The sequence below is a fragment of the Amphiprion ocellaris genome, chromosome 16 (assembly GCF_022539595.1).
Source record: "Amphiprion ocellaris isolate individual 3 ecotype Okinawa chromosome 16, ASM2253959v1, whole genome shotgun sequence".
In the NCBI taxonomy this organism is placed as follows: Eukaryota; Metazoa; Chordata; class Actinopteri; family Pomacentridae; genus Amphiprion; species Amphiprion ocellaris.
Window position 1 is genome coordinate 3936857 of NC_072781.1, and position 121896 is coordinate 4058752.

The 121896-nt window shown below is 40.8% G+C and overlaps 3 protein-coding genes across 4 annotated transcripts in view; 2 read left to right on the top strand and 1 right to left on the bottom strand.

The window, feature by feature from the left end:
* ppm1ba (protein phosphatase, Mg2+/Mn2+ dependent, 1Ba) overlaps positions 1-9552 on the bottom strand; it is a 19796-nt gene extending 10244 nt beyond the window's left edge. For both annotated transcript variants that reach the window (XM_023278476.3, XM_035952035.2), the window contains exons 1-3: positions 9189-9552; positions 1103-2019; positions 407-524 (exon numbers count right to left, since the gene is read on the bottom strand). In XM_023278476.3, the coding sequence (XP_023134244.1) occupies positions 407-524; positions 1103-1990 (1006 nt within the window). In that variant the 5' untranslated portion in view covers positions 1991-2019; positions 9189-9552. The remainder of the gene's footprint in view (positions 1-406; positions 525-1102; positions 2020-9188) is intronic.
* A 24907-nt stretch (positions 9553-34459) lies between these two features.
* On the top strand, positions 34460-37140 carry znhit2 (zinc finger, HIT-type containing 2). The gene is made up of 2 exons (XM_023278502.3): positions 34460-34523; positions 34752-37140. The coding sequence occupies exon 2, from the start codon at positions 34817-34819 to the stop codon at positions 36518-36520; it is 1704 nt and encodes a 567-aa protein (XP_023134270.1). The 5' UTR covers positions 34460-34523; positions 34752-34816; the 3' UTR covers positions 36521-37140.
* A 12365-nt stretch (positions 37141-49505) lies between these two features.
* lrpprc (leucine-rich pentatricopeptide repeat containing) lies at positions 49506-121531 on the top strand. The gene is made up of 38 exons (XM_023264856.3): positions 49506-49718; positions 50851-51053; positions 51404-51526; positions 55943-56064; positions 56261-56319; positions 56571-56657; positions 56763-56889; positions 57805-57949; positions 58193-58344; positions 58550-58655; positions 58859-58966; positions 68366-68484; positions 68575-68665; positions 70217-70286; positions 73140-73167; positions 73732-73789; positions 74758-74864; positions 76585-76662; positions 76927-76998; positions 77195-77308; positions 77410-77540; positions 77835-77920; positions 84734-84941; positions 91414-91538; positions 93880-93986; positions 100570-100638; positions 100742-100832; positions 101383-101525; positions 103814-103958; positions 104782-104908; positions 108741-108829; positions 108910-109114; positions 110767-110894; positions 111036-111151; positions 115918-115992; positions 116460-116544; positions 117971-118113; positions 121252-121531. Exons 1-38 carry the CDS (start codon positions 49540-49542, stop codon positions 121321-121323), a joined length of 4293 nt encoding a protein of 1430 aa, XP_023120624.2. The 5' UTR covers positions 49506-49539; the 3' UTR covers positions 121324-121531.
* Positions 121532-121896: the final 365 nt, after the last annotated feature.

A 121896-nucleotide genomic window follows, 5' to 3' on the forward strand; every position in this document is an offset into this window, starting at 1 on the left:
TCGAGAAAATAAACGTACAGATATGATACACAGTTTCAGTTCAAATAAGATCCTGTGTCTCCAAGAAAAATCTGTACAAGACCAAAGATGAAGACCTATATCTACCTTAAACAAAGGTTGTGACAGGCATAGATGTGGCTTATTCTTGAAATGTATTGAGATTATAAATAATGCAAATCCACAGCTATTACCAAAGCTGTTAGAAGAATCAGTTTTTAAAGTACATTTTTTCAAGAATCTATCTATGTGAAGTCACACAAAGAATGTAAATACTTCAGTTTTGTTTTGGTTTTTTTTGGTGGAATTGTTGAACATTCCTTTACAGTTTGCTCTAATAGTAAACACTGGCTCTTTTTCTCCTCATTCATTCATCCATCCATCCATCCATCCATCCATCCATTCTCACCTTCCACTCTAGACTCCAGATATTGGTTGAGCTCTGCTTCTTTCCTCACAGCTTCCTCTGACACTTTGGGAGCGTTGGGTAAACACACTAACACAACACTCATGTTATCCCGACTCCCCTAAGATGGAAGGGAGGAGAAAATAAAGAAAGAGAGGGTAAGAGAAGACATCATTGTGCATTGCTGAAAGAAACAGTGAGGATGATTTCCTTTAAGAAAAATAATTCAGATGCCATATTTTCCATCTGAACACTTGTCACTGTGTGAATCTATTGTAATCTTCTGAAATCAAGCATATTCCAGCTGCTGTGGAGGATGAAGGAGGAAATCTGCAGCATTTATATCCATTTTTCAAGCCTACAAAAGATGAGAGTTTATACTGGAAAAATAAAAGTCTGCACTTGCATTGTTAGCATTTTTTATTTTGTCCTTTTCTAAAACTACCCAAACAATTAATCTATCTCCTCCTTTCGTATCCTCCTTTCTTGCTCATGCAAATTGACCTCATCACACAGCTTCCGTTGTAGTAGGGAATCCAAATGGTGTTCTTGTTGACTAAACAATTTAAAAAAGTAATTTGTAGCATTCATGGTTTCTTCCACACATTTCAGTCACTAGAAGTCCTCAGAAAACAGTGGATATCACACAAAACAAACAAAAACACACAAAATTCAAGTTAAAAACAGAACTGTACATACCTTGTGCAGGCAGGTGTCCACCACTTCATTGCAGACTCTCTCAAGGTCATCGCACACCTCAAGCCTAGATTTCACAAACTCGCACAACTCCTCATTGGACATGACATCCCAGATACCATCACATGCCAGAATCACAAACTGATCCTGCTCCGGTGCCCGAACCATCGCAGACACCTCTGGTTCAGGGCTAACTAGCTGCTCCGTGGGGCCCTTGCCATCCACGCACTTGTAATCGTAGTCCCCCAAGGCCCTCGATACGGCCAGCGACCCGTTCACCCTCTGAATCATCACGGAGCCACCTGCGTTCTGGATGCGCTCTCTCTCGCGTGGGTTGCAGGGCTTGTGGTCAAGAGTGGAGAAGCACACGTGTGAATTGCGGTACAGAACAGCTCGGGAATCGCCACAGTTAATGAAAAAGAAATGCTCGGGTGACAGGAGAATGCCCACTGCTGTAGAGCCACTACGCTCCACGCCGTTACGGAGGTCAGAGAAGCTGCGCATGTGCTCATCAATCCTCAGGAAGCCTGTCCGGATCCCAGCTTTCACAGCCTCCACAGTAGGAGGAACCGGCGTTGGAGGGTCACTGGCAGAGCCGCCTGATCCACCCTGGGAACCCTGCGCACCTCCGGCCCCTAAGCTGGCAGTGATTATGTGTTCCAGAAGATGCTTAGAGCAGTAGTTGGCAACCCGAGAGCCAGCATGACCATCGTACACGGCAAAAAAGGACCAGTCAGTCATACCGGGAGCTGGAAGTCCCAACACAGCTGTGTGAGCATCCTCCATCTCCACCCGCCACCCTTGCATGGAGCTGAGCCCGTAGCGCAGGCCGTTGCCCTCACCATGTGAGTTGTGCTTCTCCGTTTTGGGCTTGTCCAGGAACGCACCCATGGCTCTGCCCTAGAGACGCCCACTGCTACCTGTACAAGAGGAAAAAAAGACACCAACAAAAGACAACAAAAAGGAAATTCAGACACTGAATTTGGATTTAATAGATAATCAGGTCTGTGTAATGTTGACACAGAAAAATACAGTTTAAAGTGTTCATCCAGATGGCCCAGTTTGGCAGATTTCAGGACAGGTGCAATTTAATAAATAGAAACTTCTATTTCAAGTAATGCAAAGAACTGATCACCATCTGCAAACTTATTTCCATTTCTATTCCAAATTGCATTGCGTGACAATTGGCTTTTCTCTCAATGAACATTTTAACACAAGTGAAGCTAGTGTTACTAAATATGACTTTATTCAGTTTAAATGTATTGGCACCACAGCTCACATACTGTACCTGTTGAATTATTTTTACACATAAACTGAACACCAACTTAAGACTTGCCGATCTAACTATGAGTGTGTTCACACAGAAGAGGGGGAGTTTGTGGCAAAGAGCCATATCACACCAGCTATTACTGGTGGGAGAAGAAACTTACATAAAATTTAAGTCTTTATCTGCATGGATATTATAGACTGTGAGGGTGGACAAATAGCGGTCTCTTGCTTGTTTCTATGTTCATACTTTCAAACTCACATCACTTCAGTTTCTTGTTCCGTTTTGCCATCTTTGGAGACTATTACATATATATGTTCATGTTGATGTGTGTGGACTGAAAGCTTAGACTCCGCTGACAATAGATCGATGAAAAACTAATAGGTTTTCATAAGGTAGCAAAGTAAACTATTCATCCATCATCATCTATACACCACTTGATCTTCATTAAGGCCGTGGGGGGGGCTGGAGTCTATCCCAGCTGAGTTAGGACGAAGGCAGGGGACACCTTGGACAGGTCAAAGTAAACTAAAACATGAAAAAAACTTTACAAAACAATTCAATAATCGGGAACACCTTTTGTATATACAGTGCATCTGAAATATTATCTATAAATCCATACACTGTACCTGAACCATATTCTACCTACTTAGCTATGTGGTCAATAAAAGTAAACTGAACTGAAATAAGGCCTTCAGAAGTTATTTTAAAAAGCACTTAAAGTGATCAGATTTCATTTTCATTTCACTGAATCAGATTATGAACATAAATTAGGCTTCTGCTCAGAACTACTGTTGTGATGCCTTTTCAGCCAACAAAAATAGATTGCAGATCTCAAATGAATCGTTGATGGTGTGAAAATATGAACCCTGCAAATATCCCACAGATTTTTAAGACCTGAGTATTACTCTTACTGTTCATTAATAGAAATAAAATAAATAAAAGGAATAATTCAACCAACCACTGATCATTGCTCATCATATCCAGAAACAGAGCAGCCACTTTGGTTTATGCATAAAGAGACAGAGGAGGAAGCCTAAAAGCTTCTTTGGCCCGCCAGAACTGGCTACTGAAAGCATTAACAAACTCCACAGAGTGGTAGAGGATGTGTTATCTATCAATAACTGCATCTGCATTAGCAAAATGAGCAGCAGCATCAGGTTGCTTGATAAGAGAGAGAACTTCTATGTCCAGTCTATGTGAATCGGTTACGTAATGTGAGAACATGAACTTATACAACCCTATTGATTGTGACACAACTTAATGGCTACAAAAATTGCTCTTATAAACTGTGCATTATATCTGAAAAATATCAATAAATGCTACTTACAAACACACATGCATTGCAGACATACTCAAGGAACCAGTCTGTTAATGCACAAGTGTAGAGAGCTTTAGGGTAATATTTTTTTAAAAGTCAAATGCTCAGTTTCTCATTGTCATATTCAAGTCAAAGCTAAAAACACAGTTTAAATTTCATGAAAAAAATAACACAAATGAATGCTGGAGGAAGGGGAGTCAATCAGTGAGTCATCACCATTTACATATGAAGTGTTTAAGCATCTTTTGTAATCACTTGTCTCACTCCTCTCAGATAGAGCAGATAAACTTCAGTCCTAACAAACCGCTGTCTAACAATGCCCACATGACAACTTGCACTTCATCAACACTTCTTGAGTGTAACCAGAAATGTAATCAGACCATCGCAGGTAAGTGCATTATCCTGCACTGGGAGCATTGTAAAGCAACCTGTAAACACCAGCAGGGCTTTAACGGATGCTGTGTGACAGTAGCGGAGATTTAAGGCTGTTCCTGTTGTGTTGCTGCTGTCGACATGCGCAATTTATGCCTTGAAAGTTTCTAATCATTATATATATAAAAATGTAATTCAAACACGACAGACTTGAGAGAAGCAGACTAGAAAAGAAATTACTTTCATTAAAATTATTCAAAGAAAATGTATTTCAATTCAGCCACCAGCATTACATGTGAAAAACACAAGTTTATGCCTCAATTAATGTTTTAAGCCCTCATATGGAACTTATAGGACACATGATTTGTGATATCAAAACTAATAAAGAAGTCGATGCTGGTCCAATAGGCAACTTACACAAGTGTGATGTGGAAACAGGAAGCTGGCATTGCACATACACTGAGGCCAGATGCTCAGTAGCATTTAGACTTTTGAAATTTAAAAAAAAATGTGCATATTCATGAATTGTGAATTTTACAATGAAGTCAGTGGCATATAATTTCTAAGCAGGCAATTAAACCATCTTAAAATTTAAAAATCATATCGGATATAAATTATTCAGAGTATTCGGAACATGTCTAGGGAGATTTTCAAGATATCAGTGACAATTTACCCATTTATGTATTTACTCTGCCATTGTAGCACAAAGTCAGTGCTACAGAATGACACACATTCAGCATGGTGGTTTACTTTTAGAGGAGAGTAGGCAATCAGTATCAGAGTGGTTTGTGTGCCTTCCAGTCTCCCAAGTCAGATGAGATGCAACAGGTGTGTAGCCGACAAACACACACAAGCAAACAGGCACACTTGGTCACTGATCAGACATCAAAGGCCAGCCAAAGCATCACTAGTCCAAAGCACTTGAATTATTACCTTGACAACAGATGCATTCACACATAACAGCCAACTTACCGCCAAGTAGATATCAAAGCCATTTGCACAATCACCAAAACAAATCATTTGCTCTTTCACCTGTGCAACAACTGCAAACAAGCGCCCTGTTATTTCAGGACTCATGAAAATACATCAACACACAGTTTAAATATGCATCATAAGCTATCTGTGTGACATAAAAAAATAAAAACTAGCATACAAGACCTAAAAAGCACTGAAAACTCCATGGAGTGATGTCACCCACAGTCTTATGTCTCCATGGTTACACAGCTTGGAGTGGCAGCTGAGTGGTTGTCATAGCAACAGAAGCAGTAGATGGTAGTGGTTGCAGCATGTGACAAGAGGACTGCACAACCATGACACTGTGTGTGTGTGTCTGTTTGTGGACATTCATGTGGCCATAAAAAGTGCCGATGCAATTTTAGAGTTAAGTCTCAACAAAAGTAGCAAAAGTCACCTTTTTCTGATTTAGTCACATCACACAATTCTTTTTGTTCAGTCTGTTAGAAAGTCAGAGTTGAAAGCTGGCTAACAGACGGGATCAGGAAAACACCACTCTCAGACTTCAGACAAGCAGGGTAGCTTTAACAAGCTAACTCAATTTAACAGTCGGCCGCTGATGGGATCCACATAGGGCCAGATTAGCTCGTCAAACACAGACTACAGACTGCACACAACAGTAAAACTACCACTAACATAAAAGCTCTCTTTCCTGCTTCTGGTTTGGTGACATTAAAGGTCAAGAGTATGTGATGTAGTGGCCTATGTACCCTTCAAATGTCTCATCACCTTACAGATATGCCGGGTTTTAGTGGGAAATTAACATGTGGCAGAAAGTAACAACGCACTGAGTCACTGGCCAAATGAGCCATAAACTAACACAAAAGGATTAGAACACAATTAATCAATGTGATCACTGGTGAACTGGTTCATAGGAAATGCAGCGCGTTGGTCATGTAACCTGTTCGTGGAAGTTAAGCTTATCATTACTTTAATGATTAGTGGCCATCAAAATACAAATAGCCAGAATTGGATAATGAGTAATCTGAGAACTGTCCTGTTTCATCCTGTAAGTTATAAATAAAACTACCAACTTATTTCGGTAGCACAAACAACATTATAAGCAGTGGCAAAGTCAAGGTCACCAACCATCGCCTAATAGGATAAAAGGAGTGACTTGAGTGTTGTCCAAATACTATTTTTCTGATGTGACATTCTGTACGGTTTAAAGCTTCATCAAAACCCATGTCAGCATCAGGTATCGATCAATGCTGTGCGCAAGGACTTGACACAGTCACACCCAATATATAGCAAGGTAAGATTACCTCTTGATAGCTGAACAGTTAAACGGAGTAACAGAAATGTCAGCAGTTTGGAAAAAGCTGGTAAAGCTGGCTGCAAACTATATTGTTTGTCAGGAGCAGTAATGAAAAACAGCTATTTTAATACAAGCAATTCAATGGCACGTCTGAAGAACCAACACAGTGCAGCATTTATCAAGTATGGTAATGCCAGTCAGGGGAGCAGCAACTTTGCAACAAACACTGGAGAAGTGAGAGAAAACGTAAAGAGACACCCTACACGTCTGGACCAAGTATACTGCTCTTGATAACCAGCCATTGTCAATTGTAGATATTCCAGGACTTCATCATCTCCTCTGCATACTGGAGCAGGACAAGTCTGACATTCTCAGTCATCACCACCTCACAGAAACAATACTATCTAAAGCTGCAAAACTTCACTTCGATATTTAAATAAAAGTCAGTCCAGCATGTCTCCTCATTTTTAATGTACACCGAATTGATATGGATTTTACTCCACTGAAGGTTGTTCAACATAAAGAGTAGTTTTGGGGTTTGCACAACAACAAATATATCATATGTACTTGTACTGGTACGTGGCCCAGCAAAAAACTGCTTTGGTTCATCCCTAATACTGTCCACTAGAAAGATATTCCTACATGGTTAGCATTAGTGAGTAAGTGAACAGTTTTGGACACAGTCCAAGTAGAAGGCCCTTCGGTCAATGGTGACCTTACACAGGAGGAGACCGGCATGCATTTTAGAGTAAAGTGTAGCAACTGCCCAGAGTCCTACATGTTTTTTCCCCCACATTTGTCGCAAAGCTAAAAGCAAATGCAGCTCATATATCAGTTCATGTATCAGCTGTACTGTACATATTATACTTTAAGTCAACATTTTGACTTTGTTGCTTTTTGCAGTTTACATCTCTGGTTAAAAAAGTCAATACTGATAATATGGGTAAATGTTACAATAATCAATTTGTACTAATGCGCTTATATTGCCTCAGAGGAATGGGATCATCTTTCTGCTGATAAAGTACCCATTAGCCACATCCACATTTGATGCAGTAAAAAAATTAAACAAGGTACCAAGATCAGCTGGTGTAACACAGTGTCCTCAGTTATTATTAAGATTATAACTAAAGTGGAATCAATTTTTTTCCCACAATGAGACTCTTTGACGTTTTGCAAATCAGAGAGGTGGAACAAACAGATCTCCCTCTTGGATGACTCATCTTTGAAGTCACATCAGAAGCCGGCAATTTTCTGGAACAAGTGCTCTTTGAACAGATAGCTTGCAGTGCAGTGGCGTCAGGGATGATGGGGCTGTTCCTTGACCAGACTGGAGTCTATCAGACTACGGCCAAAAAGGAGGAAGGTAAATGTGTCATACTATACTGAACCATAAGCGGTTTCATGTATACTTGTGTATATCTGCTCTCCCAATCCAGAAACCTGTCAGCTTTCAATTTGACTCCCAGGCCTCCAAAGCTGAAAAACGATAAGCTGTAGTGGAGAGTAATTACCATGAACTAAATTGTTTAAAAGCAATCTCAATTCCTGTGGGGCATACTGCAAAAGCACATGAAAGGGGTTTGCATAATACCACAAGCCAATCCGAAAAATTAAAAACAGTTTTATCAGAAAATTTATCTGCAAATCACTTTCGTCTTTTTCTGTTCAGGCGCATACGCACAGTTCACCCATCTCATCCTCATGGCACAAATTTATCTGCCAGTCATTCCAAGCTTGCCAGATAACACTGCATCTGGGCAAACATCTGTGTGTGAAGTGATTCAGTCAGGAGACACAACAAAAAATGGTATAGATAAATGCCTTTGGACAAGCCCATAGACTCACAGCAGTCATAAGCTAAAACAGCATGGCTAGTGCAGGATTTCACATCAAGGTGCCAACACAAACATGCCACTGATGATGCTGCCATTTCTGGAACACACTGTCACACAAACACACTGCCAGATACATAGCTGCATACTCTCCAACAACCCAATAAAACTACCCACAACACAGCAATAAAACAAGCTAACTCCTGCACTGGTGTCTCATAGGCACATAATGAAAATACAAATTATGAAGCAACTTTTGCTGTAGATCTGCTGTTGTCTACACTAAATGTAAATAGTGGTAAATAAAATCTCCAATTACTCCATAGAGGTTCAGGTTAGCATTAAAATGTTGTTTTCTTGTCACTTTATGGTAAAAGTTCATTCTAAATGTTAAACAACACGAGTCACACCTGTTGCAAAAATTCATTAAGAAGTTAGAAAACTAATTAAAAAGCAATCACTGTGAGTCGAATGTCGTGATACACACCATTATTGACAATAATGAAATAATCATAAACCATGACAAAAAAAACTGATAAAAATACAATTACAGTGAGAGGTGGGAATATCATACAGGACAGATTTGTATTATTTGACCAAACGTTGCACATGTACCTGAATTTGTAGGCTAGTTTAACCGTTATTTCAGCCAGGTAATATCTAGCAAACTAATGTTGAGAATGTATTATTTAAAAAATGCCAAGTAAAACACAACCTAACCACAACTAACGTCAAATCCTTCAACAAACTGAGAAGCAGACGTGTTAATAACTAGCTCCATATGGGCAGGACTTAATATAGTGTAACAATCACACTCACAAATACTGAAAAATAACTATACTTGTGGTTTTGAGCCATAAATAACGTTAGGTACGAGACAGTTTGTCCCCAACTGCAACTGAGGCCACTTCTATTGCTAGCTAACGAGCTAGCGAAGTTCACAGTGGCCAAAGTGTTGTCTAACATAAAACGTTAGCGGCGGAATATTCGGTGTGGAAATATTGCTAGCGAGAGGCGTTACTTACTTCGTAGGAAAGGAACTATCTCAGTCAGTCCTTCTTCTTGTGCTCACGGCAGGTATATTAAAGTAGCCAGGCTTGTTGTGATAGGCTTAGCCCTCGTTAATGTTAGCCACTTTCGCTTCTCGGCCCCTGCTACTCAGCTAGCTCTGATGAAGCTAACCAGCATTTCACACGATCAGTTCTCCTTTCAGCATATCCCTGCATCGAAATAAGGCTTTTATATACATGTTTGGCACTGTACACCTGGGCAGCACCAAATAAATAACCCCTGCATAGGCTTTCGACTGAGAGGCAAAACGCTCGATTCGGCAGGATTTATCTATGATATGAACAGCTAGCTAATTTTGGCTAAAGCTAAATGTATGAGGCAGATGACGTTGTTTTTCAGCATCCCGTTCTGAGGGCGGGACATACGATCGCTCTCTGCCGTGATTGGATAAAAGCAGATCCGAAGGTGAGACACGATTAGTCAAATCAGAGGTCAGTCAGGCCTCTCCTTTTACACATCACGGGCAATAAAAATCGAGTTTGTTTTTATTAGCTGCTGGTGAGAGTGTGTATGTGAACTTCTAAACTCTCTATGTTCACTGCCACTTCACATATACTGTAAGTTATACATATAGTACTTTTACAGCACATATTTAACATGTCTTCGCAGGGAAAGCACAGGAGTAAATAGTAAACTGTAGCTTGATGATGCAATTAATGTGTAGGTGTTTAAAAAAATAAAATAAAAGGACAATAATCGGTTTCACGTGCACATTTAAAGAGACTGTTTAAAAACACTGAAAGCAGGAAAAATTGTAAATTCTAAATACCTATATGGGTGTTGATGCAACTGGGGTGAGGATTAAATGAGAAAAAAAATAAAAAGAGGAGAGTAAATATTGAAAAGCAATATAGAGACCATTACTCCATTATAATCTATTATGTTTTGGACTGTCTCCTCGTGTCTCAATCTGTGTTCTCTTTTAAATATATAAAGACATTTCCACCATAACTTCATACAGAAAAGAACAGAATGTCTTTATTGTCATTACACATCTAACGAGATAGAGAGCTGTCCCTTCAAAGTGCAAATGCATAAATACTACACAATAAACACTCTGCACTCATTCAAACAATCTATATTCACTCTATATCAATATTGTGCCATTATATTACACATTGCACCAGTAAATTGCAATACAGTGTGTTGGATTTAGAAGTCAATACATGTGAGAGTTCAGGGTGGTTGTGGTTTTAGTGAATAAACTCTTCTTGACTCTATTGGCTCTGGATTTGATGCACCTGTAGTAGAGGGCAACAGTGAAAAACCAGGGTGTGGACTGTCCTTGATGATGTTTTGTGCTCTGCAAAGGGTACAAATAGATGCACAAAAAATCCACAGAAGGCAGTAAATTCATGTCTTCCCCACAGTTCAAACAGAACCTATGTGCATTTAGCTTTTAGCCTCATTTCCCTGCCACTGTGACACTTTATTGCATCTAAGACATTATTAATGGCCACTGGGGTATTTTATTTTATTGTCCTGCAAACATGGGAAGAGGAGGCTGCATAAATTATGTCTTGGCTACCTTGCGAGCCTGCTGCCACCACAACCAAATCTCAAATAAGGGACAGAAAATAGTTTAGAATATTTGGTCTGATGATACATGCTTCCAGGAACATAATCCCACGAAGGTATTATATTTACTTCACTGTGCTCCAGTTTGGCTTGGAGTTGAACACATTCCCTCTACAAAGTAATTATGTTCTCAGACAATGGAGAAATATTTTTTTCTTAGAATTATAGAAGTGCTAAAGCTTTACTGGTGCCATTTTCTGATTCATCAGTATTTCATAAGCTGCAATTCATTGTCTTATTAATGTATTAACAAAGACTGTTAACAAATGGCACCATGTTTCACAGTTTACAGTAAGCCATTAAGCTAGCCATTGAGCCAGAAATGTTGCTCAGCCACCGCTAATGTTGACAAATCATTAATAAAGGGTTCTAAAATCCACCTAGTCTGCATTTATAAATGTTGATAAGCTGGCTATACTTTTGGTATGCAAGCAGGCTGTCAGGTCATTAGAGGTTCCCTAAGACAAAATTTTATTGAAAAACCTTTTTCAAGGTTTTATGCTTAATTAAAAGGGAACTGTATCTTTCAGCGTTGATAGACTAATACTCACAACTAGAATCAATCTAATAGTGCTGAGGGCAGGATATTGGTCAAAACCACAGAGCGGTGACTACAGATAAGAGGTGGCTGCACCAGAGTCAAAGCAGCAAATTTCAGTTGATTTATTTTATGTGGAATATGTTCACAAAAATAATGATGCAGGTGTTTGGAAAATTGCTAAATATCAGATTCAGCCAAATGATTGGTTGACTCCTACAAGAGCCAACCTCCATTGCCTATTATGTCTATGAAACCTAACCAGAAGCTTCAGTGTGTGCTCCCACACCACTGCAGCTCAACAGGCACAAATGTAAGACTCCCACACAAATAAAACAACCTCCAGACTGCAGGTTCAGACATTATTAATAAATCATAGCCTATCAAAAAAAATTGCTGTGGTTCCCAACAAGTTTCAGAACAAAATACAAACATTTGCTCCATGACAGCAGGTTGCTCCAAAAGTTTCCATTCATCATTACAGCCTTTTGATATTAACCATCTTCTGCTTTCTCTTTCTTCTAATTTCTATCACTGTAATCATTTATGTGAAGATGATACAGGCTAAAGATTGTCTTTAAATATTTATATGTATGTTACTATGGTTATTTTTCATGTATTGTTTGACATTATCAGATATTTATCAGATTTAAATAGTAAACAAAGGTCTACTGACTGCAAATGAACATTACAGCCGAGATGTTTTTATGATCTGTTGCAGTGAAATTACTTTGTTTTGATTTCATGTAGAGGTGAATTTGAGATGCATTTCCAAGCAACAACATCAAACACTTAGATGTCCTTCCATCCTATAAGATATACTGAGCATGACGTCACCATGTTGGTGCCTGTGTGTCTGTGCATTTATAAATTGTTGGTAACACTTAAAGTATACCATCAATAATGAATGTGATCATCCACTGATGTCACAAACTTCTCACCAGCACCAGAAGCTCCTAATGTAGTTTGGATTTAATTTAGGATAGGTTGTACATTTTCATACGAGGCTAGCTTACTTTTCTTAGAAGTACTTTGTAATGTGATGTATGTAAGATCATATGATTAATAAAATATATTAATGATTATAATAATCCTGCAAAACAAACAAAACAATCTCTCTGAATAATTAGTAAATGAATTAAACCAAAAACTAAATTAAAAAACAAACTCCATCAGCAAAATTATTCCTTAAATATTGAATTAATATTGGTGAGAATGCTGAGAGATCTATGTTTATTGAGTAAAAGTAAAAACTGAAAAATGCAATTCTTCTTTTGAGCAACTTCAGGTCGGTCGTGATTTATTTCACCACCGTAATAATGGATAAGGATGTTTACTATAGCTGCAAAAATATATTTAAGATAAATTATAGGCCATTTTACACTTCAGTTTGGATACGATTGTCATGGTGTACATGGTTTTTTGAGAAGTTACAATAGAGCTTCAGTAAATGCAGTAGTGCTGCAACATTAACACCAATCGCTTGCAACAGTGAAACTGACAGGTGAAGTGAGCAACATTTATTTTCTTGTAACAATAAAATGTTCTGCTGGGAAACCTTGACTCCTTGCATTCGTGTGGATGCTACTTTGACACATTCCAACCGCCTGAACATTGTTGCAGACCAAGCACATCCCCAACATGGGACCAGCACTCCAACACCACAGAAGCCTTTCCCAGTAGGACAATGCTCCATACAGACCATGAAAAAGAGCTCAAGGCATTAACCGGACCTCCAAACACCCTTAGATCCCAATCTGATGGAGCATTTGCAGGATGTGCCGAAAAGAAGTACGACCTACGAAGGCCTCAACCTACAACCCAAAGGATGAAAGACCCACTAATGTTCTGGTGCCGGACACAACAGGACATCAGTGCCTGTCCATGCTCTGTTGGGTCTGAGTTGTTTTACAAAGTGAACCTACCTTCGTTTAAACAGGTGGTTTAATAACGATATGATGTGATATGAGAAGTGGCTGCTCAGTGTGCCTAAACATGTACTATAGTGATGATTTCAGAGTGCACAATTAGTGACTTTTAATAAATGAATATGGCATTTCTTGATGCTTTTTAGTAATATTCTCTGTGGTTTATCTGTGACAGCTAGAGTCACAGAGTCTCCTGAAGGCTCATTGATTGAACAAAATAATACCAGCAGAATTTTTTAACACACTCTTCACCTGTGAAGCACTTCAATGGTCATATCTCTTCTTCTGCATAAAAATGAAATTCAGATTCAGCTGGCTATTTGGTAATATAAACAACACCTTAATTGCATTTGTCCATACAAATAAATGGATGTCTGTATTGCAGATGATAAGCATATGCTTTAATTTTTTTCCCGCATATTGATGCTATTGTGGTTCCATGCATATTCATGTGCTCAGTATGATGGATTAATTTACTGATGGGTTAACAGTTCCTGCTCCAGGCACTTGCATTATGTTGCACCTAGATATTATATAAATGAGGTGAAACACACACACGAGCTTTGGGTTGAAGCAGGCCACAAGCTGAAATGTTTATTTTTTTAAATGTTCTTTCAAGTGTTTCAAGTGCTAAAGTGAGACAGTCTTCTTTATCAGAATTTTTTTCCCCCTGTACAGATCAGTGCAAGTTAGTTGAGTAAACACGGAGATAAGTGCTGCTTATTTGTATATTACACGTGAAGGGAAAGAAAAACAACCAGCCTTGGCCTTCGCTGTTTTTTCTCTCCTCGTATGAAATCACCCCATTTCTGATCCTCTCTGCAGACTGCAGCAATCACGCCTTGCCTTGCTCTCCACTCTTCAAACACAAGAGCACTTGAAAAGCTGATTTCCTGCTCCTCAGAGGGAGCAGGTTTCTTTTGTCAACTGAGGAGCCAGGTCAAAACAATAATTGTTGGCAAATCGTGCCTGGAAATATACAACGCTCATTTGATTTACATGTCATTCTCATGAGCCCGCTCTCCACTTCTCCTTCACAGCTCACCATGTTGCATTAGAGCTTTATCAAATGTTCATGAGGGCAAATCAATTTCATTTCCTGGCTGTACTATATTTGTGTGTGTGTGTGTGTGTGTGTGTGTGTGTGTGTGTGTGTGTGTGTGTGTGTGTGTGTGTGTGTGTGTGTGTGTGTGTGTGTGTGTGTGTGTGTGTGTGCCAAGAAAGTGAATGCATCCACACACTTACACATACATATTAATGCATGCTATGTGAGGGGGCAAGCTGCTCCCCCTGCTTAATGGGATTAGAGACATTAACCAACTGTTTACTAAATGGGAGAGGACCTCTTTCTGCTGCTTTATCTCCAACTCTCTCTCTCTTTGTCTCTCACTCTTTCTCTCCCTCGCTCTGCACTCTCTCCTTCTCCCTCTCTCTCCTGCTCTGCCTCTGATCCCTAATCAGTGAGACGGCCTAGAAGTGCCTTGGGGCTGAATACGAATGAGTGCAGCTGCCCAGTGCGGATTACTACCACACACAGGCCTGATGTATAAATTCACACACACACACACACACACACACACACACACACACACACACACACACACACACACACACACACACACACACACACACACACACACACACACACACACACACACACACACACACACACACGTGCACAGAGAGAAAATAGTGCGTGTAAACAGAGTGGGATGGACATATGTCATTTACATGCATGCCCAACACTTGCTGACACATGTATTTTCCAAGCATATGTCCTACTATGAATGTATCTCACACATGCATGCACACACACACACACAGACGGAACACAAAATGTGTTCTGTTCTGTGACGTCCAGCGGTGGCAGACATATGCTGGGACGCACCCACTACTTTTTTGTGTGTCACAGGAACATGTGGACTGTATGTCTCAAGCAAGCATAAGTTAGACTTAGTTGAGACTTATCATGACCTGGATGACTGAGAACATCCACAGATTTATGTGGACTGTATATTAGTGTCAGGAGGCATGTGCTGCTGCCATATGTTGCCAGTCATCAGCAAATGTGGAACCAGCTCTGCTCAACACAAAATGGTTAAAAAGTTGGTCACCAGTGCTGTCTGTATCAAGCATTTTCCATGTCTGTGTGTTTTCCTGTTTTTCGCTCATATTTTGCATATATTTTACTCTTGTGGCAAACTTGGCCTCCATGCCTTTCTGCATTTAAACTCCTATCTTAATGCTGATGCTCCATTTCAAGCTAAAGTTGAGGATTTTAATGTTGAGACCTGGACTGAATGGGCACTAATGCTGTGCTCGAGGGCACCTCAACAGTTGGTAATATATATCCTGCTTCACTTACCCACCCACATTTATCCCTCCAGTCTGAAATGGAACTGACAAACCTTTCACTCATAAGCTCTGTAAACTTCAGGTCACGCTGGCCCAGAGACCTCCGCGGATACAGAATCTGTGTAATTTCCGTGCTGTTAAAAATGCGCTGCTATTGAGAGGTTGGCCTTAGTTTGTAAATTAGAGCCCTGGCTGAGTTCACCCACTGTGCCGGGTCAGAGATGAACTGGCTGTTGTGGCAGTATCACACCTCCATCTAGTGGGACAGAGAAGTACTGCTAACAAATGTGTGCAAGAAAGGAGTGAAACAGGCGAGTTTGGGTTCTGATTCCAACTGTTTGCAAAACTGATGGCCCCAAAATCTTAGATGAGGTCAGTTTTCCAGTAGGTGTTACTGTTGTAAAGTTCAGGTCCTTCAAATCTGCTGAAAGGCTGATGGTCTTGCACTAAAGAAACACTCATGCTCCCCTCAAATACTTCTCTTTTTAAACTGGGAAGGTATTTGCAACAGTATTTAGACTTTCTCCTCCCATATATGAGTGTGATATTTATATAACTAGCTACATGAAACAGTTTTGACCCCAGCAGGTATGAAATATTCACATCTAGAAAAATATCAAGAATACATTGTAGAGTTTTGACTGCAGTTTGGCCAATGCACAGCACCTGGTGACAAGAGTAACCTGAATGGCTATTGAGATGGCAATAAACAGATTGATTTACTGAGTGAGCTGTATGCCAAGGTGACCCAGGGAACTACATGCAATCTTCACTTTCTCCTTGGTGATCTCCCAGCGATCTCTTTTGACTGATATTGGGAGAAGAGTTCAGCTGGAAGAAATCGTTTAACAAAGCAAGGACGATCTTCTCCCTGAGCAGGCAGAGAGAAGGCCACCGCTTCATCCTCATCCTCATCATCTGGCCCGGCTCTTTCTTTGTCAGTCTGCAGTTCTGCTTGGCCCTGAGCTCGCAGTGTCACGTCAATCTCACCCAAGGGACCACGTCAAGGTAGATTTGTTTTGGCTTCATGGTAAGATGTTCTTGAGAGGGTTCAAGGAGGTGGGGAGGAGGGTGCTGTACACTGTGGAAAAAGAAAAGGATGTATGAAGTAGATTAGTCAGTGTACTGAGGTGGTGACGTCTGGTTGCAGATGGAGCTCAGAGAGGGAAACAGTCTTTTATGTTTTTTTGTTATTGGCGCTGACATGTGTCATCTGTATGCAGCAGGTCAAGAAGAGGCATTCAGCCTGCTGAAGTGTTCTTGTGCAAAAACACCAAATTTATATCATATCCGAGTCCCTGCTGGAGAGCTATTTTGCTGATGCTGTCTGATGATTTTGTTGAAAGAATCAGGAGAATTTACCTACAAGGAACAATCCTGGATCATTAAATCAAATAAAGTTGAATAGATCTGATATAAAAAGGTGGAAGCATTGTAACCTTTTGAAGCCTTGAATTTGGAGTTTGAACTCAAGTACACTACAAACAGTAATATAATAGCAACCTGTCAACCACAAAGCAGCCTTGCAATAAAGCATAGCCTTTTTTATTGTCTATTTTCCTCTAAATTTGACCATATTTTACTAAATGAACACCATGCTGTACTGAAGGAGACTTGAAAGTAGCATCTGAGACCATAAACTATTCAGAAAAACTTTCATTGAGGTAACAGATCGAGTGAAAAGTAGGGTGATTTTCACATGCACTTCTATGGAATCAAACTAACCAGAGGAGTCACCCCCTGCTGGCCATTTGAATGCAGGTATAATGCACTTCTTCAGTGGCTTCACTTTTTCAGTGTATCTTCTGTATACAGTCTGTGAGTTCAATGTAAACACATACAGGTGGTTTTGGAGGTCGCTGTTGTTGTATTTTGATGCATGTACATGAGAATCACATTTTCATCATGACCTGATTATTCTCTTCTGCAAAACAATGAGTCAACCGTCAGATGCTATTAACCCTCCTGTTGTCCACATTTACAGGCACCAAAAATATTGTTTCCTTGTCTGAAAAAAAATCAAAAGTTCAGCAAAAAAATCTCCAAATTTCTGAAAATTTGCAAAACCTTCAGGAAGAAAATTCCAACAATTCCTTAAAAGTTTCCCTTAAAAGTTTGATTTTAAAAAAATCTTGTAAATATTTTCAAAAAATGAGTAAAAATCTTCCAAAAAAAATCCTAAAAATATCTAAAGTCATTACATATATATCAGTAAAACTTCTAATATTCTCTTAAGAACATTCATCATCAACATTCTACCAAAATCCAGCGAAATTCACATGATTTTGTTTGATTTTTTTGTGAATGTTCTCAAAAAACATTTTTAACATCTTTTTTTTCCACCAAAAAATGTTCAAAGATTTCCCAAAAATGTTGAAAATCTGGACATCAGAAGTTTCACTGTGAAAATATATTTTTTTTTCCACATTTTCAAACTTTAGATTGGGTCAATTTTGACCTGCAGGACGACACGAGGGTTAAACTTCAGCAAGCATTAAATTTCTGATTCCACTTTGTTGTAATCTGATGTTTTACAGAACAATCGCCTGGGATTTATGTTACAATAAGATGGCACCAACTGAGTGGCAGCCAGTTGCAGCAGCTCCGACCCCTCTCTGTCCTCACTGCCTTCATACTTTTATACTTTTTCTTTTGGAACTGCTGTAACGGTGAACTTTCCACACTGTGGGATCAATAAAGTTTATCCTTTTCCTTATGTTCTGCTAATCTAAAGAGGCAAAATGTAGGCGAATTTCAAAAGGGAAATTACAGGTAAAGTTTAGTCCTCACCGTTTGGCCTTTTTGAGGCTTGTTTTTGAAGAGTTAAGTTTGGTAGCAGATAGCAGAAACTGTGTGCCGATATCTGTGCCAATCACAGAGACAGAGGCTCACTAGCAAATAGCGCACTAATGGGTTCACTAAAAAACCAGCCAAAGCAGAGATCGTTAATTAAAGATTCAAAATCAACCGACCAGTCTGACCCACATATTACGTATGTGTTTCTGTGTGTGTGTGTGTGTGTGTGTGTGTGTGTGTGTGTGTGTGTGTGTGTGTGTGTGTGTGTGTGTGTGTGTGTGTGTGTGTTGTAGCACTGTGCCATCCTGCTTTGCTCTTCCACAGAACGGCTATGTCCATTATTGATGATGTCATTAAAATATGCACAAGGACAAAACAGGCAATGCAGTGGAGGGTTTCAAGTGACAGTGCTGTGTGTAAAAAAGTGTGTACTTTACAGACATCTGACGCAGCAGAGACATTTTAGAAAATTTAAGTGTAACAAAAAATTATAGCTACAGCTCCTAACTACTGCTTGTATTTCCATATGAGCACATAGAATTAGTGTTAAAACAACCACATTAACAGCTGTTCACTGCGCCTCTAACTTTACCTGAATATGTATAAGAATGCAAGTTATGACATTAGATCTTAATCACAGTATACCTTTTCATTTAAATGTATGTGTGTGTGTGTGTGTGTGTGTGTGTGTGTGTGTGTGTGTGTGTGTGTGTGTGTGTGTGTGTGTGTGTGTGTGTGTGTGTGTGTGTGTGTGTGTGTGTGTGTGTTTTGTGGTGTCAGCCAAGTGCAGTGTGATCTAACAGCAGCTGACAGGCAGGTTTGAGGCCTCTCTCTAGGGTCCTCTGTGTGTGTTTGTGTATGTGTGTCTGTGTGTGCATGTGTCCTGCTCTAGTGGTGTGTGCTAATTGGAAGCTCAGCGGGACGGGCAGCAGGTCCTCTGCAGTGCACATGTAGAGTCATACACAGTCTCAGCACACACACACACACACACACACACACACACACACACACACACACACACACACACACACACACACACACACACACACACACACACACACAGCTCAACAGCAGTCTGGTCCGTTAGCCTTTCCTAAATGAGTCCAGTCTGCAGCCTCTTCACTTATTCATCCCTCTCCACCTCCTCCTCAGCCACTTCTGGCCTGCACTAACCTGAAACGACAGCTGCACTGTGGCCGATGGAGACCTGCCCACCTCCCCCGTCTTACTGGACATCAGAGAGGAAACACACAACACCAGGCAGCTGTGCAGGCATCTCTGGACAAAGTGAAGATGAAGAGAAGAGAAGAGAAGAGAAGAGAAGAGAAGAGAAGAGAAGAGAAGAGAAGAGAAGAGAAGAGAAGAGAAGAGAAGAGAAGAGAAGAGAAGAGAAGACTGTGGAGGATCAGTGGTGTGCTACAGAAAGTGGGTGATGTGTGTGGAGGGGAGGTCGATGGCTAGTCCAGTGGTGTGTGAATGTGTTATTTATCTGGACAGGCTGGGGACCAAAGAGTTGAGACATTCACCTTCTCCTGAGAAACCCCACAACGCACACACTTACATGCAGACATGAGCACACATGCATGAACACATGCACACAGACAGGCACCCGTATGTATTTCTGCACATGCACAGACTGCCCAGAACAGGCCCGAATAAAAAATAAAACACATGCAGCAGAGAGGAGCTGGACAGGGACCACACAGGTGTGGTGCAGCGATCGCTGGCTCCAGTCATTCTGTCTGCTAATCCCACAGGTCAGCACTCAAAAATGCAATGTTTATGAAGAGTATTTAAGAACTCTGCTTGGTGGGAAAGGCATGAATAATGAATAAAAATAACACAACACTTTACTGATCTTTGAGGGAACTTCTCCATTCACTTCTCCTCTGTCAACACATGTTACAGACCAGAAGGCAGCAATGCATCCCCAGAGCTCGCAGGAGTTCAGCAACATGCTCAACAATATTTAGGCACATCAGATGCATTGTGAGCATAGTTCAGTACCAGATTAGTGCACTTCTTAGTTGTCCCTCGGTCATTTTTACTCACTGTGGGCTAATTTTTCACTGAAACATCAAGTCCTGCACCTTTATGAAGAACCTAAAAATGTCTTTCTTCAGTAAGACACAAGGAAAATGCCTAAAATCAAAAATAAACAGATTCCTTTGACCATTTAGTTTACAAAACTGGGCCCACAAGTGCCCACAGGTGTTACCAATAACAGAAAAAATGGTGACTTAACATACTAAATATATTTTGCTATTTATATTGTTAATTTGTTTGCTTACTTGTCTCCTATCTGCTCTGCAGTTCAGTCGAAAAGTCCCTGAATTTTTCTCAAGTGACTGCTGATTGTAGCTAAGTCACAAACTGCTTAACAGTTGCCCTAAGAAGTACAGAATTTTGAAGTTTGCTCACACAATTTCTTTATTTTCTGGTCGACACAAGTGATTTTGATGAAATATCTCAATTTTAAGCTGCGATTTGTTTTTGTTTTTTCTGACAGAACGGCACGTCTCAAATTTGAAAGTTGAAAATCTGACAATTCTTTCTGGCAGGCGCCGAAAAATAGTGTCAGAATTTGGCAACTGGTCTTTCAAACAGCCGCTGGGTCTCGGATTGTCAGGGGTTAAAACACTGTTAGGTTGCTGTGATAGTGGAGGTTAGGTTCAAATTCAAAGTCCAATTTATTGAATATGCCCTGTGTTCACATGACTCCATGATATACGTGCGTGCGTGCGTGCGTGCGTGCGTGCGTGCGTGCGTGCGCGTACGTGTACGTGTGTGTGTAGATGGGTGTTTGTTATAGGGAGAGGGGCGTGAAGGCAGCTGTCATGCTGTCTCAGGATCATATGCTGGCTGTCAGACATGCTGTAAAGTAACTGACATCCAACCCACAACCACACACGCACGCGCACGCACACACACACACACACACACACACACACAAATACATGCACATGCCCAGTGAATGACAGATTTGCCACCCTGTGACGGACCTGCTACATCCACCTGCAGCCAACAGGCCTCGGGACAGAGAGGTGGACGTGTTGAGGATAAGATGGAGGTTGGAATTGTTGTGACTCGAGGCTGGACAGCAGACAGATACAGGGATAGACAAGACACCAAAGGGCTGGTGGATGGATGGACGGATGGATGTCAAAGGTCAGGAGGAAATCTAAGTGAGGCCGGGAGAGGGAGGGAAAGAGAAAAAGTGAAAGAGGAAATACACTACCGTTCAAAGTTTGGGGTCACCCACACAATTTCATACTTTTATTCATGTACTAACATAACTGCACAAGGTTTTTCTAATCATCAATGAGCCTTTCAACACCATTAGCTAACACAATGTAGCATTAGAACACAGGAGTGATGGTTGCTGGAAATGTTCCTCTGTACCTCTATGTAGATATTCCACTAAAAATTTCCAGCTAGAATAGTCATTTACCACATCAACAATGTCGAGACTGGATTTATGAGAAAAAAATGTTTTTCTTTCAAAAATAAGGACATTTCTAAGTGACCCCAAACTTTTGAACGGTAGCGTAGCTGAATGATGAGAGGAGAAAGAATAGAAAGAGGAGAAAATACTGACATTTTTTTAGATTAAGGAAAGAAAAACATTAAGGAGTAAAAGAAACTTAGGTAATGCTCAAGCTGGAGACCATTGACTGTAAATTAAGCTGCAACACATAACAAGCTGCCACAGAGAAGATTTCCCATCATCTTCAAAACCAAACCGCTTCCTCTATCATGTCTCCAAACATACTTTCTGTGAATCCCTCCAGGCCAGTTTTTCACAGTCCCACCCCTAACCCTGCTCCCTCAGGGAACGTGGAGCCTCTAACAGATAAGTGCCGAGCTCTCGGGGTGTTGAAGTGTGGTGGATTTGTTGTATTGTATTTGTATTTGTATTCATTGTTGAGGTGCCTTCATTGGAGCGCGATGGTCTGCAGCTTCCTGCTCATTGCTCCCTGATGCGACGAGACGTGCCTGACATTCCACACCACATGGAGACAGAGACAGCTCTGGACTTCATACATATGTGCTCGTATAAACGCATGTACACAAAAGATGAAGAAGACGACAACAGGACAGACAAAAGCAGAGTCAGACTGCAGATGTTTCGCCCATTAGTTTGCTCTGTATCATTCGGTTGATCTTCCCTTCTCTCCCTGCGTACCAATCGCATGTCACGGTTGAGAGATCCTGGGTCTCCTCTGACGATGACAGGCCTGCTGTTGACATCAGCGTTGCGTTATTCATCTACATGCTTGTTTGTTTGTGTCCCGCTGTCCTCTTCCATTCACTCAGTCCTCCGGAGTTGGCACAGTGACAACTGTGGAATATAAAACTTGATAGGATTTGATTTCTGGACAGCCGTGAGAAAGTGAAGTCAACAACAGGCTTATACAAAGTAGAAAAATAACACTCTGTGCTGGAAAAGCATAAAAATGTGTGCTCATTGTGTGTTAAACTACTCGAAAAAGGAGATTAGAGAAGGGAAGGGTTTCAAAAATAAGGGCTTTGTGTCCATTATTGCGTTGAATCCTGTTGAAAAATGAGCTTCAGTATCATTTCTGTGCAAGTATTCTCACCTGAAACTCATTTTAGAACTTGACACACACAAAAAAAACATGATTTTTTAACCAGAGACACTGTAAAGACAGGCAAATACATTGATTCATGTTTGATGGAAGCTTCTGATATTGAAACAGAAACCCAGAAATATGCATTGAAGAACCACAACATTAACTGTTAAGGATCTGAAAACATTATAGATGCTTTTACTTCACCAAAGACTGTAAATGTGTTCTACCTGCTGAGCTGGAGGGCAGGCTCACCGTGGGCCTTTTCCCAAAGCAGAGGTGATGTGTCCTGGTCCACTAATGTCAGCATCGCAGCCGGGGTCAGAGCACTGTCAAACACGCTAACACACAACCTTTTCCAGCTAACACTAACACAGTGAGAGTGTGTGATTCTGTGCATCCCCAAAATGCCAAGTGCTCCCCTGTCCCTTCTCAATATTTCCTCTATTGTGTTTCCTTACCTCGCCTGAGGTAGACGTGCACATTGCAAGTATCCCATGTTGTTTTCCCATGTGTCTGTGTGTCTGTGTGAGATATTTGCAACTATTTCTCCTGACTGTTAATTATGTGTTTAACTGATACATTGTGATATTGTACTCATTTGTGAATCGACCCTTACGAAATAACAAACCAGAAACCCACTGGAGATTAAAGAGTGAAGTCATGGGAAAATTATTTAAATGAAAGTATTGAATATAAAGATGAAATGTAAATAAAACTTGGAGCAAGTTGGAAATAAAAGCAATGGAGAAATTGATTAAATTTAGCTAAAAGTCATGGACAGTTGGATGTTGGATAGATAGATAGAACAAATGTAGATAAAACTCATAGATAAACAGTTGAAAAGTACAGAACATATGGATCAAATGCAGATAAAACTCATGTAAAAATGTGGAATAGAAATAGAGGATAAATGAACAAAAGTTGTGAATTAATGTGACTATAAAATGTTAAAAAATGTAAAAACAAGTCAAAAATATAATATAAATATTATGGAGGGCAGATTTTTGGTGCCAAATACCAACTGCTGATTTTTATTGGAAATTATTCGAACAAAGTACATCATACTTGATTAAACAGCAGTTTTTTTATACACAGACTTACATTTATTTCTTGGCTTTCTCAATCTATAAAAACATCTACTTAAAATTATGCAGTTTCCTATGTATATATACATATATATATAAAACTTGAAAGCACCACAGTATTTTAATTTTTGCAGCAAAATAATGCTGCTACATGTTTAATTTTACTTTTTTTTTTTTTTTACAGAAAGCCCTAAAATATAATATCTGCCAGATAATATGTTTATAATAACATTAAAAAATGTATTAGGAATAGAGAATAAAGCATGTTGATGTTAAGAATGCTGGAAAAGTTTTAATAATTTCTCTTTATACGGAAAAAATACCTAAGAAACATACAGTGTATATAATGTTTTAAAAAGATGGATGGATGGATGGATGGATGGATAGACAGACAGACAGACAGACAGACAGACAGACAGACAGACAGACAGACAGACAGACATAGATAGATAGATAGATAGATAGATAGATAGATAGATAGATAGATAGATAGATAGATAGATAGATAGATAGATACATAGATACATAGATACATAGATAGATAGATAGATAGATAGATAGATAGATAGATAGATAGATAGATAGATACATAGATAGATAGATAGATAGATAGATAGATAGATAGATAGATAGATACATAGATACATAGATAGATAGATAGATAGATAGATAGATAGATAGATAGATAGATAGATAGATAGATAGATAGATACATAGATACATAGATAGATAGATAGATAGATAGATAGATAGATAGATAGATAGATAGATAGATAGATAGATACATAGATACATAGATAGATAGATAGGAATGTGTTTAGATGAATATTCCGTGTTCATGTCCCGAACGTGATCTGTCAGGATAAAACAGGCCAGGAACATGAATGAGTCGGAGCACACATGAGACAGTGGAGATGTCGTGCAGCGAAGGCATGTAGGTGTTGGAGCGTGAAGACTTTCCCCTGCTAATATGGATATAATGATGTGACCATGACTATATCAGCTGCATGATCCCAGGAGCAGCTGTTGATCTGCGAGACAATTCTTTGTGACTCACACCTCATGAGAGAGTGAGTTAAAGATAGACGGAGGTAATAAGAGATAGATGGAGGTTGATAAACAAGCCCAGACAACGACTGTGTGCTGTTTTGACGGCACTGAGAGCGAAGTGAAGCCGACAGTGAGCTGGCCTACATTCATGCAGCTTAATGTGTGAAGGGAAACAGAGAGACAGGCCTGCGTCGATCTAATTATCCATCCACAGACAGAGAAAGTGCATCTGATGCTGTTGAAACCAAACTAGAGGTACCAGGACCTCATGGGGGTCTTCAGCTACCAGGGGGGTATTTCAGCTAATTTGACTAAATAGAAATAAACAAGCAAATATTGTTGTGATTGAGGCTGTGTGAAACCTGTTGGCAGGATAAAAGTAATGCATGGTTGGAACAGATAGTTAAATTACTGGATAAACAGCTGGCTTTAAATGCACCGGATAAATGGCTGAAATATTTATTTATTTATAAGGCCCTTATGTGTGCTCAAATGGTTGGATTATGTGGCAAATGCCAGCTATTTTTGAGTGCTTTTACTCACTGTAACCTTGAATAACATGCAGAACAATCTAAAGCTTGATTCATTTTTGTCCTTGAGGCAATATAGGTTTTTAATTTTGTCCTATTTTACCCCCAGTTGATCTTGTTTCAGCTTTTGGAATTTGTTTTAAATGTGAAAAGCTCTAATTATTGTTAGTGTTTCTACCATTTTGCTAATTTTCATGTTTCTTTTTGTATCCATACATCTTTTGGTTTCTACTCGGCTATATTCAAAATGAATGAATGAATGAATGAATGAATGAATGAAATGACTGTTGAACTAAAGATAAAAGTCTTTGGAAAGTGGTTCCAATGAAAGGAAATGGATGAAATGTAAATAAAAAAGTCATGGACAGGTGACTGAAATAAAAATATTCAATATATGAATGAAATGTAGATAAAACTCAGTGATCAATCTGGAATAAATGTATTTGATAAATCTATAAAATGAAGCTCAAAGTCAGAGATAAATGTTAAATAAAGGTTCTGGATAAATGGATGAAATGTCACAAGTAATGGATAAGGGGTTGAAATAAAACAAGCCATGCATCAGCTGACATTAGAGAAATGGATACTGTTGTTGAAATAAAGTTAAAAGTCATGGACAAACGGTTGAAATGAAAGTACTGGATAAATGGCTGAAATGCAGAAAAAAGTCAAAGAACAATTGACGAAATTAAGGCAAAGTCATGGACAGGTTGAGGCAAAAGCGATGGACAAAGTGTTGAGATAAAACTAAAAGTCATGGGAAAATTATTTAAATGAAAGTACTGAATACAAAGATGAAATGTAAATAAAACTTGGAGCACACTGGCAATAAAAGCAATGGAGAAATTGATGAAATTTAGCTAAAAGTCATGGACAATTGGATGTTGGATAGATAGATCAAATGTAGATAAAACTCGTAGATCAACAGTTGAAAAGTACAGAACCTATGGATCAAATGTAGATAAAATTCAGGTAAAAATGTGGAATAAGCACAGAGGATAAATGGATAAAATGTAGATAAAAGTTGTGAATAAATGTGAACCAAAGGATGTGGATTAATCAATTAAATATTATGGATAAAGGGTTTAAATTTAACAAATAGGTCGCTGAAACAAAGCTAAAAGTCATGGACAAATGCTTGACATAAAAGTAAATATATAAATAAATGGGTGAAATGTGGAAAAAAGTCATGATTAACTGGGACATAAAAGTAACAGACAAATAAAGGAAATATAGATAAAATTCATGGTCAAATGGCTGAAGTAAAAATACTGGAAAAATGACTGAAATGTAACAATGGATAAAGGGTGAAACTGAACAAAGACACAGTGGATCGGTCGTTGAGATAAAACTATAAGTCATGGACAAGTGCTTGTTGCATAAATGGGTGAAACGTAGACAAAACTCGTGCAAAAAATCTAGAATTAAAATAGTGGATAAATGGAGAAAAGTCGTGAATTAATGTGAACCAAAAGTTGTGGATAAACCGATTAAATGTCATGGATAAAGGGTTTAAATTTAACAAAAGACACGATGGCTAGGTCGCTGAAATAAAACTAGAAGTCATGGACAAATGCGTGAAATAAGTATTGCATAAATGAGTGAAATGTGAAAAAAGAGAAATAAAGGAAATATAGGTAAAATTCATGGTCAAATGGCTGAAATAAAAACACTGGAAAAATGACTGAAATGTAACCGTCTGTCATGGATAAAGGGTTGAAACTGAACAAAGGCACGGTGGGTAGGTCAAATGGTTAAAATGAAAATGTTGCATAAATGGGTGGAAAGCAGATAAAAGCCACGGACAGGTTGAACTTGAAGTAATAGAGAAGTGACTGAAAAGCTCAAGTGGTAAAAACACAAACGCCACTGGCTAAACCTACCTAAGCATTTGTTCAGTTGCACAAAAGAACAATAATGTGGTGTATGATTCTAAAAAATCTATTCCTGTTGAACATGAGGGCTGGTGTCAGTGAGGAGGCTGCAGCAGTAAAACAGGCTGATAACCGCTGAGCTATCCTGTGTGTGGGGATCAGGGTCGACATGAAACAATGTCACACTCTCCTTTTTTTTCTTCAAGGTGACATACTTGATAACATTTTCACTTTCAGACTCTAAAAGTGGTATTAATCCCTATCAGATGTCCCAGAAGACGTTCACACACGGACACATCACATATCACAGCACAGTCCTCTCCGGCTTTCCAGTGATTTAGAGCGTCATCCCTGGTTGCCACCAGCGTGAAGCTGTGATCTTCACATATATGACACCTCAGCTCAACAAGGTCCACACACACACACACACACACACACACTGAGCGGATGTCTCTGCTCTTGTCACATTCTCACTTCCTGATTCAGACAGACAGAGGCCGATCCTCTGGGACTCAGACACACTTCTGTCTTCCGCTCCCTCGCTCCTTCCTCGACTCTTCTCCCCTTTTCATGATCTGCTGCTGCCTCTCATGGGGCTGGAGGAGGCGGGGCTGGAGGTCAGACAGATGGAGGCGGGTGATAACACCGATACACAGCCAGTCTCAGGTTTGCTCCTGCGGGAACCAAGTGATGAAGAAGGAGAGAGAGACGGAAAGCGGAGGGAAAACACGGACGTCTCTCTCAGGCTTTTTTCTCAAGTCATCAGATGAAACGGAGAGATCTGGCTTGTAGAATAGAATAGAATAGAATAGAATAGAATAGAATAGAATAGAATAGAATAGAATAGAATAGAATAGAATAGAATAGAATAGGCCTTTATAGGTACTGTTACAAAAAACTATGAAAATCAGTTTAGCACTCTCCACATAGCAGCATTAAAAATAAACTCTATAATGCAATATTAACCCTCCTGTTGTCCTCATTTACAGGCACCAAAAAATATTGTTTCCTTGTCGGAAAAAAATCCAAAAATTCAGCAAAAAATTCCCCAAATTTCTGAAAATTTGCAAAACTTTCAGGAAGAAAATTCCAATAATTCCTTAAAAGTTTCTCTTCAAAGTTTTATTTTTAAAAAATCCCCCAAATTTGGCAAGAAAGTTCTTCTAAATATTTTTTAAAAATTAGTAAAAATCTTCCAAAAAAATCCTAAAAATATCTAAAGTGACTACATATATATCAGTAAAACTACTAATATTTTCTTTAACAACATCCACATAAAAATCAACCAAAATCCAGCAAATTTTGCTGGATTTTGGTTGATTTTTTTGTGAATATTCTTAAGAAACATTTTTAACATTTCTTTTTTTTTCCACCAAAAATGTTCAAAGATTTCCCAAAAATGTTGAAAATGTGGACATCAGAAGTTTCACTGTGAAAATATATTTTTTTCCACATTTTGAAATTGTAAAACAGGTCAATTTTGACCCGCAGGACGACATGAGGGTTAACACACTAAAAATATATACAGCCGAAATATAAGAGCAAAATATACAGTGTGGAAACAGATTGTGATTACACACCTGCTCTACGCATTATTATTGCACATGTATTGCACTTAAACATAAGTATTGCACTTGTTGGCATGTGATATTGTTATTGATGGTGGCGGGAGCAGACAAGTGACAACTCGGGGATGAAAGCTGTTTTTGAGTCTGTTGGTTTTGACTCTAAGTGTCCTGTAGCGTCTACAGGACACAGTGAGGATTAATCATTTCATAAATCAGGAAATACTGTCAATAGCTAGAAAGAAAATCCTTTTCACACATTTTTTTTGGAAAAAGATGTTCTATAAATCAGGTTATGATTGATATATGAGCAACTCCTTCTGTGAAAACCTTCAAAATAGAGATAGTGACAAAAAAAATGTATTTTGAGATAAGGGCCTGCAAAGATATGATTAAATTCTACAGACATAAACGTTCAGCGTTGCAAAATAAACAACTGAAGGTGTATTTTGGAGGTTTTCTTTCCATTAGTCTGAAGGAAGACATGTTAAAGAAGCCAAATATCCCAAAATCTCAATAATGACTATAATGTGCATGAAAAAAAACATGTTTTTACATATAACCTTCTTTTTATATCCCTCAAAGTTGCATTTAGATTTTTTTTTAATTACAACATAAAACAGATTCTAATGCATTCTAATGTAAGCAGATAAATGTTTTAATCCTACAAATATACAAGCCCAATCTAAAAAACAAAAACAGTCTTTATCAACTGCCAGCAGTGAGAATGTGTTATTTTCTGCAGCAATGACTTGAATTTAGAGATCAAAGTATGCAGCTTTAGATGTAATGTGATGTACATGCACTCTTACGGACAATCGCAAAAACACTTGGATTATTTTCAGACAAAAATGAATCAAGAGGGGAAGGTAGAAAGTGAGAAAAAAGATATTGGAGGAGCAAATAAAAAAACAACAACGAGATAACCTGTGACTGACTGTGTGAGTAAGCACCAGAAGAAGTCTAAACTCCAGAGCTGTGAAATAACAGAACATAAAATTGCTGGTGTAAAAAAAAAATTAAATAAAAAGATAGCACATGAAATTACTGGTGTAGGCCTCTGTGATACACTGGACCCTCTATTTCCTATGTGGGTCGAGAGAGACGGAGGCACAGAGACAAAGTTGACTTCTAGAGTGGTGTGAGGTTTCTTTTTCCTTCTCCCTGCTTGTTTCTACTGTCACTGCTGTCAACAGCCGCTTTAGGTCACTGAGAGGCTACCCTCCATCTACCTGTGTTTTAGCACATCACACGCTGCACTGCACTCAGCACACACACACACACACACACACACACACACACACACACACACACACACACACAGACACTGAGGAAGAAGAAAATAAAGTCCACCGGTCGAGAGGCAGCCGCAGAGGAAACAGGGATTTGTTTATATGGATTGAGTGACCTGGCACAGGGGTTCAATTAAATGAAAGGATGAAGGAGAGAGAGGAAGAGGAGGTCTGGAGCCACACTGATGCCTTATTGAGAAGAAGTAACACTGATAGGTAAATAATGGATCCTGGAGATGAATTATTGAAGCGGTACATTGATGCTTTCATGCTGAGCTCACATTCTGAGGCTCATTCATGAAAAAGGTGTATGAAGAGAGGAGGGTGAGAGGATGAGGAGTGTTGTTGCTATGTCAGGTTTCAGTTCATTCACTGACTCACCCACAGGTTTCCAGATTACATTCACTCTTCTCTCTTCATATTGATGCACTTTTCTGATTCTCAGTAAGGCTGTTGTTGCTTTCATGTGTTGTGGAGCTTAATTTGATTGGAAAATGTTTCAAATATATATTGTAAAAAACCTCAGATCCCCTGGCCAATTCTTAAATTATCGACAGTATTTTATATACACTGTAAAAAAAATCTGCAAAAAATTATGAAAATCTGGCAGCAGTGGAGCCAGTAAACAAACCTGTAAAAAATAACAGCAAATATCGGTAAAATATTGAGATTTTCCCTGGTTGCACATAGAAGCCAGACATGAGACACAGGCAGGACCCTCTGCCCCTAAAAGACACACACGCACACACGCACACACACACACACACACACACACACACGCACACACACACACACTTAAACACACACCCTGCTGCTGTACAGTAGACAGCTCCAGACATGCCAGGCCTGGACATGCCCAAAAGGCAGAGCCTGTTCCCTGTCACCTATCAGCTGGTGGCAGACAGCGGGGTGTGTGTGTGTGTGTGTGCGTGCGTGCGTGCGTGCGTGCGTGCGTGCGTGCGTGCGTGCGTGCGTGCGTGCGTGCGTGCGTGCGTGCGTGCGTGCGTGCGTGCGTGCGTGCGTGCGTGCGTGTGTGTGTGTGCTTGCTCATCTACTTGTACATACATGTATTGTGAGGACAGTGTTGAGTTTAGACCTTGGGAATTAGGACATTTTGACTGGCCCTTTGGTCGACATTTGAGTTTCCGTGTTTAGAATTCCATGTTTAAATACAGTTAGTACAGTATGATAGCAGCAAAATTGTCCTCTATCAAACTAATACATGAAATCTACCACCTTGTCTGCATATTAACTGACACCATGGGTGTCCTAACAGCATGTTTGTGTGCAGAGAAGTGCCACAAGTGGTGATTGCTAATAGAAAAAAGACAGCTTTTTATAATGAATACAATTATTTTACTAATTATGAGGTTATATCCAAATGAATTTAAACATAGATCAGTATAGGTTTTGTAGATCTCCACTGTATTTTTTTGCACTCTTTTTCACCTTTGCATCTGGTTATATTGCTGTTTATACAACGGCTGCTCCCTCCTACCTGAACATTCAGGTCTACACTCCCTTCCACTGACTACGCTCGGCCAACAAAAGGCGCCTGCTACAACCACCACTACAGGGCCAGTCCATAGCTAGACTCTTCTCCTCTGAGGTTCCTCGGTGGTGGAACGAGTTCCAGCTCTTCACTGAACACCTTTGCACTTGACAGACTGCATAAAAAAAAGAAAATCCTACTACATCTGCACTGCCTCACACCTGAACTTGTTTCATGGCTCTTATATAGGTTGTTTTCTCGTGATTAGATCCTTGCTTGTGTTGTATCGACTCTCTGATGTACGTCGTTTTTGGATAAGAGCGTCTGCTAAATGAAATTGTAGAACTGTCTATTGTTTGAAGAAAAATAAATATAATTAAATATTTAACACTAAAAATAAACATGTAAAAATTTGTGTTCTGGTCAAAATATTAAGATAGTAATACTGTAACAGACAAACAATATATAATGAACATAAAAATAGGCCAAAAATCAAAATTGTGATTGTAAAAATCATATTTTTTTAAATAATTAAAATGTAAAAAATGCTTGCAAAAAGCTACAAATTTTGGTAACCTTTCTCACATGAATGAGATTGTGCAGCACTACATATCATCAGTGTAACGTCAGTAAGGAAGCTCATGGAGCTCGTGTCGGGGTACTAACATGTCACAGGGCATGCCAGGGAAGGAGAAGGGAGATAAGAGAAGGCAGCTGCCCACCCAGGACTGCTGGCATGGCAGCCAGGGGCGGGGCCAAGACAGCATGGCACACGTCGTCCTCAGACATCCCTTCCCTTCCCTGCCTCCCCACAGGCTCTGACAGGCGGCACGAGAGCCCCTCGGCCCAGTGAGGGGTGGACGGCCATCTGACAACTCCCCACCTGCATGACCTTTACCATGCTTGACCCCCTGCAGGAGACAATCACCTCATAGCAAACAGCCCTGCGGGAGATGTAGACACACGGCGCAGACAGGAAGACACACAAACACTAAAAAGCACACGCAGATTGGCAGGAAGGTAGATGAAGGGGCAGCTAGTTGGACTGTGACATGCAAACATGGCTGTGATGAGTCATTCAGACCTGTCAGGCAACGGGCTCCAGCTTCAGTATCAAGATTTCACTATCACAACAGTTTGTTCTGCCATTTGGGCAAAGGAGCCATTGAATAAGCTCTGTTTGAATGTAACCATTTAAATTTGACTAAACTGAGCATTCAGCTGTGTGGATACTGGTATAGTTGGATTAGCACAGTGTTGGTCAACCAGTTTCAGGTTTCTACAGACTGAGTAAATATAATAACAAAGTAGTGATGATGGCAAAGTGAGGCCAGCACTACTAGGTCAAGATGTGGATATAAATATATAGAAATTGTTTAAAATATTTAATGGATAAGACCAATAAAAACCTATATACCAAAGTGAATAAAACAAAGCCACACATGCTGCTACACAGTGTTTTATACTAATTAGATCAGAGGTATCCTCAGGCCTGGGCATGCAGGGCTATAGGAAAACAATACAGAAATAAGAATAATAACAAAAAGTAGCCCCAAATCCATATTTGGTTGGTATGAATCAAGTACCAAGTACCCAGATAGCCCATTTGGCTGAGTGGGCAACTCAATAACAGGGGCTATAGTCACCGATGCAGTGGAATGGGTTCGATTCCAGCTCACGAACCTTCTCTGCAGGCCTTCCTCCCATTCTTCTAACTACTTTCCTGTCTGCCTCTACTAACCTGTCAAATAAAGGCCAAAAAAAAAAACTAACTTAAAAAATATAAGTATCTTACATTTTGTGCCCTATGTCATTCAAGTAGTACTTTGTGCTAATACTTACGTATGATTTTACCTGTGAACCATCATAAATACAGCAAATTCCAGGGTAAACACTGGTCTAACAAACCTGAGTTCTCTCTCGTTCCTCATGCTCTTCTGTTTTATTTTGTTTTTAGGTTTTCGTGGTTTTTTTTTTTTAGTTTCCTTGCTTTCATTAGTTCCTTATGAGTTTGTTGCCATTCTGAAGTTGGGTCACTTTTTTGATTAATCTTTTGTACTTCATTTATCTTTGATTTTGCATTTGGGTCCTTTCCTGACACCCCACATGGCACTTAGTCATCTTTGTCAACATGATGTCTTCTAAAAATGAAACAACATCACATCAAGATATGAGGAAATTAAATTCCCATTACTTTTTGTTTTGTTCAAAAATGATTGCAGCGTGAATCAAACAGTTAATGTTTACTCATAAATAATGATGTAGTGTTATTATGACGTTATTAAGTAACTTCATTCATTGATGAATATTTTTGAGGGGGTTTAAAAGTATTATTCTTGGAGACAGTAGGGTAAAAAACAGTAGTCCCTTACCTCACTTTTGCTCTTCATCTTACTATTATTCATTTATTATTATTATTATTATTATTATTATTATTATTATTATTATTATTATTATTATTATTATTATTATTATTATTATTATCATCATTATTTCTATGGTTATACCACCAAGGAAACAACAGCGGCATTACGTCGTCGCTACGTCATCAAGAGGCGACGTGATTGGGACAACAAACGTGAAACGTTGGTGTTAAAGCAGATGCTGTAAAGTAAGTAAAGCTCGTTCTTTTAAGATACTAACACTGGAGAAACCTTGTTATATTGACATTGAACGTTGTTAGCAAACCCTTTTGTGACTCTTGAAGTAGTTTTAAGTCTGTTTACGGATAAAACGCCACGAAAAGCTCCCCCTGTAGCTAAAGTTAGCATCTTAGACCGACAAATCATCTTTCTGAGAAAAGCTAAACTGAAGTTACATGTGTTTTTGTATGTTTCAGTTCTTAGGTTACCTCTTTTGGATCACGCAGCTCATTCCTTCACCGCAACAGTGAGTGCTGGTTCGATGAATCCATTAATTAGACGGAGACTTCCTCCGTCTGTGAGGAGTCTTCTGACAGATATCGGTCCGAAGGAGGACTGGACTGACACGGAGCCTGAAACACAGACCAGAGATGGGATTCTGCTCCCGTCCAGAGGAGCTGGACAAGAGGGCTTTCTTACCCCAGCCGTGACCCAGGAGCAGCAGGCTACAGAGGACGGGAGAAGCACCAAGAGGAGCCCAGTCTGCATGCTGTGTAAATGTAAACCCTCATGCTACACCTGTCCCCGGTGTAACCTCCAGTATTGTGGCTTAGCTTGCTACCAGAGCCCAGGTCACTCTGACTGCTCCGAGGAGTTTTACAAAGAGTCTGTTCTACGGGAGCTGAAGGAAATAGGCAAAACAGAAAGTGAGGGAAAAAAGAAAATGCATGATATTCTTTTGGGCTTCAGACAACAGGCGGAGAGGACACATGGAGGGATGGAAAATTTGTTAAAAGAAGCTGGTATTGTGGAACATGACACCATGGAAGGGGAGGGAGAGGCTGCAGAGAAAGTCCAGGTTGTGGAGCTTCTTTCCAGGTTATCAGAGCTTCAGCAGTCAGGAGACGGGAATACAGCAGAGATAGAGGCTATTTTGGGAAAACTTGAAGAGATAGGAGGACGGGAGCTGCTGACGGGAGAAACTAATGAGGAAGCTGGACTGGAAGATGGTGAGCTGGACTTGGCCGATTGTCTCTCAGGGCTGGATATTGACAAACTTTCAGAAGAGGAGCTGTGGGAACTCCTCAGCAGTAAAGAGAAAGAGGGGTTTCTGGGTCTGGTGAAGGGTGGAGCTCTTGGTGGGCTGGTTCCCTTGTGGAAGCCTTGGTGGGAGGAACATGAGAAGGGAGGGAGATCCCTGGTGGAGGTGCTGGAGGAAGAAGTAAGCAAACCAGAGAGAGAAACTTCCACAGCTACAGAAGAAGTGATTCAGAAACAGGGCAAATCAGCTACAAAGCATAAAAATGTTAAAGGAGAAAATAGAAAGCCAACAAGCAAGAGCAAAAAAAGTTCAGATGTCCAAAATGTGCCTCCCATTTCTGCAAAAATTCCAAAGTTAAGTTCCTTGTGCGCAAATCCATCCCCTCTGATATGCTATGGTTTAGTCAGTTTTTTTTTTGGCTACTCCTTTACCCTGACCCTGTTTAATGGGGACACTGATTCACTCATGTTTGAATTCTGTGACATGATACTTGCTCTGTCTGAGGCGCTGAACTCAAACAGGGTGTTCAACTCTGTCCAAGAAGCCTTAGACTGTGGAGAAACTCTCATTCTAGGTGGAGGTTTCCTCGACAAGGAGGATACTCTCGCCTCAACCAGAGCAGTGGAAGCTGTGGCTCACATCATGACCGGCAGAGACAGAAAGGATGCTACAGGGTACTGTCTGGCAGCCTTGAGTCAGCTTCGCTCAGTGCTCTCCCAGGCCAGAACAGCCCTTTCTAAAGATGGAGAGGAAGGGGCAAAGAGGCAGAAGTACTTCCTAGCCAGCAAGAAGTGTGAATTCTTTCAAGCCTGGGTGTTGGACAATGAGCACCAGATTCGTAGACTGGCTATTGAACTGTGGAGTGAACACAGTAAAAGAGAGAGTGTAAGGAGCAGCATGGAGAAAGCAAAGACTGTAGTTGAGCAGAATTTGAAGAAAGCAAAGAAGAAGGAGAATAGTAAATTAATTGAAGAACTGGACTGATAATATCTCTCTTGAACATACTGATGTTTGTAAAAGTTAATTTTGTAATAAAATTGTTGAACGTGGCAATTGTCTCTTACTGTGAAGTTCAAATGCCAAAAAGTTCATTACTTGTCTTTTCCTAATGTTCTCATATCTTAGTAGATTTGCAATCAAAAAAGTATAATATATTCATAAGTTAGCATATAGCAGTTGCTATTACAGAATTTTAGTTTTCATGATTTCTTATATATAAAGTTTAGCAAACAAACAGAACAAGAACATGAGGTTAACTGAATAAATGTAAAAATAGGAAAATACTGGCTCATGTATGTTTTAAGTTGTACGTTATTATTGTTGAAGAAATAATTGATACAATTTTACCTGTATGACATGACTTGGTGCTACCTAGATCAAATTTATTTGATAGACTATAGAGCAAATTGGGAATGAAGCCGTTATCAAAGCCTGTCAGTGAACATTTTTGTGAAGCCATCCTTTCTTTGTTGTAGAATATACTTTAATGCTTCGAACTGATGTGCACATACACAATATAGTAGATATTTTGTTATGTTTTAATCTTGACACATTTAAAAATTATTTTACAGTGACTAAAATAAAAATTGTTTAAAAAGACAAAATGTAAGGTTTATGTATGTTTTTTTAAAACTACTTGTCATGGGCTTCCTGACTAACTGGAATTTTTCTCATTTGTCATTTGTGATTAACATCATTGCTAATCCTCTGTGGGAAAATCAAACTGTTGAGGGGGACAATGAAATGTGGATGCAAGCAGTGAAAAAAGCTTTCAAGTAGACCCTTTTTTCTGTGAAGTTTAGTTGCAGAGGCCAAGAATAAACTTGAATGTGTAAAATATATGTGCAAATACATAATACATTAGAGATCTTGTTATCTTTTCATCTTTACACGTTTTAAATTTTACGCTATTTATATACAGGGTGGGCCATGAGTTTCCATATGTCTGAAAAAATAAACATTTTATGTTGGACAACCGTTTTTATTTATATAATCTGCTCTGTATGATTACCATTGCTTTGAAAACATGTATTAATATGTGTTTTCTACTGTTCATGAACTTGCATTAGCACAGCTGAAGTTATGCTTGTAATGGCGTTGGTGATACGTGCCTTAAGATGATTTATATCTCATATCTTCACCTGATACACCATGGGCTTCAAGTGCCTCCAAAGATAGCGTCAAATGCATCTTCTAGGGTATCTGAAACATTAAAAAAAATATACATTATACATTTTCCTATGTATGGAAACTTATTGCCCACCCTGTATAAATCTAAGAATGTCCTATTATTAAAAATAATATTATAATTAAAGCTGCAAGCAGCGTTGGACGGGTCCTCGCATCCGTGCCGGTCGGCGAATCCACGCACGTCCACCAGGCGGCGCTGCGACTGAGAGTGCATGTCGGCCTACGGATGTGATGAGGGCCGGACTCTGATCACACACGTAAAATTTCAGGCAGATCGGACCATGTACAGGCTAGTTATAGAGCATTTCCTGTCCATCCACCAGGTAGCGCTGCGACCGAGAGTGTATATTCGCCTATGGATGTGATCAGGGTCAGACTCTGATCACACATGTAAAATTTCAGGCAGATCGGACCATGTCCAGGCTAGTTATAGACCATTTCCTTCCATCCACCAGGTGGCGCTGCGACCGAGAGTTTATGTCGGCCTATGGATGTGATCAGGACTGGACTCTGATCACACATACAAAATTTCAGGCAGATTGGACCATGTACAGGCTAGTTATAGAACATGTTCTTGAATCCAACAGGTGGCGCTATGACTGTGGCTGTATTTCAACATATGAATGTCATCAGGGTAAGACTCTGATCATACATGTAAAGTTTGAGGCAGATTGGAGCATGTTTAGGGCAGTTACACAGCAGTTGATGTTTCATGGCGAAGCATCAAAATTCAGGAGGCCGCCATGGCCACGCCCTCAGACTTTTGCGGAGCATTTTGATAACTTTTGATCACCCATGTGTGTAGTACATCCTGGCCGAATTTCATCTCTCTCGGTGTTACCCTGTTTGAGTTTATAGCTTTTGAAAATGTCTAAAAATGACCCAAAATCGTCAAAACATATGACATATAATTCAAAATGGCTGACTTCCTGTTGGATTTTGGTCATGGGTGTCAATTACATTTTTGTGTGTCTTGATGAGTTACATATGTGTATGTTTTTATGTTCAGCTAATATCATTTCCTCTGGACAATGTTTGTGGTGTTAGAAGTGGACGTTTGTAGGGAGTTTTCAGTTGCGATACTTTAATGCATAAATATTTGCAGTGGTGGTTTCACTGCAAGCATCTACTGATGTCACCAGTGAAGTAAATAAAAACAGCATTTGTTGAACTTTACGCCTCTCAGTGTCTGCAGTTAGTTTAGCTGAATCAATGCAAAGATATTTCTATTTTTCTACATGACAGGAATGTCAGTGAAATCCAAATGCTAAGAATAAACAAGTGATCTGCCTGGTCACAGATCCCACTTTAATCCAAAATAAAGACTTTGCAAGGAAATGAACTTGAAATATGAGCCACCAGTAAAAGTTGTGATCAGACAGAAGGGCCTGTATTTTATCTTTGGAGAAGTTTAACGTGTAAGTTTGTGCAGCTGATCAGTGGTGAGGCCTGTGGATGACTGGAGATGTGTGTGGACACTTAGACGAAGCAGCAAATGTGTTGAAAATGAGTTGTCTTCTCAGAGTCTTGAAGATGTTTTGTCAGAGCTAAGAAAGAAGTAAAAGATCCTGCAGGTGATTGTTGAGTGGTGTTGAGGAATTTGAATGTAGAGGAATAGCAAAGAGATTTTGAAGATATTTAAGCCATAAGTTGTATTTTATTTGTTTGCTGTTCTCTCCCATTTGTAGTGAAGAGAAGTGATTTGACATGAAGAATGTGATTTGTGTGGCTTTGAAATTGTGTTAAAATGTAAAAATGAGTGATGAGGAGAAGTGTGACTTTTTAGTATTGTGTTTTTTAGCGTGTTCTTTAAAAGTTGTAGGTAGATTATCTTCTTTTTTTGATTTTGTGGATTGTTTTTTTTTCTTTCAGTGTTGATGTCGCCGCCTTGACGAATAGAAGAAAAGCCTGTATTTGGGTATGTAGGACTGGTAGTCCAGAGGTAGTGGTGGTGGTTTGGAACCTGGAGAGTGCAGGTTTGATCCCCCACCCTGCTCAAGCTTTTTTTTTTACATTTGGGCAAAATTTGGGCAAAATTTGGGCAAAATTTGACAAAAATCTCGTGCCTTCGTGCCTTCGTGCCTTCGTGCCTTCGTGCCTTCGTGCCTTCGTGCCTTCGTGCCTTCGTGCCTTCGTGCCTTCGTGCCTTCGTGCCTTCGTGCCTTCGTGCCTTCGTGCCTTCGTGCCTTCGTGCCTTCGTGCCTTCGTGCCTTCGTGCCTTCGTGCCTTCGTGCCTTCGTGCCTTCGTGCCTTCGTGCCTTCGTGCCTTCGTGCCTTCGTGCCTTCGTGCCTTCGTGCCTTCGTGCCTTCGTGCCTTCGTGCCTTCGTGCCTTCGTGCCTTCGTGCCTTCGTGCCTTCGTGCCTTCGTGCCTTCGTGCCTTCGTGCCTTCGTGCCTTCGTGCCTTCGTGCCTTCGTGCCTTCGTGCCTTCGTGCCTTCGTGCCTTCGTGCCTTCGTGCCTTCGTGCCTTCGTGCCTTCGTGCCTTCGTGCCTTCGTGCCTTCGTGCCTTCGTGCCTTGCTTATGGGTAAATCTCCTTGTTTTCCTTTTTTCCAGGATCCAGTCCAGTCCAGTGACACTCCACTCCACTATCATCCTCAACAAGGTTCCCAGCGGGGATTCGAACCGTGACCGTCCACATGACAGACACACACCCTCTGTGTGAGCTATCTGTCACACAAAGTCCCTGGTGGAGTTTGTTGTAATGATGGTTGCAAGAGGTTGTCATGCAGCCAAAGTGTAAAAAGAGCCTTGAGCTGGATTCCAACCAAGGACCTCCTGGATGAGAGGCAGATAACTTACCACTGCACTATCCTTCCTACTGGGTGTAGCTGTTAGTTTTCGTAAATGATGGTACACAAAAGTATTAAGGAAGTGAAGATAATAAAGGTACTAAGGTACCGGGGAGGCAAAAAACTTACCTCTACACCACCTGTCCTACAAGATGTTGCTCTAACTTTGCTTAAATGATGCTATCAATTAGTACTGGCGCAACCAAACGACAAATAAAAGGTGTGAGTGGAGATCTGAATCATGTGAGGTTTGTTTCTGAGACTGAATACACCCAATCTCATCTGATCTGCAAAGCTAAGCAGGGTTGGGCCTGGTTAGTATTTGGATGGGAGACTACCTGGGAATACCAGGTGCTGTAAGCTTTTTACTTCTCCTCACAACCTGAACAACACACTGCTAGCGACAGCTATCAACTAAAACCTCTTGGTTTCTTTATTATACACTCTATGAGGTGGATAAGCTGCAGCTCATGCTGATTTATTGCTGCTTCTGGTTGGAGCCAAAGAACAAAGGCGTCACCTGTTGGAGCAGCTGATGTCCTGCAGCCTCTTCACCACAGAAAGCCTCTGACAGCTTCAATTCTTTACACTCTGACTGCAAGACACCAATCACATAGGAACATATACATGTGTGGAACAAAGAGCTGAACTGACACTCAACATGTGTTTGACCATTTATTGATAAAGACATTCAAACATGTCTAGAGATAGAACACCAACGCACGGTGTAAGAAAGGTCAGAACAGACTTCACCTGCTCAGGAAACTGAGGTCCTTCGGGGTGCAGGGAGCAATTCTGAGGACCTTTTATGGTTGTGTGGTGGTATCAGCCATCCTGTATGGAGTGGTCTGCTGGAGCAGCAGCATCACGGCTGCAGACAGGAAGAGACTAAAGAAACTGGTTAAGAAAGCAAGCTCTGTCCTGGGCTGGTGGTAGACAGGAGGATGATGACAAAGCTGTTGTCTATCATGGAGGACATCTCCCACCCCCTGCAGGAAACAGGACCATCACCGGCAGCTCCTTCAGGGACAGACTGCTTCACCCACAATGTTTGAAGGAGGTCCTTCCTTCCTGCAGCAGTCAGACTGTGTTCAATCAAACCTGCTCCCAGTAGTTCAGATCACCCATGAAGTAACTGCAATAAAATGTAAATAAGTCAATATGTGCAATTTCACAAGATTTTTTTTTTTTACAAGCATTTCTATTTCTTCTCTAAGGAGAAAGCATCTATTTATATCTGTGCACTGAGTGCTGCTTTTCTTTTTACTTTTTTTCCTATCTGCTACTGCCACACTGAAAATTTCCCCACTGCAGAATCTACCTATCCATCCATCTATCTATGGTCCATCTACCTCCCTACCTATCTATCCATCCATCCATCCATCCATCCATCTCTCTCACGGGTGTGGGGGTTGATTCACCTGTTCTCAATCACCTTAATCCACGAAGGCCCGGTTCTTCATTCTTCCGCTCTCTGCCAGACCAGAGACTTTGAAACCAGAACCTTTCTCCTACAATTAGTCTGGTTTCCCCTTTTTGTTTTCACCTTGGTTTAGTTATTCTTTCTGTGTTGGTTTTAGTTTCATTCGTTAAATAAACTCCTTGTAATCTTTGACCTGTGTCTGCAGATGTCCTGTGACACCAATGATCCCATCTGATATTTAGCATGTTTTCAATTATTGGTCCCATTTCTTAAAAAAAAAAAAAAAAAAAAAAAAGCCCCCTGAAATCTGATCAGATAAATGAATGTGAAACTACTTTGGGTCTGCTGCAGCTGCCTCCCTCTGATCTTGTTCCTGCCCACAGCACAATCTGATCAGTGAAACACTGAAGGACAACTTCAGCATGTAAAACATAAATAAGCAAAGGCTGCAACTCGTGATTATTTTAATTTTAACTTAACTTTATGTGCTGTTCAAAAACTTTATTTTTTCTGCAAATGTGTAGTGATTCCAAATCTTGGTTATTGATCTCCTTGATTACAAAAAAATCTGTATCGACCCGGAAAAAAAACAAACATGTCAGGCACCCTATGATGTTAACTGTTTGCCTGAATGTTTTTGTTTAAAATCCTCAGTAATAACCTTTGACTGGTTGCTCTTAACCCTGTAAAACTCACTGCTGCAAAAATACAACATCAGCTTATTTTTTAATTACTATTTTCTATTATATATATCTGAAATAAACCCTAATCTGGGGTCTGACAGCAGCGTGAGGTCAAAGAAGCTGCCATCAGCTGCTGCACTTCTGTCCGTCCAGCAGATGGAGCCATGGAGCTGCAGTGAAGTGAAGAGCAGCACAAGGCAACCACCACTTCCATCCACTGACGCATTCAATTTGACTGACGCTAATGTTTTATTGACTTCCAACCACTAAACCAATAAAAGCTGCAAGCAGCGTTGGACGGGTCCTCGCATCCGAGCGGCCCAACTGGCCCACGCATATCCACCAGGAGGCGCTGCAACTGAGAGAGTAAAGTTTCAGGCAGATTGGAGCATGTACAGGCTACTTACACAGCACTTCCTGTTTCATGGCAAGAAATCCAAAATGGCCGCCAAGTGGCGCAAAGATGTGATTAGGGCCGGACTCTGATCATACATGTAAAATTTCTGGCAGATTGGACCATGTACAGGCTGGTTACACAGCACTTCCTGTTTCTTGGCGAGAAATCCAAAATGGCCGCCAAGTGGTGCAAAGATGTGATTAGGGCCGGACTCTGATCATACATGTAAAATTTCAGGCAGATTGGAGCATGTACAGGCTAGATAGACAGCACTTCCTGTTCATGGCGAGTCATTCAAAATGGGCGCCTGGTGGCGCTATGACTGTTAGTGTGTATCGACCTATGGATGTGATTAGGGTCGGACTCTGATCACACATGTAAAGTTTGAGGCAGATTGGAGCATGTACAGGCTAGATAGACAGCACTTCCTGTTCATGGCGAGACATCAAAAATGGCCGCATTCCGCTGGTCACTATGGCCACGCCCTCAGACTTTTGCGGAGTGTTTTGATAACTTTTGATCAACCATGACGGGAGTACATCCTGGCCAAATTTCAGCTCTGTCGGGGTTACACTGTTTGAGTTTATAGATTTTGAAAAATGTCCAAAAATGACACAAAATTGTCCAAAATATGAGTCATAATTCAAAATGGCCGACTTCCTGTTGGGTTTTGGGCATGAGTGTCAATTACATTTTTGTGCGTCTTGACGAGTTACATATGGCTACCAAGTTTCAGATCTGTAGGTGACACATACGGCCTGTAGTAACTATTTGAAATTTTCCAGGTGGCGCTATGGAGTGATTTTGCAACAATTATGTGAAATTCATCTATAATATCAAATATTGCAGCAGTCCTGATGTGTGTGGCAATTTTGGGGTGCATATGAGCATATTTAACCTGTCAAAAAGTACTTTGTTTATTACGGCAACGATGCGTTGCCACGGCAACAGCGTTTTATGAATCATCAAAATCTTCACACTGTGCCATCGTCAAGGTGTGACTACTCACCTGACCAATTTTCAGAATGATATGACAAAGTTTCTGGCAATGGCACGTGCAAATGTAATGACAGTTTCTTCCTGTTGCCAATACATGGCGCTATGAGCTTTTCTAAATTTATGAATGTGGATGTGTTCAGAACCTGACTGGTGTCCATCACATCAAGTTTGGTCCGGATTGGATCATTTCCAGCTGAGATATTAATAATTCAATTTTCATGGGGAGAAATCGAAATTCGCCGCGCCGCCACAGACACGCCCCTTGACATCGAGTCGCAATTTTCTCTGGGGATCATCATCAATGTGTTCAGGCTTATGTCAGCACATTTGAAGTGATTCTGGTCAACGTGCTAAGAATAGTACATCAAAATGTAAAAAATGTCTATTTCTTGCTACCACAAGGTGGCGCCAGGGCTGGACTGGGATCAAAATATGGCCCTGGCATTTTTGGTCATGGTGGCCCACCATGATTATTTATACAATATGCCAAGCCATACGACATACCAGAGGATATATGTGCACATTGTATTGTTTCAAAAAAAAAAAAATGCAGCAGCCTACGTGGAAGAGAGTAACCATGTAAAAAAAAAAAGATACACTCTGTCACTTCTCACAGGGACTTTATTTAAAATTTTATTACAAACTGTCAAAATTCCCAACTTGAATTTAAAGTGGAGCTCTTCACCAAAATGGAACCTTAAAGTATGAAGAGAGAGATTGAGAGAGAGAAAGATAGAGAGAGAGATGCATAGATGATCAAGAAAAGAAAAAGAGCTGGAATCAGTTAAGGTATAGTTTTAAAGCTAATGTGACCTCGTCGATCTGTCCCTGCTGTGTCACGTCTCTCCCTCCGTCCTCCTCCTCCTTCTCCTTCTACTCCTTTTCCTCCGACTCCCCCTGAACTTCGGCTTCTTTTTCTATCATGGCAGCAGCAGTCGCTGCCGCAGGTGAAGTAGTGGAAGCAACGGCAAACATGTCACTTATTCAGCAGCATTTTGCTGCATCGACTTGCAGGCTTTTAAGCGTTTATTCGCGCAATTTTTCAGCGCCCCCCTTTCGTTTGGGCCAGTTCTCCATCTTTGCTCCTCTCCACTTCCGGCCAACTCAAACGGCAAGATTAGATGACTTTGGTCAAGAGGCGCGGGGGCGGGCCGAGGAGGGCTGAGAGATTTCATTGGATTAGTCCAATGTCCTTCAAGAAAATCAACCAATGGGCCGTCGCGATCGACAAAAAGGATGTATATTTATATATGATGGTGAAATTATGACACCCCCTGTGCCGGCCCAAAAATGTGCTTCGGCCCACCGGGCATCGCCCGGTACGCCAGATGGCCAATCAACCCCTGGTTGGGGTTAAAATGTTGTCAGAAGAAGAAGAATCAAGAAAGAAACGACATAACAAAATGCCATTAAATCAAAGGGAAAAAGTTGAGACAAGAAAACATTGATAAAGTAGGAAAATATAAAAGTCGAAGTAATTTAAGAAGTTTATTTAATAACTAAAGATGTAACTTTGTAAATAAGTGTTGTAGTCTATTTCACTGATTAGATCGATAGGTGTAGTGAGAGACAGGCAGACAACGGGGTAGAAATAAGAATGAGGGCAATTCATACAGCACGGGGTTGCCAGCGGGAATCGAATCCGAACCTCAGCGTTGGGAACCTAGTACATGCGTGAGTGACTTAACCCGTTGAGCTATATGGACACATATGTTATGTGCTTTTAAACGTGTATTCATCCAATAGAAAGTCTAGGGGTAGGGTTAGGGTTACAGAGGCAGGTCCTGACAGTAGCAATGTACAAAAATATGGATATGAAATTTTACATATGTTCATAATTTAATATTAAGTCAAACTAACCAAAAAATTCTTAAAATGAATGTGGGGTTTTCCCGGTGGATTTTGGCCGTGCTAGATATAGACCGGCCAAAATCCAACGGGAAAACCGGGGATTAATTTCTCTTAATATTCGGCTGCTTAGCATTAACATTAAAAATATTTTTGTGTAATATTAAATTAACCCTATTTTTGTATTACAACTGTAAGGACCTTGCTCTGTAACCCTAACCCTACCCCTAGACTTTCTATTGGATTTATACACGTTTTCAAGGTCAGAACGTGTGTGCTCATGTAGCTATACGGGTTACGCCTCTGACGTATGTATTAGGTCCCCGACGCTGAGGCTCGGGTTCGATTCCCGCTCGCAACCTCGTGCTGTATGAGTTGTCCTCGTTCTTATTTCTACCCCGTTGTCTTGCTGTCTCTCACTGCGCCTATCCAAACAAAAAGTGAAAGACACTAGTACACTTATTTCAATAGTTCAATGTTTCTTTACAAATAAACACCTTAAAGACAATAACACTTTTACTAGGAATTAAACACAATTTACTATGAAAACTTTAAATATACAATTACACATTAAAATCTACTACAAGTTCTTAACATTACAAACTACAAGAGTTTAAACATTTAATATTGTAAATAATATTTTAACTCATCAAATCCAATAATACTTTTCACTCAACAATTACACATTAAAAAGACAAAACAGTTGTACATCTAATCTAATATTATAAAATCATGAAGAATGACAAAAGACCAAGACTAAACTTTTAAGATGAATCTAAATACAGACAAAAAATTTGAAAAACACCAGTGACACTTTTGAATATCTAATTACACAGAAGACACAATAACAAAATCCAAAAAAACTAATAAATTTACATATCTTTAAACGTTTTCTATTCTGAAAAAAAAAATCTGGTTGTTTCTTCAAACACTTCCTCTTTCAATGTTCTGGGTTGCACTATGAATTGATTTACTAATAACTCTTTTCTCAAAACTGCTTCCCTCATAAAGTCTACTAATAGTTGAAATCATTGATCAAACTAATGTTACCTTCTGATCATCACTAACTATACTTTTCAGTGAATACAATCAAAGTTGCTGGACCATTTCTAAATAGCACACAGGTGAACGTCTCACCAAAACTCAAATGGATACTCTAAATGTGAAATCAAGACTCATGGTCACAACTTTTAAGGCTTCAATTAAACAGAAATTTCTAACTAACAGAGAAGTACTAAGACACTTTGCACATTTCAGTCCTCACACTATCTGACATTTCAGACTAACAGACAACTACACATGGACATAGAAGACACGAGTCCTTGGACTATCTGAAGGTTCTAGTTTACAGACAACTACTGTGAAACTTCGAAAATTTCAGCCCTCACACTGTGTGAAAGCTCATCTCCTCAGGACTCAAGAGGTCTGTACACTTTGAAAATCTTGGAAATCAGGGTTCAACCCTCCAGCACAAAGCCTAAAGTCCAACCTCCTGACAAAAACTGTCGAGTCAAAACTCAAGTTAAAAATTAAAGCTGCAAGCAGCATTGGACAGGTCATCGCATCCTTGCTGGTCGGCGAATCCACGCACGTCCACCAGGTGGCGCTGCGACCGAGAGTTTATATCGGCCTATGGATGTGATCAAGACTGGACTCTGATCACACCTGTAAAGTTTGAGGCAGATTGGAGCATGTTTAGGGCAGTTACACAGCAGTTGATGTTTCATGGCGAAGTATCAAAATTCGGGAGGCCGCCATGGCCACGCCCTCAGACTTAAGGTGAGCATTTTGATAACTTTTGATCACCCATGCCTGGACTACATCCTGGCTGAATTTCAGCTCTCTCGGTGTTACCCTATGTGAGTTTATAGCTTTTGAAAATGTACAAAAATGACCCAAAATCGTCAAAACATATGACATATAATTCAAAATGGTCGACTTCCTGTTGGGTTTTGGGCATGGGTGTCAATTACATTTTTGTGTGTCTTGACGAGTTACATATGCCTACCAAGTTTCATAATTCTAGGTAACACGTACTGGCCGTAGTAACTGTTTGAAATTTTCCAGGTGGCACTATGGAGCCATTTTGCCACACACATGTGCAGTTTCCTTAAAATATCACATGGGTTGCCGGTCCAGATATGTGTGGTAATTTTGGTGAGCATTTGAGCATTTTTAACCTGTCAAAAAGTACTTTGTTTATTACGGCAACGATGCGTTGCCACGGCAACAGTGTTTTATGAATCGTCAAAATCTTCACACTGTGGCATCGTGTAGGCATAACCAGTCAGCTGACCAATTTTCAAGATGATATGACAAAGTTTCCGGCAATGGTAGGTGCAAATGTAATGACAATTACTTCCTGTTGCCAATAGGTGGCGCTATGAGTATTTCTAAATTTATGAGTGTGGATGTGTTCAGACCCGGACTGGTGTCCACCATATCAAGTTTGGTCCAGATTGGACCATTTCCAGCTGAGATATTAATAATTCAATTTTCATGGCGAGAAATTGAAATTCGCTGCGCCACCACAGACACGCCCCTTGACGACGAGTCACCATTTTCTCTGGGGATCATCATCAATGTGTTCTGGCTTATGTCACCAAATTTGAGGTGAATCTGATCAATGTGCTAAGAATAGTACATCAAAGTGTGAAAAATGTCAATTTCCTGCTACCACAAGGTGGCGCTATGACTGTGAATGTATATAACCGCATGGATATTGTCAGGGCTGGACATTGATCACACGTGAAATTTCAGGCAGATTGGAGCTGAGTTAGACACCACTTCCTGTTTCATGGCGAAGGATCCATTTTTTTGGGAGTTGCCATGGCCACGCCCTTTGAAATGAGATGAACATTTTGATCACTTTTCATCAGGTCGCGTGTTTGCATATATTGGCCAAATTTGAGGTCTCTCGGAGTTATCCCCGATGAGTTATTAATTTTAAAAAATTTACAGCGAATTCAAGATGGCCGACTTCCTGTTGGATTTAGGGTGAAGCCATGATTGACTTTTTTGGGTTTCCTGATGTGCTGAATAGGCATGCAAAATTTTGTAGCTGTAGATGAAACGTCATGCAAGTTGGCCTAATGACCAAATCTTCAATTTTCCAGGGGGCGCTATGGAACCATATTCCCACACACATGCGCAACTCCCATAAAATATCAAATTTTTCGCCAGTCCTGATGAGCATGCCAAGTTTGACGCGTTTTGGGGTATGATAAGGCCGCCAAAAGTGGCGATTTCCCGGCGGGCAAAGAATAATAATAATAATAATAATAATAATAATAATAATAATAATAATAATAATAATAATAATAATAATAATAATAATAAAAAATAATTCCTTGCATTACAATAGGGTCCTCCGCACCGTCGGTGCTCGGACCCTAAAAACTCAATGTCCTCCTATTAGCTCACATCTGATTCTCGTTTCGTGGGTCAAAAATAAACATGAATGCATCTTGTATCATGTCGATGCGTTATAAACCTTAAATAAATTACTTTATTACGATTATTTTACACTATTAATTGTACTCCCAGTGTAATAGGGAACGCAATAAACAGTGATTGTGTGAAGACATAAACTCTCGTTCGCTCTTCTCGCGATGCTTTCTATCTTTGACCAGTCACGTGGTGCGGATGTTCCTTCCATGCTGCGACAGAAAACATGGCTGCGCTCTTGAGATCAGCACGGTTACTCAAGTTTTCGCCTTCGGGCTTGCTTCAGATCACAGGGACCAAAAGGAACGGACCGGTGCTGGGCCGGCTGTACAGCGGGGCTGTGAGCGGCAGAAGAGCTGGAGTTTGTTCCCGACAGATCAGCCCTGTTTGTGAAAACGCGTCCAGGTAGCAGACAGCAGCTAGTAGCATGTAGCCAAGACCCACGCGTGAATCTGAGATGTCATTGAGGCTCAATGACAGCCAAAGACACATGCATGTTTAGAATATGTGAAGTGCAGTGTTAAATATGTTGGATTAACGTGTGCTGCAGTGTGTTAAAATGTGTGTTAGCAGTTAGCTCTCGGCTAACGTTAGGTAAACATGGTTCCGTTTTATGCAAGGTGATGGTGAGACGTTGTGTAACCAGGTCATGCTCACATTCTGTTTGATGACCTATCGTTTATCCTACAAGTATTTAATGACTCTGTGACGGTTATCAGTCGATGCTATCATTCCTAAACGGTTTGTTAGCTTAAATACGTGCTGTCTTTCATCATCAGGCCCCTTGGTAGCACACTGTAGCTAATTTCATTGAAGCACATTATTATTAAAATTGCCATTTACAATTTATATCACGAAGTACCACAGAAACACAAGCCTCAGTTGATGTCAAAATGATAACTAGCTGCCATGACCTGCTTCAGACAGACCTTTCCTCTCAAGGTCACAGCTCCTAAAATCACAACCAGCATTTCAGCAGGCAGAGCTGCACACAGATGATCTGTTTGACCGCTTTTGACAAACGCATCTTGTGCTATTTGGGCAATCTAGTGAAGCTAAACTGTCTGAATGGGATGGAACAACGTAGTTTATCTTACATGTGCTCACAGGAGAACTGTGTTCATTAGACTATAGGCTCATCTCATGTCTCTATTTTGAGCCTTCTTGTCTCCTCTCTCCTCTGTCCTCTTGCCTTTCATATGCAAATCAGTCTTGGCATGCCATCATGAAACATGTCTCAATAACTAAAGTATATCTTGAGGAGAGTCAGGCTTGTTGGAGGAGCTACAAGCGAGGATGCACAGGTGTATCCTGGATGCATGCTTTGCTTTTTAGTGTTTTAAGCACTCATGACGGTATGAGAGAGGCGAAACACATAACTTGATTAACAAACAATGATTCAAGCAGGACTGAGAAGAGTCGAGTGTTTTGTTCTTTCTTAATTATACTATTTTTCTATGCTTTGGTGTCCCTCTCTTCCCTATAATTATAATTTAACTTTGTCTTTCTCCCTGTCTTCCACTGTAATCGTTGGCAGCCGTTTGTGGCCGTATGCAGCGGGGTGTGTGCGCAACTATGCCGTGGCCACAGAGCAGAAGGACGAGGGCAGCATCGCGGTGCGGTCCAAGCAGGCGCAACAGTTCGACTGGGCGCTGTCCAAGCTGGACAGCTCTGTGAGGAGGACTGGTCGCATCACCAGGACGCTGCTGCTCCGCATCTTCCATGATGTCAGCAGGGCAGGTAGGAGGACAGCGCAACAAGCAGGGAGACAGTTTTAATAATAGGTGTCTGATGGGCAGGTAGACACACTATATTAGCTGTGCAAACAAACTAATAACACTCTAGTCAAATGGCAGCTTAAGTCACTATGATCACCATGATAGACAAAGCTTTCAAACACCTCAGGTTTATGGCAAGCTGCACACTCATCATCCGTTTGCAGCAATTTTTTATGTATTTTCTCAATTGAAAATAGTCTTTGTATGAAATCCTAAAGGCAGCACACAAGTATTTCTTTCTTTGCAGTGGTAACACTGCCTGTTTGTTGAATTATTGTTTTTTTGATGCTATTTGCTCCTGTGTGCTTGCAGGTTATCCCAGCGGTAACCAGGCCTTGTTGCTTCTGCGTAGCTGTGGGTCGCTGCTGCCTGAGGTGCCGTTGGAAGAACGCACTGAGCTGGCTCACCGTGTGTGGGAGAAGCTGCAGGAACTTGGTAAGACACTGCGTCATTGGCATCAACCGAGCCGTCATAATGTCACAATGTTAGGGTTCCCCGACCTCTTCATTCATGTCCAAAGACTCATGACCCCTGATATCTATGGAGTTAGTTGAGGCATGAAGACGTTGTGCCCGGCTGATCCAAACACGAGAACCCAAGAGCCTGCCAGCATAATATTATTTAATAGTAATTTTATACAGGCTGGGAGCAGTCAGTCAAACTAACTCCATGAATAAAGTGCAGCACTGAATAAACATGCAGTATCAGGGAGCAGCAGATGCACAGGTGATGTCTCTGTGGGTGTATGATCACCAGCTTTAACATCCATCCATCATCTATACACCATTTAATCCTCATTAGGGTCAGGGGCACTGGAGTCTATCCCAGCTGACTTAGGGTGAAGGCAGGAGACACCTGGAGAGATCACCAGTCTATCACAGGACTACATATACAGACAAACAATCACACTCACACCTACAGACAATTTAGAATCACCAATTAAACTCAGCATGTTTTTAGATTGTGGGAGGAAGCCAGAGAACCTGGAGAAAACCCACGCATGCACAGAGAGAACATGCAAACTCCATGCAGGAAGATCCCAGGCCCTGATGCAAACTGGGGATCTTCTAGCTGCAGGGCAACAGTGCTAACCACCGAGCCACTGTGCAGCTCCAGCTTTTACCAATACATTAATTTTTTGGAACAATGATGACTATAATATGGTCTTTCTAAATAGTTTGTGATTTTTTTTTTTTTTTTTTTTTTTTTTTTAAAACTTCTGGAAATTATCCCATATGTGTACAGTGGTAGAATAATGTTTTGAGACACCCCTTACATTTGCATGTATATTTCATTAAGAATCACTCTTAGGTCTTCAAGTGTAATTTCTTTTAGTACAATCACAGCCAGGTTAATTTAAACACAAGACACTTGTGCTCCAAACAAAGAGGATGTGCACTCAATGAAAGACCTAGGATCCCTGACCCATCACTATACACACCAGTGATTCCTAACACATCTCTGGGGGTCATCAGGTGGAAACCTCTCTTCAACGGTGTTTCACCTGTTTAGTAACACAACACCTCCAGGAGGCTAGACGGTGAACTCTGGTGCCTCAGATTCACACTGCTCCTACACAATCCAAACAGTACTGCCACGTTCAACTGACCCAGGCCCGTTTAGTAGATGCTCCAAGTAGCGACCAGTGCCGATGCTACCATTTAGCTAGTGCAAGCTAACTGCTCATTGCTAATGCTACCAATCCAAACAGCATTGCCACGTTCAACTGACCGAGGCCTGTTTCGGAGATGCTCTATGTGGTGACCAGTGCCGGTGCTACCAGTTAGCTAGTGCAAGATGCTGAATACCTAGAGCCAACTGCTTAAAAAAAAACCAAAAAAAAAAAAGAAACATAGACTATACTTATAATCCCTCCAAATGCTAATGCTAGCTACAAGACTACTACCATGTCCAAAGCAATCTTATCACTGACAAAGAAACTATACAAGCCAGCCAAACTTGTTAGTGCTACATGCTAATGCCAATTGCTAATTGCTAAAGTACATCATTACTTCAGCCAAGCTCACCACAGACAGAGACTATACAAGCAGACTTCATCTAGGAGTACCAATTGCTAACTGCTCATTGCTACTGCTACCTAACAAGAAAACCAACAAACAAAAGAAAAAGAGACAGCTACTACCTTACACCATAGCCTTACCTGAGATGGCCGCATGGTCCCAGAGAGACACTCCCCCACCTTAACTACACTTCCTCTTCCTGGATCTCTGCCCATTGGGGGAAGGAAAAGATGGCGGGGAAAGCAGAGTGAGGGAGAGGGCTTGTCCTCTGCCTCCCTCTACTCCCTCACCGCCTCTATTTCACCCCCCAGCTATTGTTATTTCTCCTAATCCATCTCCACTGACTAGATCTAGCAGCCACATCTGCCATGTCCCTCACCGTCTTCCTCAGATTCTGCCCCTGCACGCCTTGCTCCCTCAAAAGTGAAATAGCTGACCCTGCAATAAAGCCTCTACACCTCACCTCAACTGGGCAAACTCTGGTTCTCCATCCCCTCTGCTCAGCCTCTGTCTTCAAGTCTGCATATCTAGCCTTCTTCCTCTCATAAGCTGCTTCCACTGAATTTTCCTAGGGGACTGTTAACTCAATGAAATACACTGTCTTTTCCTTCACAGACCACAAAACAATATCTGGCCTCAGATTAGTACACACTATTTCTTGGGGTACAACAAGCTGTCCTCCTAAATCTACCTGCATTTCCCAATCACCAACCATCTCTGGCACCTTAAAGTAGTGAAAGGAACTCCAAATAAGGCTATGCAGCACTGATCCAAATGCATTAGCCAGATCTAAAAACACAACATTCAAGTTTCTCCTCTCCCTCTTAGCTGTCTGAATCTGATGCCAAATCATGCTAGTGTGCTCCAAGCACCCAGAAAACTCTGGTATCCCTGCCTTCTGCACTATAGAATCTATCAGACCATTCCTCACTAAGTAACTAGCCAACCTCTGTGCTACAATACTGAAGAAAATCTTTCCCTCAACATTTAGGAGAGAAATCTTCCGAAACTGGCTAAGGTCTGATGACTCCTTCTCCTTAGAAGTACTAAACAAATCCTTAAAAAGCCATTAAAAACTTCATATTGATTGGTTCCATAAAAACAAGAAATTTTGAGTATTTTGGTAGAATTTAGTTTTGTTAGTTTTTCTTGTAAACAATAAACAAAAAAAAATAATTTGTATTTGTTTGTGTTTGTCTAATGCAGCCACACCTTTTGAAACACAAAAAGATTTTTCCACAAATATTTCATGGTAATATTTGAGATTGTGTAAAATTTTGAGGGTGTCTGAAAGCTTTTTTACACCACTGTACAAATCTGATCATAGATTAAAACAGTGTAACCGTTATTGGTTTATTTTAGTACAGTAGGTTAGGTTTAGTTTTCTTTTCATCATTATCATGTGTTTGATTTCATCCATCCATCCATCCATCCATTATCTATACACCGCTTAATCCTCACTAGGGTCATGGGGGGGGGCTGGAGTCTATCCCAGCTGACTCAGGTGAAGGCAGGGGACACCCTAGACAGGTCGCCAGTCTGTCGCAGGGCTACATATATAGACAAACAAGCACTCACACATTCACACCTACGGGCGATTTAGAGTAATCAATTAACCTCAGCATATTTTTGGACTGTGGGAGGAAGCCGGAGTACCCGGAGAAAACCCACGCATGCACAGGGAGAACATGCAAACTCCATGCAGAAAGATCCCGGGAAAGCCGGGACGCGAACCAGGGATCTTCTCGCTGCAAGGCGAAAGTGCTAACCACTACGCCACTGTGCAGCCCTTGTTTGATTTCATGTTAAATATAAAAGGTTTATGAGTAGTGGTTGTCTGATAAGCTTTTTTTTTTTTTTTTTTAAATTGTTTTAAGGCTGATATGAAATTTGGATACACTACTGTTCAAAAGTTTTGGGTCACCCAGGCAATTTCATGTTTTCCATGAAAACTTCCACTTTTATTCGTGTGCTAACATAATTGCACAGAGGTTTTCTAATCATTAATGAGCCTTTCAACACCATTAGCTAACACAATGTAGCATTAGAACACAGGAGTGATGGTTGCTGGAAATGTTCCTCTGTATCCCTATGGAGATATTCCATTAAAAATCAGCTGTTTCCAGCCAGCTAGAATAGTCATTTACCACATTAATAATGTCTAGACTGCATTTATGATTCATTTAATGTTATCTTCACTGGAAAACTGCCATTCTTTCAAAAATAAGGACATTTCTAAGTGACCCCAAACTTTTTGAACAGTAGTGTGAATCAATCAGCATCGATGGTTGCTATATAATGTTCAAATCATGATGATGTTGCTGTTGTTGTTTTTTTGCATCTGATAAAATACAAAGAATTAATAAAATCAAATGAGACTCAAAACTGCTGAACGCAAATAAACACGTGGATTATCTGAGTTTGCACTCTGTCTGCAATGTTTGGAATTTAAGCAATGAAACGACTAAATAAATATTCAGACGTAATTTAAAAACAAAACATTTTAAAAACAGAAAGGAATGAATGAATGACAAATACAATTTTAGTGCACTTAACAGCATTTATCAGCAGATAGCAGCATCTCCCACTGCTATCTGTAAACTGTGATGTAGTGACGTCACAGTTTACAGATTGGTCAGTTATGTACTCAGGCGTCAGTAGCCCCCATTAGATATTCCCTTGATAATCAGAAATGGCACTAAATCGGTCCGAATAATCATCCATCTCTATTCACAAGAATTACCTGCTGCTTTTATCAGTATTTAAAGCATAAGCATCAGTGTACACTGTAGGTGTTACAGTTGTGTCGACTCCACATTGTCCTCTACAGGTGCACAGTACGATGCTAGCCACTACAATGCCTTGCTGAAGGTTTACCTGCAGAACGAGTTCAAGTTCTCCCCCACCGACTTCCTGGCCAAGATGGAAGCAGCTAATGTGCAGCCAAACAGAGTAAGTCCTGCAGCTCAGAGCACAGCAGTGGCAAGAAACACACGATTAGCTTTGAATATATCAACGACAAGAGCATGAATGAAGTAGAAAACATCCCAATGACGATTTGGGTCGGCATCCAGAGCTTATGAACAGATTTGATCCGTTTCATCTGCAGCACTCAGATGTTAAATATCTTTGTTATTGTTGTTCACAGGTTACCTACCAGAGGCTCATTGCAGCTTACTGCCAGACAGGAGATATTGAAGGAGCCAGGTGAGCTAATGTTGTGTTCTGTCATTACCTGGTTACTAAGAGGGTTCTTGTTCTGAGGGGAAACTCTGCAAACTGATGCTTGATTGTAAAACTGTTATTCTCAAATTCAAGTCTATTGGATTTATCCTGTGCTTGTCTCTTATAAGATTTGTTACTTGATTGATTTAATTCTGGTTAAAGCTACATAATTAAAGTTATTAATATTATTATTGGCTGCTTTCCCATTTTAACTCTCTTCTGTGCTTTCTCAGCACCATACTGGGTTTCATGAAGAACAAAGATTTACCCATCACTGAGGCTGTGTTCAGCTCCCTGGTGACAGGCCATGCCCGTGCAGGGTGAGTGTCACTGCTTTTGTTCTTTTTAATATACTCTATTTAATGGCACAATAAGTGTTGGAGCAACTCGGTTTCAAACAAGCCGTCATCTTTATCGCTGTGCAGCGACATCGAGAGCGCTAAGAACATCCTGCCTGTGATGAGGGGAGCAGGAATCGAGCCAACCCCTGATACTTATGTTGCGCTGCTGATTGCATATGCCGAGAAAGGAGACATGGACAATCTGAAAACGGTAAGTGTGTTAATTAAGTTACACTACATGTGCAGTGATTATAAAAAGTATTCACCTCCCTTTGAAGTTTTCCCGTTTTACTGCTTTTCTGCATTGAATTGTGGTCACTATGAGGCTTTTTTGACAAAAATCTACTGGAAAAAAAGACTCTTTCACGTCAAAGTGGGAACTGATTTCTACAAAACAATTGTAATTAATTGAAAATACCAACACAAAATAAAGGATTGTTCAAGTATTCGCCCCCTTTGCGTTGATCCTGTGTGTATAGGTCTCACCTGGATACTGCAGTTTTACCCCATTCTTCTTCACTAACTGCTACGTCAGGTTGCACAGGGATCGCGAGTGAACATCCCTTTTTAAGTCCAGACACAAATACTCAATTGGACTGAGGTCTGGCCTTGAACTTGGCCGCTCCAGAACATTCACCTTGTTGTCTTTAAGGCATTTCTGTGCAGCTTTGGTGACCCACTTTAAAGGAGGTTAATACATGCAGTGTCCAGATGTTCAGGGCTGACTGAGTCCCATCCACACAGGTTCAATGCTGCAATTACAGCCAAAGGTGCATCTACTAAATACTGACTTGAATTATTGACTTAGTTTACATTTTATGTTTTTAATTAATTGACACTATTTTGTAGAAGTCTCTATTTTTTTTCGTAAATTCTTGTCAAAATGTCAATGTTAGAAAGCAGTAAAAAGGTAAAACTTCCAATGGGTGAATATTTTATATAGATACATGTTTGTGTTTGGTTTTTGGTTGTGATTTTAATCACTAATTTTCTCCTGAACAGCCCCTTATTCTTGCTCCTCTCTCTATACTATTTTTTACTTCGCCCTATTTAAATACCCACTGCCTCCCAAACCCTCTCTTTTCTTCATCTTCCCACTTTTAATTTCACTTCATCTATTTTTCAGACTCTGGAGGCAGCAGAAAGTGCAGACTGCAGTCTGATGGACAGAGATATCATGCAGGTCATCTTTGCTCTGGCCAAAGCCGGACACCAGCAGCACATCCCAGAGATGATCGAACGTCTGAGGCATGAGAGAGGTTTCGTTCCAGGTAACACGTGGACACACATCGTGTTTTTTCACAGCACTGTCTGTAGTCTTCAGCAGCCAAACTAGTATCTAACAGAAAGACGGTCATGGCAGTAATTGTCTCTTTTTTTATTTTTGCTGATCTCAAAAATGATCTGATTCATGACTCAATAAGCCCTGATACGATCCAGATTCAGGATTTTGCAGACCGGATTTTCAGTGATTTGACACTGAGCATAATCTACATTTGTTCTTTTTCTTCCAGATGCCATGAACTTGTGTCTGAGCCTCATCACTCAGGGCCAGGAGGACACAGCGTTTCTCATCCTGATGGCTTTCCCCACTCTGCAGTCTGACAACTTCAATGACCCCAACCTGGGAAACTTCTTCCTCAGACACTGCATCAGCATGGACACGGTACGTGGGGGGAAGAATTCAGTCCTCATCTAATCGTGGTATAGAACAGGATTACTAAAGGATTTCTTAGTTATTTTAAACGGTTGGCCTCATCAGAATTATTTGCTTGTTATTTGTCAGTCACTTTTACACTCTTGTACTGTGTATTATGAGAGTTAATTCTAATGTTCAGATGTAATTTTTGATTCCTTTATTGCTTCTGCAGTCACTTGAGAAGCTCATCCGTTACTGCAAAGGGCTTCAGGAGTCCAGTCTGCACTCATCACCACTCAGCTTCACTCTCTACTGTGCCCTAGAGGCCAAGAAGACGGGTACAGTTCATGCTTTCTTTTACTTTAAGTTAGAGAGAGTGTCTTCTGTTCTTCAGTTATTGCTACGCGTACATTCATCTATTTGCATTTAGTGAATTGTGAATATGACATTAAGGCATTAACTAATTGGCAGATGTTTCAGATGCCAGTTTTGTAAAGCTATTGAACTGAATTGTTCTTGTTTTGTCTTGTTTCTTCTACAGGTACTGCTTTAGAGCTGATGAAGTTATTTAAGGAGCAGGAGTTACCCGTAAGGCCTCACTACTTCTGGCCGCTCCTCGTTCAACACGGGAAAGAAGACAATGCAGCAGGTACAAACACACACACGCACACACACAGGTTTACACATTTGTGAAGACACCTGATGACTCCATTTTAACTAAATGTGTAACCTTAACCTACATCCAAGTCTGACCATAACCTCTAAATCAAGTCTGAAATTTCAGACTTTTGAGGCTTTTGAAGGTCTGGCGGACATTTCAGGATGCTGTCTTGGACTTTGGGAAACACTGATTGACATTTTTCACCATTTTCTGACATTTTATAGATCAGATACGAATCAAATAATCAAGAAAATATTTTACAGTGAAAATAATCCTTATTGCAGCCCTAATCTAGTATTAATGCACTGATTTTTGACTTTGCATCAGAGTGATATTTCATCTCAAATTGTCAGGGTCCTTATGCTTGACTATAAATACATCAGATTGCTATTAAATATATGTCAAGGCATGAAAACTTCTCACTAGAAAAATCTCACTATCCCAACAGATTTATGTGTTTGGTCATGGTTATACTGATGACATCCTAATGCAAGGATAATCCCCACAAAAGGCATCGGAAAATTAAAAATATGCCCACATGAAAAAAAAAATTCTTCTACTATTACTTTTGTCATACCTACTCAATTTGGAAAGTTTAAATATATTTTTTAAAAAAAAACTATATTGGTATTTCTGTTTGTTTAGTATTGTTGTGATATGCAATTATATGTGGATCAAAAGTATCAGTAGTTGATTTCTACATTATCAGTTGTCTTTTTGGTTAATGTGTGCTCAAAGATGGGACTTTTCATGACAGCTTCAGTGTCTTCTCATAGTTTAACTCACCCAAAACCAGAGATTATTATTCTTATACATATATTACATCACATATTTTACTTGTCAGATATTGCAGATTCTCAATCAGTGACTTAATTGCCGTTTAAACTTCAGTGTTCTGCTCAAAGTGGGTTGAAGGGAAGTGCTTAATGTATCAGTCTTAAATTTCACAGATATGATTTTAAATAGCTGCTAATGGTTGAAGAGAAATCATTCTGAAAATTTAGATGATCTGAAATGGAATGAGCCCTATGGATAAACTCCAAACTACCTTTTAATTTGTACCCTGTTTAATAGCTGCAAATGTAGAAACAAAACCACACCATATTTTCACTATTCATGTTTTGGATTAATTGCTCCATACATAATTTCTTCTGGGTTCTGTAGAGATTCCAGTAGATCTTGAAACTAAACATGGTAATTTGCTGTGAAAAGCTTGTAGTTAAATCCAGGAGACACTTAAGCCTCCATCTCTTGTGTATGTGAGCACCACAAGCAAAGAAAAACACGCCTACTGTCTAATCTGAGATGAAGCAGAATTTTTTGTTGAGCACGATATTAGCACTTTTTGAGCATGTGTTTTGTGTGTGTGTGTGTGTGTGTGTGTGTGCGTGCGTGTGCGTGTGCGTGCGTGCGTGTGTGTGTGTGTGGAGGGGATTATGACTTCCTCTGTACCAGAAAGAGCTTTTAAAGGAGAGTTTCCCTCAAATATTAATGACCCACAGAGTGGTCCAACTGGGACGAATTTCACTGGGCTGGGGCAGTGAAGGGCAAAGAGGTCTGATCCCTGCATGAGAGAGTCGGAGCGAGAGGGGATGACACAAACGCAAACATACATACTCACAAACCCGAACACACACGTCTCTCTGGAGAACTCTTGGAATAGATTGCAAATTTTAGAAGACGTCCCGACGTCCCATCGGCTTCCAGACCAAAAAGACACTTTGACTTTGAGAAAGTGTGTTCAGACATGAATGTCATATTTTATTCCTCTTCCTGATTTCTAAACAGTTTCCACTTTTTGCCCCCTGGTTGCATATTTGCAGCAATCAAAGGTGCTTTTCTCTTTCATGCAAAGCCCTAATTGTTTGCAGTGATCTTTGATAGGTTTTACAGATGATACAGAAAGAAACTGGTGGTGATTTGCCTTTCTAGAAGACTAGAAATGGTTTTGTAATGTTTCTGACATTGTATCAGCTGTGCAGAAGAAGAAAGTGGTGCACAGTGTGTATGGATGGTTGATCTGGTGACCTCTGCTCCATGGTCAGGGCACCTAAGCTCCCTTGTTAGGGACACTGGGCTGGTTCAGTAGCCTGAAGCGTCTCCCTCGCACATCCATCCCCACATACATGGATGCACATACAGGCCTGAGGCTGAGGGGATCAGAGGTCATTTTGCTTCAGTTGCTTTCTTCACATCTTAAACTTATTTCTCAGTCCAGAAATCCTTCTATCCCTCCGCCTGATGATCCCGTTTCCACTGAAGAGCCACGTTCAATCTGTGTTTTCCAACATGGATGCAGCACACCCTTTTGTAGAATCACATGGCAGCATGTCATACGTCCAGTGACATGTTTTTTGACACAAAAGGAGAGCAGTAATTGTTGTTTCTTCAAAGAATTAGCCTGCTCATCCCCAAAACCCACCGGCAGGGTTGAAAGACATGGCAGCTTTAAAAAAAAAAATTGCCATATTTATGTTATTTATCAGAGCCGAAAACTGTATAAACAACTTTAGTGTTCCGATGGTCCTTGAACTACTCATCTATAAAAGGCCATTAGGACAGGAGACTTAACCAAGTCTATGCTTAAAATTTAATAAAAATCACTTTATTCTAGATGTTAAAAATGCTTCAAAAATATACCGCTTGCAGTTACCAAATTTTGTGAAAAACAAGGAATTATGCACTCCTTGTTGTAGCTGTGATGCCTTTAGTGACTCAGCTGTTACGAAACAAAAATTCAACGACTTTTGGCTAAACTGAGCTGAACTACAGGCTGTTTACATATACCAGATAGAAGACAGGTATGGAAACACATTAAAAATGTAAGTAGTTAAATATCTGTAGTATGTACAATCACCACCTCTGGACATTTTGAAAAAATGCTGTAGATGTTATTTTTCATTTTTTTTGAAAATTCGTAACCAGAAAAATTCTATTTTTGTGATTAATAGCATGGTAACAATGTCATATTGCACAAAATACATGTTTTAGTTGTCTCTACTTCTAACCAGGGTTGTGCTGTTTCCATAAAGGTGCAGGACTTTATATACTGCAGTGAAAAATGAGCCCACAGTGAGTAAAAATGTAACAGGAGTAAATTTAAAAAAAGAAACTTCTTAGGGTACGGAGGTTTAAAGATAATAGGGAGCATGATCGGTAGCTGAACAGTAATGAGTGAACTTCCTGTAGCTGCACATTTAAAGCACATATTTTCAGTGTTCCTAAGATACATCAAATGAAACAGATTTCCTTTAAGAATGTGACAGGTGTCAGAGAAATTGCAAGAGTGACTTTTAAAAAAGTCGCTTCTGTCAGAAAGAGACTGACAAATCTATTAATTTGTAGGTTCTTGTTGGTGTCATACAAGCCGCGTTCCTTGCTGAGAAAGTGAAGCTTTTGACAGGTACAATTTCTGTGTTGAGTTTGCATTCAGTGGCACACAGACAGCCGTTTTTCACTCAGCTCTTTACTTTCATTGGACACTCGTCTGACACTCAGAGGAAAACTGGTCTTGAGGTTTTTCTTCTCCATTTGCCTACTCAGACAGTTTAATGGCTCAGCAGATGCAGTTAATCGGAGTATTTCTGTCCCGAAATCCTGCCTCTGGTGAAGGAAGCGGTTATTTTATTCCTCTTGTTTTCATTAGCGATGAGCTTGTGGGGGGGGAATCGTCTCAGTGACAGATAGTCGGCATTTGGAGACTTGTCAGAATTCACAACTCATTAGCGAATGTAGCCTGTCAAATGTGCTCAGCAGCGGCTTGGTTTTTAAGTGCTTTATTTGTGCTGAGCTCTGGGTCTCTCTTTGGGGTTTTTTAGAGCGATTAATAAATCATGTATTTTTCTCCTGTCAGCCAACTGACAGCATTTGAGCTGGCAGGGGAGGAGAAACTGGTGAGACCGGTGTGGGCGACGCTGCCGATTGACTTCTCTGTGTGGTCGAGACGGATTCTCACTGTGGATGGTGAGATGTCTCAGCGCTTGGCTTGGCAGCGTGAAGAAGAGGACTAGACATGAGTTTAAACATGCACAAACCACACACACGCAGACTCATATTCTGAATAAAACTCTCAAACCGCACAGTCTCCAAGCTGAACAAACACGTCAGATGGCATCCATTTAGGTATCGGAAGGAAGGAAAGTGGAGAAACTTCTCTCTCACTGGCACACTCGCTTGTTTCCGATGGTGTTAGCCTTAACCCTCATGAATGATGCAGCTTCTCTATTTCCCCCCCTTCTCTCTCTCCCTGCTGGTCGCTCACACTCACTGGCTGCAGGAGGTGTGTGTGTGTGTGTGTGTGTGTGTGTGTGTGTGTGTGTGTGTGTGTGTGTGTGTGTGTGTGTGTGTGTGTGTGTGTGTGTGTGTGTGTGTGTGTGTGTGTGTGTGTGTGTGTGTGTGTGTGTGTGTGTGTGTGTGTGTGTGTGTGTGTGTGTGTGTGTGTGTGTGTTGGGGTGCTTTCGGGGGGCAGTGCAGGTGATGTGACTGATGCAGAGTGACTTGATTTCATGTAAATGCGAGCGCTCTGAGGGAATTCACTTTGGATTACGCGCCCCACTGTGCATGGCCCATGAAATATTAAGCGCCGTGTCACTTTTTGTCCACAGGTGTCACTAGCGGGCAGAGAGGCCAGAGCTGCGGAATTGGAGGGCAGCGATCGGAGGGGAGGGATGGGGAGAAAGCGAGGAAGGGAAGGGGAAGAAAATCCCTTTTACATTTTGATGAGGTGTGGATTTGGCGGGTTTAGCGAGAGCATATGCTCGGCCGTATTTGCCACCTGCCGCCAGCCAGTCGATGCTTGTCAGTCCTCACGACGCAACGCGCTCTTATCACTTCTGACATGGTGCAGCAAGTAAACAAAAAGGGAGGGGAAGCTGCAGAGGACGGAAGTGTTTCTGGCCCATTGTGTTTTGGCTGATTAGAGCATTGTAAAGGCTCCCTTGTCTGGTCTGCTTTCCCTACCTGACTCCCTTTATATGCCCTCATCTTCAACCCTTTTACTCTTGCTGCATTAAAGAAGCACAGCCATCTGTGATCCTGAACTTTATCCTGAGCTAATTTGTTGGATGAGAGCCAGCCATCATCTCAATTAAAAGCCAAAAAACTGAAGGAAATGAGGATGAAATTGCAGCTTTTCTTGCCTCATAAAATGGGCATTTTCTTGTACTCTCTTCTGTTTTCAAACGCCGTTGCCTTGCAGCAACAAAGTCCACCTTTAGAGAGTCATATACACGTTGAGATGGAGAGACAGATGGTGTTGGGGGAGAAAGAAAAGGGGAAGTGACAGGTACTCATGTCTAAGGACGGGAGGAGATGACGGCGACCGGTTCACTCCACTCCTCTTTTCCTCTCTTTTCTCTTTCCTCACTTCTCTTCTGTGACAGTTAACCTGCAGACATGAATCTGATGATGATATCTTGTGACCACTGCCATGCTTAACTCACTACTTTGATACTTCTTGCCTGGATGGTATGTCAGGCTTTATGCTGACCAACCTGGAAAGGTCTCTACTCTTCTCAGTTCTCCTCAGTGCCAAATTCATATTTAAATTGATCAGACAGGGGAAAGAAGCAAAAAGGGTTCTTCACATATGAGGATTATGGAGTGAAAAGATAAAAGACCCGGAGGGAGACAGCAGTTCAAATGTCACTGCATAATATCACATCTTTATTGTTTTTCTAATTTATTCTTACTCTTTCTTTGGGTAGTTCTCAAATATGTCAACAGGATTTGACAGTTTAGCAGAGCAGCCACTGTTCATATTGTCAGACTATAGAGAACTTAGGCAAGACGGTTGCCAGTGTTATGCATCTTCACATAGCAGAGAGTGGTTTACACAGTCTGACTGGAGGAAGATTTATTTTTCGAGCGTTTTCCTATTAATTTCAAGGAACAATGGAAAAACAAAAATGGGAAATTTAGAAGAACGCCAGAGCATGATGCAGAAATGGTCGCTGGTTGGGATTTGAGTGGTGATCAGAAATGTGGTATGTTCCCTAACCACTAGGCTATCTGTTTGCCCCCAATTTTGTCACTGTTTCCTCTAAATATTACAATGAAAGGCTGTTTTCCATTATAGGACCATGCAAGCTCATTTTGGTGTGGCCTGAACTTCTGTGGCTTCAAGAACTGCCCCTCTAGAACATCTTTCAGGGCAATTTTTAGTTGAGAAAAGGTACCTACTGCCCTGTAGGTGCTTCTGAGCAGTCCTAAAACTCTGCTGTGCAGGTCTTGACACTGATCCATTTTTTCTGCCTTCAAAATGGACTTGTGTGAGTTGCCCTCAAAAAGCCTGAGATTCACCATTTAAGTCAACATAACCAACCTGCCATTATTCTGTTGCCTTTGTGCTCATAGAACTGGAGTTACTTCCACTAGCCAGTATCTGTTGAAAGTTAATGTCGTGGTGGAAGCTGTTGGATCCCACACTGAATTGGAGACAAAAAGCCTGACAAAGGTGATTATGAGACATTCATGTAAATGTTTGTGCCTGTCCAAAGTTCCTTAAGCTCCCTAAAGTCCAACAAAACTGCTGAGACATCACTGCAGTTGACTTAGTTACATTACTTTATATCTCTTTCTTCTTGAGTCTTGTCCGTTTCTTTAGTTTTCCAGGCCAAGAAATTTCTAAGAAATCATCCACCACATAACCACATGGTTTTTTGTAGTGATTAAACAATGTTACTGAATGAACTTTAGTGGTACTTTTGTTACCTGCTGACAGGTAGAGGCGAGCTGTTTCCTCATTTCAGTCTTTGTGCTAAGCTAAGCTATAGCTCCATATTTACCATAGAAAACTTTTTTTTCCCATTACAAACCATGAAAAAGTTAATGGTTCTACTCACTGCAAACTGATATATTTGTAGCTCTATTTATTACTGCTCAGCTAGAACACAAAGTTACTTTTCCTTAAGCCTGTAAATAAACGGAATGAAAAACAGTGTAAAGTTCAAGGGGTTAAAAGCTCTTCGTCACAGACATGACTAGCAAAAAAGCAAAAAAAAAAACCAACACAAACATGCTTGTAGGACAACCGAGAAGTGCTGATGATCGTGAAAGCTCATGTGCGGAAGCCGGAAAGCACGTGAAGGAAGGCCAGCATGTGCATTTATAACTCCGGCTCTCCATTCACTTGTTTTCTGTCTGTGTGGCTCACCGTGAAATTGATTATGGATTATTCAGGAGGAAAGCAGGTGCTCTGTCTCTTCTTTCATAAAACAAGGTTGGGTGAAAGCGATTAGGAGGTAAGAATGGACGGATGGTCGGCAGAGCGGATGGATCCTCCATTGAGAAGAAGGAGGAAGATCGCCTGTTTGCTTTTTCTTGAAAGCTCTGCAGATGGATAGTGAGAGGGGAGGATGAATGAGTGATATGGAGGGAGGGGAAGGCTGGATGGATGGACCGGTTCAGGTAGCCCTACCTGGGAAAATGCAGCCTGGCCGCAGGTTTTAATGGCATATAAAAGCCCGGACTCATGTTTTATTCAGTTAAAGAGAGAGACTGCCAGGTGAACACATATGTCCCAGGAGGATGCAGAAACACAGATATATATACATACGTGTGTATGTGTTTCAGAGCCTGAGTGGAGTGTAAATACACACAGCATCCTGAGGTGTGTCAACTCAAGGAAGCACTTTAGGGTAGTTTGCTGAAGTCCGCATGGGGACAAGGTGCATTGGTGCACTGGATGTGCTCATATATAGCATATGTTGTGGATGCACTGTTTTTTTTCTACTGCTAAACAGCAACACACATTAAGAACAAACACGGAGACTTGTTTATGTGCTCATTTAGGTGCCTGTACTTTGTGATGACGCTCCCAGACATATGCAAAGTGCTGCCTCTATGTGTGCACACGCTCACAAACACACTTGCAGGCATGTGGAGAGTGTGCGAGCGGCTGTTCCATATGCATGCGGCTGTTCTGGCCTCCTTCCCTGGGGCAGGACCTCAGGGTTCTGCTGGAGAACAGGGCGAGAGTCCACTTCAGGCCAAGTGCGTGTTTATGCGCACACATCCAACAGTTCAAAGTAGATGGCAGAGCAGCCATTAGCATTGTGCCGATGAAGGGTGTGTGTAGCAGTGCTTACACAGCTCCAGGCCCGGACAGGAGAGTGAGTGGAGGGAAATATGTGTGTCTAAAAGTGCAGTGAGTGACTTGAATTTACACCGTAAAGGTTGGTTTGCCCTAACTGTTGTTTTTCTGAAGATTTGAGATTCACATGAAATTATCCTCACATCTGTTGCCCACGACTGTTGATCCAGATATCATAAAGATCTGGTCTCATTTTTTACTCACATTGGACTCATGTTTCACTACAGTATAAACTCCTGCACCTCTGTTGAAAGAGAACAACCATGACCACACCTAGAGATGACTCAGAATGTCTTTAGTGCAGTGTGACACACCTGGAATGGCTTTGATAATAAATGGGAAAAAGCAAAGGTGAATTTCTTAGATTATTTTCAAAAATGGAAATAAATGGAATTCATATCTAGAACATATTTCCATCAATACTGGAAAAATACAAGGGGCTCCACATATTATAGATAGGCTGTTTGACTGCACTACATGCACATTAATTCTAGAAAGATGTTTCACCATGCTGAATGTATCTTGCTCCATTTTTGAGCCATGCTGCATTTATTTTATTGATCCAATATGTTTTATTCTCCCTACAACTTCATTAATTGTCTCTTTGTTGCTCTGTATATGCAGAGCCTGCAATTCCCCTGAAAAATCACAGAATTTTTGTCACGTGGCTGTTTGTGACAGCTGAGTCATTTTGTGATTATGCGGAGGAGCACAGAATTTTTAATTTTTTAACCGTATCTGGTACAGAACCGGTTATCTGTTGGTGATTTTTTTTATTTGAATGAGAAATTTAGAATAAAGTGATAAAATATCATAATGTCCAACTTATTTTTCCTAATAAACAGTGCTTAATATGATGCATTCAAGGACGGTCAGAAAGCTAAAAATCCAACATGTATTTTTTCTTTCCTTCACAGTTTTTTGCTATTTTTATATTTTTCTAGTTATTTGTTAGAAAACTTGCCTTTTAACTTTTTCCAGTTCATTTTTTAAGGTTTAGAGGATTAAAAATCTATGTAAACTGAATATTGTTGGGTTTGGGATCGTTGCTTTGAAGACACTAACTTGGACTGTGGGAACTCACGATGGGTATTTGGTTTTACTATTTTCAAGACTAAAGATCATCAGTAAAAAGAATTTTAAAAAAAACACTAATTGCAAAATGGATTTCAGTTTTAGTTTTTGTTTCCTGTTGACAGAAATGTGATAAGAATTGTTAAGTGCCTCTCTTACTGTCCAATGGGAGTTTTCAGGAACAATAAGATCAGATTTGTCTCTTCCTGTGTGTCTTGCAGGTGTGGTGGAGGTGATGAAGAGCATGCAGGAGCTCGGTGTTTCCCCTGATGTCGAGACTTTCTCCAACTACGTCCTCCCCGTCTTCCCCAGCAGGGAGGCGGCTCAACAGGCTCTCAAGGTAATTTAGAAATTAGTTTTTGATGTTTACATGTGGCCAGTGTTCATTGATAAGTTCTTGATGTCCAAAATTTGAATCCTCTCTGTTCAGGACGGGGGCATCTCCTTGGATTCTGAGGACTTTTTGGTCTCGGAGATTCGCCTGTTGGCTGGGAGCAACCTGACCGAAGTCTACACCCTCTGTAAGCACTCCGACACAGGCCAGAGATCAGCATCTTGAGCAGCCAACATCATAAAAATCTGCTGCTTCGCCTGCGGGCTAATTGGCCCAGCGTTAACACACACACACACACACACACACACACACACACACACACACACACACACACTCATACATTTGCCCACTTTACTCCTCGGTGCTCATCAGGCCTTTTAAGAGATTAGTCTGTGTGAATATGTAAAAAGCAAGAACGAGAGGCGCCTCAACTGGCAGAGGAACGGGATAGAAGAGGCTGTTAAATAATGGATGACTCGTCCTGTTTTCTGTCTTTCGTCTCCTTTTAGTCTCAAACATCCACCACTCATTTTCACATACATTGCTCTGTTTTCTTTTTATGTATTTGAAAGTTTCCTCGATTAACCTTTTTTCACCTCTCATGAAGAAAGTTTTCAGTTGTCTGCAACATGTTTTGTATTTCTCCCAGAGTAATGTAAATATACACAATTACCAGAAAGACAGAATTGACTCCCAAAAAATCTGTAAGAAGTTTATAAAGCAAAAAAATACTGCACCTTTTAGCTTCTTTAATTTATTTTATTTACAGCTGCAACTAATGACTGTTTTTATTGTTAATTAATATGTCAGTTATTATTTTTTGAGTCACTGATTAATTGTTTGGTCTTTAAAATGTCAGAATATATTGAAAAATGTCTAACAGTGTTTTGTAAAGCCTAAGAAGACATCCTCAAATGTCTTGTTTTATTCAGTTTACTGTCACAGAAGAGGAAAGAAACCAGAAAATATTCAAATTTAAGAAGCTGGAAGCAGATTATTTCAACTTCTTCTCCTTGAATAATTACACAAACTGATTAATCAATCATAAAGATAGTTGACGATTAATTTAAAAGTTGACAACTAATCGATTAATTGTAGCAGCTCTGGTCTGGATTTCTCTTGTTCTTCAATATTTTCCCTAATATCTCTTTCCCATAGTAATTTAGTCTACCTAATATTTGTGCTTTGGCTTCTCTGATGAGGTTAAAGAAAGTTTATAGCCAACATGTCGAAGTAAACTCTGAATTTTTGTGTTCGGCTGAGATTTCAGTACTGAGAGGAGGCAGTACCTGAACTTTATTTTGTCAAATGCAACCACATGATCACCCTCATATAGGACTCTTGCTTTAGTTTAGCGTTCTTTATACTAAAAAATTGCAGCTTTTTTCTCCTTTTTTTTGTGTGTTGAACATTTTTGGGTTTTTTAGTCATGCAACTCAAACAATATCAAGTGAAAGTAGACTGTTTTTAGTTATTTAATGACTTAATGACTAAATAGTTGTTAGATGCAGCCTTAAAAACTGTATTTTTCTCGTGGTGCACTGGTTGCAAGTTTCTGTTTGGGAAAGTTTGGATGGAGGACATGAATAAAAAATGCCGCTGTTTCTCTCTAAACTACCCTTTTAATGTGTTTCTAATCTGTGTATCTGTTTAAACTGTTCTGTAGCAGTAAGTTATACAGCAGTGAATGTAGTATTTCAGTTAGTTTTAATCACTTTCTGTCTTTTCTATTTCCCAGTGTCAGATCCATCCTTCCCTTCACTGGACCTCAATTTTTTCCGCGGCAGCCTCATCACAGGTTTCAGAAAGTGAGTCAATTAACCCATCATCTGTTTATGTCTTCACATGTTCTCCATCATTCCATATTTCTCCATATTTTGCCTCAGAACTCCTCAGTGGTGTTTTCAGGAGGCCTGTAGCACTATGGAGGTCACTGCGGCATATGCTATGAATATGACATGTGCAGCTGATCACACCATCTACAGGGTCTGTGCGTGTGGACAGCTGCAGGGAAAAACACTACAACACACACACACACATACTACACACACATATATTTGGGTGCCTCATGCATATGGAGGCCGTCATCCCTCGGCTCTCGCCCCAAAGCACTGTGAGAGATATGTAAATGAGCAGATGCCCACCACTGCCCCTCGTAGCCAGACCTCCACATCGGTCTCAGTCGCACTCACACTCTCAGACACACAAACACTCGGTTAGCCTTAGGACCAGGCTCTGACCCACGGGCTTTTGTTGAAGGGGTGTTTATGAATATTTACAGTTTAGCACCACACACCCACACAAAAACACTCCGACCCCCTGAGCGAGGCTGGAGGTGCGTCAAAGAGAAAAGTGCTGACTTGTCTGCAGGGACCGAAGTTATTTCCTCCACTAAGACCGAATACGCTCAGCTGAGCGTAACTTTGAGCTTTTACCTCAGCTCAGTTTATTCTTCGTTGTAGGTGATGTGTTTATTAACTCAGCTGATGTTGATAATTTAACTAACATAAAGGATAATATTATGTGATTTCTTGCCAGGAATGCTCTGTGGTCTTACACTGTGTTTTATTTTAATGGAGATGCTGCAGTAAAGTAAAAGCACCAATACTACAGTATAGAAATACTCAGTCACAATCAAAAGCCATCTATACTTAAGTAAAAGTACAAAGTATTAGCATAAAAATAAACTAAAAGCACTCATTCAGAATAATGTTCATATTTGGATTATAATTTATGCATGATTGTGTTTCTCACTTTAATGTTGCAGCTTGTAAAAATAATCAAACTAATATCTGCTGGGCAGCTTGTGAATTTCTTTAGGATCAATAAATGCTCATCTTAATCGAAGACATTACATTATAATTTATTTGTTGATTATATTTTGCATTATTAAACTCATTCTGCTAAGTAAATAGTCATTAACTGATGCAGTAGAGTTAAAATAATATATTTTTCTTAAATTGTCAAAATCTGAAATCGAAGTAAAAAAAAAAAAATCAAGTGCAAGAGACCTAAAGTTGTCCTCAAGTGCAATACTTTAGTAGATACTTAGTTACTTGCCGCCACATTCAACATTTGGTCCTTGGCAGCATAGTTTTATACTTTTTACTTCAAGGACATGTGAAAAATAATGTCAGCAGAGAAAAAGGTTTGATTGAGAGTTTAAGAGTATCATAAAGAATATATTAAAGGAGGAATGTCAGTGTTTTTCTTAAGGGGTCACTGTCCTTGAACAGCTGTCAATCTGTTTTATTGTTCATTGTTTATTTGTGTATCATGTATCTGTTTTATAGAGCTTTTAAATGTTGTATGGCTGCTACCTTGGCCAGGTCTCTCTTATAAAAGAGATCTCTAATCTTAATGGGATTTCCTGGTTAAATAAAGGTAAATAAAATAAAATAAAATTGAAAGTAAGTTGAGAAATGTTCAGTAGAAAGACTGGTAGCAATACCTAAGGCAAGGTTTCACAAATTAATGTAGTTTACCAGATACTTTGTGCGTGTATGTCCTATCCATGTTCTTAACTTGCTATTTTAAGTCAGATTTTCCACTAATTGTGCATCTTTTCTTTTTTTTGGTGTCTGAATCCACTTCCTCACCTCCATTTGCTTTGCTCTCATTGCATTAGCACACACACACACACACACACACACACACACCCCTACACACTCACTCTTGTGACGGTTAGGTTGCCTGACAGGGTCATAATTGGGCTTGTCACTTGGGGAGTGTGTGTGTTTGCGAGCGCCGTGTCATTGCAATGCGGGACCTGCCCCTGTCAAAGACAAGGTCAGGGGATAATTTAATCATTAAAGACCTCTTCTTCTCTCCTCTCATCTCCCCCTCTCTCCTCCTTTCCACCAACTCGCTGACAACGCCACAAATGTCACACATTGTCATCATTTAGCCCGAGCGTTTGTGCGCGTGACTTTGTGTTCGAGTGTGTCTTTTGTGGTTTTCCCGGGCTTTTGTGCTGCCGTCTCTGCTCTCTTGTACTGCGGGATTGAGAGTGTCAAACTGGAAAATCCGCCGCTCTTTCTGGGTGTATTGTATTGTGCTACACTGTCAATTCAGTAACCATGGCAACATGACACTGTCAGGTGTTACAAGTACTTGAATTCAGACGTAACATCACTTTTGTGTTCAGAAAAAAACACCTAATTTATCTATTAACTCATCTAAACTCATTTATCTCAAAAATGTATCCATATTTGAACATGTAACATGTAAATGGATATTTCAAATTGTGGGAAAAATAGGAAAATGTAGTAAAAATAGATGTTTTTACAGCTTCAAACAATACTCGCATCTTATTTTTCCCTGATATTTTTACCTAAAGCTTCTTGAAATAAGCGCATCAACAGATTTTTATGTGTCAAGTTTAAAAGGAGTGCAACTAAACACAGTTTTATACAGTCATGTCAAAAAGCAGCAAGAAAGGAGGAAATTAGTTTGTCAGGCTTGAGTTTTCATAAGAAGCATGCGCATGAGATGTGTTTCCAAATGCGTAGGTGTCCTTTCATGTTTTATAACCTAAAAGCAAAAGAAAAACTTACCGTCTTTTATGACCAGATTGCACATGAACTCTGACAAGTTGGAGTCTTCTTGACCTGCTGGTGGTTGGTGTTGACTCATGTCTTGTCCTCTACTGCCCCCTGCAGGTCCACCGATGTGGAGACCATGGTGAAGGTAAGACATCAAAGTGTCCACACAGCCTGTGGAGAATAAATAAAGAGGATTTCTAAATTTAAAAGTAGCCCATGCATCAAAAGATGCATTAAAAAACACTTAAGTGTAAAAGAAGCAGCACACTCAGTAAAGTTAAAGCTGGAACTAGTTATGTCTTATTCCATTAAAGATAAATACCTATTATAAAGAAGGTATTTCATATTTGCTACATGCTGAGTTTAGGGAGACGCATACGTTATGACAAATACCATCTAATCCCTTCAATCCAAATACATGCCACAAATATTATACGGAATAAAGAAACATTTAGGGATGATATTCAGCTCAGGCAGTTTAAGGCAAGATGTTTGCAAATGCAGAATTTATTCACGTGTATTAAAGCCTAACTTGCAGTCGAAGGACTACTGAGGAAGAAAAGACAAGTTTTAATATACACAGACTGGGAGTGGTATGGTGGGACTGTCCTGTCATTTTATGTGGCTATTTAAGTTATTCTTTCTTGTACCTGCTGTGATTTGTGTTGTGAAATCCATTTGTGTCAAATTTCTGTTTCTGTTTTTCCAGATTACTGAACTCTTGTACAAAGACGAGCGATTCTCCAAAGAAGGCATCAAGCCTGCTGGTAAGGAAACATTTTTGCACATTGTTCTCATCTGGAAGTCATAACTTGCAGACAAGGACATGCAAGACGTGTCCTGCGTGCGTGCGTGCGTGCGTGCGTGCGTGCGTGCGTGCGTGCGTGCGTGCGTGCGTGCGTGCGTGCGTGCGTGCGTGCGTGCGTGCGTGCGTGCGTGCGTGTGTGTAGGTGACGGAGAAGGGAGGAGGCCTGTGCATGTATCATCTATCTCATATCAAAGTTGCAGACTCTGTCACCTTCCAACGATGATTCAGATGACAAAAAAATGCCAAAGTGTGTGTTTGCGTTCAGTCTCAGTAGCAGTAGACCGCTGCCCAGCCCACTACTCGTCATGAAGCCTGTGTGTGTTCACGTCCAGGTGTGTGTGTGTGTGTGTGTCGGTGTGTGAGTGAAAGATCTGCTCTCTGCATCTGAGGAAATGGAGCCTGGCTGCTGACACAGCGCTGAGTAGCTAAAGTGTGTGTGAGTGTGTCACTATTGGGCAGTGTCTTTGCTCTGGCAGAGTGTGTTTTTTTTGTGTGTGTGTAGCGTTAATGTCGCTCCGTGTCAGTGTGTGTGTCACAGAGAATCCCAAGTGCTGAAACTGGTGTGTGTGCTGGTGGGAGCGATGGAGACTGTTATCCATGTCACGTCCCGTTAGACGACATCTGCAACAGCGTGTGTGTGTGTGTGTGTGTGTGTGTGTGTGTGTGTGTGTGTGTGTGTGTTTTTGTGTGAGAGCGCTGAAGTAAGAGGAAGCTGTCACCGCCAGCCGTCGTACATTCACTCAAACGCCAGCCCAAAAGCAGCCTCTGTCAGCAGAAACGAAACACAACCACACACTCTGCAGAGGTTACGGAAAAATAGTATAAATGCACAAATGGGCGCGAGTGACTGACACGGTGGCAAATAAAATTTATTCCCAAGACGACTGCTCACTGTGTGTGTGTTTGTGTGTGTGTCCGTCCGTCCAGACTCTGCAGCCTTCTTCTTGTACAATCTGATGGACAATATGACGGAGGGGCAGGTGCAGGCGCAGGAAGACAAACTGCGGAGTTTCTTCAATCAGCTACACACTCAGGTTACTGAAAACACACACCTCCTATTCACACACTAACACACCGCAGTTCATTCATAACCTTCCCGCTTTAAAGGAGCTTACATTCTCTGAGATGATTTGCAGTGTGTAATCGGACTCGGATTATTCACAATTTACACACACGCACACTGCCGAGTACACTTACATGACCTCCATACTGTGCTCCATTTCTGAAGGGTTGAGTTGGGACGTCCAGACGTGTTGAGAAAGATTAAACGTTGTTGTACAATTTGAGGTCAAATGTCACGTCTCGACTGGCTGCTTTGAGTTCAGTGAAGCAGTTTAGTGGTGCAACACGGAGCCTTGTTGGAGTCCTTATATCAGCATGTAAGAATTTTCAGGTATCAGTCTTGGCGGGGGTAATTCTAACCTGCATCTGTAGAAATCCTCCTCACATGGTTCTCTGGATGAAATGAACCAAGGGAGACGTTCAAAATGCACAAAGAATCACTGTGAGCTCAGTAATCTGAAAGGTCACAAAGGTGTTTTTGCTGTGTGATTACACAGATGTCATCCTGGTAGAAGTGGTGAATGATGGTTTACTTCTGAGTCCACTGAAACAGAGGAAGCAGCATATTCGAGTATGTGTTAAAATTAAAGCTGCATTTTTATTATACGTTAAGCCTAAGTGCTTTTTGCTCCCATTGTATTTTAACTCACTGTAGGAGTCTGGAATATAATGTCCAGCACCTCTATGGAAACTACACAACCCTGTCTAGAAGTAGAGGGAGTGTAAAAATGTCTTTTGTGCAGTATGACACAATTACAATGCCATACATCACACAAAAAAGGGAAAAACTAAAGTTGAATTTCATATAAAACTTGTTTAAGAAAACTTGAAAAACCCAGAATTAACAGCATTTTTCCAGTGCCTCCAGGTGTTACCAATAGCAAACGCAAACACTAACTATAGATTTGTCACTACTACTGTTCTTCTGTGTCTGCAAATCAGCACAGTTTAGCCGAAAATTCCCTGATTTTTTTGTCACGATTGCAGCTGAGTCGGTCATAGCTTTCTGGTTGTGTGGAGGAACGTAGAATTATTCATTTTTTTTATTGTTTCTGGTTTGAGCAAACAGTTTATCTGTGGCCTAATTTTAGATTAATCATGTAGAGGAAAGGAGGTTTAAATGAAATATTCTAATTTTAAGGCTGAGATTTGGTTTCCCAACTGAAGTACTCGTCACAGATGAGCAGTTCAAGAACCGTTGGAAAGTCCAAAATCGGACAATTCCTCCTGTTTTTACAGTTTCTGTGTCTCATATATGGTGTAATTTTGAAAATATTGTCCAGATAACATGCCTTTCAAACCTGCCGGAGCATTTGGGGGTTCAGAGAGTACATTTATGATAAAAGAAATGTCAGAAAATGATCATTTTTCACTAAACCACAGTCTAAACTCTAAAGATGACACATTTACAATGATAGTAAACAGAAAGCCAGCTCACATTTGCACAGCTTTAACCACATATTGCCTAGTTGAAATTACAATATTAATAAATGCAACATTGTGTTCAGCAATTTTAAAGTTGTAAATTATGTGACAGCTTTAAAATAAATAATTCTTTACCCAGTTGAGATTGTTCAGCTACTGTTCAAACTTTGGTCTCAACCTTTCACCTTTTAACACATACAGAATTCAGCAGGTAAAGTTTCTGTTGTCAGGTTGATCACTGCTATTTTTCTTCTTATTTCTGTGCAGAATATCACCATTTCAATGAACCTGTTCAGAGGCATTAAGAACATCCTGGTGTCGTACCACATCCCCGAGCTCATCAAGGTACAGAGCCTGATCTTCAGTCTGATGCTGTTAGATATAGTTCAGATTTACCCAGTGCAGTGTGACTGGTGATGATTTATCAGATATTGTTCAGGTTATTGAGAGTCACTTGGGAAAAGAAGCAGTAAAGTTGATAACCTCATGCCTAAACTGAGGATGTGTTTTCTCTATTTATGCTTTGTGTGCTGTTATTATAGCTGCTCTAATGGTGTCGCCTCACAGCAGTAGATATTAAATGTCAGATGTTAACTGTGTGTGTGTCAGGATGTGATCGCTTTGGTGGACCCCAAAGAGAGAACGTCCGCTGACCTTACACCAGCTGCTGCTCGTGTCCCTGTAAGTAAGATAGTGTGAACAATGCATTCAAAATAATTTACCTATTGAAGTCTTTGATTTCTTACTTTCAAAGAGCTTGTTTTTCCTCCTGTGCAACTGTACAATAGAGCTCTTCTGTAGAGATGAGCGTGCATGCTTGATATGTATTTTGAGGTTGTGTATTGTGATGTGTTTAACACCTCTCTGTGTCCGTCAGGGCATCGGGACTAAGGTGTTGGCACTTGAGAATAGACTAGCCGAACTGAAAGCAGAAAACAAACCGTTGAACATTGTTCTCAAACAAATCATCCAGACTCTGAGTGCTGAGGAGGTAGGATTCATTTGGATAACTCGATCTTATAAGACTCTCGTTTTCAGTTGCTTTTTTCTGTGTGTGTGTGTATTTTTCTGAGAGTTTTGTTGTTTGATCAGAACCTGCAGCGCGCCCTTGAGCTGAAGCAGCAGCACGAACAGGACATGACAGTCGGCGCCTACGCCACCCTCATCAACCTGTGCTGTCGCCACAACAACGTGGACGAGGCCCTCAACCTGAAGAGGGAATTGTGAGTGGAGCGCACACACAAATGCTCTACACACACAAGGCTGCGCTGCGGCCAGTAGTAGGCCATTAAAGTTTAACTTGAGTGGTATTAGGGGAGACATTAATGCAGGGTCCAGCCGCTCTGTTGACTAGCTAAAACATAGGAAACTCTTCCCTCTTCCTCCCCTGTTTCCTTCTCTTCACTCACCACCTGGTTCCAGCATCACTGAGAACGCACAATAGATGAGTTGCATTACTGTAAGTGGAATACATTAATCAGGTCTGACTCTCGCCATCTCTCTCGCTCTGCTTTTAGGAGTCGTATGGACTCATCCATCGCACTGGATACCAGTAAATACATCACACTGGTCAAGGCTCTCGCCCTAAATGACAGAGTGGAGGGTAAGTTCCCCCGAGAGCTGCAACTAATTACTTGTAGTATAGTGTCTTGAATTAACCCTCTGAACACTAAAACCTGCTGCTGGCTTTGAAAAGCGTGTTTTCTTTTAAAGAATTTCCAAAATTACAGCATTTATCGACACAAGAAGCTAGAAACAATAAAAATCATCAGATTTCCAGCTTTTTGACAGTCTTTGAACTACTCATCTGTGACTTGCTGTTCCATCTTTAAACCAAATCTAAGAATCGTGGTATTTATTCTACATGCCTCACTTAAATATTTGCTAAAAATAAACTGTTAACAAACCACTCCAACTAGATTCTGTAAAAAATAAGAAATTCTGTGCTCGTCCACGTAATCATAAAGCCTTTAGATCCTCAGTTGACCATCATGAAAAGTGACAAATGTTTGTTTTTGGCTGAACTGCAGGGTGAACATGTAGGATAAAAGTATGGAAAGAAATTTAAAATGCAATTAGTTAAATATCTATGGTATGTAGTCACTTTTTCAGTATTGGTAACACCTGAGAATACTGAAAAAATTGGACATGTGGATTCCACATTTTTACAATTTTTGTAAAATAAATAATGTGTGAAATTTTTTGAATGATTTGTGGCAATATACATTTGTCATACTGCATGATAGCATCTTTGAGTTTTCTCTGCTTTTAGCCATGGTTGTACTGTTTCCACAGAGGTGCAGGACTTTATATTGCAATAAAAAATGAGCCTACAGTGAGTAAAAAATGTAACAGGAGCAAAAGAATGCCCAGAAACTGCTCTGTATTTGGGTAAACGGTTAAATACAACACCACGACTCCTTAGAACCAACTCAAGTTCCTCAAACTGCTTGCTTTGTCTGACCAACTATCTAAAACAAAAGAAAAAAGATATTGAATAGTCATTTTTAATTGAGTGATTATCAAAATCGGTTTTAATGTGGCGCTGATTGACCAGTTGATTAGTTGAGTAGCTTCACTTGGCTCCTCGCTACTTTTTCCTCTGACAGGAGATCAGGCTGGAACTTAAAAACCGACGTGTGGTTGTGTGTGTCACCAACTCTGTCACAATCTGTCTTTCTCCCTCCCTCAAACCACATTAGCCGGCCATTTCCAGAATGCTACGGTGGGTTTCCTTCAGCCCATCGAAGACCCAATTACCATCAGTTTTGCTGCTCTGCTTTTTGCACTCAATGACAGGCAAAATGTTTCCCGTGTCTGTCCTCGTCTTTCCTCTCCTCCCCTTCGCGCTCTCTCTCCATCTCCATCTCTCTATCTGACCCTCTCTCCCCCGCTCTGTCGCAAACCGTGTCATTCTCCTATTCTACCCCCCCAACACACACACAGACACACACCCACGTCAGTAAGAAATGAGAGAGGGGGAAAATTACAGGACTGTGTGTATTTTTCCAGAATTATTGAAATCCGCCTTGATGCTAATGGCAGATCATGTCCACCAAAGTGCTTGAGCATTTCACACACGCACACACATCGACACACAAATTTGCATGTGAATTCAAGCAAAAAGGCATTTGGTGGCACACGGATGGTGTGTCCATCTGTGTGTGTGTTGGGGTGTGTATAGGCAGTGCTAACGCATTTGCCATTAGTCAGAGTGTGCATATGGAGGGGACGCTTGTCAGCCACATTAGCACACATGGCTAACCTTGATGTTAGCCTGTCCCCACCCAGACGCTGGTCCGCCCGGCTCCCAGCACACACCAGGCCCAGATGAAGATCATGTCTCCTGGCATCTTGCTTTATTTCTCGCCCTCTCTAATGGCTTTGTTGTTTTTGCCCTTGGTTCAGAGCCTCCCATCTCACCTCGCCAGGCAACTTTGTTTGCACCTTACTTCCTCCTTTTGACTCTATTCATGTCATCTTACCTCCACCTTTGTTCTGACAGTTCTTCATAATTAATTCCAGCACTTCTAATGCAGAAAATTTCCTCTGCTACTCACTCCTCATTTACATCAAGATCCTTTAACCCTCATATCTCGTCACACATCCGTCTTTCTAACCACCCATCTCTTTACTTGCCATATTTGTATCTACATGATCAGTTTGCCAGAACATTATTACCACTTACATATGAAATTTTCAGAAAATCAAACATTCATGTTAAACTGACTTATGTCTGACTGACAGAATGCCATCACTTCAACCGAGTGATGAAGGCAGCAACGTTGGGTATCTCATGTCTGTTACACATGAGAAGCATGAAAGCTTCCACGTTTGTGTCCTGCTCACCAAACGGTCCAACAGGAAATAAAATTGCATCACAAAGAGATTATGCATCTCAGATGCTGCTCAAAATGAAAATACGCACAGATGAGTCGCTAAATGCTTCCCTCACTGCTTCACCAACAAGATGTGAAAAACCACTGCAAGCTTTATTTATGCCCCTTTAAACTTAATAAATCCTTTTTAAATTAGTACAGTTTACCCAAAGTCATTGCAGCAAACCAGATCAGAGATGATCAATATAATATTAAACTTGTTCTAATGTTGCTGTGAGTAGCTTTAAAGCCTTGCTAGACTCCCTTATGAACACACACTTGGACAGTTGTGGACTCCATGGTTGCATACTTTTGTTACAACTTCGAATGATGAAATTTGAGTCACTTAGACTCCCTAACAGACCTTTGTGTACCAAAAATTATAAGACTGGCTCCATAATATGTACATCAGATTGTACGTTTTAGGTTCAACTTTGTAGGGATCCAGCTGTTTCCCTCTGCCAACACTACTTTAAAACTTTATCATGCTGGTTATTATTTTGTTTTTACTAAACATTGTATTGTTCCACAGTCGGGGCAGAATTTTACAAATTATGTTGATTGACAGGATGTTAAAGAAAAAAAATACCACATGCAAAACAATGTAGAAATGCTGTGGCTTTAAATCTTTAAGAATGTGTGTTTCTATAAATATCTTATTATCAGATCACCTCTTTGTGTAAGTGCATCTCTAATTCTAATAACTGACCCACTGAGGCTGCCTCATGTATCAACATGGTCTTTAGGAGGCTGAACACCATCTTTACCTCATTCTACCTTTGCTTCTCTCCCTCCACTTTCTAAAATACACCTCTCCTCTATCACCCAGCGTCTCTTTGACCTGTCCTTGCCCCTCTTCCTCCATCTGTCCATCCTCCTACTTTGGTAAACACAACTTGTTCTGGCTTTAGGTGGTCCTGGACTCGCCTTCGATGCTGTGCATGTGTATGTGTGCGCTTTGGGAAAGAGACATCACTAGCAGTCAAGTCATAGAACATTAGATGAACCACTGGGCTGTGTGATGTTTGTTTACCTGGCCTGTCTGCCTCCCCCATCTCTTGATGTGTGTGTGGTCTGGCTCGCTGTGCTGGCCATGATGCTCGGCTGAGCTGATGGATATGCATACTGGCTAAACGGACGGATAAAGGGGGAGATGGAGGGAGAACACCGTGGGGGAGGTTTGGACGTTGGACGGAGGGATGTTAGCTAGTGTAGCTCCATTTGGGCAGATCAGCTCCAAGCCATTGGTCTCGGTGATTAGCGGGTCTGTCAGATCGTGACGGAGAGAGGTTCAGGTAGAAGGAAGGAGGGAAACGTGAAAAGAAGCACAGAGTTAGAGAGCGAGAATATCTCACATCTGAACTGATAAAGAGTACAGACCTGACAACAGCTCAGGTCATTACAGGGAAATTGTTTAATGTTGATGCCAGCATCTGTTATCAGCTTGTTTACCTGGAAAACCTTACAGGATGTTGGGATATTTGTTTCACTGATACTTGGCTCTCCACTTCCACTTACTTGTGGGAAATAATGACTCTACCTCCTGTAGATCTGGATTTTTAGTCTGTTTGACTGGGACAGACCAAACTATCTCTGCAACTACTGGATGAATTGTCATGAGATGTGCAGACCTTTGCGATTATCAGACTATGATTCTTAGTGATCCAGTGAGGATCCAGTAGGGTTGACTTTTGTGATTCTGACCAAAAAATATAATATTGATTATAATGAAATTGGATACATTTCACATAGTTCCTCTGATTCTTCATTCTATACCGTGATCAAGTCAAAAAATTTCATCTAAGCCAAAGCTTTGGTTTCTGATTAAATGCTGTTAAACCACTGACATCAGCTGTACTTTGCATTTAGTGCAAACCTAAAAATGAACTGGTGACCATGAGCATCAGCATGCTGTACTGTGAGCATGTCAAAAGCTGATGGCTTGGTTTTAGTCCCATCTGCAGTAGAAATTTTTATGAATCAATAGTCAAATTTTGTAATTATTGTCACATCAAGATGACATGTGGATTTACACAGGACAGCTGTGGATATCATGGATGCAGAGTTGTTGATATTACACTACTTCTCTGGTCCAGTGGAGTCCACTTGGAGGACTCAGAAGGTCATATCTACGTGTTTGGTGCCTGCACACCATTGCCCTTTATAATGTAGCAAGCAGGGAATATGGGCTGCACACAGATGCTTGCTGACATTAAAAGCATGAATTGCCTTGACTAAAATAATCACTCATGTAAATGTGTAATTTATGAATCAGTCTATCAAACTTAAGTTATATAGCACTTTTCAAGCAAGTCAAAAACATTTTAAAAGTGCTTCATAGACTGACAAAAAATAGAACAGTTATGACTAGACTGAAATCTAAGATAAAATAAGACCGTAAACACCAAAAAAACAGACTTGAATGAGAGAGTTTAGTAGATAATTAGAGATAAATAAAATATATACAAGCAATAGAAATAACAATAAAAAAACATCCAAATACATTAATCACAGCAAAAACACTCAATAAGATGAAGCAGAATAAAGCAAATAGTATTGCTGATTAAAAAAAAAAAATGTATAAATAAAACCATAAAGCCTAGCGATCTCTGTAATTATATTGTCATTCACATTCATTGTTTGTGAACTTTAGCTCAATAACAGTGCTGGTAATTAATTTCTTAATCCTGCTTCTCCATTGAGTTCTAACACAGTCTTCTACCGACGTCTTGGAGGCAGGTGGTTTTGGTACCATAGAAGGATTATAGCTTATCTTTTTCTGGGGAAAGCACAAAACTGCATTCTTTGACACCAAATTTCTTAACTCCTGTCCACATTGAAGTTTAAGACTTTCCAATGGGAATTTATCCGCTTTTTCTTTCTTTTTTTCTGAGTAAGCAGACTCCTTCTGTAAGTTAAACTAAGCTTCTAGTACTCCACTCTCCACCAAACACACTCTAGGCCTGAGAGTAAAAGTCATCTAGAATTACTTTCTTACTTCATCCTACTGTGAAGCAGCTGAAACTACATGGTTGGTTTCTGTTGAGCGATAAGTTTAAAGGACTATTTGGGAGCTGAATTACGGCAGCCAGGAAAAAGGGAGCAGGAACTGTCACCTTGCATCCCTTTGCAATGTGCTCATTGTGGAAATTTCTACAGCCATGATGATAACAGCGCAACAGATTAGTGACTTTAAAGTTTGCCCTTTTCCATTCTCCATTGCTCATGTCAAGCACTCGTTCTGCTACCCAAACTCTTCCCTCTGACAAGCTTCACCCTCCTCTTATTGTCCTCCCTTTAACTCCCTCCCCTGTTCAGCGGTGTCTCCTCCATTGCTAGTCACCCCTACTCCACCCTTCCTTCCCTCTATTTTCCCCCGTCCCATTAAATCTGTGACAGCCTTTGGTTCCCATCGCCATAACAACTGGCACAGGGAGGTGGGGAGATGGAGAGACAGACTGAAATTAGGATGCCAAAGCACTCACCAGTGGCCTGTTTCTCAGCCCACTAGTGTGTGTGTGTTGGTGAATGTGTGTTCCCAGTAGAAAGTGACGTTCCTGTTTGAGGGGTTTTGTTGTATTAACAGCTGTGTAGGTGTGGCTATCATTACACCCACATTTGTTCACTGGAAGTTTGTCTGCTTTTATGTCTGCTAAAATTTTCACCAAATAAAAGAAGCAAGTAGTTCTGCTGAGTGATTTTTAAGCAGGCTTAATGCAGATTATTCAAATAGATTCTCTGCATCTCTCCATCTCCTCCCTTCTTCTTGGTCATGCAGTATAGATTAGTATCTGTGGTGGAGAGCGGCTGTATCGCTGTCAGCCCATTAGCAGCTGTCTAAATAGACTGTAAACGCATCTTAATTACTTTACCCTGATACACCACATATACACACACATACCACACTCCCTTTTTCACCATTTAGCCCCTAGGGTTGGCCAGATGGGCGCGTGGCCCAGTAAAAAGCCCTCCATTACCGGCTGGACTTGACCAAACTGATCCACCCCTCAGCCCGCTTACCGAGGTCTCACCAGGTCCACGGCAGGCCCTTGTCGCCACATACCTATAATTTAGCCCCCCAAGTGCTTTCCACATGGCCACGGCAAAAAGCTGGCCTCCATTGTAGGGGTCCGGTAATTGTAGTCTCGTTTAGAAAACCGCAAGTAGCAATTAGCACAGAGTTGGCATTATATGGGGTTGGATTTGCATCCCCGCTGGGCGCAAAATGCTGTTTTAATATGGGTTTGTTTTCCCCACATGGAATTAGCTAAAGGGGCCTTTTATCATATTCACACACCCTACTCTTCTTCCAGCCAAGCTCTACCCACCTCTCGCTTTCTCTCTGCTCCCTGCATTATCTCTCTTTCTCCTTTTCTTTTGTTCTTTTATATTTCCCCGTTTTCCCTTTACTTCTAAATCACACTCGTGTCACTTTCTGTCGATGGAATGTCTCACACTCACCTCAATCGAAGCATCTGAGAGTTGTAACAAGTGATGCTTCTTCACTCAGCAGTTTCTGACTTTTCTCTCCCTCACAGAGGCTGTGGACATCCTGAAGGAGATGAAAGAGAAGAATGTGGTTATGAACGACAATAGCATCACCACGATTTTCCACATGCTCAACGCCGTAGCGGCCAAGGGCGGCGCCGGCAGCATCCGACGGCTGCAGGACACCATCTTCACACTCGGTCTGGCCAAGCCCACCGCCAACCTCTGCTCCCCTGTGGTTACTGCGTACTTGGACAGGTAAAAACAACCTGTAACTGCCTTACAAATCACAAAAAAACTCATCACAAAATAATACACACTCACTTCGGTTGGATTTAAAACATGTTGCGTTCCATTTTTTTATGGCTGAAGTTGTCCACAAATCAGCCAACAAGCTCACTTTTGTTTTCAGATTTGTGTCTTCATCTGCCAAAGCCTGTTGCCAGGTGTGTGTATGTATGTGTGTCTCAATGAGTCACTCATCCCTCCCTATGATCATAGCCGAGGTTATATTCTGGGTCAGCGATTCAGACAGAGAGAGGATGTGGAAATTGCTCATTTATGTCAGTGTGTGTTTGTGTGCGGCGTCAGAGCCAGGTTTTGTTTGTTTGAGGATTCGCCAGCTGCAACCTCTCCCATGAGCCCCCACCCCTGATCTCCTGAAACACCCACTGCTATCCTCCGAGCTTTAAGTGTGTGTTTGTGCTGAGAGATGGCCATCGATGCTTCTTCCCATAATGCTAGTATGCAAATGAACGTCAGTAAACATTGGCTGGGGGTCAGTGGTATTGCCCCACCCTTCGACTCCATTCAGCATGTGTGTGTTATTCAGCGTATGTGCGTATATTCTATTTGTCAGAGTGGCTTTTAAGTAGATCAGCTCATTAGCATGTTAATTATGTACAGAGCACTAATTGCTGGATTTACCATAGACACGCGGTGCACCGTTAGGGGCCCGTCAACACACACACGCACACACACACGCCCTGCACATGCTTTCATACACCTCTAGTGTACATGCTGCATAGAGGTAGACACACACACACACACACACACACTAGTGCTCCCCTGCTGCTGTTTGTGTTGCTGTAAGTCTGGTCTCTGGCACAAACAGAGCTTCCAGGTTCACTCGTTAATCACTGCCTCTGTGAGATTAGCAGGCTAATTTACTCCTGGGTCATCAACAGCAGCCAAAACACAAACGCACACAGCAGCTTACCGCAGCCCCGCTCACAAATCAAGTGCCAGTTGTACTTCCTCCAAATGATACTGCAGCAAACACACACTAATGAACACAAGGGAACAAGATAGCTGCTGGTATTCTACCATCACCTGTCATGCGTTTTGTCAGTGGTACGTCCGTGTGCTTTTAGCTGGCTGGTTGTCAAGAGTCGGTCAACAAAACTAATGTCCAGATAAAGTTTGTTTGACAGAGTTGTCTGCTTTTCATCACATTGGGGAAACAGCAGCAGCACACAGACGCTCTTGCAGTTCTTTCTTTAACTTATATTACAGAGAGAAAGAAAGACTGAGTCACTTAGTGTCGGCTCCTAATATACTAGGAAATGGTGACATGGATAGGAGGTTACTAATCAAGGTTTCTGTCAGACGGTCTTGCGTTGCATTACAGCAGCTTTGCCCTTTCATAGGATGGAATTAATTACGATCAAGATGCTGTAACTGATCATCACAATATGGTTTATCTAAGCCCCTTCCAGACATGCACTCCTTTCTGTTAATCTCACGGCATCTGAACGTGTTAGTGATGGTAATCTGACGGCAGAAGTCTGAACTACATGTCCTCACATTATCAGATAGGCAAGTTGCGTGAAGTGTTTTAGGGAGTTTTGGGGGCTCCAATTTGTACGGTTTGGGGGACAGAGCACAAAGGGCAGTTAGTGGCCAAAATCACATAATGCCTTCCTATACTTTGGTGTAAAATTTTCTGTCTATTACAAATGAAATGCCAATAAAATGCAGATTAATGAAACACACCAACAATAAAGTTACCATAGATTTTGACAACACATTAACAATTTTCCTCTGAGTTACATATGTCTTGTTAAATATCTGTTGTACTGTACTGTTTACAGCAGTAATGTGATCAATTGCTTTATTTATGTTATCATAATTAAAGTTACAAATGATATTATGCACTTTTATTCACACCAGACAGGTGAGCTGTCCCACACTGAGTCAGATTTTGTAGGATGTTATTTGTTACGGAGCAGATTTAGTCTTTTATTACTGCTTTGTTATGCTTTGTCATTTGATATACATCCAATCAATATTATTCACACTGGGCCTCTCTCCATCACTATATAGGTCGTGTATGAATGAAGCTGTGAGGTGAAAGTGACCTAAATCTGAATAACAGAATGCTGTTACTTTAATCAATTGATGAAGCCAGCGATGTTACATATTGCATGTCTGAAAAGGGTTTAGTTCTCATTCATTACCTATGTAACAAGAGCGAACTAATACTTTTACTATGAAACACTTTTTGAAAATAGACCACCTCAGGACTTGGTCTCCTCTGAAGGTGTGACATGTTTAGGGTTGTAGAGCAGGCTGAGGGTGTAGCTCCAGCAGTCGTTCATCCAGGCTTCAGATCAGGTTGAAGAACCACAACACTTGACTTTTTCACTCCAGCTGAATCTGTCTCCTCGCTCTCTTCTCTTTTGCATCCTTTATCTTCCTCCGTTCCTCTCCACCTCTTCATTCCGTCAGTCAATGTACAGACAGACAGTCGGGAGGAGGAGGGATGGAGAGAAGCGATAAAAGAGGACAAAGCAGGCATCAGTCCCGCCTGCACCCATCTCATCGCTGCGTCAGCGCTAATGACTTAATGAACACTTCTCTGCCAGATTAGCCCTTGACAGCCCATCATACGCGCCGCCCCGTTAGCCTTCATGCCCGTCCGCTCAGCATTGTGTGTGCTAACCTGCTAGCTGGCAGCTAGCTCAGATTGCCACATCCTCATGGAAGTGATTAGCGACAGTAAATGCTAATGAGTCCAACAAAATGAAGAGCTGGCAGGACATGTATGATTAGACAGCCTCCATGATGATGGAACAGGAGGAGGAGGGTCGAGAGCTGAAAAGTGATGAGTGGCTCAGAGGAAAATGCCTCATTCACTCCCACTCCTTAGGCCTGAAAAAAATAAAAATCCTTGGTGGATAAAGGCAGGCAGCCTGAGAGCAGAGTCAGATAAAAAAAAAAAGATGAGGAAAAAGATATTGAGAGTCACATGCTTAACTCAAGTTCAACACATATCCATTAAGTATTCAACTTATGATCTTAAAGCTACACTAAATAATCCTTTTGTGCAAACAGTGTCTATTTGCAGTGTTAAAGATGTTACTCATAGTGACAAACCCACTTAGAGACATCACACAATGGCTCTAGTAGTGCATTGTTGTAATTTTCTGTCTTTATAAACCTTGTTTCTTACGGTAGAAGCAACCAGGTTTGGCTTAAAAGCTTCAATAAGCCTTCTTTACAGTATCTGCTAAGCATCTACTGGCAGATGAGCAAAATTAGATAGGAAAACTGTAGCAAAAAGCTGTATATTTTTCCTCTGGAGAAGGGCTAGAGAGCTGAATGAAGACATAGGCATAGCATTAATATAACAGCAAATAACTATGTGAATATATAGTTGAGTAATTATAGCAGAAAATGAAGTCACACCTCCTCTGTATTTTATTCTATGATTTTGCAGCCATTCTGGCCAAGTGTGCAAGTTAGTTTACAGTGGTGTACGTGAGTCCCTCACTTTGAAACGGCTGGAAATTCAGCACCCAGCCGGTACCCTAAACATCCAAAGAATGTAAAAACTAATTGTTTTATTCATGTTATCCGCTTAATTTATGTGCATTTGTTCCGCCTTGTCTCTGCTGCTGTTTTGAGGCCCTCCTCGATATTCTGCTGCAGGAGGAAGAAAGATTTTGTGGAGTATTTGAGATGAAAAAGTTAACCCAAAAGGAAGACATCCATCATTCTTTATGATTTCAACACAGGAAATTCTGTCCACGTGTGATGATAATTTATCAAACTACAGAATGCTATGGTTTAGTAAAATGTATTTGTATTGTTACTTGGCTGTCTGTTGCCACTAGTGGTCATTTCATGAGATTTCTGGGGTGATCATTCACCACCGGCCCACCTCTGGAGGCACCACTGGCACACTGGTCCACTCCAGTTGATGGACCACAGAAAGAAAACGTTAAGTTGAGCGCTATTTGCTGCAGCTATTCAGTATATTTTACCGTGCTAGTGTGGGCTAATGGTTGTGGCTGGATTATTTTTGTTGCCTCTCGTGTGTACAGCCTCTTTGGTAAAGAAAAGTGAAGCCCATGTGCCCGTTTTGGACGAAGATGCTGGTGTTCTAGCATCATCCATTGGCTCTGAATGTTACACAGAGAACCTTTAAGCACATCAAACTGAATTCTAGTTGCTGTGAATCGAGAGCAACTGTTAGCGAACACGTTCACCATATCCACTTTATGTTTGACTGCCCCTCAGTGGCCAAAATAATGATCAAATTAATGCAACTTTTTAAGAAATACACACAAACGCACACACATTCATCTGTCTGAGGTGGATGGACATTATTAGTAATAAGTAAGTGCCATTCTTGAACACATGTAACAGCAGGCTAGTGGTGTCATGATCACAGTGTCATTTGCGTTTCTAGACACAGACACCTCGCTCTCCTCACGCGAGGACACTGTCTTGATAACAGGCCTGCCCATCTCCGGCAACAAAAGAGTGGGACGGAGAGGGAGAAAAAGAGGGGAGAGTGAGATGAGGCAAAATGAGCTTCCTTGTCTAATCCTTCAGGTTTCCACCGAGCAAAGCGCTCGTTATTTTTTCAGGGCTTAATTGGCTGGAAAGTGGCTGACATGCAAAGTTGGGGACATTAACAGGGCTGTGCGCCGCAGTAAATGGCAACGCAAAGTGACAGTTAAATTGTACCTAGGGGAAATTATCCATCTTTCGACATCTTTAGCTCTTTTTTTGGGGTGGATTGGCGGACGGAGGGAGGGGGAGAGGGGAGGAAGGCAGAGGGGGTGTAATTGCAACGCCAGGGCTTTTTTTTTTTTTTTGCCAAGAGTGATTTTTTTTTTTTTTTAAAAGATGTCTCATTAGAAAGGAGGGATTATAAGCAGGTATGGAGGAGCTCTGAATGAGGTGGACAGACAGCAGGGATGATGAAATAAATGTGAAGGAGTTTTGAAACATGCATAAAAAGCCTCAACAGTTAAACTAATTGTATATATATGTGAGGTGTGTTGTATTCTAAACAGCATCCTGTGCTTTATTTCCAGCTTTGTCTCATTTTGGAGCAAATTGCACACCCATCTCCCCCACCTCGGTCTCTTCTGTCTCCACGCTCTTTCTCTCATTTTCAAAAATCTCTTAGTCTCTCTTCTGTGCTGTTCAATCAGACTGTTGTGCAGCTGAACAGCCTCTTGACTGGCGCTGCTGAATAATGTTGTCCCTCTTCATTTCAATTAGCAGACCTCTTTGCCTTCCAACCCTAATGACTCCATTCCTCCTCCCTCTATCACTCTTGTCTCATGTTCCTGTCTCCCAGGAGCTGAACTCAAGGTCATATCATTTGCTGTTTGTTTGTTTTTTTTTTTTTCCTTTTTCCGCCCCCAAGTTGTTGGTCTTTTGGGGGCGTATTCCGCATATCTGCTTGTCTAATTGATTAGAGGAGAAAACACTTCAGAAATTACACCTGTTCACTCTCAATCTGTCTCTCGAACACTCTGTCTCTTTCTCACTCACTCTCTGCCCCCTGCCTCCCCCACGGTTGCCCTATCTGCTTTGACCTCTGTGTGATTGACATGGTAATTACCCAATCAACAGATTGATGGCAGCGCTGTCACAATAGAGGGGATTGAAGTGGTCTCTCCCACTCCCCTTCTCTTAGTTTCTCGCTCTCTTGCTTCCTTTCCCCATCTCTTTCCCTCTACTTCTCTCGTTATCACTCCATCAGACGCACTCGTCCTCCCTCTGCTTTTGTTTGTTGCGAGGGGGGAGAAAGAGCAAGAACAGGATGACATGAGATGAAGAGAGCAAGCTTTTGGGAGGGGGGGTGAAGAAGTGGGGGGATCTCTAATGTTGTTGCCATATTTCTGCTAAATTGCCCAGCTGGGGGGCGAGGTCAACGGAGGGGTGTGAGAGTTGACAGCATGAAATTGGAGAGAAGATGGTGAGGAGGGAAGGAGAAGAAGTAAGAAGAAGGGAGAAGATGAGGAGAAAAGGGAAATGAGAGAATCGAAAATGAGAGGAGGTTAAGGCAGGGTTGGAGAGGACAAAAGAGGGAGAGAGCAGGAGAAGTTGGAGGGCACAAGGGGAGCTGAGCAGAGAGGGTAAAGATCAGTCGAGTCCTTTTATCTGTTGCGTTGCTTCCCCTCTAAAAGCCTGTCCAGAGAGACATTAGCCCCTCGCCGACAGGTGTTTGAGAGAGCGCCTGATTGTGTGAGAATGATGTATTGGGGCCAAAAGGCTTCATCACCCACAGTTGTGCTGTCATGAATTCAAAGGCCTGTATTGTTCAGGTGGGTCATAGTGCTTGAATAGGAGGTCACAGGGTTAACACCCCATGATACGCTCTATTCTCTACCGACACAATCCTGTACATGACTGATTGGACGGACCTGGCATCTAACTCGCTCTCTGCTTTCCTCTGTGTGTTTGTGTGTGTGTTTGTGTGCAGCAACGACGTACCCGGAGCTCTCGAAGCGGCGCTGGAGTGCCAGAAGCGCTACAACCACCTGCCTCGCATCCACGACATCATTGTTGCTCTGGTGGAGAGAGGAGACACCGATTTACTGCAGAAAGGTTACACATTTATCTAAGTAGACATAACCCCCTGTCAGCTTTTTTCTGATCATCATTCTTAACAATTCATCATTTAACAGAACAGTCATTGACAATTTTTGGCATTTTGAAAGTAGTATTTGCTGGTTCCAGCTTCTGAAACGTGAGATTTGCTGATTTTCTGTCGTCATTTGTATTAGATTGTCTTTGAATTTCAACTTAAAGGCAAAACTCTGTGGTCTGTAAACTTGTTAGAAAGTGTTTCTTTTTTTGTTCATCTTAAAACATTTTATAGACTATCCCTTCTTCAAAAGTATCTGATACCTTAACCCTCTGAACTGAACTGTAAACAGTTTCGAGGCATTTTCCTTTCACCTTTTTTCTCCCTGTGGGAACATTTTTCACTGCAGTATAAAGACCTGCACCTCAAGGAGAGCGCAGTTTAATTGAGAAGAATAGAGTAGGTGCAATATTTTGCCTTTGAACATTTCCACAGCGTCCAGTTTTTGTCCATCTTTATCACTGGCAACTGAGACATCTGTCCAAACTTGTCTCGCTTTGCTTTTGTAGTGGAAAAATCCACTTTTTTAATCATCTTTTCAACTTTACCTATTGACTCTTTCCTTCTGGTTACCGGTAAATCCTAAACCCTGCAGTTTATTTTTTGACCTTTTTTTGTACAAGATTTGCATTGGTCCTGCAGAAAACAGGATCCCAAACCCAGTGTACTCCCTACAGTCATGATTTTTAAAAATGCACAGACATTGCCCCCCATTACAGACTTGTAATGTCCAAATGGCCTCATTACAGTTCAGAATAGCAGTGCACTCCATCACTGCTTCTCACAGCTATATTCTAATTTTTCCCCACTCCAGCTCAGCTTGATCCAACTTTGCTTCTCCTGATTGACTCTAACCTTTCATTATTCATTTGTGTGTGTGCCCAAAGTGCCCATTCAGTGTTTGCATTAAACACACATCTCACAAGTGCCAACAATTCCAAGAGTGCATAAGAGGAGCAGAGAGTGCGGAAGGTTCAGACCAGGGTCGTGGTGAAGCATGTCAGCCAATCATATTTAGAACAGCCTCCCTGCACATCAACAGCAGCACGGTGAAAAGGTCAAGTTCAATGTGCCACAGGGGCAAGTGGGTCTGGAGTGTGTAAAGGTTGAATCTACGCAGCGGAGCACCTCTCCACCTCCTTCCCCTTCCGTTCCCCCACACCCCAAAAGGTGACAAACCCTCGGAGTCAGTCGCTGCACCCTCAAAAACAAAGTAACTTTGATGATTGTCTGTCAGAGCGAGCAAACCAGCCCAAACCAGCGAATCTTAAAAATAACAAATTATTGGGTCTCCCACTCCATCACATAAAACAGAAGAGGGATGACTTGTGACATAAACCTTGAGTCACACTAAACCTGGTGGCTCTGTGAGTACGTGCTGAGTGCAGCACCACAACTCGCTCCTCTGGACCCATGCTGCTGCACAACACGGATAGTCTAAAAATTCACCTTAAAATACACCTTCTGAAACAAAAACAGAAATGTACTCAAACCACAAACTTCCAGCAGACTGACCTTCAGTCATCCAAAATGCACTAAAAGCATGACACGGCTTGTCAAAAGATCTTCGCTCACGTTTCTGACCTTGGTTTGAGTTCAAGCATCAACAGAAAAATAAAACGAGGGGCTTTGTGAGGTTCTGGCAGTCATAGCAACCGCTGAGCTATTTTCAAATAAGAAGAGAGCATGAAACATGCTTTTAACCTGGAAATGTCTACAGAAACCTCAGAATTAAATGGTGCTATAATGAGCTGACCTGGTTCAGTGTTCAACTGCAGATTTGGAAAAATTAGGATACACACATAAATAAAAATTAAATGCAGGCGTCTGCAAACTTGTCCATGTTCAATCTAGACAGTGAATGAATTTCTGAGTGATTACAGTCCAAAAAGCACCACATTGTTCTTTCATTTGACTTCAAATGAGAGCAAGTAAAAGGAGAGGGATTATTCTTTCGTCCTCTGCTTTGCTGAACATGCAGGTCCATTTGGATAACTGAAAGTTTGCAGTGTGTGAGTGTGTGTGTGTGGTACCTGTCCTGAAGCTGCTGGACAGAGATAGTACATAACGCTGAGCAGAGCGCTTTAGCAAGTTTACCAGGAGAGCTTAGGCTTTCATGCGGGACTTGTGTGTTTGTTGCAGAGCAGACTTGATACGACTGCTTTGTGCCTGAGACTTTGTGCCAAATAATGGAATCAGAAGGAAATGATGAAGTGTGTGGTGTGTTTGTTTACCTTGCAGGCGTTTTTATTCATGACCTTTCTCTGCTCTGTTTCCTCGCCTGTCTGTCTTTCTCTTCAGCCATGGACTTTGTGAGTCAGGAGCGAGGAGAGATGATTATGCTGTACGATCTGTTCTTTGCATTCCTGCAGACAGGCCGCTACCGCGAGGCTCGTAAGATCATTGAGGTAAGCACACATACCGTATATATTGTCACAAAGGAGCTATTATGAGAGCCAGGCTGGTGTGTTGATACGGTTTTCTTCCTGGAACTAATGTATCCTACTTTTCAAAAAGTACCGTGATTGAAGGAGCTTGTTTAACACTGGGTTTGAGCAGATAGGTCTAGTGTGAAGTTATTTTCCTATCTTTAATTAAGAGCGTGGTCTTTCAGTTTGAAAGCATTCATTCTCCATTTTACGTTCCAATTTTGCCTTCTGTCTAAATCAGCCCTGTTTGAGTGCAAATCAGCTCAAAAGTGTAGATATACTGCTCGTTGCACCACGGTCATTCCATTTCAAAATCAGTTAAAATATGTATGTCTCCCCAACAGTCTCTGATTTGCTTAAAATTTTAATAGCAATAATATGGATATTTATAAAGATATTTGGGAAATATTAGCTTAAAATATCAAATACTTTCTGAAGTAGGTGCATTTTTAAAATTTGCCTGTTGACACACTTTTACTACATCTGCCCCTCATGCTTGGATCTGTTTCAAACAACCCTTTCAAAAATCTCCAACCAATAAACGGCCAGCTATGATGGCGACCAATAGCATTGTCACTGCCGTCTTGCAAGTGCGCTCGCTTTCCTTCTTCAGCATCCCTTATGTGCAGTTACCTTATTACTGGCTTCATCTACTCTCCCTCTTTAGGGCTTATTGTATGTATGTCACTTGTTTTTTTGTACGACTTTTAGAGGCAGTACAAAAATAGCGTCTGTATTTGTGTATTTACAAGAAATAATGCACTCAAACTGAAAGACCACAACCTTGATTAAAGATAGGAAAGTAGTTCTATAGTCCAGTAACCAAAAACCTTGGTAAGCTCTTCAGTTTGTTGATTGATTGCGTGGGGAAAAAGTCACACGGTATCTCGAGATTGAAGAAATCGACCAAAGTGAACTAAGTGCCCTTCTTCTGCAAACGTTATCAGCCTAAATTAATTACAGGGGGTCCTCGACTTATGTCAGAGTTCCGTTCCTATGGTGTGATGTAAGTCGATTTTCCCCACAAGTCTGAACTCCAGTGAAAGTGTAAACAAAGCGGTTACGTGCATCACAATATCGATCAGTTTACATATTTGTACAATTACAGTAACGAAAACAGTCATTAGCTCACACTGAAACACAACACGGTAGTAAAGTACTGGTGAAAATATAAACAAAGCTGTCTTAAAGCTCCGGGGACTACTGTACATACAGTATTCATCTGTTCGGCAACTAGTTCCACTGAATCAGTTCCGACACAACGAAACGCCGTATGTTAAACCGGCCCATAATCACTTCTGACATAACGGCGAAACGACATAAGTCGAGGACGTCGTAAACCAAGGACCTCCTGTTTACGTAAACATTAAAAAAATGTATCTGCAGTGTATTAAACCATTGTGACCTATTTATTTTATACTGTAATGAAAACAGCAGAGCAGCGTTCACCTGCTGGTATTAAAGGAATGATTTCTGAAAACAGAACTAAATCAGTTGTTGATCTCAGTGGCAGAACTATTGAGAAATATAATGCAGACAAGTTAGCTGCTGTTCAGTAACGTTAAATAGGCTTAACCTAGCAGTCTCCATTAGGTTGGGCCGGTGCAAATTTCTGAAAATGCAGAGGTGTTCACAGGTAGTCTCTTTCTCCTGTCGCCACAGCTAATAAATGAATCCTGGAAGGCTGTTGATGCAGCACTTTTCTCCTCATCAAAGTAACAATGGTGATCATCCCAGCAATGAGAATTTGGTCAGATGAGAGCTTATTAACCAATCACTTGACCTGGACAATAGAACCTTTAATCAAATATTGAGGCTACTGCGCTGACTATGGAAAAACTGTCAAGTAGCAAAGTTGAACGTGCCCAGAAGTGAGGTGGTCATTCCTCTGGTGTTATAGATGTCCAGTATGTCGGATGTTGAACATATAAAAGTATGAATACTAATTTAATTAACTGAAATCAATAAGGAGCAATAATGAAGTTCGATGTACCTGGTATGTAAATTCATACATGAATAGAAGATTGATATTTGTTGCACTGCACTAAGATCTTCTGCCACCAAGGCCCTTCCAAGCTTAAAACATTACACGTCATAAGAGCTTTCATGCATTCTGCTTGTACTTCATGACACTAACTGAAACAGATAAAAGTGAAGTTTTTATTCAGGTTTGTTTTTTGCAACCTGCTGGATCAGATCTAAATAGAGCATTAATCAGCGTTTCATCAGGTAGATTGTGGAGACTGTTGTGAGCTGCAGAGGACACGCAGGATGGAATTGCTACCCTCTTTTTTGTTATTGTAAATCATCTGACCTGAATATTGTGAATATTTATATCTTTGTCATCTTAAGTCCTGCTATAAGCCCTGTAGATTAGTGTGAGGGGAAAAAGAGAGGCAAAGCAGGCAGATAAGAAGCGATTTTCACATGGATGAAACTGACGGGCGACCCCAGGCTGGACAGCACGACAGAGAGATTGAGGGATGAGCCTGACATTGGAGCAAGAGAAACAAGGCCATTATGTTGTGTGATCAGGATGAGAACAGAACAAAATATCTTAACCTCGCACTGACATCGCGCCCTCTCTCTCTCGTGTCCTGGTGTGGACTAAAATAGGGATTTGTCCCTCTTGAGGATTTCCAAACCCTCTTAAATATTATCGACATGTTATTGTCGCTGTCATTCCCCTCATGCTAGATTGTATGTCCGTTATCCTACTTATAACAGAGAGTCGGCTACATGCCAGTGTTGTGTGAGATTGTTGATGGCTTGTAAATGGAGTAGATGTACAGTTGGCTGACTCATGGGGAAAAGCTCAGATTTGAATCCCATTAAAATGTTGTGGGGGAGATTTGAAACGGGCAGGACATGCAAGAGCGTGCAGATCTTTGAATAGACTGTAATTTACTTAAGATATGTGGGGATGCACTGTAACAATGATCCTATTTTCACCTCACAAAACAAGCAAATTTCTCAAATTATGAGCTTGAAAAAAGTCTTTCAGAGCTATTTTACTGAAAAAGCGCAGCATGCAGTGGTTGGAAGTATTGGACTGTAAAATCCAAACATTGAGATGAAAGATAATAAAATGCTGAAGAGATCTGGAGTTGGGTGTTAATTCTCCCTGGGTTCACTGCTACAAGCAACACTTCTCAAATTACTCATAGGTATTTAGTCCATTGTTCATTAATGCAGCTTTGAAGTGTAATCAACAGAGTGGCGGTGACCTAAGTTCCCCAGAGTTGTCAGTATAATCAGGAAAAAAAAAAGAAAAACATTCACTAAGATGATACAGTATATTTTAAAAGATGCTACTCACTTAACCTGCGTAGATTTTTCGAACAAAGTTCAGAAAGTTCACATCTGAACCATCTCTTACTACACTTGATGGATGCAGAGCTCAGGTGATATAACTACAATAGAATCATATCTATCACTCAAATATGAACGCACACTCAAAAAGCACAAATACTTTTTTCCCTGTGAGAGCGTCAAGTGGCAGTCCAGAGTGGTGTCTCTCTTTAGGCTGTGTTTGGTATAATTGGCAGCTGATTAATCACAGCTAATTAAATGTAATGATAGAGAAAGGTGGCCAATTTTGTGCTAAATGGTCATGGTTAGGTAGGGGATTGTCAGGTGGCCAGGCCTATTATTGCAGCACGCGTGTGTGCGTGATGGTCAAGGTTAGGTAGTATTGCTAAAGAGTGGTGAGCCATTATGTGTTTTTGTGTTAGGGAGAGGCGTTTGTGTGTGTGTCTGTGTGTGTGCGCGCTAAGTGGCTAGGTGATTAGCAGAATTAGAACATTAGGAATTGAGATGGAGAGGGTTTGTTAAGTGGAGGTGAGACGGGGTCGGATCTGGCTTTTTCTTTTTGTGTACATGTACGTAAGGATAAGAGAGAAACCTGTAAAGATGTTCCAGTGACTAAAAGGCTACACAAGACTCTTAAAGATGCTGCTGGATGGCCTTTAATACACTCCGCTGTGCGTGTGTATGTGTTCGAGGATTGTCCTGATAATCTGACCTGCTCGACATTTTTCCATTATCTCTTTCTGAAAGTGAGTGTTGTTTTTTTGTTTGTTTCTACTTTGAATTCCTTTGATCTAGCCGTGCGTGTGCAAAGCATGTGCCTTCTTATTTCTGAGGATTTTGTTTTCGGCCCAGATTAGGGAGATTTGTCCTGACGGATTCAAAATCCCAAACATATTTGTGTGTGTGTGCGAGTAGCTGTGCTGCTTTGAGCCCTCAAGACTTTACCAAGTAAAAGGAATCGGAGGCAAAAAGATGGAGCACTTGCACTGGGCCTGAGTCTCTAAGAAGATTAGACAGACTGAGAGAGAGTGAGTGCAACACATTTTAATTTGTCCCTTTGGCTGGTTGGGTAAGAACATAATGCCTTTGCCTGGGACAGCTAGAGGGATGGAGAGGCAGGGGAAAAGGCCGAGGAGGAGCAGGAGAGATTTGGAGGAAGAGGCAGGGATTGAGAGAAGTGGGGATTGAAAGAGGAAAGGATGACAGCAGTGAGGGATGGTCAGAGAAAGGGATGAAGCCCGTCTTTTCTTTACTTTCCCCTCCCTCTCACGGTATGATGGGTTCCCATCAAAGAGGCCAGCGGGGATTGAGCACTGTTGATCCTCATTCAGATTAACTTCCTGCCAGATCAGTCTGTGTCCCTCTTTTTTTTTTAATTTATTTATTTTTTTCTTAGCCAGATTATCAGGAAGAGAGGAGTAGTGAGATTTCTCAATCCTAGTCTCATTCAGATTGTATCAAAGCCCACAGGAGACAGATGAAATCCTGATCACTGGTATTTCATGATAATAATCATCTAGTCACTCCACATATCAGGCTAAATCGGAGCTACATGAGCCTGCAGATCAATCTATGTCAGCCCTTATTGACAGCCCACACGCTCTGCATATCTCCATATCATTGGTGGCCTAAAGGAAAAGCAAATCTCCTGAAAGCTGCGGGGTCCTTGGAGGCCGTACATTTTAAACCTCAGTTGTTACTGTTTTAGGTTCTATTTTGAACATTTTAACTTGTAACTTTGCCAGCAGACTTCTCTGTTTTATCTGATAACCTCTCCAGCTCAGCATTCAGGACTCAGACACCAGTGTCGTACTCACAATAACACAGGCTTTGGAGTAATCTTCCACTGGGAGATTAGAAAAAATGGTATTTGCTTATGAGAAGTCTTGCATATTCCGTGATAAAAAGTATTTGTGCAGTGTATTACAGACACTGGCACTGCAAACTTCAGCAAAGCACTTCAAGAGGATGCATAAGTTTGATACTGGTGATGAACAATTTGTTTTTCCATCTTAAAATGAAGGATAGTGAAGGGCATTAGTGTTGAAATGATAAAATGAACAAAAGTCATGTTTGGTACTTTGAAATGGTTAGTACCAAATGTAAGTATAAATAAAACACAGTTTTAGGTATAACTAGTAAAAGTAAGGATGCTCTCAAAAATATTGCAATAATGTTTTTTATTTATCATTAATTTCACTCAAAGTGCAGAATTTGTCACAGTACTGTGGATTTTGGCTGTCTTAGTTACTGTTTTTGGGGTTGAAGATCTTCCTGTATGGGGTGAGTGTTTGGATCAACGGTTATTTATCTCAAATTCAAATCATAGCTTGAAACGATGCAAGCAGCAAAACGCAATGGCTACAATTTTGGGTTAATATTATGTAGCAGAACTGATCCAGAGTTTAAACTGCAGTATCAGTGATTTTATGCCAGTCACAGTTTTGCTGTTATGTTTCTTTGTAATGCTGCATTACATGTTTTAAATTTATTACACAAATAATACTGAACAAAAGCAGGTCCCTAAAAATACATTGCAATGCACATATCTGTCAGAAAAATATCAGTTATATATTTTCCAAATAACAAGCACACTAATTAACAATAAGAAACATGGTCCTCTGATGCAGCTCTGCAGGCATGACTCCTCTCAACACTTCACTATTTCCCTGTTGTGTTATCTGTGTCGTGTTGCCTTGTAGCCTTCATGCATTGAGATGCTACAAGGCCAAACAAACATCATCTGCACAGCTCCCATCCTGGTTAAAGCTACTGAAAATACATCCGTGTGATGCTAATGTAAAAGTCCTGCACTCGTGAAAAGAAAAGAGCTCAGTCTGCAAACATTATTATTCTTTAAGGCAATGATATATCCATCTATACTGATTCTTACACTGGATTAACATTGATGTACATCAAGTAATATTTAAAATACTCTCTGGGCTCAATGGGTTTGTAGGGATCAATAGGCTTTTACCTTATGTATAATGCTATAATGGTTTTGAGTTATATTTTATTGTAGTGATTTAAGCCTGAGTATGGTTTAAGTAATATTTAAACAACCGGACTAGATTAGATGTTATGAGTAGAATGGATCAATATCAGCAAAACCCATCCGCATTATATATGTGGGGGGTTCCATATGTGGACACCCAGGAGATATTTAATGCAACTTAAGTACACAGAGTCTCTTATTGAACTACTCTCTGGTTTCTTTCCATTTAAATTCTCATTTTCTTTTCTTTTCTAGACACCTGGACTGAGGGCAAAGCCTGGACGCCTGCAGTGGTATTCAGAGAAATGCATTGTTAATAACCAGGTAACACACCCACATACAAACATGGTCACAAAAATATAGCAAAAAGAAGGTGGAAAATCCCAAAAATTCTAGCTTAACGTATATATTGTGTTTGCGTGTATAGATGGAGGCCTTGGAGCAGATGGTCGAAATGACATCGAAGCTGTTTGAGTGCGACAGAGACGACATGTACAGCTACGTCCTGAGACTCTGCAGTAAGAATTTTCTATCGTTTCTCTCTGTGCTCTTTTGTTTAGTTTTTCTCGGTGTTTGTGTGCGTGTTTGACCTTCCACCTACTGTCTGTCTCCTCCGCCGTGGTGACCTCCCACCTCTGGGTGTGTGCTGTTCTCTCCCCAGGCTTTGAGTGTGTGACAGAATGGGATCAGTCAGAAGTGAGCAGAAGACATGGTGTGATTGCTGCAGTGGAGAGCAGAGCAGATAACGGTTGTGATTGGAGTGTTAAAGCTGATTGTCAACTCATTACTTCCACCTCCCTACACACACACACACACACACACACACCCACACACCCACACACACACTAGTTAGTGCGTTTGATAAATTACAGCATAGTTGAGGGTCGGTCAGTTGATCAGATTAGTGATTTGATTGCCTTCTCTCAGCATGGAGCGCTTTGTCAGAAATTGCTCTCTGCTGCAGGCTTGGTGCTGAGCTGACTATACGGCCACACAGGTCTCACGGCTTTCATAGCAAATTACAGACCTGCTCTCAGTCCACACTGCTTTGTTTCTGCTTGTTTGCAGAGGACACAAACAACTGGCAGAAGGCAGAAGCCATGTGGACGAAGATGCAGGAGGAGAACGTGATTCCCAGAGAGAGGACCCTTCATTTACTGGCAGACATCCTGAAGAGTAACGGCCAGGAGGTGCCCTTTGAGGTGCCTGAGGTAAAACCCCAGCTTTAACAATGTGTACATCCCAGTAGTGCTCATTGGACAGATCTGTTATTCAGAATAATAAGTGCCAGGAGGTTGCTGATGGGGAAAGAGCAGATCAGAGCAGGTAATCTGAAAGCAAAGGTCAGGAGATTTCCGACAGCTCTGGATGAGTGTGAAGGTGCCTGAGGACAAACACAATACGAAGTGGCTGCTCACACATCTCTGTCCCTAAATTTTGAGTGAAAGTGAATGGAAGTACCCTAATAATGGCACGAAGGTAATTTCTTACACAAAGGTTTTGCTGCCACATAAGAAAAAGAACGGATCAGTTGCACATTATCACATAAAAAGTCAACTTTTGTAACAAAACATTATAACACAATGCATTCATGTTATAACAAGATGGTATTACGTTATTGCAACATACCAATGTTTCACGGTATGTTTCATATCTTGTTCCAACCTTTCACACTGTAATGTGATAATTTTTTTTGTTATAATGGGGGACTTGTGTTAGAATGAGAAAAAAGTGTACAAAGAACAGATAAATTGAGGAATATGGATTATGTACTCAATTTGATGAAGTTCTGCTTCATTCTTGGACTAAAAAATGATAATATTCTGCTGTTATTGAGCACAGAGGATGATACTGTGATATGTTTACATGCACAGAAGGAATTTAAAATGCATTAGGCTGTACAGAAGGAAGAATAAGTCAGATCTTCAAGAGGTAGCCTAGCACTATTTCTTATTGATCAACTCTACCAGTGTGACTTATCACAGTATGATCCTTTGTACTCAATTACAGCAGAATCTTGCCATGTCTCAACCCAAGAATTAAGCAGAAGTTGAAGAAGAACTTGATCAATTCATGTAAATTAGCGATTTTCTGACATTTATTTGTTCTCAGTGTTATTACAGTAAAAGTTATCATGTTATAACGTGACAAAACATTGCTTGACCTCTCATGTTTTAATGCGATACTGACCAGTTTTCCTTTATCTGTTGTGGCAACAATACACTGCAGTAATTTCTTTTTTTTTGAGACATTAATTTAATTGATTAAATGATCAGAAAAGAACATAATCATAAATTACACCTCTACCTTTGCATTACAGGTGTCCTTGATAAATAATAACATTTTTTGAGGCCTATTTTCCAAAAAAAGATTAAATCCCAGAAGAATGTTGCAGGCACAAAGACACACAAACTGTGTCGTAGAAAAGAAATAAAATGAAAAATGAACTATAACATTAGTACATTCTAGTTGTAAATACACACAGTGATCTTGCCTAGTAATATTCTGTAGATGGTTAGTGCAGATCTGGTATATGGTGCTTCAATGAAACTGCACTGATGAGTATTGAGTATAGCCAAATAAAAACTGAAGCTGCACTCCATCTTTGAAAACACAATGGTCTCATCCCCACTTATTCTCATTCTGATGACACTACAAGTTACTTTTTTTTCCTGAATAAAAACTGTTGCTTGCTGAATAGAGTAACCAAAGAGCAGGTTGACCCCAGCCTCTGATCGCAGGAGCTAACCCCAAAAAACCTCTGAAAACTCTTATCAGCTGCTCTCCATGCAGCCCCCTACTCCGCTCCACTTTAAGCCTCTGTTCATTACATGCAGAGGAAACAGGATTGAAGCTCTGATCTGAAGTGTAGTCAATCAGACTGGCTGGCTGGTGAAACGAATTACAGCTTGATCTGTCTGTAAATCTGTAATGCCAGACTAATTTAGCCAGCTGCTAAATGCCACCATATGGCTGCTGCTTGATGCTTAGCTATATACGTGTGTACGCTCAGCGGAAACCAAATTAAGGTTTTTTCTTAACAAATTAAACACAATCAAGACAGAAAGGGCTTTAAACTTGTTTTCTGTTGCTGCCTTCCTTCTTGCTTGCTGCATTTTTCCTCAGTTTGCTCCAGCAGCCCGTAGCATGATGAGACAGGAAGTGATTGCTGTTGCCCCAAGCGATGAACTTGGTGACCCCAGGGGCTCTTTGGTTGACACCCCCTCGCTCCAGCACACACACTCTCTAACACACACACTTTTCTTTTGCCCCTGGGGTGCCAGACCTAATTTGCCCCCAGCCAATACAGCTTAACCCCCTCCCTTCACTGCTACACGGGTGACCGAGCATTACGGGACCCTGCCCAGCATTATTGCACTGTCATACACACACATACACACACCAGCTCGTTGACCATGTTTCAGGCTTTAATACTGCATGTAGCTGTGTTTTGATGGAAACACTGGACTGAGTTTCAGCACTATTGTCTCATTTACAGACCTGGTACGAACAAGATGATACCACACAGCAGGTCAAGCCAGTGGCAGCAGCAGCAGCAGCAGCAGCAGCTCCCTCCACACTCAAAAATGGTAACGTCTACCAGGCCCGTGTGATGGCCCTCTGTAAGAAAGGCAAGGTCAAAGGTAAGCAGCAGGAGGTCCTAGTGTTGTTCTCACATGACATAGAGCAGAATTTAACACAGAGGATGCTAGTTTTAAATAATTCATGCTGTCTGAGGTGTGTAAAGTTTCCATTTCTCGTCTCCTGAGAGAAAGTTTCAAGCTGCTTTAGGAAATTTTACCTTCTAAGGAGCAGAAATTGCTTAGCACACAACTTCTAATAGACAGTCGCCAGAGCACACCACAATGATGCCATGCCACTTTTTTTTTATGTAAGAGTAATCACACTTTGCATAATCTAGTTGCATAATGCAATTCACATATTTTTTTTAGTGCTTAAGTGCTTGAAGTTCCAATCGTTACTAAAACTCCTGTCAAGCAAGACAGCCAATAAAAAATGTTAATGAGAGAGCAATTCATGCATTGATTATCATTCTTCACTATTAATGCTAAAGTCAATTACCATTGGGGACCTAAGGTCAAGTTGCAACACATTTATTTATAAAAATGACTGAATTAAGTTACAGGTGCTTATACACTAATGAAAACATAATTATGAACACTAATTACATTTTTGCTAATATAACCCCTTAAATCCAACACATTGTTCCTTTGAATGATTTGTTGTTAACATAAACATTGTTATTTTATTGGAAATGAGCTTCAAAAGGGCTTTAAATGGCTTTGGATACTTCAAGTAGCACCCATTTTCCAATCAAAATGAAAACAGTGCAGCTGCAGATTACTCTATTAATCCAATAATTTGAGGATAATCTCAAGTTCTGCTGTTCTGTATCTTGTCCGATCTGACTCATTCTTTTCTTTCCATCTCTTGCTCTCTCTGCAGAAGCTTATGGGATGCTGAAGGAAGCTGAGAAAAAGGGCCTGGCACTAAGCCCCGCCCCTTATGACCACGTCATCCGTGCTCTGTTGGCCGAGGGTTCCATTGATGATGCCATGGTAGTCAAGGAAATGTAGGTGTCGTTTAACAACTAACAATAATTTTGGTAATAAGTTGCAAAACAGAAAAAATAGCAGTGCTTATCCCAAGTTATGAGACCAAGTGTAAACGGGTAAATATGTAAGTTTCAGAGCCTCTTTATGACCGGTGTTGAAGGCAGAGAGGAAGGAAATGTGATGTTGTTTGGCTGCATTTCCAAACAGTCTGTCCAAGAACACACTTATAGAGTTGCACTCTGTTGTTAACGTGGGATGTACCACAAATAATTGTGAATAAACGGAGAGAAAAAAGTTCAGTCCTGCTTTCCCTTTTCACCTCCACAGAGCTGGAAGGTGAATGTCAGATTGTGAGTTTCAGAAATGATCCCTCATTGACTCCCCTGATCCAGCACTGCTAAGGTGTGGTAGAAAAGGGTTTCCAAAGCTGTCTGACCATCAGTTTTGGCTGTTTAAGGAAACAATAGCCCTTTTTCTCAATTTTTGTATGCTTGCAGAATGTTAATTTTGTCAAATCTTCAAAGGAGCAATCACATTTTGCTCTTGTTTTCCCTTACAAATAATTATCAGCGGCTAAACGGTATTGCAATGCTTTAGAACAGTTAGTCTAAGTGAAACATTCACCCTTAATGTCTGAAATGCAGCGTGGTAAATGTTGTACTATTTTCCGTCTTCTCAGTCGGTGGCAACAACTGCCGCTCCTCAGTAGACATGAGGATTATAAAGTGATTGTGTTCTAACACACTCAGCCCTGCTGGATATGAACAATGCTTCGTGCTAAGCCCCAAGATAGAAACGCGCTCGGATGTACAGATTAATTTGGGTTTTCTGGGAAGCAGGTGACTTTGTGCAGAAACATCAATCTTCTTCCAATTAGTAATGTATCGTGTGTTGTTGTGTTATTGGGGCCGTATCAGGGCTTGTGCCTGGAGACAAGTGGATGGACAGACAGAGGTATTAGAGATCTGAGCTTAGCATAGAGCCGATCTGCTCTGCTGTTTGTCTTTTTAGGTAATCTCCTCCTTTTTCTTTATCTCCTTTTGTCCCTTTCTTTGTATCGCTTTCTTTCTGCAGGAAAACACAGAAGCAAAGAGTTTAGATAATAACATAATGGCATACAATGAAAGAAGAGATGCACAGAAAGGAAAAAAACATGTAAAAACATCTATTACACTATCAGCCTCTCCCCTGTTTTCAGCTCTCTACACGGCTCGCTCTCTTATATTATGAGAAATAATCATATCAATTTGAGACCCGTGTTTCAACAAGCGCGAGGCAATACGAGTGATAACCCATCTCCAGTCTCTTTTTGAATTGGTTTATGGCATCCCTGCCTGGATAAAAGCTTAGTTTATCTGCACTCTTAATGAGAAGTGAAATGAGCTGAGAGGAGAGTCAGGGAAAGATGGAAATGGGAAGGAGAGGATGGAGATAAAAAGAGCTAAATAGGAAAAGAGGAGCGAACGAGGAAAGGAGGGCTAGATGTAATCACGTACGGGGATAATGAAGACGCTATAGGCATTAATTCTCAGTGCGTGTGGGTGTGTGTTTGTTTTTGGGTAATCTGTACAGAATTGAGCAGCGGGGTGCTTATGGTGAGATTAAGGGATTGGGGAGAGAGTGATGAAGAGGAGGATGATGGCTTCATTGGCTGAAGCGCAATACCCTTAGAAGGAGAAGGTGAGAGTGGCAGTGAGAGTGTGCTGCAAAAAGGTGAGCGAGAGATTTTCTCCCACCTGATAAGAATAATTCTGACCCCACACCCTCACTGTTCGGTCTCCATGGCAATCCGTCGGCGACCCTGTTACTGCTCCAATCTTCGCAGTGACCCTGTCGCAGCAGCTGCCGGATGCTGCATGGCCCGGGTGTCGCCGCGGTGATAAGGATTGCCAGCCCTGATGCTCAATTGAGCGGAAGGATTAATCTGGTTGCCGGGCTATAATAATAAATAAAAAAAAGGCAGGAGGCAAGCTTGATTGAGGTTTTAGGGGCAAAGAAATGAAAAGGAGGAGGGCTGAAGAGGATGGCAAATAGACGGACAGACGGAAGGAGGAAGTGGTGAGGAGGAGAAGCTCCTGAAGGCCTCAATACTGCAGCATTCAGCCTCACCCTCCCACATAATACCACACTCAGATATACAAAACGCACGTGAGGAGGCTCAGCAGGAAGCATCACATATACGGCAACATCAATCAACTGCTTGATGTCCATATTATTTTCAGGTCACAGCAGGCGCTTTACTAGAGGCTCAGACTTGCTGTCAATCAGATTTGTTCCTGTTGTCTTGTCTGTCTTATATCTTTTAGCTCATGTGTTTATCCCCTCCGTCTAAATGTGATGCCTCATAATGGCGCAGAATTCAAAGCTTAAGATGCCACACAGATAGTAACTCAGCCGTCATAGATTATATAGATTTGCTTTTAGTGGTACACGGCAGTATCAGCTTTGAAGTTAGAAATAATGGACTTTCTTATAGCATCACTCAGATATGGATAAAATCTATCATGTATATGTAATCTAATATCAAGATATCAAAATATGAATAGATACTGTTTTTCTCTTTACTTTCATAGAGATGAACCAACCCACGTGGGATTAAATGGCACACAATAATACCTCTTATAAATAGACCTCCAGCAGTTTGCATGCCACACGTGCAAAAACAAAATAAAGACAAGCTTTGCTTTTGTTATTGTCCATTTGCTTTGCAGATAATCTGACAGCGAAATAGCACTCAGCCTAAAATTCACATTCGGATAAAAATAATTACATTGGGAATGTCTGTTTTTGACTAAATTTAGTGATCTAAATACTCAGAGAACAGAGGCACAATATGAGATTGATCATTTCAATATTACCATAAAGCATTTCTGCACATTGATTTGTAGCTCCACATATATTAAATGGACAGCAACATGGTGTACACTGATCAGTCGCAACATTAAAACCACCTGCTTAATATTGTGCAGGCCCCTCCTGTGCCACCAAAACAGCTCGGACCCTTCAGAAACAACTACAACAACACATACAGCCGCCATATACCAGCTAATGCTAACATTTTGCTACAACAAAAATACACCAATAACAAAAACAAAGCAAAAAAAAACAACAACAATAAAATAAATAAGGGGCGTGGGGGCATTTAGATTGAGTAATGATTGACAATAATAATAATAATTATGGGGCACTAGTCAGTTCATATTGAATAAAATGTAGGAAGTGAGACCAAACCTGTTAAAATTTACCCCTGCCATCATTTAATCTTGCAATAAGCTCTTCAAAAGAGGCTGTATCTGTCATTAACTTCAGCCTGTCTGTAAAACTGGGCCTTACTTGGCTCTTCCAGTGTCTAAGAATAATTCTTACTGCAGTGATAAACCCAGCTAGTGCCAGGGCAGACTGAAGCTCGGACACTTTAAAGTTCGGACATGGGAGATCTGAGGGTGTCCTGTGAGGTGGGGCCTCCCTGAATTGGGCTTGTTCAGTCACATCACACTAACATTTGATTGGACTGGGTTCTTTGTTATGTTCCTCATGCCATTCCTGAGTAGTTTTCACAGTATTGCAAAGCACACTGTCCAGCTGGGGAAGTGGTTTGTAGCAACGTTTAGGTATGTGGTACAGGTCAAAGTAGCATCAACGTAGAACACTGCACTCTTAACAAGATGATCAATGTTATTCACTTCACCTGTCAGTGGTTTTAAAATTACAACATTGATTTCTAGCCATTATCCTGTAGTTTCTTGAGCACTTGCGAGTAAAATCTTGTTTATTTTCAACAGACTGACACAAATAAGACTCATATTGTTAAAAGGTGATAAGCAAGAAAATGTTTTCTCTCCCTGTCAGTGCCGAGTCTCGTGTGCCAGGCTTCAAGCTGACTGATGTTGCCAACAGTATGTTCATCATCACATACAGCAAGAAGGACCAGGTCAAAGGTAAAGAACAGACATGTACACTAAACACACACCTATAGTCATTTTCTAGACACACACTCATTTGTTGTGCTCCTCCATAGATGCGCTTGAGAAACTGAAGTCGATGCTTCAGTTGGACCACGTGCCCTCGCATCTTGCCATCACCAGACTGGTTCAGGCCCTGGGTAACCATGGTGATGTGGCAGGAATCCAGCAAGTGGAATCACAAATTCAGAGCCTTGGCACAAGACTCAACCTGTCCAGCATGGTGTTTGTCAACAACACAGCCTTGGCACACATCAAAAAGTAAGGCCTCTAACTTAATATGTGGAGTTTTATCAATCTACCTGAACTTCTGTGTAGGATTTGAAGATTTCGGACTGTGACGACTCCAGAGTTGCCTCAATATCCATGAACAAATACTTAAAGCATCAACATAATTTGAAAGATCCTAGAATCACGTTAAAGCTTATGTGAATAAAGAGGTTTTAACTGAGCATTTTGGACATGTGTGACTTTAATTTAGGCATACACAGCTGTTTGGACACAGCATGAGAAAAATATTATTTCTATACAATCCAGTTTGAATCTTTTGTAAGCACTGTTAGACAGACGTGGACAGTTTAATGCGATTCCAGCAGCAGAGTGTGACACGATCAATGCTGACACACTCTTCAAGTAAAAGCTCACAAGGCGAGGAAGGCGTCAAGTACAAATAAGAAACACGGGCGTAATAGGATTATTCATGGATTCCTTTTAATGTCGTGAAAACACCCATCCTCCACCGCTGCTTTGTCGCCTCTCAAACAACAGAGAACAAAATAATAAAACACATTGTGCATCAAAGTTTCATTGTGCCACTTGCCGCATTAGCGCAGTCCCCCAGCTCCAACAGCAGCGTCCCCATGCCAACTCGGAGGGACAGCAGGAAGTGAAGAATAGCAAGGCGGTCTCACGCCCGATTGGCCTTCGCAGCGCAGGCCTGTCAGCTTGAACCCTGACCTCTGGCAGCAGCGCTCTGAGCCTCTCTGACACGTGCTTCCCCCGTTGTATCTGAGTCAAGCTGACTGGTTAAGAGCTGTGGCGGAAAAGCGAGCAGGCCCGGAAAGCGAAGCACCACATTTAGAGGGGCCCCTTGCTGAATTATTCAGACGGTCCCAGTCGCAACAATCACCGTAGATATGTTCCCCCACCTCTGGACGCTCACACATGTACATACACAGCGACGCACACACACCCCGCATGTTAAATATTCATTACGACTGGTGACGGTGGGGAGGGCGCAGCGAGCGCAAAGTGTTAGTAGCGAGGTTGGGTTGCCAGATTGAGTTCTTTTAGATTTGTATTGCTTTAGCGTGCAGGCTTTGTTTGGTTGTGGCAACCTCAGCAGAAAAACATTTCACAGTATTAGTGAAAGAATGAGTAGCTCTGCCCTCAGAGGAAGGCTGTAAAGGACAAAAAGCGAAACTAATATAATTTGAATACCAAACATTTTCAAAGTTTACAATACTGCACACGGGAGCAGATTTATCATTCTTTAATCTGGCCAGTTTGTCATGATATATCCTATGCATATCCACTTCAAAGAGAAATCAAAGTGCGACATATTGCTGATGTGTTGTATTTCTCCTTTCCTGGTAACTCTAAGAAATATAACCATACTGCACATTTTTCTGTGTTGCAATTTACAGTCAGTGGTAATGCAGGACGAAGTGTGCCTTTTTGTAGTAAGGACAAAAGCAGGTATAAAGGTTGGGTGGTGAACAGATGGACATGTATCACAACCTGCTTTCAATCAATAAACCTGCTTGCCTACTTTAATAACTGTAACACAGCCTTCCCCTATCCTAGTCATGGTTAGTTTTGTTTCTCACACATGTGCAGGTTATTGAGTGTAGTTCTGAGGTTCAGTTACTCAACTAACCCACTCATCATTTCTTACCTGTCTCCCTCTTCAGCGGTGATGTGGAATCAGCAGTAGAGTTGCTTGAGGGCATCTACACCAGTCCAGACAGCACGAGCCCCAGTATGTCCTTCGTCTTCAGAAAGGTCTTGGAAGGTGGCAACGACCGTGCCTTAGACAAGCGTAAGACACACATGATCACACACACAATACATATATATTTATGGGATTAACAGAAACACAGACACTGGGACCTCAAGCAAAGGGACTGTTTTTAAATGAGGCAAAATAACTGCTGACCAATATGTGCTTGTTGTGTTGCAGTGAGTGCTATGGCAGAGCGACTAGCCAACCACTTTGCCTGCTACAGACCAGCTTCAGACCTCTTCCTCCAGCTGCTGGACATGGACAAGGTCGAGGACGCCAAATTCATGCTGGCTGTAAGTATGCGTGTGTGTGTGTGTGTGTATGGGCCCAAAAGCTGTGAGCCTGAGAGCCAATATGTTTGTGTGTGAAGTATCGCTGATATATTTTTAGCTGAAGCCAAATTCAGTATTTTATATTCTTTTTTGTTTTGTTTTCAAACGCTAATCCGAGGTACAAGGGTGTGTGTGTGTGTGTGTGTGTGTGTGTGTGTGTGTGTGTGTGTGTGTGTGTGTGTGTGTGTGTGTGTGTGTGTGTGTGTGTGTGTGTGTGTGTGTGTGTGTGTGTGTGTGTGTGTGTGTGTGTGTGTGTGTGTGTGTGTGTGTGTGTGTGTGTGTGTGTGTGTGTGTGTGTGTGTGTGTGTGTAGGGCTTCCAGATGAGGGGCTGAGACGGGATACATGTAATTAATATTAGAGGGGAAATTGACTAGCATTCACGAAAATGAATATAGGCACGTTACTTGCAGCTCAGTCTCACTTGACCTCATGACTAAACATGTGATGAAGGAATCCATGATTTTCAGGTCATGGACATTCATTAATCTCCATCCAGAGGCAATGAGAATACCCGGAAACAAACTAGAAGCCTTACTGGTGGGTGATGAGTGAAGAAATAGCAAAAATCCTAATAGAATTATCTGTTGTTGGCTCTTAACCTGCTAAGCTTCGATTTAGCAAAATCTGCACAGCTTAAAGAAAGATCTGTAAGACTATTTGATTTTTTTTTTCCTTTTTGTGATCTCTTTAAATACATTTTAAATCATCTGGAGCGTTTTCGTCCCAGCACACTTCCCATTTGACTTCCCTGCACTCTGCTCCATTTTAAATTATAACATCAAAGTAATTAAAATCTTCCACAAAACAATCAACAAGGGACCCGGTGATGAATTTAGTCCATCCCAACTCCCAGCAGCATTCATCCAGTTGTCAGGCCCCAGTGATGCTCTTCCCGTCACGGTCGCTGACTTATTTATCTGTCCTCACATTTATGTCAGGAAATGCTTGCCCACTTTCCACCACTGAGTCTGGTGGTCTGAAATTGGCCTCTGCCTACTTCACTTATTTAACACAGGTCATACATTACAGCTCAATGACTTTGCATTGTGCCTGGGGACATGAATATGTAGCAGCTAGATGGGTGAGAGTCAGGAGGAAGGACGGGAGATCAAAAAAATTCTCGAAAAAGGACACAAATATTTAAACGAAGACGTTGCAATCATTTTGTTTCTTTCCTCCTCTCTAGCCGATTTTAATCTCACTCTTTCTTAATGACTGATTGCTCACTAAAGGACACAGATCTATTAAAACTAGAGAAGTCGGTGTTTTTCAGGTCATGTCATATTCCTGCTTTCTTTATGTCCCTGATCTAGATCTGTGATTTTGAGCACATTAAATTGAATTTAAATCTCATAAATCATACTTTGCTGCATAACAGTTATCATAATTACTAATACAACCAACTCTAAGCAGTTACGGCCAAGAATATGCAACCATAGAACTGTAAATGTGCAGCATTGTGTTTCAAAAATAGCTTGAGATCAGGAATATAGAGAAATGCTGAAGAAAGTGTGCATGCATTGTTTTGTGGGATTACTCTAAAATGCACTGGCTTAATTTAGCATGTAGGTTAGTAAGTTAGAACAACACCAGTTTACCAGAAAGTGAAACTGGAAAACACAGACAGACATAGAAACCGCTGTAGACACAAAGATGACATGTCTGAGTCTCATTTCCCCCTGACATCTCGAGTGACTGTGCCTCTCAATCTTTAAACAGGGATGCCTGACTAACATGCATGTTAATGAACATATACGTTACTCACTGCTCCCATCTTTATTACTATTTAAACACAAACTATGGTTACACGATTTTAATGCTATAATATGGGACTTGACTTGATTTTTCCTCCCCTTCTCTTGCTATAAGATATAAAATAAAGATGTAGGAACAACTTTTTCAAGCGTCCATGATCAGGTTTCATTGTAGAAGGCCAAGCAGAGAAAAGAGGAGGAAGATTGTACTATTAAAATTGATGTGTTTACCACAAAAGTAAAGGAAAATGTATATTAAAAAAGCAAAAATTATCAGTGATGGAATGTAACTAAGCGCAATAGTTAAGTCCTATATGTGAGTACAAATTTGAAATGTGTACTTTCCTAAAATATTTCCATTTCACATCACTTTACACATCTACTCCAATGCGTTTCAGAGCTGAATATTGTAATTCTGCAAGTTTGCAAACAAAACTTGTTAAGAACTTGGGGGAAAAAAAAGGGTTCATTTTTTAAAAATCTGAATACTTGAAGCTTTTTGTACTCTCAAATGTGACAATTGTTTTTGCTTTTTCCTCTGAAATTACAGTAAAGTGAAAAATTTTGAGGTTTGAATTGTCGGTTGGACAAAAGAAGATGCTTTGAATTTTAGTGATCACTAGTTGCACATCTGAATAAAACAGTTAAAGATTAGGTCCACTAAATCAATCATTTAAATGACACCTCACCACTGAAATTTACACTGTATCGAAGTTGACATTTAAACTTTTGAGAATAAACAACATTTTTTTTTTTTTAAAGATTGAAATAAAAATATGTTCAAATTTGGATGCAAAGCTTGGACCGAACAACATAATAAAAGTGATAAACAACATTAAAAAGCAGCAGTAAATAGCAGGGCTCTAAGCAAAGTCCTTTTAAAGACAGTTAATCATGGGGATTATCTGATTGAACTCAGGATGATGTTTTTACCACAAACACTGAGGATGCACTTGAAGTATGAGAAACCCACCGATACACAGTCGGAGCACTGTGCCTCTTGAGCCCTGAAAATTGAATTACTTGTGCTAAACAGGGGCAACAAGAAAACAAACCTCGAGGACAAATCCGTATGGTGTTAGAAAGTAAAAGCAAATGTCGTAGTAAGGATGTGACCCAGACTAAACTGCTGTGCTCTAGTTCGTCCCTCATCGCGGCCTGTTTCAGTCTTTCCAACTCCCCCCTCCAAGCTGCTCTTCCCGGGTCACTGGGAGTAGCAGCCTAACTCCTCCATCCCATCAGAAGTGAAGCAGGACCAAAACTCTGAAAAGCTTTTAAGTAGGCAAGCAGACTATAATGATGACAAGGCTATCGGGAGAGAAGGAGGTGAGGTCGGTGGGGAGCGAGACGGATGAAGTTAGTCATTAAGATGAGAAACGGTGGCAGAAGGAGGCAGTGAGGCAGGCGGACTCGTCTACAACTGCAGATGTGTGCACTGGGAGGGCAGATTGAGGAAAAGGAGGAAGCGTTCCCAGGGTATTCGGAGCTTTTAGGCAGTGTGTGTGAGGAGCAGGGGAGACTGTAGGCCTGGCTGGTTGTGGCGTCGCCGTTGGGAGCGGTTGGTGTGGCAGGGGAGGAAAAAAATACAGGAGAGAGCGAGTTAGAGCGCCGAGCAAAGTTGCCTCAAAGAGTGAAGTGACATAGCGTTGGTCTAATTGCACAAAAGCCATTCTGCCACTTAGTGCCTCTGAAAGAAGGCTGCTTGCTTCGTGTGTGTGTGTGTGTGCGTGCGTGCGTGCGTGCGTGCGTGCGTGCGTGCGCGTGCATGTATGGTCCTGTTAAAAGCCTCACAGGCCACTCGCTTTTAATTCTGTACGGGGCAGAGAAGAAGTGAAACACGTTAGTTTACGACTGGCTAGTAATCGGACCTCATTGCTGCTCAGCCAAGAGAACACAGTCAGTCGCTCAGAGCTCAGCAGTGTTAATGCATCTCCTGCACACACACATGCATGCACACACACTGTGCTACATGTATGTTTGCATGTGTTCATCAAAAGCAGTCATACACAGGTTAAATGGCCAGCAACACAAGCCTGGCGGTTAACAGATTTTCACCATAAAGCACATATATTTCTAAATTGCTGCCATGTTTCTATGTGTCTTATTATTAAGGTGTAAAGGTTTTTTTTCCAGTATTGCTGCCAATAGCGAGTCAGAATCTGATGTAATTTTACCTAAAAAACAGCTATTACAGTTGCAGTTCTGTCAGAAATGGCTCACTGCTGCCAAGAATATATGCAAAGGGATAATTCAGGATTTCAAACTCCTCATTAAGTTCCCACCGCTCATATTGGTGCATGTATCAGTCAATGAATACGAACAAATGACAAAAATGAAACGGATGCATAGAAACAGTGCCACCTTACCATAATGTCTACACTAGAGAGAATGGAGACGTTTATTTTTTGACTGTAGCAGTCCATATTCATGTGCAGTTGTTTAAAAAACAGATCTAATGAGCCTGTTTTTGTCACAAAATTAATATTGTCTGCTTTATTAGCCACCTCAGAAGAGACAGAATAGAGACTAGACACTGTTTAGGTGGAATAATTATGCTCACTCTCTCTTGCTCATCCATCTCTTTTACACTGATTCAAGTCTTAAAGCTGCTCAGGAGACAGTCATGCAGTGAACAGCTCAGGCTTCGGCTCTACTTAGGTTGCCATCGAGCACGAGATCTGGCCTTTAGTGTGACTAAGTGATGATAATTATGCTTTCTGATGTGAACACTGCTGTACATTTAAATTCATAAAGAAACGAGTAGTTATTAAATCTATAATTATCCTTTAACCTGAGTGTAACCCTGAGTGTGTTTGTGTGAATGTGTGGGTGTGTTGGAGTGCATGTGTGTTTATATACTGTATCTGTGTGAATAGCTCAAGTTGGAGAGTCTTCTTGACTTCAAAAAGAGTCGAGAACCCACTGTTATCTCTCACACTTATCTTTTATGTCTTTTTTTTGTATTGACGCAGCGCTGCAACGCTGTGGCTGAACAAAAGGAAGTGTTGCTGTCCTTTGTGGCTCAAAAGGCTCAGGTTCCTGGGCAGGTAACGTCACTCAGTGCTTCTCTTTAGCATCTGCATTTCTTAAACAATAAATGAGTATGGATCCATCCTACTGGAACTTGACAAAACTAAGCTTAAAACCAAAATATTTCTTAATCACTTCTACATGTCTTATTTCAAAATTTGCCAAAAATAAACTGTTTCCTCTTACAACATCCTGTAAAACCTCTAAAATTCTATGTTTCACTGTGCAACTGGGAAGCCATTAGCGAATCATCTGCAACCAAGAGCCATAAGACAAAAATTCAGGGATTTTAACACCTTCACGTTTTGCACAGTGCTATTATTCACACTGATTTTACAAGAAAAGCTCATTTTAATTTCTGTTTGGTTGTAAAAGCCACTTCACTGTCAGAGCTTGCAACAAAACTTGCATGTTTTAAAATGGTAGCAAATTCTCACAGATGAAGATGTTTTTCTAATATGTAAATGAATGTTGGTGTGCACAGGTGAGCAAGATCAAGAACCTGGTGGGCCTGATTCCAGACGTCACTGAGAAGGAGATTCTGTACTCATACCTGATGAAATGTCACGGTAAGACTCCAACAGAGGGCCTGAACGGGTCTGGTGGAGGCAGCAGTGCAGCCGGCGGCTCACTGGCCTGTGGATAAGTCAACATTACCAGATGCATTAACAATGCATCAGGTCAAAGAGTGTGTGTGCGTGTGCGTGTGCGTGTGTGTGCGTGTGTCTGTGTGTGTCTGTGTGTGTGTGTGTGTGCGTGCGTGTGTGTGTGACGACAGACTTTCAGGGGTTAGAAGAACACATGTCCTCTGATGAGTTAGCTGTCCTGGCTAGCCTAGCGTGCTAATCTCAACACGTTCCACCACTCAGCTTTTTTTTTCTCCACACATTTTTTTTTTGCCATCCATCTCTTCTTGTCCTCTCCACCTTTTTACTCCTGCCTGTATTTTCTTGTCCTCAGTTTTTCTCGTCTTGCGCTTCACCTTCTCGCCCTCCCGTCCCCTCCTCTCCCCTCTCTCGTACCTTGTCACACCAGAGATGAGCAGACATGACTATTTAATTAGCATTAGCTCGTCGTTCGGTCAAGACAGCCATGGGGGAAGCAATTAGCGATTCTCTGCTCGCTTCTGTTCTCTGCTGCATCTGTGTAGTTTCACTCTTTTTTTTCTCTTTGAGGGGCTTTCTTGTCTCTTGCCTTTTTTTTGGTAGTAGTGACCCGGCTTTCTACTTTTATCGCTTTGTTAAACACAACCATACATAACATCATTTTGCTCATCATTTTAGGTTGTATTTGAAGCTTTAGAATTTTGTAATAATCAGATTTTTTTTGAAATAAATACTACCAATCAAAAGTTTGGACATACCTTCTCATTCAATGCTTTTTATTTATTTGTAGATTAATACTGAAGTTTAACACTTTTTTGTTTACAATATAATTCCATATGTATTCTTTTTATAGTTTTGATGTCTTCAGCATTAATCTACAATGTATAAAATGATTAAATAAAAACCATTGAATGTCCAAACTTTTGACTTGTAGTGTACATTGAAGATTATTTTACTATCCAGGTGAAGAGATCTTTATTTCTTGGATGTTACTTCATTTACAAAAGTGCCAGTGAATCTTCATATTTTTGTCCTCAGATCCATAATTAATTCACATTTTAAAAGATAAGTTTGCATCTCATTTAGAAAAGGTTTTACTTCTCAACCTGCTTATTAAAGATGCAACCAGCAGCATTGTAGAAGTCCTAGAAATAAACAATTATTCTGTAAATACGACTGGCCAATGAGCAGCTGCAATTAAACAGAATTTCGTGTCACCAATAAATCAACCTCAGGCTTCAGTGGAAACTAACATTATTATCCCACCACCACATGTTTCTGTCTGTCAGTTTTCCTCTAAGTATCCACATTCAAATAAGAATTTGACATGTTTTTTGTCTCATGTGTTGACTACTTCTCTCTGTCTCTCTCTCCCCTTCTCATCTGGCAGTTCTGGATAAGGACTTAACGTCAGCCAAGGCTTTGTATGAGCAGATGCAGAAGGAGGGGATAGTTGTAGACGAGCTGTCACTCAAACGGCTGGCTGTGCTTTACCGTAATGCAGGAGAGACGGCGCCTTTCCCTGAGCCCCCCGTGAGTCTCACAAACACACAAACACAGAGGAGATGATCTGTACAATCACTCAACTGTAAACACGACTGCGTCCAGCATTTACGAATGTTGGATCAAAATAACTGAACTGCTGATTTGAAAACACCCAAAGTGAAAATCCTATAAGTCATACAATTACAGTGAGTAATGTTTCCAGGTTGATTTATCAGAAAAGTAGCCAAAATGCTCTATCATTCTTTAAAAATATTATTTGGATGGGTTATGTGCACATAAAGGGGAGCTCTGCCAATTTTACACATCAAAGGTTAAAAGAAACTCGATAAACTACCCATGTGATGTCATTTCAAGTTGGAAAATGGAAAACATTCTCAGTTTTTAGACTTGGAGCAAAAAATGGCTTGTAGCTGACGTCTGTAGCACATTTCTCAGTTCTGTTTTAGCTTGAAGACACAGTAGCTGCTTGGAATACATATGGAACTCTTCAGCTAGTGGTTGAATGATCTGTGAGTAATGTGGAAGCAAAAAAAGGACGATAGTTCCTCTGCTTTAGTTCAGCTCATTGTGAGTCAGATAACAAAAAACTAATGCTAGCAGTATGAAGCTGATCAAACTGAGTAACATGAACACATTGTTGTGTTTTGATTGGCTCCCACACTGGCAACTAACAGTTATATTTAATTTTTATTCACTTGATTTGTTAAGCTGCAAACCCCACAGATGCGTACCGTAGTTGTTGATGGTATTCTGCTTTTTGGGGGGACTCGGTTTCATCTTAGGCCCATCAAACGCATGAAGTACCTCCTATTCAACTAAGCAGTGATTTAGCCATTTCAGGATTTTGAAGACCATACAAACTAATGAAAAGTTATAAAAACAACAAACTTGACTTGTTTTTTCTCCCCTCTTATGATCTTGTGACCCCTCGGATTTGAGCCTTTTATACACTCACTTGTGGAGTATAGCTGCAGACACCAACAACATGTAGTTACAATTCTACCACTACTATATAGTACAGTTGGAGGACTATGTTCTCTACATGCATGACAGATTGGTGTCTGCATATTCTGAGCATGCACTACTGCCGAGCACGTGCACTAATGGATTTGTAGCGTAGGTAGCACACAAATCCAATTTTTGGCTGTACGCAGACGTTCACAGAAGGGTCTTTATGTCACACTACACCTGTACCCTCGACCCACAGGTTGAGAAGGGGATGTCCATTCTTGAGAAATATCACAATATAGCATTAAAAATAGTTTTGAATTACAGTGCTCTTACAATCAGTAATTCAGGCCTCTGGGTTGTATAAAATACAGTGGTCCCTCGCCATAACGCGGCCTCACTGTATCGCAGATTTTTTGCTATATCGCGGTATACAGGTATTTTTATATATTATTTTAGCGGTAAAATATGCATGTTCTAGCCTAAAAAATTTAAAACAATATAAAAAATAAGAATATGTATGTATATATGTATGTATATGTTGTTAAAATTGCGGAGATTTAAGAATGTAGAAAATGTTTAAGAGCATAGGAAGTGTTTATAAGAGTGTGTTGAGGGTTTCTAAAGCCTTAAAATATATATAAATATTAAAATAAACATGGTCGCTACTTTGCAGATTTTCGCCTATCGCGGGGGGTCTGGAATGTAACCTCGATAGACGAGGGACCACAGTAGTTTACGATTTCACTAAAAGTCAATAAATGATACTTCTCATTGCGCTCTACTAGCACACAATGAATTACACAACCACACACATATCTATCCATATCAATACAACAATGCACACGAGCAACCTATTACAAACAAGACTGTGTGCAAACACACACAAACACCCCACAGCTTCTAACCGGTGCTGGCACTTGTCCGGGTTGTGTCCTAATGCGTGTCATTGTATGTGCTGTGGTCTATGTGTGCTGTAGTAATGTGAAGGAGCAGTCTGCCCACTTAGAGTAGTTCAGCATGCACAGGCCTGCAGCAAACCTCCTGCGGTTGCTACTTTGTGTGTGTGTCAGAAATTACGCCCCACGGTCACAGAGTACATACACTATGTAAGCGAGATGGTGTCACTGCGATAGCCACTCTCCTTTTCTGGCCTCATAGTGTTTTTGAGCATTTCAGCACATTGAACACTTTGTAAGCGGATGTAGACTCTATTTTTGGCTGATGACACACACACACACACACACACACACACACACACACACACACACACACACACACACACTCATGCACACAGAGCCCTCTCACCCCCAGCACTCTGATGTGCAGTCCCCTCGAGGCAGGTGTGGACCGAAGCCCGACTCTTACCTTCACATCACTCACCTGCAGTACAAAGATAGAAGGAGGAAGAGGGATGAAGGTAGAGAAGCTCCTGCATTATTTACCAAATGTCAGGATAGTTAGTGATTGCTGGGTTTTTATAAGCAGTGCAGGAAAGAAGAGTTGCAAGGAGAGGGAAAGGTGAACAGCCGCGGTGTTCTAAAGTTTCTTCAAACAGTTAGAAAACCCACCTCACTTGGTTGTTCGTTTTCCATCCATGTAGATTTTGCTGCTCCGTTGATGAAAACATTTTCCCACAGCAGCGCATCACTGTTTCTGGAAAGAAATGTTTAAAATTTCTAATTATGTTGAGCTCTGTCAGAACCTGGAAACAGCAGCTGGACAAATCTAGTGAGAAAATGTGTTTTTGTAATTTGGGGCGAACTGACCCTTTGAAACTGTTTTAAACCCATGCCAGGATCTCGCATCTATTTATCGGCATTAATTACTAGATTAATAAGCAAACATACATTGTAGGGAGCTAATGTAATCTGCAGAAAAGCTCTCACCTTCTCCCCCCAGAAACACCCACCACAACACTTTGTCTGGATCAAAACACTGATTAATTAGCCAGGAACAGAGGCAAAGAACGGAAGTGCGTGTTTGGGGAATGTGGTACAAATCCCTTATTTGTGTATTAATGGGGATTTAAAGATGAAACGAGACAACCTGGTTGGAGACTGGAGACTATTTAGACAGACCCAGGAGGGCTCCAGTGCTGCTTACTTTTGGAAAGAGGCGAGATGGAAACACGTCCTCCTAACAGCCTCACAGGTGAACGTTTACGCCGTTTATTTGGAATGTGTGTAACGTTGAATCTTCTGTTTTTCTTTTCAGGAGACCTTTAAGTTTTATGCAGACAAGCTGAGAGAGAAATCAGCCAAAGCCCAGGCGACAGCAGAGGAATAAAGATTCATCAACCCCTCCTCATACCTCATTGCAAATCCCACTGTTTTCTTCCTTTTACCATTTTCTTTTTTTTACATGAGTTGTTTAAGTTGAAATGTTGAGTATTGTCTTGTAACTGTTGGATACTAAGACTCTGTCCATGATAATGTTGATAAAGATGTGAGAATGTACAGAAGTATTTATGCTAATAAAGGATGGTAGGAATTCATATTCTGTGTCTGGGTGTTTGTGTGATTTAAAAGGTTTCATTTATTCTTTGAGCACATTTTAAAATACTTAAGACATTTTTCTGAAGAAAGTAAAACATTTCAATACAACATAGCTTAATGTGATACGGATTTATAGCCAGAACATAAGGTTCTCATTGACTGCTTTCAAGCACTTACAGTAACTCTAATAACAAAGTACATTAATACATTTATATATCACATTTTTAAGTACGTTCTAGCAGTATATTACAATCAGTATTAACATAACTGACAGTTAAACATGCTCTTTATAAGCAGAAAAATAAATGGATGGATTGATTAATTAAAAATAATCTGGGTTTCAAAGTTCAGTATGACAACATCG

What these genes read in the sequence shown, in the direction of transcription:
- znhit2 (XM_023278502.3), top strand. Translation starts at nt 34,817, where the DNA reads ATGAATCCATTAATTAGACGGAGACTTCCTCCGTCTGTGAGGAGTCTT.
- lrpprc (XM_023264856.3), top strand. Translation starts at nt 49,540, where the DNA reads ATGGCTGCGCTCTTGAGATCAGCACGGTTACTCAAGTTTTCGCCTTCG. An exon ending in ATGTGGAGACCATGGTGAAG is followed by an intron (nt 73,168 to 73,731) that starts GTAAGACATCAA and finishes CTGTTTTTCCAG; the next exon opens with ATTACTGAACTCTTGTACAA. An exon ending in GCCATGGTAGTCAAGGAAAT is followed by an intron (nt 104,909 to 108,740) that starts GTAGGTGTCGTT and finishes TCTCCCTGTCAG; the next exon opens with TGCCGAGTCTCGTGTGCCAG.